The following is a 131416-nucleotide window of genomic DNA, read 5'->3' on the forward strand; positions in this document are numbered from 1 at the left end:
GGCCCGGGGCTGGAATTGAGGTAGCGCTCCTATCTGCTAGGGCCTGGGCCTGGGGAGCGGTGGGGATGGGAGTGCATACAGTTGTTCTGGGATCAGACATCTCTCGGAATTCCTTTCCCTTCCTGTTTCTCAAATAGAGCTGGTCATTCTCACTCAACCCCACCCTCTCCAGCCTGGAGTCTTCCCAGGGCCCCCAGCACTCAAGGGTTGGATATGCATCTCTGAGTAGGGAACATGATGTTCTCACCTGGGCAGGGGAGGGACTCAAATCCCAGATGTTCCCCCAACCCCAGCCAGGCCTGGGACTGGTCCATGTGGTGAGGGGCTGGCTGCAAATCATTCCTAAGATTTTTTTTTTCCCCAAAACAAAAGGCAGCAAAATTACCAAGAAAATGATTCCACAGGGCCAGAGTGGAGGTGATTCCCAGCATCCTCGACACATACACCCTTGTTACCAGCACATGTGGGAAGTGAAGACTCTAGAGAGGCACTCGGAAAAATTCCCATTGTGTTGGAGGCCAGCCTGGTCTCAGTGGGCCCTACACCTGCACTTTTTTTTTTTTTTGCGGTATGCGGGCCTCTCACTGTTGTGGTCTCTCCCGTTGCGGAGCACAGGCTCCGGACGCGCAGGCTCAGCGGCCATGGCTCATGGGCCCAGCCGCTCCGTGGCATGTGGGATCTAACTGGACCGGGGCACGAACCCGTGTCCCCTGCATTGGCAGGCGGACTCTCAACCACTGCGCCACCAGAGAAGCCCCTACACCTGCACTTTTAATGTACCTTCACTTGCATGTTGTAAACCTGGCCCTTCGACCAGGTCCCAGATATGAGGCTCGCCCTCTTATGTTATAAAATAGTTTCACCCATTTATCAGGTACTAGGATAACCCACCCTAGTTTTCAGTCATCAGGCCAGCTCTGTCAGAGAGTAGGGGCTGCTTTTTCTGTGAGCCCAAGATGCCCAGCTTAAAGTGAGCACAATGGGAGAGACCACACCAGCCACTGGGCTCCAGCCACCTACTGTAGTTGGGCCTTGGCCCAGCCCAGGCATGTGAGAGGCAAGGCTGGAATCCTCCTGGGCCAATGCCTGTGGGCAAAGCCAAGGGCAGTGGGGGTGGATGCCTTCCCATAAGCCTACCTCTTTCTTCACAGTGGAGCAAGCGAAGGCCCTAGATGAGAACTCCAACTCATCCTCGTCTGACTCGCCTCAGGCAGGAGCTGCCAGCCTGGTGGAACCATCGTGAGTTCTGAGGTAGAAGCAGTGCCTGAGTTGGAGGTCTGCGGGTCATATACCCTCTGTCCCCCAGCTCCATCCTGTTTGGGAAAGTGCTATGGCTTCCAGAGCTGCCAGAGGGAAGAGCCCCTCATTTAGAGGTCCAGGCCGATTCCTGGGGGCATCTGAGCCCATGCATGGCCCTATTTCTCACCCCAGGCATGGGGCTGGCCGCACAGCTCCGAGACAGGATGCCAGTGGTCCAAGGTGGCTCATGCAGGATTCTCACTTGCCTGGAACTAATGCACATCTGCCTCAAAGGCCTCTTCCCTGCCTGTCCTACAGGCCTAAGACTTAGCTTCAGGTCCCTTGCTTCTTCAGCTGTCTGGGATGGGCTCATGGCAGGTATGGGAATGTGTACTGCAGGTGTCCCTTCACGCCCAGGCCTTTCATTTTCAGAATAAAAATGTCCAGTTTAACTATGCTTGAATATTATGCTGGAAAGTGCTGGTCTGCTCATCTGGTGGGTCTGGACTTTAGCTCTTCCTTTTTACTTGTTTGCTAGGAAAAAAAAAAAAATACAGCTGCACATCTCTGCCTCCTCTTTCTGGGGATTGGAGGGCCTAGCCAGAGAGGAGATTGCTGGATCCTAGCTTTCAGCAGCATATACAGTGGCTTTTGACCCTTGCCTCAGTGCAATTCTGCAGAGGGAGGAAGGGCCATGGAGATTTGGCTGGTACTATCTGTTTCGACAGCTCTTCCCCAAGAGCTGACTGGCAAATACCCATTCTTCTGCCTGTCAGGATGGACTGATTAGTGAAGTCAGGTCCTGCTCGCTTTCCTAGTGTCTGCGGTAGCTCCCAGTCCCCCTGTGGTTTCATATTCCGGTCTGGTCAGCCTCCTGCCCTGTAGTCTTCAAATGGGCTGGGCATTGCTTGACTCTGTGTACTTAAAGACACAGAATAGAGAGAAATGCCCACAGGATCAAGGATTCTATTTGGGAAAGAGTCAAAGAGGAAGGGGTGGAAATGTCACACAAAAGAGACACTTCCCACAAAATGTGATTCTTAGCACATCATCAGAGTAGACAACCTAGGCCAGAAAGGCATATCCAGCCAAACTTAATCTTGATATTTAGGATGACTAGTATGAAGATGACAATTTCTGAGATGTCCTTACCTGGAGGGAGCTTTCCTTAAAATCTTAAATCTAGTCTTTCTCTTTCGACAGCTTCCTAGATGCTTCTGTAACCATAATTATGTGATGCAAGCTAAAGCAGTGAGGAACATTGCATGCTTGTGTGTCCAAACTACTCACTTTAAGAAGAGGCAATGGGAGCCATATAGAGAAGAGCAGCATGACCAAGGGCAACAACAGGCACTGGAAGCATGATCATCCTTGAAATAGGAGACTGGGGCTGCTGTCCATGTGAGTCCAGAAACATGAGGATAAGCTCCATAGCACTGGAGGAAAAGTCCAGGAATGCCCTTCGGACCCCAGCGTCATTACTCTTGATAATTCCTGGGATTTAAACAGTGTCAGGAATGGCCACAGCAGGTAATCAAGATTTTGTTCAATGAACAAATGAGCTGACTCAGACCTAATTTCTGACATTCTAATTCAGAACTTAGATAATACTCATCTCATCTGAATTCACAACTGATTATTTAATATGTTCCTGGTTGACACTCTGCATTTCCCCAATCAGGTAACAGTATGTATCACTGGCCATCATCTGTGATAAGGCATTTGTCTGTAGAGAGGATGGGTAAAGGAAGCAAAATTCATATTTAACATGAATGTCTTGTGAAACAACCCCAATTTCCTTAATCACATTATAAGTAATACTGTTTTAACTCTGTTGCTATAAAATTGATGCACTAAGATTGCTAAGGATATATTCAGGTAATTTTTTTTTTTTTTAACTTTTGGCCACACCACGTGGAATGCAGGATCTTAGTTCTCCAACCAGGGATGGAACCCATGCCCCCTGCAGTGGAAGCGCAGAGTCTTAACCACTGGACAGCCATTGAAGTCCCAATATTCAGGTAATTTTGATGGCACAGATTTCTAGCTTCCTGTTAGAACATACATAGAAAGCAAAGTCCTCCTAAGATATTCACTCTTCAAGGCTGAGACTGTGGACCATATGATCTTGTCATAGTCCTGGCACTTCCTAATTGTTCATAGCAATACCACCACCAAAACCACAAAGGCCAAACCATATTTAATTTTTAAAGCCTTGAAACAAGGTCAGTTTGGCTTTGAGGGTTCAACTACTAGTTTCTTGGGCCCCACGTGGATATTTTTTATATTCACTTATTACTTGGCCCTTTTGTACTGCCAGGTGAAGGCAAGATCAAAGTGGAACATGATTTTGTTATAGAATGAGCTTCCTTTGGACACTAGGAAGCAAACTATAAATACAGCAGGCTATCGCAGAGTCATTGCTAGTTCTGGTTACAGCCATGTTACAGAGAAGGAAATAATCAATATTGTCAGACAGGAGATATTTTCTGCTGGGCTTCATTGGTGAGTATATCTTCCCCAGCAAGGGATATATTGGATGCCCTTGTACACCATCCCCAAACAATTCAAATACCATGTTGTCATGGTTAATTTTATGTGTCAACTTACGGGCCATGGGGTGCCCAGATATTTGGTCAAACATTGTTCTGAGAGTTTCTGAAAAGGTGGTTTTGGATGAAAGTAACATTTAAATCAGTGGACTGAGTAAAGCAGATTGCCCTCCCTAATGTGGGTGGGCCTCATCCAATCAGTTGAAGGTCTGAACAGAACAAAAAGCCTGACTCTCCCAAGTAAGAGAGAATTATCCTGCCTGACTGCCTTCAAACTGGGACATCATCTCTTCCTGGGTCTTAAGCCTGCCAGCCTTTGGGTGGGAAATATGCTATTGGCGCTCCTGGTTCTCAGGTCTTCAGACTCAGACTAGAATTAAACCATCAGCTTTCCTACGTCTACAGCTTGCCAACTTGCCCTTCATATCCTGGAACTTACATAACTGTGTGAGCCAATTCCTTATAGTAAATCTCTCTCTCTCTCTATTTTTTTGGCTGTGCTGTGCAGCTTGTGGGATCTTAGTTCCCTGACCAGGGATTGAACCTGGGGACATGGCAGTGAAAGCACCAAGTCCTAACCACTGGACTGCCAGGGAATTCCCATAAATCTCTTTATATATACACACACACACATACCTCACACATACATGCTATTGGTTCTGTTTCTCTGGAGAACCCTAATATATATGTCCAGGCCTCCTCTCTAATTTTTAAGAGCTCACACCCCAATCTCAAAAATGTACCTGCTAGATGAATGCTGATGGATAGAACCCTGAAATGAGGACAAACACACAACACAAGGCTGCACCAAAAATTCAGATATGATTTGTCAGCCTTTATTAACCAAGAGCAAAGCTGAGCCCTAGAGTTTCCTTTTAAAAAACCCAACCTTGTTTATGGCAAACAATGATTTAATCATATGTTCAATACTACAGAGCAAGAATTGATCACCTTCTAATCACTTATTCTTCTGAGATTAAAATACAAGTGTAAAACAGGTTAAAATAAGATTCTCCCCAATGATTTAAAAATAATTCCAACTGAGAGACATTTCAAACACTATGTGTAGAACTCAGGACCAAAAAAGACCTTAAAACATTTTTACCTTTGAGGTAGCACAATAATGCTGAATTAGATTTCTTTTGTTACAATGAACTTAGGAAAACAATGAGGAATCTACCTTTTGCTCAAGGTGGGCTAAATGGTTTTCTGCAAATCTCCCATGAGTTTAGTGACAGTTTTCTCCTTTTTTTTAGAAGTATAAAGATAGCCCTGCAGTGTGTAAAAGGAAACCCATGGGAAGGCTGCTTCCCATAAAATAGACATTAGAATCATTGAGGAACGTCAGCAGTCAGGACAGGAGGAACAAGAGGTAATTGTAGTGAAAAACCAAAACAACTTGTATCTTGGCAAGATTGGTTTACAAGTGCATGTCAAGAACAAAAAATTCAACATTAGCCAACTGAAAACAAAATATAAAAGATAACATTCATGGGTCTTTTTCATTTTTCTCTGTGCAAAAATGCTCGTTCAATTTTCCTAAATGAGAGAATTGTTTGTACACTGTGACAGGACATGGAAATGCTGTATGCCCAGGGGCTGTTGGGTGCCAGTGGCACCTCTCACTGACTACTGTACCGTTGTGACTAGAGAATCTGGGCAATAAGAGGATGAACATGACCTCTCCTGGCTGGAGAATCATTTCTTGACACTTTGCTGCTGAATTTGCTCGTTAAACTGTTCAAAGAAAAGCTCCACCCTGATTTCTAAGAATCTACTGCAATTATACATAACATATTTATATATAAGGACTATGGACTAAGAGGACAGAGCAGATGAACCCTTCCTTCAGAGAATACAACCAAAAGAAGGAAGTGGGTGTGATAAACTGGGGCCAGCAGGAAGAATGATACTGCAGCTTGAACCTCAAGGCTCTCAGGTACATTCTCCACCATGCAAAATCAATAGCAAAGCCAGAAAAGACAGCATGAAGCTCTAAACCATCATAGAAGAGAACAGTATAAAACAATTATCAAAAAGACCTCTTCCTGGGCTTCCCTGGTGGCGCAGTGGTTGAGAGTCCGCCTGCTGATGCAGGGGACGCGGGTTCGTGCCCCGGTCCAGTTAGATCCCACATGCCACGGAGCGGCTGGGCCCGTGAGCCATGGCCGCTGAGCCTGTGCATCCGGAGCCTGTTCTCCGCAACAGGAGAGGCCACAACAGTGAGAGGCCCGCGTACCGGAAAAAAAAAAAAAAAAAAAAAAAAGACCTCTTCCCAACACATGCTCCTCCCTGTGAGGCTCAACTCTCAGTGCAGGACTTGCCCAGCACAATGTGGACACCAGAGTCCTGAGCTGAACTTGGTCTGCCACCTTCGATTCCTCATGCTGTAAAGAGAATTGGAACACTGTCAGACTCCTGGCACCTTGGTAATGGCTGTGTCCTTTTCACTCACACTGGTCCCTGTAAAGTCTCCCTTCCTCAAGTCAGATCCTCAAGGGGCCCTATACGCAGTGAGGGTCTGGACTGATGATCCATATGTCAATCCGCAGCTAGAGCAGGAAGACTTAAGCCTGATGAATCTACTTTGTAAAACCGAAAGCATCAGTAAGTTGGGGGTGTCAAAGAGGCTCCTATGAAGGGGAAGATTGAACTGGGATGTGAAAGAGGGCAAGATGAGAAGTCCCATCCCTAGCAGCCTGCGGGAGTGACTGGGTCGGAGTTCACAGCTGGCCCTAACTAATGCTGGCATGCGGGGTGTAAGGGAGCATCCACTGTGTTTGTTTATTTATTTATTTTTATTTTTAAAACATTTATTTTATTTGGTTGCGCTGGGTCTTAGTTGAGGCAGGCAGGCTCCTTAGTTGTGGCTTGCCAGCTCCTTAGTTGCAGCATGTAGGCTCCTTAGTTGTGGCATGCATGTGGGATCTAGTTCCCTGACCAGGGATCGAACCCAGGCCCCCTGCACTGGGAGCGCAGAGTCTTACCCACTGCACCACCAGGGAAGTTCACCCGCTCAGTGTTTAAACAGAGTCCTTACACAGTCTGGGGGCTACACCTCTGTGTCACTCCTGAAGTTGAATGTACCTATTACCTGTGTAAGAAACAGGTATGGTTCTTGTCTGCTAAAGTGCAATATCTGCTTTCTTAATTTATATTTGATAATAAAGCAACACCATAGAAAATAAGAACCTCAGAACCGTGGGAAAAACCACACAGGCTTTCCCAGTGCTAGCTCCTGTTTTGGAGTATTAGTTACAATGTTTCACAATTCTGAGAGCTGTAAGGCAGGCTACCTAGGGCAGTCTGAAAGAGTCCTTCTGCTTTCACTTCATGGAGCACAAGAAAAAGGGAGAACTGACCAAGGTTGTGATGGGTCACCACTCTGAAAATCTCTTGACCATACTATTCATGGCAAAAGCAGACAGCCTGGCTTAGGAGGACAATGGAAGGTGACCATATGGTCTCTATCACTGTCTACAACAGGAATGACTCAAGCCCCAGCATGTAATCGCTTAGGGATTTATTGAGATATACAAGTTTAAAAAATTCATATTGGAAAGGGCCTCTTGATTTAATATAAACTTGGCTATGACATCCAAATTTATCTTTAGGTAAATTTCATACTGCTCTTAGGATCTCTTGTAGCATCTGATTCTAGGTTATTCTGAAGAAAAAAAATTTCATTCTGAAATATATCTGGTTAATTACGATAATTCATTAGATTTCCACCTGATATAATCAAAAGGTTTAAAAAGTTTTAAAATACAAGCTAAATTACTTTCCTCTGGGATTAACAACTGGAACCCTAAATATCCCAACATCTTTTTTTTTTCTTTTTTTGCGGTACGCGGGCCTCTCACTGCTGTGGCCTCTCCCGTTGCGGAGCATAGGCTCCAGACGCACAGGCTTAGTGGCCATGGCCCACGGGCCCAGCCGCTCCACGGCATGTGGGATCTTCCTGGACCGGGGCACGAACCCATGTCCCCTGCATTGGCAGGCAGACTCTCAACCACTGCGCCACCAGGGAAGCCCATCCTAACATCTTAATTAGAAAGGTCTTTGCAGTAATTCTATGAAATTGTAAATGATGCTGATTTTTAAAAACTAACAAAAAGAGCTGATCTTTAAGATGAATGCCTGAGTCAGCTGACAAACTGATATATATATGAATATGTCCAGGGAAATTCTCTAAATAGAGAGTTCGGTTTTTTTTTCCAAAAAAATAGCTGCTGCTTCTTTAAAGAGTTTAAAAATTGATGGTTCAACAGCAAAGCTACATAACAACTCTGGAGTAGAGGGAAAGGTCTCTCTTTGCCAGCACACTGCCATCAGTAAGAGCAACTGGTAATAAGAGATGGGCAGGAGTTGCCCAGGAAAGTATTTAGGTCAGATACAGTGATGGCACTCCCAGACCCCAGCTCCTTATAAATGGACAGCAATTCACTCATGCAAACTGCACAGAGATTAAACAAAACAAAATCTACTAAAACAAAATAAAACACCCCCGCCCCCAACCCAGAAAACCTTCCCTGGCTCTCTGCTACCTGTAAAATGTGCTAAACTCAAATTTTCTGCTCTAACGTGGGTTCCGATGTCTGATCAGTGTGCTTTGGGGTGCTGACCTGCTGGGCCCTGGGCAGGGTCTCTCCCTAAGCATCACTGAGAGTTTGGGGACAGCTGTCATGTGTGCCACTGTCAGCAGACAGTACAATGCCACAGGACCACAGACCTCCATCACATCTGCCACCATTTTTGATGGTAAAGCCAAAGGCTACAGTTGTGGACTTTCTCAAAGGACAAATGAGGAAACGGAAGGCTATAAAAGGTTGGGGGAGGGTGTCTACAGTTATACAACAGGTTTGTGCCAACCTGTGGTAACTTCTAAAAGCAACAGTAGCAGCAAGAGAGGAAAGGAAGATGTTTACACTTTGGACTTTGTATCAGGCACTTAAATTTTTGGAGAGACATGCCATTTTGAACCAAAGATGTGAAAACTGGGTTGGAGTAATCATTACAAGTGGTCTAATAATGGGCTTTCAGAAGCAAAGTGGAGGTGTGGGTTGAACCTCTACCCATCCTTTAGTGCTGACTTTCAAGTTTTCTAAACGCCCACAGCCATAGCAATGGCAGTGGTGGTGGCAACAGCAGGAACGGTTCTGTCACATTTTCTGTTTGTGTTCTGTGGCTGACTGGAAGGTTTTGGTGTCACACTGAGAAGGCTCTGGGGTGTGGCACACCTACTGCCCAGGATCTATCAGATCCATGCTGGAGCCGAACATCTTCACCAGCTGTTCCTTGTAGTGTGAGATGTTCCTCTTCATGATGTCCATGCAGGGCCCCAGAAGCCTCTCAAATGCTTGTACATCCATAACTGCATTGTTAAAAAGAGGTGAGGGAGAGAATAAGTTCTCTACACCAATAATTCAGTCATTTCCCTCATGCAAACCTTTTCTTAAACATATCCATTCATGTTGTAGGAACTGGACTATTGGATACTGGACACTTGGAGAAAGAAGGGATGTTTCTATGTGAACACAGCAGGACTATGTCATCTAAGTTTGAGACTTTGCAGAGCGCAGCAGCCCTCACTCCCTCTGTTCCCACACAGCCCTGGACACCTGTCTCCATCATTGCTCTTTCCACACAGCCAAGGCGTCTATATGGCTGTTCATAGGCTATTGTCAGTTCTCAAAAATGTTTGCTAAAGGAACACATGAACCCATTTCTGGTTGGTCACACAAACTGTTCAAGCCTAGGTGTGAGTGAGAGCTGACAGAGTAAGTCAAGGCTTGCTGATGGGAAAAAAATACTGCATGTTAGAAAAAAACACAACACTAATGCATATAGAATTTTTCTTACCTAAGCATTTCACATCTCCCACTGCATAAGCCGAAGCAGCTCTGGGTTTGTTGGTGACCAGTGCAAGCTCTCCAAAGTATTGCCCCTTATGGCAGCGGGCAATCTCGACCTCTTGGTTCCCACCATCCTTGTTTGCTTTAGTCTAGAGCAGGTGGAGAACATGACCAGGGCTGATTCCAGAATCACAACTAGGCACATCCAGTTGCACACACTTACATTCCCTTTTCAGTACACTTAACAAATTACTTACAAATTCATGTTGCAGAGACTCTAATTGTACCATGTAAACTGCATGGGCTAATCTCAGTGGCCTGGTTTAACCAAATGAGTTGGCTTTTACCAAGAGGTAAGGTGTGTGTGTGTGTGTGTGTGTGTGTGTATATATATATATATATATATATATATATGCGCATAATATTATTATAGCATACATTAATATATTAATATAGTATATAAATTATGTTAATATACTATATAATATATAACAATGTATATTTTTATATATTTTATATTTATATATTGTACATATATGAATGCGATCCATTTGGTAGATGCTGACTCTGAGACACAGGGTAGAAGACAAGGCCTTTTGCTAATTCTTCCTAAATAACGTCAATGCTTCTCATAGGTAAACAGTCACAATTCAGGGCTACTTCTTTTTGACTTGAGGCCATGCTTTACGGACAATACTTTACGGCGACAAATTTTATTTTTAGGTACTACCTGCATCTTAAGTTAGTGGTCCCCCTACCATACTTGTTTAGAAGAGTTAAGTAACTAAATATTTTAAAAAGTAATGTTCAACCTTGAAATTTGGTGGTTTAAGAAATCAAGCAGGTTATACTTTGTGCTTTTCAAATTACTGAAAGTAAGGTACTATATTTTATTTACTATCTAGAGTTTCTTATATTTTTTAAACAAATCCATCTGCTAAGCTAAGCAATAATTTAAGTAAAAAAATACTTATAACATTAATAAGAATTAGTCTAAATCTTTAAGAACGACTTTGTTACAGGCAGATAAATAACTTTTTAGAGGTTAATTTGTTATTATTATTATATTTTGGCTGCGTTGGGTCTTCATTGCTGTGCGTAGGCTTTCTCTAGTTGCAGCGAGTGGGGGCTACTCTTTGCTGTGGTGCGCGGGCTTCTCATTGCGGTGGCTTGTCTTGTTGCAGACCACGGTCTCTAGGCGCATGGGCTTCAGGAGCTGCAGAGTGTGGGCCCAGTAGTTGTGGTTTGCAGGCTCTAGAACGCAGGCTCAGTAGTTGTGGCACACGGGCTTAGCTGCTCCGTGGCATGTGGGATCTTCCCGGACCAGGGATTGAACCCATGTCCCCTGCACTGGCAAGCGGATTCTTAACCACTGCGCCACCAGGGAAGTCCCTGAAGGTTAATTTAGAAAAATAAACAAAAGTACCACACTGGCTTACATGGTTTGACTTTTCCTCCTTTCACACTTCTGCCCTGACATGTCTGCTCTGAAGTTGATCTGCCCCTTCCAAGCCAATGCTCTCTTTCCAATTTCTGTCGTATTCTCTGGGACTGCAGACGTGTTCATGTCTACCTAGTCCCTTCTCTAGAGTAGCACTTACCACACTGTACTGTGAACACCAGCCCCCTGTGGGTTTTGATACAATGCAGATTCTGATTCAGTAGGTCTGGGGCAGAGCCCAAGACTGAATTTCTGACAAACTCCCCCTTTCCCAACCCAGTGCCACAGTGCTGCTAGACCTACAAACCCAACACTATGCTGTGATCAGTAGGTGTCAATGAATATGAGAAATGTACAAACATATACCAGTAGTCTAAAAACTATAAGTAAAAAAATATATTTTTAATTAGGAAGCAAGCCATCTTGTAGGCAGTAATCATATTTTTCTGTCTTTCTCCATGCTTAACTTTTACAAAAAATACTCCATAAAAGGTTTTACACTAGGTTGATTTAGTATTATATGTAACTCAGTATTTTAACAAGTTCTTTATTCTTAAAAAAATTGAAACAGGAAATCTGATGATGATGGATTTATGGTAAGAATCACTCTTCCCATCTATAGGTCACTGTGTTTTCTAGGTCTCCCTATCCATCAAATGGCCATAATAATAACTGTCCTAGAGACCTCCCTTCCTAGTACTCTAAAAAGGAAGCTTTTTCATATTCAACACTCACATGTATTTTTTTTTTTTTTTTTTTTTTTGCTGTACTTGGGCCTCTCACTGTTGTGGCCTCTCCCGTTGCGGAGCACAAGCTCCGGACGCGCAGGCTCAGCGGCTATGGCTCACGGGCTCAGCCGCTCCGCGGCATGTGGTATCTTCCCGGACCGGGGCACGAACCCATGTCCCCTGCATCGGCAGGCGGACTCTCAACCACTGCACCACCAGGAAAGCCCCTCACATGTATTTTTTATTATATAATTGCCCCATTTTCTGTTAGGGTGCTTATCCTTTTTCTTATTGATTTGTAGGCCAATATTTCTCATATCATTAATTATGTAACAGAGGTAAAGGCAACAGGAACAAGAAAAAATATACTAAATCTTTATCAATGAATGGGCTTAAACATTGGTCATTGTCAGTCACATATCTCACATAATGGTGGTTTTGAAACACTAAACACACTCCACATTTTTAAAGCAAACAGTTACTTTCTATGCATATACCTGGCATCTGGATCTCCCCTGACATAACTCACACCATCACACATAAACTCACCTTGCTTTTAATCAAGATGCTCACTTCGCCGGACTCTATAATGTAAAAACTATCAGCCTTTTCACCCTAAAAAGGGAGAGGAGGTCAGGTCAGAGCCATATATATGTATTAAAGAGGGACACAGAAATAGATCATTTTCACATTGCCTGAGCTTGAATTGGTATTTATTTTCCAAACCTACAAACCAGTAAATGGCTAACAAATTCAGAACTAAACGAGAGGATCCTGATTGCCAGGGATGTTAGTCTAACTATGACTGACAAACATCTCTCACTTCCTAACATGGAGTATTCACATCTGTCTCCATGAATATGCCCCGGCTGGTAACTGCACAGAGCATCAGTCCGCGCACCACAACGAAGAGTAGCTCCCCCACTCACCGCAACTAGAGAAAGCTGGTGCGCAGCAATGAAGACTCAATGCAGCCAAAAATAAATAACTAAAATAAATTTATTAAAAAAAAAAAAGAAAAAGAACAAAAAATTTGGAGGGCTTAAACTATCTGATTTTAAGATTTACTATGTAAGGCTACTGTAATCAAGACAGTGCAGTATTATTAACAGAGAGACAGTCATTGATCAATGGAACAAAAAGAGACCAGAAATAGACCCAAACATATATGGCCAATTGGTTTTCAATGCAAGTGTCAGGCAATGGGATAGGAAAATCTCCTCAACAAATGGTGCTGAAACAACTGGACATCCACATGAAAAACCCTAACCTTATACCACGTAATTAATTCAAAATGGATCATAGATCTAAAACTATGAAACTAGAACTGCACGGCTCAATACAGTAGCCACTAGTCACATGGGCCTACTGGGCACTTGAACTATGGCTTGTATAGATTTATAGGTGCTGTAAGTGTAAAATACATATTGAATTTTAAAGACTGAATATCCCCCAAATGTAAAATATCTCATTATTAAATTTTTATATCACTTAGATGTTGAAATGTAATATTTTAGATATATTAGGCTAAATATATATTATTAAAATTAAGTTCACCTGTTTCATTTTTTTTAATTTGGCTACTAAAATATTTTAAATTGTATGTGACTCACATAATATTTCTATTGAACAGTGCTTGCCTAGAAGTAAAACAGGAGAAAATCTTACTAACTGTGCAAACATTTTTTTTTAATAGGGCACAAAAAGAGTGAATTACAAGAGAAAAAAATGACAAACTGGACTCGTCAAAATTAAAAACTTTTGCTTTTTAAAAGGTATTATTAATAAAATGAAGAGACAAGCCATGGCCACAGCCACATTTTGGGAGAAATATTTGCAAATCATTTGCCTGATAAAGGATTTGTTCTCAGAGTACATAAAGAATTCTTACAACTCAATATATTAAGAAGCCAAATGACCTAATTTTAAATAGGGCAAAAGATGTACTTCACCGAAGAAAACATATGGATGGCAAGGAATCACAGGAAAAGATGCTCACCATCATTAGACATTAGGTAAATGCAAAATAAAACCAAAATGAGATACCACTTCATACTAGGATGGCTAACATTAAAGACTCGATACTAAGTGCTGATGAGGATACAGAGCAACTGGAACTCTTGAACATTGCTGGGGGAATGCAGAATGGTACAGACATTTTAAAAAACATTTTGGCAATTTGTTAAACCTATGTTTACCATATGACTCAGCAATTCCATAAAAACATATGTCTATACAAAGACTTGTATGCAAATGCTTATTGCAGCTTTATTCATAATTGCCCAAAACTGGAAAGACCCCAAGTGTCTCTCAACTGGTGAGTGGAAAGATGAATTATGGTACATCTGTATAATGAAATACAATACAGCAATACAGAAATACAATACAGCAATAAAAAGGAATGATCCTCTGATACATACAACAACATGGATAAATCTCAAAAACATTATGCTAAGAGAAACAAGTCAGACACAAAAAAACTACACATTATATGGTTTCATTTATATGAAATTCTAGAAAAGGAATTTTTAGAGCGATAGAAAGCAGGTCAGTGGTTTCCAGGAGCAAGGGAGCGGGTGAGGGGATTTACTTAAAATACAAACAAGGGAGCTTTTTGGGATGACAGAAATGCTGTACACTATGATTATAGGGATGGTTATAAAACTCTCAAATTGTATACTTAAACTTGGTAATTGTACTGTATATAAAATATAGGGTAACAAAGTTGACCAAACAAACAAAACAACATAAAGCATAGTTTCTGCAGTAGGTCTGGGGTGGGGCCCAGGCACTTGAATTTCTAACATTCCTATATGATGCTAATGCTGCTAGTCCTGGGACCTCACTTAGAGAAGCCTTGGTCTAGAGACACTGCCGAAAGGGGTCTATAATAAGGTGGTTATCATCTTAATTTGTGTCCATTCTGCATCACCACCTAGCACTCCTATCTTCAAGAACACAGACATCCCAGAAAACCCTGTGGTTTTTCATACCTCTTGACATACCTCCTGAAGGTCTGGGGCTTTTCAGGATTAAGTAGAGGTCCTTTGGGAGTAAATTAAAGCACCACAGCTTCAGAAGCAAATGTGGCCAGTCAGCATGTCCCATTTCTGCAACTCAGCTCTACATTCTTACCATACTAGGATACCTGCCGTGGAACAAAGCTTACACCCACAGGCCTTTGCTCACATTGTTCTCTTGCCCTGAAAGATCCTCCCCTGACCTCAACTGCTGGAACTGCACTTGTTCTTTAAGCTTAGCTCAAAGGGCATTTCCTTCATGAAACCGTATAGAATACATCCTGTTCTATATTCTCACTGCCACTCTTTTTTTTTTTTTAATTATTTATTTATTTACTTATGGTTGTGTTGGGTCTTCGTTGCCGCACACCGGCTTTCTCTAGTTGCAGCGAGCTGGGGCTACTCTTTGTTGCGGTGCATGGGCTCTAGGCACACAGGCTTCAGTAGTAGTGGCTTGTGGGCTCAGTAGTTGTGGCTCGTGGGCTCAGTAGTTGTGGCTCATGGGCTCTAGAGAACAGGTTCAGTAGTCGTGGCACATGGGCTTAGCTGCTCCACGGCATGTGGGATATTCCCAGACCAGGGCTTGAACTGGTGTCCCCTGAATTGGCAGGTGGATTCTCAACCACTGCGCCACCAGGGAAGTCCACAGTGCCATTCTTTTTCCTTTCATTATAGCACTTATATCTGGTCCTACTTGTCTATCTTAGTAAATATTTACCGAATCAAACCAATTTCTAATTAAAAGAATTATTAACAGTGGGGCTATCTAGAAAACAAAGGCATTTAGAGATGCCACTTAGAGTAGACATCATTTTTTTGTTAGTCCTTTTTCTCTGGAGCATCTCTCTCTCCTTTTATGATAAGCCTGATTAATCTCTGTGGTACTGGTTGGGCCAACTCCACCTCCAGGGCTCAGGGGTGGTCTGGGGATTTAGGCTTGACCAATCTGAGTCTTCCTTCTAGCCCCAGCTCTGGGTTCAGGTATGGACACATTTCCCAACCCAGACCAACCAGACATCTTCTCAGTGGCTCTTTTTTTTTTAATTAAAAAAAATTTTTTTGGCTGCGCCGTGCAGCTTGTGGGATCTTAGTTCCCCGACCAGGGATCGAACCCATGCTCCCTGCAGTGGAAGCACGGAGTCCTAACCACTGGACTGCCAGGGAATTCCCCTTCCCAGTGCTCTTGCCAGAACCACTGGCAGAGAAGTTTTAGACTCGGAAAAGTCTATAATACTCTTTATATATAATTAAAAATGGAAACATAGTAGACTAGGAAAATTATTACAGAGCACTCATCATAATGTTCCAGTCCACTGTGTGATGATCCTTACAGTACCCAAAAATAACATGACAAAAAGGTACAAAGAAAACACTAAAGATACCTTACAAATCTGGTCAGTCACTGAAGACTGGTTTGTGTTAGATTAGCTAAAAGGAACTTTGTGCCAAACATAGAGAGAAGGTACACAACCTTTCGACCTTCTCCAGGTTTTAACAGTGATGCAGGAAGCTTACTCAGGGTTAAAAGAAAATGACATCCAAAAGAACAAACACCAGAAGCCAAGGAAAGGTGAATGGAGGCAAGAGATGTGCATAAGTCAGTGAGCTGAACATCAATGGGCTTTAGAACACTCTGCAGGAAGTGTGCCTGCGTATCGTGCAACATGAGCTCCCCAAAGTGACAGGACAAACGATTCACTAGTCCTTCAGGAGGTGGCTTCCAGGAAAGGTGCTGCACAAGGCCCCCACTCACCTGAGTGATTATGCGCTCTCCATCCTTATAGACCTTTTCTCCTATTACATCCACAATCTTCATTCGTTCTGACACCTGAAACAATGAACATACAAATTATAAGGAAACGTCTTAATTGAAAGTCACAAATAGTATCTATACAACATTGAAATGGGCTAGAATAGTATGATTTAAGAAATCTAACGAGAATCGTTTTAACAGCTTTGCTTAAATCCCCATAGACAGACTCTTATTAAAATAGGCTTTACCTCTAGTGATTTAAGAAGCAGCACAGATTCAATAAATGATTCAAACATCTTCCTCTTTTTTGCATTATTTTTCACTATGATTCTTCTAAACGTCACACGGTCCTATAAGAAAGGATATGAAAATTCTGGTAAATGCCTGTATAAGGGAGCATCTATGGTTTAATTAACTATGCCACAGCAAACATTAGAGGTCTCTGGAAGGTACTGGGTCAACTGAGTGTTTAATGATATTTCAATCTGAGTCATTGCTATGAGAAAAAGATCTGTAGCCTGAGCCAGACAGATGTCTCACATGTTGTCACCTGCTATCAAGTACTCAATGGGTGCCACCTATGGGTCAGTCATAAATAGAATACAAAATTTAAAACGTCCCAATCAAACATTTGTGAGCTCACAGTCACTGTTTAATGTGAAAAGATGCACCTTCAAAAAAGGGAGATAAAACAATCAGATGGTTCTTGCCCTCAAGGACTTTATAATCTCAATGGGGAGACAATACAAAATTTATAGGAATAAAAAACTACAGCATATGAAATGTGCTAGATGAACTACAGAGACAAAGTAAGTGCCACAAGAATTCTGCAGAGAGAGATCACGATAGCCTGGAGTGATCAAGGATAATTTTGTTGCAAAAATATAAATTTGTCTGGGACCTGAAAGAGAGGTAGGTTTTAAATTAATGGAGAGATAAAGTAGGAAACTCAAAATGGAAGGCAGGCATGTGAAAGATATCTTGACCCCAGCAAGTCACGGATTCATACTCAAGAGACAGTTAACCAGAGCTATGGTCAGGTACTTCTCAGATATGTGTATGCGTGTGTGGGGAGGGACATGCAGCCAGGAGAATGTTAATTGCTTAGGCTCCTACGTGAGTAGGCAGTTTTTTGTACCTAAGTTAATTTTAACTTTCTTCTACCTTGGGCTCTCAAGAATAGAAAGATTGTTTTTTCTTTTTTTTTTAAAGTACAGTAATGACATCCTAAAGGCTGAAAGAATGAAAAATAGCAAGGGGCTAAGGGCATGTTTAGCTGTAGGTTTGCTATTTTAGTATTCTTGATGATGGGGTGGGAGTTGGGTGGAGAAAACACATAGAAGACAACTGAGTTGAGATGTCTAAATAGGTTTCACTGGCTCATATTCATCAGCCACAGAACTCCCTGGTCCTATCCCATGCCATGCTTCATCTGCCTGACAGGAGAAGTCACCTACTGCACCCTATACTCGTAGTATAAAAGGTGGCAGACTCCTACCCTCCCTTCCTAAACTGAAGTACAAATAATGTCTGTTCTCTGGTACTAAGCCAGATTCTGCCCCCATTTTCTTTTCCATCTGTCTGCTTGAAAAGAGCCATTCAATCTCTGATTGCTCTAATCAGCTGCATCACTTGCCACTACTTTTTTGAAGTCCAAGGTTAGAGATGTATCATTTAAAATGTTACTGTTATACTTTGGAATATTACTCCATTATCTTTAGACTTCAGTTTCTACATGTTTCCTGCACCAATCTAGGCCAAGAGTGCTGTGGAAAGAGAACAATCAAGACTGAGACAATGGGAGTTATAAAATTTCTTTCCTTATGTTTGAGCAGACATTGTCAAAAAACAGTATTTCTAAATCCATCTATAACGTTACAAAGATTACTAAAATTGCAGCAATAAACTGTATTTCTAGCTAAAGAGAAAACAACTGATATCTCTATTTGTGTTCCAACCCTTTCTACGCATGCTTTTGCACTTCCCAGAGCTCTCAGGCTGTGCAAGTCCAGTTCCTATGACTGCGGAGGATATAAAAAACCACCAGACACCAACCCAGCTTTCAGGGAGCTTCCAATGGAGCTGTGAAGAGGAAACTCCTACTGTGAAATGGTAGCTCCCTCAGGCACCCAAGTGTTCAGAGTCAAGCAAGTAGCCCTGAAGTTCAAAAGAGAAGAATACTACCCTTTCCTTTGACTGCAGAAAGTTTCTACTGGGACTTCCCTGGTGGCACAGTGGTTAAGAATCCGCCTGCCGGGCTTCCCTGGTGGCGCGGTGCTTGAGAGTCCGCCTGCCGATGCAGGGGACACGGGTTCGTGCTCCGGTCTGGGAAGATCCCACATGCCGCGGAGCAGCTGGGCCAGTGAGCCATGGCCCCTGAGCCTGCGCGTCTGGAGCCTGTGCTCCACAACAGGAGAGGTCATGGCAGTGAGAGACCCGCGTACCGCAAAAAAAAAAAAAAAAAAAAAAAAAAAAAAAAAGAATCTGCCTGCCAAGGCAGGGGACACAGGTTCGAGCCCTGGTCTGGGAAAATCCCACATGCTGCAGAGCAACTAAGCCTGTGCGCCACAACTACTGAGCCTGTGCTCTGGATCCCGCAAGCCACAACTACTGAGCCCGCACGCCACAACTACTGAAGCCCACGCACCTAGAGCCTGTGCTCCACAACAAGAGAAGCCACTGCAATGAGAAGCTCACGCACCACAACAGAGTGGCACCTGCTTGCCACAACTAGAGGAAGCCTGGGTGCAGCAATGAAGACCCAATGTAGCCAAAAATAAATAAATAAAATTATTAAAAAAAAAAAAAAGACTCCGTGCTCCGCAGGGGATCTGGGTTCGATCCCTGGTCAAGGAACTAGATCCCACATGCCACAATGTAGATCCCATGTGCTGCAACTAAGACCTGGTACAGCTAAATAAATATTAAAAGAAAAAAGAGTTTCTACTCACTTTCATGCAAGCAAGACAGAGTGGGAGCAGAGACTAAGTGTAGTGGTCATGGTGGCAGCTGCCCCCAGTAAGAGAAGGAATATAGAATCCAATTTGAGAAACTCAGTGGCAACACCAGGTCCTCCCTGATTTAGCCTCAGAAGGCATTTCCAAAGGCCTTGGAAGGCACAAGTAAGAAGTCAGGCTATAGAGGACCCTCTGGGAGTCACTTTCCTGAAGGTGGTACTGAAGCTTTGGAAGGGTTTGGGCTATAAAGCGGGTGAATAACGCAGGAGAAAAGGGCATCTAAATAGGTCACGTAAGGCAGCAGCGAGATGAATCTCACTTAAGATAGCAGGGAGAGGAAGAAAAGACTGCAAAGGATAAGGCTAGGAACTAGGAAGGCAGGGCAGGGATCTCAGGAGAGGGAGTTTCAGAAATGGAAGGGTGGTGAGCAGCACCACAACCAAGGGAAGCAGGTGCCACCACTCTGTAGTACCCTACCTTGTGCCAGGCACCGAGGAAACTGCTTCTCGGATGTGCTTCTACTTAATTCTCATATCCAAACCACAAGGCAAGCAGTTGTTTTTTTAAATTAATTAATTATTATTATTTTTTGCTGCATTGGGTCTTTGTTGCTGTGTGCAGGCTTTCTCTAGTTGTGGCGAGCAGGGGCTACTCTTCGTTATGGTGCACGGGCTTCTCATTGCAGTGGCTTCTCTTGTGGAGCACAGGCTCTAGGTGCATGGGCTTCAGTAGTTGTGGCACATGGGCTCAGCAGTTGTGGCACGTGGGCTCAGTAGTTGTGGTTTGCGGGCTCTAGAGCACAGGCTCAGTAGTTGTGACTCACGGGCTTAGTTGCCCCATGGCATGTGGGATTTTCCCAGACTAGGGCTTGAACCCGTGTCCCCTGCATTTGCAGGCGGATTCTTAACCACTGCACCACCAGGGAAGTCCAAGGCAAGCAGTTTTACAGTTCATTTTTAATAAATTTCTATTGAGACTTTCTCTTTGACTTTTAGATTTAGGAATGGGTTGATTTCCAAGTGTTTGGAGATTTTCCTGTTATCTTTCTGTTACTGATTTCTGGTTTCATTCCATTATGGTTAGAGAACACACCGTCTGATTTCAATTCTTTTAAACTTGTTAAGTTTTATTTTATATCCCAGGATACATGTAGTCTATCTCGGTGAACATTTGTGGGCTTGAAAAGAATGTGTATTCTCTGTTGTTGTGTGAAGTGTCCTATAAATTTCAATTTGATCCTTTTGGTCGATGGTGATGTTAAGTACTGTATCCTTCCCAATTTTTTGTCTAGTTGTCCTATCAATTGTTGAGAAAGGGGTGTTGAAGTCTGCAAATATAACTGTGGGTTTGTCTATTTCTTCTTTCAGTTCTATCAGTTTTTGCTTTACATATTTTGAAGCTCTGTTGTTTGGTATATACATATTTAGGGTTTCTGTGTCTTCTTGGTAGATTAACTCTTTCATTATTATGTAATGTTCCTCTTTGTCTCTGGTAATTTTCTTTGCTGTGAAGTCTACTTATCTGATATTAAGTTCTGCTTTCTTCTGGTTAATGTTTGCATAGTATATATATTACTATACTTTTACTTTCTTTTTTAAAAAATTATTATTTATTTTTGGCTGCATCGGGTCTTAGTTACTGTGCGCGGGCCTTCTCTAGTTGCAGTGAGTGGGGACTACTCTTCGTTGCGGTGCGCGGGCTTCTCATCGCAGTGGCTTCTCTTGTGTAGCATGGGCTCTAGGTGCGTGGGCTTCAGTAGTTGCAGCACATGGGCCCTACAGCACACAGGCTTCAGTAGTTGTGGCACATGGGCTCAGTAGCTGCAGTACGCAGGCTCTAGGGCATGCGGGCTTCAGTAGTTGTGGCTCGCAGGCTCTAGAGCACAGGCTCAGTAGTTGTGGCGCACGGGCTTAGTTGCTCTGTGGCATGTGGGATCTTCCCGGACCAGGGATTGAACCTAGGTCCCCTGCATTGGCAGGCAGATTCTTAACCACTGCGTCACCAGGGAAGTCCGAAAATAAAGATTATAAGGAAGTCTTTAAAAACAAAGATTCTTATACTTTACAAAATCATTTGGCTTGAACATATTCATAAAGACTTATGTTTCTCATTTTTATGGAGATTTGTTTTTGTTTGTAATCAATTTCTGTCTGAGTTCCAGAAATGCAAAAGATACAGCACTGAGAGAAGTGGCAGCTGACAAAATTGCTGTCTTTGACCTTCTGATGCGAGTTTAGTAACTAATCTGGAAAATAATGAACTGTAATTAATGAAATCTGTAGCTATATTCAAGTGTGTTTCTCAGACAGCACATACAATAATTGAAAGAACTTCCTGCCCTCTAATTAGTTAGATTGAATTAACTTGGCATAATAGCTTTAAAATTTTTTTTTACTGGAGTATAGTTGATTTACAATGTTGTGTTAGTTTCAGGTGTATAGCAAAGTGAATCAATTATACATATAAACACTCTTTTTTTGAGATTCTTTCCCCATAATGTGTATATATCAGTCTCAATCTCCCAATTTATCCCTCCCCCCTGCTTATCCCCTGGTAATCATAAGTTTGTTTTCTACATTCATGACTTTACTTCTGCTTTGTAAATAAGTTCAGTTGGTATATTTAGATCATCTATATTTATAGTAATTATTCATATACTAGGGCTTACGTCTACCATTTAATTCAATGTTTTCTGTTCTTCCCTGTTTCCTGTTCTTCTGTTTCACTTTTCTTGCCTTCCTGCAGGTTACCTGAATGGATTTATAGAGTTTTTGAGTGTATCTCTTTGTACAGATTACTTTAGTGGTTGCTCTATGTATTATATTTATATATGTAACTTATCATGGTCTACTGGTATCAACATTTTAGTAGTTTGAGTAAAGTGTAGAAGTTTAACTTCCATTTAGGCCCCTTTCCTTCCCCTTTAGAATGTAATTGTCTTAAATATTTCCTCTATATACATTAAGAACCACGTAAGACAATGTTATAATTTTGCTTCAAGCATCTAACCTATTTTAGAAAACTCAAGAGGAGGATAGACTTTTATGTCTATCCATATGTTTACTGTTATTCTTTCTCCATTCTTGATGTTCCAAATTTCTTTCTTTTTTTTTTTTTTTTTTTGTGGTACGCAGGCCTCTCACTGTTGTGGCCTCTCCTGTTGCGGAGCACAGGCTCCGGATGCACAGGCTCAGTGGCCATGGCTCACGGGCCCAGTCACTCCACGGCATGTGGGATCTTCCCGGACTGGGGCACGAACCCGCGTCCCCTGCATCGGCAGGCGGACTCTCAACCACTGTGCCACCAGGGAAGCCCCAAATTTCTTTCTTTTATCACTTCTGCAGGTGACAAAGTCTCAGTTTTGTTTTATCTGAGAATATCTTCATTCCTGAAGGATATTCTCACTAGGTATAGAATTCTGAGTTGACAGTTCTTTTCTTTCAGCAATTGAAAAATGCTGTGCTACTTCCTTCTGGCCTTCATGGATAGGAAATCTGGTGTCATTCAAATTGTTTTTTCTCTGTACGTAAAGCATTGTTTCTCTCTAGTTGCTTTCAAATTTATTCCTCTCTTTAGTTTTCTAAAGTTTGATTCTGATGTGTTTTGGCATAGATTTCTTTGGGTTTATCTAATTTGAAGTTCACTCAGCCTCTTGAATCTGTAGGTTTACTATCTTTCACCAAATTTGGGAATTCTCCAACTATTATTTCCTTGAATAATTTTTTAGCTCTATATTCTTTCTCCTCTCCTTCTGGGACTCTGATGACACAAATACTGTGCCTTTTCTTTTTAGTCCACAGGCTCTGTTCATTTCAGTCTATTTTCTTTCTGTTGTTCAGACTGGGTAATTTCTATTGTTCTATCTTCAAGTTCACTGATTCTTTCCTCCCTTATATTCATTCTGCTATTGAGCCCATCCAGTGAGTTTTTATTTTGGTTATTGTATTTTCCAGTTCTAAAATTTCCATTTGGATCTTCTTTCTGTCTTCTATTTCTCCACTGAGACCTCCTATTTTTTCCCCTTTGTTTCTAGTGTGTTCATAATTGCTTGTTGAAGGATTTTTATGATGGCTGCTTTAAAATCATTGTCAGCTAATTCCAGTATCTGTATCATCTTGGTATTGACATCTTTTTTTTTTTTTTTTTTTTTTTGCGGTATGCAGGCCTCTCACTGTTGTGGCCTCTCCCGTTGCGGAGCACAGGCTCTGGACGCGCAGTCTCAGCGGCCATGGCTCACAGGCCCAGCCGCTCCGCGGCATGTGGGATCATCCCGGACCGGGGCACGAACCCGTGTCCCCTGCATCGGCAGGCAGACTCTCAACCACTGCGCCACCAGGGAAGCCCGGTATTGACATCTTTCGATTGCCTTTTCTAATTCAGATTGAGAATTTCTTTGTTCTTGGTCTAACAAGTGATTTTCTATTGTATCCTGGGCATTTTGGGTATTATGTTGTAAAACTGTATCCAATTTTTTCTTTTTTTGCAGGCAGTCACCCTCTCTATATATATAGGGTGCCTGTACGTGTGGGAGTCCATGTTCAGCTCCCCTCTGGACTCTACTGACACTACTCTGGCAGGGGAAGTGGAGTGCCAACTAGTAACACCACACATCACCTCATTTTGCCTCTTTGCTGCTGGATGAGGTTGTTAAGTCCAGTTTCCTGCTGGCCCCAGTGACAGTGTGGGGAGGTAGAAGCAGTTTTTCCTTTGGTATTTGGCAGGAATAGGGTGGCATTATCATAAAAGGTTTTCTATTCTGCCAAGCTGTGCTTTTCCTTGTCCTTTGGCTAAAGGGAGCAGACTTTTCTTGGGGCTGTTTTTATGTGTACCTGTTGGTGGATCTGGGTTGTAGGTTTTTCCAGCACCCTATCTGGGATATATGGGAATTAATAAGAAAACCTGGCGAACTCACTGTTATGTCCTTCCTTAATTCCTGAAATCCCTAGTTCCTAGCCAGTCCACCTTCTCCTTTCCATCTTTCAGGGTCTCCTATGTTTGTTTGTAGTAAGATATCCAGAGTTTTCTAGTTTTAAGAGGGAAGATTAGTGAGGAATGGGGCTATTCCATCTTGGCCTGGACCAGAAGTTGGCATTAATGTATTTTAAAACTGATTTTATTTTCCCCCATTATTTATTGATCTACCTTGAGTATTTTAAGCTTCCCAAGTGTGTGATGTATTCTTAAACCAATGTATCTCTCATCTCTCAGGGGCAATCTTTTTTTTTTTTTTTTTTTTTTTGTGGGCCGCACCACATGTGGGATCCTAGTTCCCCGATCAGGGACTGAACCTAACTCTCCTGTTCTAGAAGTGAGGAGTCTTAACCACTGGGCCGCCAGGGAAGTCTCTCTCACGGGCATTCTTTTTTTTTTTAACATCTTTATTGGAGTATAATTGCTTTAAAATGGTGTGTTAGGGGCTTCCCTGGTGGCGCAGTGGTTGAGAGTCTGCCTGCCGATGCAGGGGACACGGGTTCGTGCCCCGGTCCGCCATGGCCGCTGAGCCTGTGTGTCCGAAGTCTGTGCTCCGCAACGGGAGAGGCCACAACAGTGAGAGGCCCGCGTACCGCAAAAAAAAAAAAAAAAAAAATGGTATGTTAGTTTCTGCTTTATAACAAAGTGAATCAGCTGTACATATACATATATCCCCATATCTCCTCCCTCTTGTGTCTCGCTCCCACCCTCCGTATTCCACCCCTCTAGGTGGTCACAAAGCACTGAGCTGATCTCCCTGTGCTATGCAGCTGCTTCCCACTAGCTATCTATTTTACATTTAGTAGTATATATAAGTCCATGCCATTCTCTCACTTCGTCCCAGCTTACCCTTCCCCCTCCCGGTATCCTCAAGTCCATTCTCTACGTCTTCGTCTTTATTCCTGTCCTGCCTCAGGGGCATTCTTAATTCTACATTAGTATAGCACAATAAAGTGCTCTAGTATGTCTTTAAAATGTGATTTTATTTGAGGAAATATATCGATAATTCCAAGGTATATATTTAATTCTGCTTGTAGGGTAAATGGAAACAAATTATCATAGATGTGAACATTTTAAAAGTGAAATTTGGAATCTGTACAAGAGGATGATTGTTTTGTTTAAGAAGGAAGAGAATTATATATTTTGAAGGCTTGATAATGAAGGAAGCAAGGTGGGTCATGTATAATAGAGGATAGGATCATAGCAGTACTGTGCCTAAGACATTCTAGGAAAGTTCTATTTCCCAGAATATGGCTATCAGCCTTTCTAGTCATCTAAATCTATTGAATATTGGCATGGACCAATGAATAAATAGATGGCCAAACACACAGGAAAGTTAGTCCTAGGATAGATAGAGATGGAAAACATGGTTGGCAGAGCTTTCAATGACACTTATTTTTCTAGGCTGTCTCTTGTACAGAGTTATCCCCCCTCTCTCTACTTGTCTGATAAAAACATAAATGGAAAATGTAGTAAGAGCTGACACACTGCAAGGTCACAAGACCCAGTCTTTTCTATGTAATTTGGAATAAATGGTTTGTTGATAAATCACTTCAGAGAAATGGAAAAACACACTGGTACAAAACCTTCCACAATGTCTTTCAGATAATTGGCTATTAAATATAGTGTGAACCAACAGCCCAAGGACAGAGACTCAGAAGTAAGGGGCATTAATACCATGCTATGCAAGGAGAACCATTTCTCTAACTCACCAGTCCCCAAAGGGAGCCTTCTGAAGTGGCGACAATGGTAGCAGCTCTCGGGGTGTTGTACATCAGAGCTAGTTCTCCAAAACTGCCATGGTTGTCATACTGACCAACACAGCGGGTTTGATTATCTTTTGTTACTAAAATATCATAGGTTCCCCTGGAAATATAACAAGAAACAATTTTACTTATAATGGGCAGGTGTACATGAACAGAAGGTTGTTGTTATTGGGGAATTCCAACAGATTTTTGCTAGTATATAGAAATATAATAGATTTTTGCATTTTGACTTTGTATTCTGTGACCTTGCTAAACTCATTTATTAATTTTAATGAGTGAACTTGGCATTTTCTAGAGGATCATGTCATCTGCAAACAAAGACAAAGCAGCTTTATTTCTTCCTTTCCAATCTGTATGCCCTTCTTCCCTCCCGTCAGTCCTTCTCCCCTCACTCCATCTTTTTCTTTTCCTTCTTTTTTCTTTGCTTTATTGCGTTGGTTAGGACCTACAGTATAATACTGCACTGAAGTGGTGAGAGGAGACATGCTTTGCTTGTCTGGTTCTCCATCTTAAAGGGAAAACATTCAATCTTTCACCGTTAAGTATAAGGTTAGCTATAGGTTTTTTTTTTTATAAATGCCTTTAATCAGGTTGGAGAAAAGTCCCTTCTATTCCTAGTTTGCTGAGAGTTTTTATCATGGAAAGGTGTTGAATTTTGTCAAATGCTTTTCCTGCAGGTATCGAAATGATTGTATGGGTTTTCTTTTGTAGTCTGTTGAAAACTAGGATGTAGAACTGATTAAAATAAAGAAAAAAATGATACAATTCTCTATCTATTGATTGTTAATGACTACTAAAGAAAAATATTCAGAATGGACAAACATTTGGAGAAACAGTCACTCTCAATACACCACTGAAGCAAGTGTAAATGTTTTAAAGTTTCTGAAAGATAATTAACAACATAACAAATTCCTAAAGAGACCCTTTGACACAGCAATTCCATTTCTAGGCACTCTGAAGGAGATAATCAAAGATATTTAATTATTTAAATATTTAATTGCAGGGATGCTCACCAGGTAATATTTATAAGAACAAAAACCAAAAACCACAATTTAATCTGCTAACAATAGGGGATAGGTCAAATATATGTCTATATTCATATTATGCAGTCAATATAAATCATGACATAGAATAATATTGTATCCCATGGCAAACTACTTCAAATAGATTTTAAAAATCAAGTCAATGTATATGACCTAACATAAAAAGTATACATATAAATGTAATAAAGAGTTGACTACATTTTACATGTTTGTTAACAGCTTTCAAGCCCTACCACTCCCAATCCTTCTTCCTCTTCTGTCTCACATCTGGGAAAGCTGAGAAGAAAACCTGGGTGCTCCCTTATTTGGCACTGATGGGATATTCAAACAAAACTAGAGCCTGCTCATATATAAGAGTACTCTGACCTCAGCCCCACCCTCTAACCACCGTGAAACGCCAAGCCAGTCACCCCTCCCTGCTGTCTTAAGTCATTTTTGGACCTCTTGGGAACCTGGCCTGTTCTCCCTTAAAAGCCTCATTATGTGAGTGATAAATCTTTTCATACACTCTTAGCTGTGTGTGTGGTATGATCAGTCTCAATATCTGAACCAAATTTGGGGTAATGGATCTGACCTAACAGTAAAGCATAGGAAAAAAAAAAAAAAGAAAAAAGAAAGGAAGAATATACTCTGGGGATGAAATTAGGGCTAAATTACTTTCTTTCCTGGTTGTTTTTTTTTTTTTCCCCCTAAGTTTCCTACAAAGAGCCTCCACTTGTCTGATAAAAATCATTAGGTATCATATGTTACACAAGAAGCAAAGAATAAAGCCAATCACTCAAATATCAGGTACACAGTACCAACCCTGCTCTCAAGGGAGCTCACCACTGAATAGGTAAGCTGAACTGTGTTTGACCTGGTGGACAAGGCAAAAGTAACAAGGACATGAGTGGAATAAATGGAACTCAGGGTAAATTCACTTACGTGTTTTTAGTCTCTCTTCCAGGAGACGCTAGCAACTTAATTTTGGGAACACAAATAATTTCAGGAAGCCACAAAACAGAGTCTTTCCTAACCTCTCTCACTTCGGTCCTCTTCCAAATAATGGGACATATTTTTCTCACTGTTGTTATCATCAAATTATGTAATAATTATCTATTTAATTATGTAATAGTTATCTATTTCTAGTCTCTCCAACTAGAAAATGAGTTTTTTGAGGTCAGGAACAATATCTTTTTAATAATTAATTAACAACCACTTTCAGTGCATGCAAAAGATAATACCTCTCATTTACATGTGTAATAACAAATCATTCCCTTTGTAGACAGGCATTTCAACCTATAAGCTATGGATATGTGCAGGTAAATGCTTATTTCCCAGACTGCAGGTACCTACTGGGATTCCTGTCTTGGTGAGGGAGCACACGGCAGAGCAAGGGGGAAAGGTGGCTGTTGGAAGTGGTGATATAACTTAAAAAAATTATTCTGTCACTACTTACAGAATTCTATGAAGGAAGCATGAGCATAATAGATAAAACAGTCTTTAAGAAGACATTATTTGTATCATCTTTACTCTTTAAATAAAACATTTCTTTCCTAACCCTAACTGTAATCATCTGTCAAAGTATCAAGGGCCAAAAGGTTACCCAAGGAGTACGTTCTTTTTTTTTTAACGTTTATTTTTTTTTTAATTAATTAATTACTTATTTATTTTTGGCTGCATTGGGTCTTCTTTGCTGCACGCGGGCTTTCTCTAGTTGCGGCGAGCAGGAGCTACTCTTCGTTGAGGTGCGCAGGCTTCTCATTGCGGTGGCTTCTGTTGTTGCAGAGCGCAGGCTCTAGGCGCGCAGGCTTCAGTAGTTGTGGTGCGTGGGCTCAGTAGTTGTGGCTCGCGGGCTCTACAGCGCAGGCTCAGTAGTTGTGGTGCTAAGTCGGGCTTAGGTGCTCTGCGGCATGTGGGATCTTCCTGGACCAGGGCTCGAACCTGTGTCCCCTGCATTTGCGGGCGGATTCTTAACCACTGCGCCACCAGGGAAGTCCAAGTAGTACATTCTTGAACACTTTCCTGAACGAGCAAAAGGCTCGACGAGACAGGGGACCAGCTGAATCTAGTATAGGTACTTGATCAAAATGAAAAGACCCTTAAAAATCTTAAAAATCAGGAAAGCAATTGGAAAAAAATGAATAAGGTCTGCAGAGTAGATGAGAGTACTGTATAAAATGTTAATATCTAATTCTTACAATTGATCTCTGCTTATGTAAGAGAATATTCTATTTTTAGGAAACATACACTGAAGTATTCAGAGGTAAAAGGGCTTATACCTGCAACTTACTTTCAAACAATAAAGTTAATGTGGTAAAACATAAATCTGGGGAACCCAGGTTTATAAGAATTTTTTGTACTATTTGTGTAACGTTTCTATAACTCTGAAATTATTTCAAAAGAAAAAATGAAAAATAATTAATGGAAGACATTGGGTGAAGCAACATCTTATTGATCTTAAACTCTGGTGAGGGTGTTCCTTTCAGGACTGAGGAGGGGTCAGAAGGAGTCCTCCAGGTGATACTAATAGCTCAAGAGGTTAGGACACACCAGGGCGAACAGGTCAAACCCAAATATTTCATGTCTCCCAACATGATTTATACCTGGAACAGAGCCAGAAGGGGCCAGAGGTATGGAGGTTGAGGCAGTATACTCATGTGTAAAATTAGGCTAGGATTGAATGATCCAGATGACAATAAAGTGTTACGGTTATTCTTTACAAAATCAATTCACTCGAACACTTGCAAATAACATGTTTATAAAGCATAGCTTGCACATTTCACCTAATTGTAGATAGTGGCAACCCAAGTATGGGTTGTACTGAGGACTCAGGGCAGCAGCAGATAGAGAAAGGCAGGCTGTGGACAGAGAGGGGCAAGCTTTGAGAAGCTTGTTTACGTGGCCCTAAGTCCTGTTTGGGCTGAACAAAGCATAGGGTAAAGCACTTGCCCTGAATTATGGATCTTATTAAGTACAGCCGTGCAACTGCAAAACTCCATCTCCTACCGTTCAATGACATAAAAGTTGTCCCCATCATCTCCTTGGTCAATGACGTGCTCATCAACTTTGACTGTCCTTTCAAACATGGCATCGAGGACTTGAGAAAGCTGTTCCTGCAGGGAATACACAACGAGAAAAGATGGCTTCTACACTTGTGGGGGGAAAAAAAACTCTGCTTATCTTAGTTGGTGACTACATGGTAGATGGTAGAAGTCCCCACATCAGACTATTCCCCACGTTCAAGCAGAAACCTAAGGGCTGTCTGAAACAAATGCTTTCCTGTGGCCATTCAGCTTTGCATCTCCACATATACAGCACAGTTGCCAAGTTTTCTGAGGCAGCATTGTTTTGAAAATACATTCTATAATTTACGCAAAAACAGGTATCTAAATCATGGTGCCTATTCTCCCAGCCGCACCCACAAGACTGTCACCTGCCTTGATGGCTCTACTATGTCAGGTATAAAGCCATGTGATGCCACCTTCCTCCAGGTGTTGATATTAACAGGATTATCAAGGCTAAAAGGCTGAGATGGCCTCACAGGTTATCTCATGGAACAGCACAACTACTACTCTGACTAGCCAAGCACATCACTTTACCTCTCTGAGACTCAGTTTCTTCATATGCAAAAAAGGGTTTAATAAATAGTTTCTAGCTCATCAACTTTTATGACTAAAGGAGAAAAATCTAAGGAAAGTATATGTCACATAACAGGTACTCAATAAACGAGATCTATTACCAGACATGTAATACTGCTACAATCATTTATACACAACATATACAATTAGTTACTTACCAATATTACCTGCCATAACCAGAAGGTAACTAACTGTACCAGTAAGTATAATGAAAACAAAACAATGCTATTAAATTCTAACAAAACAGTGATCTCAGTCTAGGGCCGGCATCCCTCTGTCAGGGAAATCAGTGACTGTTACGGAGCACTAAATACCAGTTTCAACTCAGAGAAAGACTTTGTCTTTGGAGGAATGTGGATTGAAGATCTGACAAGAAAATAATTTTATTGCTGCATAATTCCATGTGATTTAGTGTTCTGTCAGTGTGACTGTTCTATCTAAAATAACATTATCACCAAAAAGCACCTCTTTAGTTCCATAGTTCCAGGTGTGCTGAATACTGTAAAAGTTGACAAATACTAAAAAGGAAGGCTTGCTACTCATGTGTCATCCACGTTAATGTGGAATGTGAGCTCAGTGTTGCCAGAAATCTCATGTTTAAATACAAGTAACAAATTAAAGTTTTCACATACAATACAGACCAAACATACACATCTATACCTGGCTGTATCTGGCCTGTGGGCTGTCCATTGGCAGCCTCATGTTTTGAGTAACTCTTCTTTTTCTGGCCTGGACTCTTCAGAAACATCAGTGTCATGATATAGAATAAGGCATGGGGGAAGCAATCTGGGTTACAGGGGACTAGAATCATACCATGACAACCAAAAGCAACGTGTGACTCAGGACTGGAAAACAAAACAAAAAAGCCCTAGAAAACTTTACAGGGAAAATCTTAAAAGCAGTTCATACATACTCATACATGTGCCTACATATACACACAAGAAACAGTGTAAATGTGGCAAAATGTTAACAACTGGTCAATCTAGGTCAAGAATATAAGAATGTTCATGGTACTATTCTTTGACTTTTCTGTAAATTTGAAAATTTAAAAACAAAGGTTTGGGAAGTAAATTTTTAAAAAATAGAAACAAATACACTCACTGGAATGGCTAAAATTTGAAAAGACAGATAATATCAAATGTTGGTTAAGGATACAGAACAATTGGAAATGTCACATATTGTTGGAAGGAATGCAAAATGGTATAACCACTTTGAAAACCATCTGGTAGATTTTTACAATATCAAACATATACCTATCCTATGACTCAGCAATTTTGCCCTCAGGTATTTTACTGAAGAGAAATGAAAAAAAAAGTTCGCAAAAAGACTTGTATAAAATGTCCAGAGCATTATTCATAAGAGCTAAAAGCAAGAAATAGACCAGGTATCCATTGTCAGAAAAATGGATAAACAAACTGGTATTTTCATATAATGGAATACTTCTCAGCAATAAAAGGGAATGAACGAACATCATCAAAACAATGACACACTGACATCATGGATCCCTTGATATGATGCTCTGAGAAGGACACAACAGAATTTCTGTGTAGTCTGGCCAAAGATGTATAACCGCATTTCAATCATGAGGAAATATCAGACAAACTCAAATTGAGGTATATTCTATAATGTAATTAACCAGTACTCTTCAAAGTGTCAAGATCATGAAATACTAGAAAGAACTGAAAACTACCGCAAATTGGAGGAGACTAAGGAGAAATAACAGCTAAGTGCAATGTGGGTTTCTGGACTGGATTATTAACTAGGAAAAAAAATTAGTGAGAAAACTGATGAAATTTGAACAAGGTTTTTAGTTTAACTAATGGTATTGTAACAATGTCATTTTCCTGGTTTTGTTTTGTTTTTTTTTACATCTTTATTGGAGTATAATTGCTTTACAATGGTGTGTTAGTTTCTGCTTTATCACAAAGTGAATGAGTTATACATATACATATGTTCCTATCTCTTCCCTCTTGCATCTCCCTCCCTCCCACCCTCCCTATCCCACCCCTCTAGGTGGTCACAAAGCACCAAGCTGATCTCCCTGTGCTATGCGGCTGCCTCCCACTAGCTATCTATTTTACGATTGGTAGTGTATATATGTCCATGCCACTCTCTCGCTTTGTCACAGCTTACCCTTCCCCTAATTGTACTATGGTTATGTAATATGCTAATATTGGCGGAAGCTGGATGAGGGGTATATGGGAACTCTACTATTTTTACAACTTCTTTTATGAGTCTAAAACTAGTTCAAAATAAAAAGTGAAAAAAGGAAATGGAATGTTGAATAAGAAAGAGTCTCAAAAATATTGTGCTGAGTGAAAAGAATCTCTCACAACAGAGTATATATTGTATGATTCCACTTATATGAAATTCTAGAAGGCAAAATTAATTTATGGTAGAACAAATCAAAATAGAAGTTGTCTCTGGGGGGAGGCGAGCAAGAATTGATCATGAAGGGGCATAAGGAAACTTTTTGGGGTGGTGGCAACATTCTACATCTTGATAGGGGTTTGGATTACCTAAGTGTATGCATTTGTCAAACCTAAGTACACTTAAAACTCATGCATGCATTTCATTATATGCAAACTTTACATTAAAAAGCTATAAACAAATATTGAACTATCATGATATGCATGCCAAAGTATTTAAGGGAAATATACTGAGATCTCCAATTTACTCTGAAATTATCCTCAAAAATAAGATGGGTTAATGCAGGGGCCAGCAAACAGTTGACTGTTTTTGTAAGTAATGTTTTACTGGAACACAGCCATACCCTTTCATTTATGCATTGTCTATGGTTGCTTTCCTGCTACAATAATGAAGGTGAGTAGTTGTGACAGAAATATTTAGTATCTGGTTCTTTAAGCAAAAGTTTGCCAACCCCTTGGTTGAGGGTAGACGGTATATCATGTGACAAGCACAGTAAAATGTTAATGTTAGAATCAAGGCAGTGGATAAATACATGTTCTGTAAAATCCTTTCCACTTTGTTGTATTTGAATATTTTCATGATAAAATGTTAGAAAAATATAATTAAATCTGAAAATTCAGTTATCATTTTTCAAGACTGAAATGGTAAAATGATGTTCTCCAGCACTAAGAAAAATCTGAATACTAGACTGACACAGCAACTTCTTTAGAACATATGATAGTATAAAATTTACAAGGGGTTTTAGTCACAGTAGATAAAGAAGCAAGTATGCTTTCCATTGATACAGATGAGTCTTCCAGGGAAAACAGTTGATACAGACTATTATTTCTTACAACCAGCCTTTCCTTGAACTCATGGTCCTTGTTTTATTCAATCTCAGACTAATAAAATTCTGATTAAAGTTCTCGCTATTCCTATAACCACACAGCTACCAAACAGTCTGGTTTACAGACACCAGGGATAGTTGTTGATTCCCTTGATTGATACAACATAAACTCATGTTTGACCAGCCAGATTCCCAGAAGGCTGTGGGGATATCTTCAGAAGACATATTTGCAGGAGCTGGGTAGTAGGAGAATTCTATTTCCTATCCTTCCTGTCTCTGCACATTCTGGGATTCCCCAGCAGGCCCAGCACCTCAGCCATTCATGTGGCTTCAGCATGTGGCCGTCAAAGTACAGAAGGAACAGGAAATCTGAAGCATCTCTGTCCTCAGGAGGTAGCCCTGTTTTCCATCTCCACCAAGAGAGGGAAGACAGGCACAGGCACAGATCCTGTGCTGGGGCCCTAAAGACAAACACCACTCTGTGTGTGCCCCATGCCTGAGGTCTTCACTGAGAAATAATAAGAGGTGCCTTACACCAAAGGAGTGAGAAGCAGTCACACACTTCCAGTGGGTTAACCGCTACCGGTAGAGAGGACGCCACATTGGCATCTTTGGAGAAATTACTCTTCAGCATAAATAAAGACCCTCCAAACTAAGCCAGGGTCATGCAAACCTGAGCATTTCCTTTTAATATGACCCAACTGCATGGTCCTCAAATGGTATTGCCTTGGAGGAAGTACCAAAGCAGTTCAGAGAAATACTAAAAGTCATCTGAAAAGCTCATTATGGATTACAGTGCTCAACACAATGCAAACATTTGCAAGTAAGAAGAAGCTAAGGTTTTAATGCCTCATATGACTGTGGCTAAGATGCTAAAAACTGTTTAAATGATGAATAGGACAAAAGCTAAAAGCCAAAAATATTTTAAAAATCAATGTTACCTGATCAAGATTTTTGAAAAGAAGAATATCTTTGCAAGCTTCCTGAAGTCTGCACCTCTGTTGATCAGTTTTAGGATGAATCACCTGCCAATCCAAATAAAACCAGGAAAATTTTTTTATTCTATTTAAAAATATTACTTAACTTACAAATTGGTATATTTCTTTCTCCTAAAAATGGGAAAAATTAAGAGCATGTTTACTATAATTTTAACTCTATACAAAGACCAAGCAGTACCCTGATCGTGGACAGGAAATATGATAGGGGTGAAGAGTACCCACCCTGGACCACCCACTGGCTGTGTGGCTGGCAGCAAGTCAGCTATGCACTGGAAGCCTCAGAGTCCCCATCCGAAAAGCAGAAGGTAACATATCGTTCATTCAACAAATATTAAGCATCGACTAGGTGCCAGGCACCGTCTCAGCTCTGGGGACATAGCAGTGAACACAAGACAAAAACACCTGCTTTCACATTCAATAAATACATAAAGTATCTTAGAGTGACAAGGCTAAGGAGAAAATAAGGTAGGGAAGGGTGCGTGTATGAGTGTGCATGTGCGTGTGTGCGTCCAGATGAGGCCTGAGAAGGTGACATTTGTAAAGATCCCAAGGAACTGAGGACAACCTGAGGGAGTGAGTAACGTTGACATCTCTAAGAGCACCTCAAGCAGAAGGAACAGCAAGTGAAAACAAGGTCTTATGGTTGGTTAACAGCATGTTTGAGAAAAACCAGGAGACAGATGTGACTGATGCAGAGCGAGGAGAAAAGATCAGGAAGAGACCAGGTTTGGGGGTTAGGTGGAGGGCATTGTAGATCACAGATCTGGAACTTTTCTCTAGTGACATAGGGGCAATCTGAGGGTTCTGACAGAGGAAGGAAAGAGATCTAATGTTTTTAAAGGCTCATGCTGGCTCCTGAGTGAAGAACAGCCTTGAGGGAGGCAACAGTGAAAGCCAGAAAGCTACTGTGATTATCCTAGTGCTAAACGGTGGTGATTAGGACCAAGGTGGTAGCCATGAAGGTGTTGAGAAGTACTGGAATTTTAAATATGTTTTGAAGACTGAGCCTATCAGATTTGCTGAAAATTTGAATGTGGGTATGAAAAAATGAGAGGAGCTGAGGGTGACCCTAAAATTTTGGACCTGAGCAACAGGAAGTTTGGAACTGCCAAGAAGTGAGCTGGAGAAGATTGTGGGTGAAAAAGAATGTCTAAACGGAAATAGTCAGGAGCTCAGTATGAGTTGTCTATTGAAATGTAAGTGGAGATGGCAACTAAACAACTGCTATACAAGCTAGAGTTCAAACCTCAACAGCTTAGTATTACTAGTAGTATTAGTGATATCTACAAAATTAGAATTGTCATAAGGATTAAATGAGCTAATACAGGCAGTGTTTAAAACAGAACCTGGCATTTAGTAGGTGCTCAAAAACTATTACTCCTATTACTAATACTACAGATATTTAATAAATGTTTACTGAACTAAAAAAAAATAATTATTGCCTAGTATCGCTGTTATAATTGAGAGGCCCATCAAGCTCCTTCCTAAGTATTGTCTTCACCCTAAAAAAAGTACATTGCTTAAACTGACCAGAAATAACAGATGCCAAAAGTGTTAAGTAATTTAAATTTGTAATATTAAAAAGTTAGTAAAAAAAGTTTTAACTTTTTAAACTCATCAAAATTTTACAATATCTAAAATAAAAAATTCAAAAACCTACATGTCTATTATATTCACACAATGGTAGCATTTTATTATTAGAATACTTCAGAATCTTTCATAGTCTACTCATTTTAAGGCACACTTGAAAGATCATTAAAGCTTCTTTTATAACATCAATCTTTTAAAAAAGATGGTTCAAATTTGCTTTTATAAAAGTAATTTGTTAACGGTACAAGAATTTAAAAACCTGAGTTTTTAAAAAAGCACCCAAATATCAACCATAGTCCTACAACAACTACTGTTAATATCTGGGATATATCCTTCCAGGTATAAATCTTTGCACAAACAAGTAAATAAGTAAATAGGTAGACAGACGGATAGATATTTTTAAATTATTTTTTATTTTATAAAATGCTCTATAAAATGTACCTCAAATATACATCATTCCATGTCATTAAGCCCAGTCCTGTACCATCATTTCCAATTGCTGCAGATTCTCTTGACTTGAATGTACCTTAATTTAGCCCTTGGCATCCCCTATTTTGGTTCATTTATGTTGCTTCCATTTTTCAATTTTACAATACTGCAATAATCTCCTTAGAAAGGACCCAACTGTTTGTTAGGGATGAATTCTCCTTCACGTAACTGCTGAGTCAGCTGGCTTGACTAAGTATAAAGCTCTGACAGCTACAGCTAGGCATCCCTCCTTACCATATCCTCAACCAATCTTGCTTTCATTCTTCTTAATAATTGTCAATCTGTTAGTTAAAAGATGGCATCTTGCTGAGATTTTAATTTGTATTTATTTTAAATGTCAGCATGATTAGATTTGGTATGTAGAGGAGGAGGGGAGTGAGTGGGGACTAAAATTATTCTACCTAATACCTTTGCTGCAGTTCTTACCCTTGGATCAGTATCCTCCTCTTCCTCATCAGGGTTATAGGTCTCAGCACAGACTAAATTTGGAGAGAAAATAAAGAGAAAAATAAATAAAACAGATGTGTGTTTTACTGGAAAATAGGAAGTGGACACAATTTTTTTTTATTCACTGTTTTCTAAAGCTATAATGATTTTTGTAATCCCTTCCTTCAATTAACAAATATATTAAGTCCCTAGTAATGCCAGGCATTCTGTTAGTAATGAAAAGCCAGCTCTCTAGGGATTGGTAGTCCAAACAGGAGAGAGATGATAAAAAATATTATCTACTAAATTCTATGGTAGTAGCAAGGACAAGCAAGGAAGTAATATCTCTGCTGAGCTATGAAGCAGGGATGGAAAACCAAAAAGTACAGTATATGCAATATAAACATATGGATATGGAATTGGAGTAATTATGAAAAGAATAAGTTGAAATAAAATATCTCAACATCATTATGTACATGAATGACTTAAAAGTAAGAATTTTTTTTTTTTTTTTTTTTTTTGTGGTAAGCGGGCCTCTCACCGCCATGGCCTCTCCCGTTGCGGAGCACAGGCTCCGGACGCGCAGGCCCAGCGGCCATGGTTCACGGGCCCAGCCACTCCGCGGCACGCGGGGCCCTCCCGGACCGGGGCACGAGCCCGTGTCCCCCACATCGGCAGGCGGACCCTCAACCACTGCGCCACTAGGGAAGCCCAAAAAGAATTTTAAACAAAGTAAATACTATGTGCCAGGTTCTGTTCTAGGTACAGTATTATATAAATCTAAAACCAACTTGATTTTCTTTGCAGGTAACCTGTGTTTGCACCAGCGGGCCACAGGACGTGTCTTTGTTGTAAAGCAAAGATTTAAAAAATATTAACTGAACAATTGTTTATAATAGCAGAATATCATAAATGATATAAGTACCCATTTGAATCATACAGCTATAAGAAAGAACGAGGAAAATCCCCATAGGCTAATAAATAGTGAGTTCTAGGGGAAAAAAAGGCAAAAAAAACCAAGGTGAAGAATATACTACATAGTATGCTGTCCCTTCCATAAAGAAGGACTTCCATGATAAGAATTGGGGAAGGGGGACTTCCCTGGTGGTCCAGTGGTTAAGAATCCACCTTCCAATGCAGGGGAAGCGGATTCGATCCCTGGTTGGGGAACCAAGATCCCACATGAAGCGGGGCAACTAAGCCTGCATGCTGCAACCACTGAGCCTGTGCACTCCAGAGCCCAAGCACCACAACTAGAGAGGAGCCCACGTGCCTCAACAAAAGATCCAGCATGCTTCGGGGAAGATCCTGTGTGCCGCACCTAAGACCCAATGCAGCCAAAAAACAAGGTGGGGAGGAAGGGGATAAATACATAAATATGAATATATATACAAAAAATTTAACATATTTATTTTTTCAAAAGGAAACAAGAGAAGGATAAACCAGACAGTAGTAAAACTGTTTCCTAGAAGGTAGGCAGAAACAAAAAAGAAGGGATAGGGAAGGGAATGAAACTTCTCTAAGAAAATTCTTTTATATAGTTTTGACAGTTAAGCCATGTTAAAATGTTTTATATACTTAAAAAATTAAATTGATAAGGATGGAGGGACCCTAAAACTGAATACAAAGAGAAACAAATGAACCTAACCACATATCAGGTTGATAACATAACCACAGAGAAGGAAAGGAGAATTATTTTAAGTAGCTTCTGAACATAGTACTGTAACCATCCACCCTCAGTGGGATATATTCCAATGACAAAAAAGAACTGCTATTTCCAGTGGTACAGTAATTCCAAAACTCCTCTGTGTACTACAGTTGTGAGTAAACAAATATACAGCCAGATGTTTTTCACTGGAGAAAAGGGGAATAAAATTATGGAACAGAAGAAGGGTTAGAATTGGAGATGTCAGTACAAGTCATGATTTTAAAATCTTACCCTTAGGTGTTACAATGGTAGACACAATGAATTATCTAGTGAATAAAAAAGTTAGTGTACTCACTAACAAAACTGTTTTGCCAGGAATGATCTAGATGTGATCACTGGTGTTGCCCAGAATGCAACAAAATAAAGGCAATGATATTTTGCATTCTATGAGCATTTTGTAGTGGACCTTTCTAATCTTCATTCCTCTTACAGCCTTAATCTACCAAATTCATTCATAAGCCTTGTATTATTTGTTAGGGTTTATTTCTTATTTGTTAGCAGGCAAGAAATATAAAAGTTTCTTGACCCTATGCTCAATTCTTTTGTATGATGGCTAAAAATCTCTACATATCTATAAAGAGGGGATAAGATGATACATACCACTCTCAATTTAACTCCTGATTTCTTACAGACATTTACTCATTGCAGCCCTGGTCTAGCTTGCATCCCAGCTTCCCCTTCCTCATTGATTCTCTGACCTAATGGAATACCTGAGAAATGGTGACTCCTAGCATGACCTGTACACAGGACTCCCTTCCCTGCCCAGCCTACTTGTGTGGACCACGCCTTCTGTACTGTAATGCCATCAACACTCTGCCTGTCTAACAGGGACCCAGTATCCTTAAATAGATGGAGAAAAATCAGGGAGAAGGGAGTAAGAGCATAGGCACCATTCTAGTCCCTAAAACAGTATCAGGTAATGTTCTGCAGAGAGTGCTGCCCAGCCCCTGGTGGTGCAGGCTTTTGTAGCTGAGCCAGGGAAGTGATAATGGGATGTAGATAATGACTTTCTTTCTATCTTTCTCCAAGCCATTCCTGTTTCCACAAGGAAACAAGTTTATCTCAGATCTGTCCTAAAGATTAAGGCAGACACCTTCCTGAGTTCCTAGATGTTATTGCTGCCTCTTTTCACATCTTCATAGGTATTTGGGTTGGGGCTGACGAAGCAGCCAGAGGGCAGCTAACCAGATAGTATTTTAAACTGCAAACCTCTTGGTTCTTTGCACTCTTGATTAATGTTGTCATTATCAACCCAGCTTTCTAAACCAGAAATTTGGAACTCACCATGGCTTCCTTCTTTCACCTCTTACCCAATGAATACATCAGATTCTACCTCAGAAATATTCTCATATTTGACCTTTATTCAGCCTACTCTGCTACTCCTTGGTCCAGGATTTCAAAATGTCTTCTTAGAAATACGCATTTAAAAAAAACTCATTTTGGAGACAGATGGATATATGAGTATTATTATACTAACTGTCTCTACTTTTGCATATGTATGAAAATATTCATTTAAGAAGTTGAAAATAATAAGCCTTTAGTGATGAGACTGACAGGATCTTACTGATAATGACACTTAGTCTTGAGCTAGCCTATTTCCAGGCTTGCTTTTCCTCTGAGTTTGGAGGAAAGTATTTTAGCAACTTAGCTCATTTTTATATTTTTAGACAATGTAACTGAGGCAACAAATGTTATAGTTTTTAAGTCTTAAGGTACAGCACTATGATTTAAACAAAAGTAGTTATTTGCATTAAAATTTTTAATGTTTCTATTTGTGAAAAACATTATATCTTTATTTTTTTAAACTGGTTTTCATTTTTTCCCTTTTCTTTTGAACATCAGACTCAGCTCCCTTTTCCCTCTTCCTTTGTTTACCCTCAACCTCTCTACTTTCTGGTACCGATCCCGAATTACTTTTCTCATTTTCTATATAAAAAATCCATTTTTAAGTGTCTATGTGATTGTTGCCCCTTATGGTTCTACACATCAGGAAACCTGTCTCAGTGTGGGGAGTCCCAGAGTCTGTGTCATCCCCTATGCAGCCTCAAGACCTACACTGAATGTCGGACTTCCCTGGTGGCGCAGTGCTTAAGAATCCACCTGCCAATGCAGCGGGCATGGGTTCGAGCCCTGGTCCAGGAAGATCTCACATGCCATGGAGCAACTAAGCCCGTGCACCACAACTACTGAGCCTGTGTGCCACAACTACTGAAGCCCACGCGCCTAGAGCCTGTGTTCTGCAACCAAGAGAAGTCACCACAATAAGCCCGCGCATGGCAACAAAGAATAGACCCCGCTCGCCACAACTAGAGAAAGCCCACGCACAGCAAAGTCTCAACCCAGCCAAAAATCAATCAATCAATAAACAAATTTTTAAAAAAAGACCTACACTTTTTAGGTCATGAGATGGTCAAGACCTATTGAAGATGAAGACTAAAAGAGCAGCACAGCCCCTCATTTGAGGGAATTAATTTTGCCACAGTTCTCCAGCAGATGTCACTAGTTAGTAATCGGAAACAGTACAAAGTAACAACAGATTATCCAGCAGAATTTCCTCTTCTAAATTTTAACTGGTGCTTCTTCCATCCAGAAACGTGAATCACTAAAATGTGTTTGTGAGAGAAAATCCCCTCATTTCTACAAAGAAATGAGCCCAGATCCTGGTCACAGGCATGAGGCCCTGTGCTGTCCTGCCAGCGCCCATGAAGAGTTGATATAGCCTGGGTATATTAGTCAGCTAGGGCTGCCATAACAAAATACTACAGACTGAGTGGCTTAAACAACAGAAATTTATGAAACAAAAGGGTTTTTCTTTTTTGGATGAAGTTTTTTTTTTAAATATTTATTTATTTATTCGGCTGTATTGGATCTTAGTTGCAGCACATGGGATCTTTCATTGTGCCACGCAAACTTCTCTCCAGTTGTGGTGCGAGCTTGCACAGCGCGCCGGGCTCAGTAGTTTTGGCACGTGGGCTCTACAGTGCGTGGGCTTAGTTGCCCTGTGGCATGTGGGATCTTAGTTCCCCAACCAGGGATCGAACCCGCATCCCCTGCATTGGAAGGAGGATTCTTAACCACTGGACCACCAGTGAAGTCCCTGGATGAAGTTTTTAAATGAACAGAATCACACTAACGTTTTAAACTGAAAGACAGTTAACACTAATTTAGAACTATTTAAAGAAAACTGCATTTAAGGAATTTATGGACTGTCTTCATTTGATGCATTTAACACTTGATGTAGAGGGACTGTTCTGCTAGAAGGATTTGGAAGGTACAGATTTTCAATTCCAGTGATTTGCAAGGGAGAGGCAGCATCAAGGAGGGGAAAAGCTCATCTATGAAGCTACACTCACTGGAGTCTGAGCTTACGTCCATCTGTTGCTCAGTCACTATTTCTCTATGTCCCCAGTCCTTGGTCTCTTCAACGCTAAGAGGGGATAACAACAGTAGAACCATGTTAAAGGGTTAATAATAGGAGGTGACATTTAAACTTAGGGCCGGGCTCACAGGAGACACTCAACAACTGTTAGCTCTCCTATGCTGCTTTACTTTCCAGATTATTATTCAGTCAGACACCCTGAATTGTTGAAGTCTCTTCTGCAGTGTTTGACACAGCACATGTCCTCACACAACTAGTTTTAGCTGAAATCCTTGGATCACATCAGGAGCCCATTCCCCAACTATCTTTCCAATTTTATTTTATCTCCTCTCCTACAGCCAGAGCAGCCAGTTCCAGTTTATCCCCCTTCAAGTTCTTGAGACATTCTTCCACCTAGAACGCATCCTTCTTGGTACTGGCCAAATAGTAACCATGTTTTTCAACTTCCAGTGCAATTTCTGCCTCCCTCCAAGAAGTGTTTCTTTATTTTATTTCTGCCTCCAGTAATTTCTCTTCCTGATTCCTCAATCCTTCCTTTGTTCCTTCCTTCTGAAGAATGTGAGTGAGCAATACACAAAGTAGCTTTGGTGAGATATGGGAGCAAAAGTCTGACTGGAATGGGCTCAAGAGAGAAGAGAAACTAGAAATATGGACAATTCTTTCAAGGGGTTTTGCTATAAAGATATGGAGAGAGAAAGGGTGGTAGCTAGAGAGGGAAGAGTGATTTTTTTAAAGTTTTATTTTTAAGAATGGAGAGCCAACGATATGTTTCTTTGCTGAGAAAAATAATCCAGTTGAAGAATAAAGATTATGCAGGATAAAGAACAGGTAACTGCTGGAAGGATGAAGGGTTGAGATCTAGTGTACAGGTGGACAACTGGACTCACAGGCAGATTAAGAAGGATAGATGGGGTGGGAGCCTAAGGAAATTCTCTTCTGTTACTTCTGTTTCCTTAGTTAAATTGAGAGGAAGATTATCTGACAGGAATGAGGATGGGGGAGGAGGTGTTGGAGGTTTGGAGAGAGAGAAGAAACGAAAGACTTATTACCTAGGAGAACAGGGGCGTGAAACAAGTATAGAAACACAGTATGATTGCTGCCATCAAGAGCCTACTAGAAGTTAATGATCATGAACTGAAATAAGATCAGTCAACAGGGCTGCGTATTTTCCCTCAACCAAGTACAGCTGTGGTGCAGACACAATAAGTGGAGAATTGGGTTAAACCACAGTGTGGTTTAGCCAAGAAAATAAAAAGGGAAAAGTGAATTGAGGGAAGGTGCCAGGGAATGGTTATAATCACTGATCAAGAAATTTAAGGTTAGTAAAGAGGAAGCGAGAAAGTGAAAAGGAGACAGGATCAATGAGTTCTGAGAGCTGGAGTGGGACAGCAAAGGAGCTGTTTAGAAGACAGCAGGCAGCAGTGGGAGACTGGGATCACTGATTGAGAATATGAAGAGTTGTAATGCTGGTCCTACCACAATACAACCATGGAAATGAGTGGCTGAAGTAGGGTGGAAGACAAGAACCTTGGAGAAGAGGAGGTCAAGGAATGGAAGGACCAGACTGCAAGGATTATCTATGTGGAAATAAGAAGGAACAACCTGGGGGTTATTAGAGGACAAAAACAAGGAGGGGCAGTGGCTGGTAGAATATAATGTGAGGTTTGAAGTCGGAGGGTTTTAGGGAGGAGGGAGAGAGAATGGCCTGGAAGCAGCAATGAGGAACAGTAGAGATATTCACCCACCTCCTGTCAGTGTTACAAGGAAAGTGAACGAGAAATGAGCCATTTGAAAAGCCTGCAGGGCAGGCCAAGTTTCAGCTAGATCAGGAAGATGAAGACTGCACTCAGAGAACAGGCTCTGTTCTCTGAGTTTACGGATTTAGCTGAAGACTGACCAAGAGTTCCAGAGGGTATAAGAAAGGGTACATAGGGATGCTAAAGGGTAGTACTTCGGAACCATGCTATCTGTGGGCACTTTATCACCTCAACTGTTGCAAGTTACTTAACCTCTGCTTTGCCCCCAAGTTTCCCTATCCATACAATGGGATAATCATAGCATGTATCTCAGTGTTAGTCTGAGGATTATATTCAACAATACAAGGCAGGCATTTAGAAAGACCTTAAAAATGTGCACCTAGCACACAGCCTGCACTCAAAAAATGTTAGCTATTGCTAACAAGCTATTTGCTCTCCTGAATAATCATTATGGACTCTATTAAGAATCCCTTTTTTTCACTTAACATTTGAATGATATTAAAAAGTTTTAACTCTTCAGTAAGATTGTAAAAGCTAAGGGTAGGGATAATACCCAGTACTCGTCTGAGTCCTCCGTAGAGTTCAAGGACTGAACCACATTGACGGAGAGGCTATGCAGCAATTCATCAGATGTGACCAGAGGTCTGTGACCTCTGGAGGAGATGTCACTGCACTCTCCATTCCCCAGGCCTGTCCCACAGATGTCAAGAGCTATTACTAATCTTTGGTAAAAAGGGGTGCAGGGATGAACAGAAATGGGAGATAGTAGCTCATGGGTCTCATACTAGCCTCAATTTCTATTCTATTTCCTCTCTGTAAGACTTTTTTTTTCTTTTTTGGCTGCACCTCACGGCATGTTGGGACCCCCCCCCAACTAGGGATCGAACCCGCGCCCCCTGCAATGGAAGTGCAGAGTCCTAACCACTGGACCACCAGGGAAGTCCTGCCTCTGTAAATGACTTTCTATAAGTAACAACACATTCTTCAAACTCCTTTCAACAGACTTTGGTGTACAACCTTACCAAAAACTTTCTCAAAACATAAATGAGCAGATTTTCTCAAAGAAAATGATTGAGGGATAGGAAAGAGATTCTAAGCCTTATCAGATATTAGGTCATATGACAATTTAAAGTCAAGAAACCTTCCCAGAACAAGGGGATATGAAAGAATGATGTGACACATACAGCTCGCATAGCAATTTTGAAACACATAAACATCCCAACTGTACAATCAAACAAACTCCACATGTATCTAAAAGTCAAGCATCTTATTATAAGAAAAACTTTCAGAAAACATATTTATCAGCTCTATGAAAAAATGGGGACCTTCTCAGCTTAGGAATAATCATGAAAAAAAAAAGAGTAGTGTTCAAGGTACCAGTCACAGATCAAAATTTTTGAGTCAATAAAAAACAGCAAAATTAAAATAAGTAGCACACCAACCTGGAAAATTTTGTATTAAAAATTTCAAAAGGTTAAAAATCATGATAGGGGCTTCCCTGGTGGCGCAGTGGTTAAGAATCTGCCTGCCAATGCAGGGGACATGGGTTTGAGCCCTGGTCCGGGAAGATCCCACACACCGTGGAGCAACTAAGCCCACGTGCCGCAACTACTGAGCCTAAGCTCTAGAGCCCACGAGCCACAACTACTTAGCCTTCGTGCCACAACTACTGACGCCTGCGCACCTAGAGCCCGTGCTCCGCAACAAGAGAAGCCACCGCAATGAGAAGCCTGCACACCGCAATGAAGAGTAGCCCCCGCTCTCCTCAACTAGAGAAAGCCCGCACACAGCAACGAAGACCGAAGATAGCCAAAAGTCAATCAATCAATCAATCAATAAATTAAAAATCATGATAGAAATTTATTCACACTTATAAAAAATAATCTCGAGCACAACAGATAAAAGGGAAAAATATCATCAAACTAGTCCCATACAAGAAAATAAAATAGATTTCCCATATTTGGAAAACGTTCATTTTTGGTTAATAATCAAACGAATCCCAAATAAAACAATTTGAGATATATCTTACATCTAAATTAAAGGAGTATGTTTCTAAGTCAACAATATAAAAATATATTAAAAAAATAAATGAAAGGAGTAGGCACTGCCTATGTTAGTGAGATGGTGGTGGAAAAGAGGTCTTTGCAGGGTGTCTTTCTCCCTGTAGCCTATTTTGTAGACTATCTCTAGTAAGCAATACACAGAAAAAGCCAAGGCAACGCTCAGTCTCTGACCAGAGAATGCTACTTCCAGCACTATTACTGAGGAAGTAATTTAAGTGGCTCAACAATGTAAGCAAGAAGCTAATGGCAAGCATAATATAGAATGCCAGAAGAAGTAATATGAAAAGTTGTTTTTAGAAGCCATAATTATGAACATGGAAAAATATTAATGACATAAATGAGACAAACTGATTATAATAATATAAAAATAAGTACATATACACTCCGAACTTAAAATGAAACAGAATGAAGGAACCACAGGTAATTTTTATAATGTTCTATAATGCTATCAACTTACCTTTTATTAAAAAGATCACTTTATTTTTATTTACGATAATCCCATCTTAAAATAGCATTTCAGTAGTATGCTATGAAAAAGAACACATACCTGATACTCGCCGCCGATCAAATCTGTTAGGAACTGGAACTGCAAAACAAAGAAGCAATGTTTAGTCATCATTGTATCACATGACTCCATCTTTATCCTCCCTTTTTGCAAAGATCTTTGACAACAGAACTAGGAACCTCAATACCAAGTGGTGGATCAATTCATATTCGTCCATAATCAGCCAGAGACAGTGGTTCAACAAGATCACATAAAGACAATATAAAGAATAATATATGTCTTTGAAAACAAGCTCTTTATAACTTCAACGTGGGTGGCAATTCTATTTCTGTTGACATCCAAGTTCCACCTAATTTGTATCACACCAAATGAATAAGAAGTCTACTAAATTTACTGGTAATTTTATGATATCAAATAGTTAAATTTTCTTCTTTTAAAGATAATCCCAAGACCTGCTAGACCTGCATTTACATTTCATTTTAAAATAACTTAATGAGGGACTTCCTTGGTGGCGCAGTGGATAAGACTCCTCGCTCCCAATGCAGGGGGCCCAGGTTTGATCCCTGGTCAGGGAACTAGATCCCACATGCATGCCACAACTAGGAGTTCGCATGCCCACGTGCCACAACTAAGGAGCCCACATGCCACAACTAAGGAGCTGGTGAACTGCAACTAAGGAGCCCGCCTGCCACAACTAAGACCTGATGCAACCAAATAAATTAAAAAATAAATATTTTTTAAAAAATAAAATAAAATAATGAGTATTACACTAAAATAAAAAATTAACCATGAAGTTATACTCTCCCTCAATACAGGTGGATTTTCTCCACCCACAGTCACTGTATTAATCAGAAAAATTGATCATGTTTTTAGGTTAAAACAAAAAAAAAAAGTTGTTTGCTAATTTTTCCTACTTTTCACCTAACATTCCTTATGTTTGATGGTTATCTAAATTCTTACCACTGAACTATATATCATTTAAACAAGGTGGAGGGACTTCCCTGGTGGTACAGCAGTTAAGAATCTGTCTGCCAATGCAGGGGACACGGGTTTGAGCCCTGGTCAGGGAAGATCCCACATGCCGCAGAGCAACTAAGCCCATGCAGCCCATGAGCCACAACTACTAAGCCTGCGTGCCACAACTACTGAAGCCCACGGGCCTAGAGCCCATGCTCCGCAACAAGAGAATCCACCACAATGAGAAGCCCGCACACAGCAATGATGGGCAGCCCCCACTTGCCGCAACTAGAGAAAGCCCGCAAACAGCAACGAAGACCCAATGCAGCCAAAAATAAATTTATAAAAAAAAAAAAAAAGGTGGTTTTTTTCACCTTCAAACATTAATCTGATTAATTTTATTTTTAAAATATATAAAATATGCCTTATAACCCTCCAAAAAACAGAAATTTGAGGATTAGTGAAAAACAAATTGAAGATGGCTCAGAGAGCCAAACTCTAATGCGAGGTCTCTGAAAAAAACATAGACCCAGGAAGGAGGCAAATGCTCATTCATCTTAACAGGATTAGGATTATCTTTTTGCACAGCACAGGGTCAAAGTCATGTTATTGGAACAAATAGGCAAATAGTCAAAAGAAAACCCCAGCATTCCTGAAAGTACCTACAATAGTCTGTCACTACTTCTTCAATAAAAAGTGGATTAGTCAAAATTAATCCATCCACCAGGAAAGGAAGTGATTCAGTTCAACAAATATAGGTAGAGTACCTAGTATGTGCCATGCACTACAGTAGACAATTTGGGAGACATTAGTAAACAAAACAAAGATCCCTGATTTCATGGAGCTTGCTTTCTAGCTTGAGAGATGTGGGAGAGTTTCCTTTGATCATCTGAAACACATGTGCTTGTCACTCAGGTAGACAGATGAAATGTACACCAGCATAAACCCTCAACCCAGGCCTCATGGAATTTCCATAATTAAAACCCCATTAAACATTAGTATACAACCTAAAATTATAAAGTACACAGTGAAACAATTTAGTATGGGTGCTATCAGGGGATACTTCAAAGGGTGAGATATCAAGATTATAGAACTATCATAAAAAAAGAAGAGTATGTTTAAAACAAGACATAAAAGAAGGAATCAAAATTTTAAAATGCAAACTTAAAATCAATACTTTCGGGCTTCCCTGGTGGCGCGGTGGTTAGGAGTCTGCCTGCCGATGCAGGGGGCGCGGGTTTGTGCCCTGGTCCGGGAGGATCCCGCATACCGCGGAGCGGCTGGTCTCATGGGCCGTGGCCGCTGGGCCCGTGCGTCCGGAGCCTGTGCTCTGCGACGGGACAGGCCGCAGTGGTGAGAGGCCCGCGTACCGCAAAAAAAGAAAAAAAAAAAATCAATGCTTTCATATATCATGCAAAAAAGACAAAATGATTTTTTAAATTCCTAAAGCACTCCCTCTGTGAAAGAGTTCAAAAGTACTTAAAAAAAAAGTGACTTGCAGTGTAAAATGTAATTAAAAACACAAACATGCTGCCTGATAAATCTATGTGTTATTTCGTTTTAAATTAGTACACATCTTAAAAGCTTTCACAGGGCCAGAGGTCAGCTGCAGTTGGAGCAAGATACAATGCCAAGGCACAGAGAATGTAATTAATGACTACAGCAGACAGAGACCATCTATTGTAATTTCACCACTGCTTAAATAGCCCAAAACAGAGCACATCAGAGTTTATGTGGGTCAAAGTATTCAACCAGTGTAAGTATGAGAAAATCTTCCAGCAGAAAAACAATGCCTAAAATGCTCTCCTTTTCTATTATAAACAAATACATAGGGAATAGGAAGACTTATAATTTAGGTTACCTGATCTGAAAACATGTGCCTCAAAAATATTAACAAATGAAATCTCAGTGGAAACTAAAAGTCATTATTCCTGATTAAATGAACTCATAAATGCTGACATACCCTGAAATTAAAACATGGTTCTTTGAGCAGGTAGAATATTTTATGTGGTGAATATTAAGAACATGCTGGAGAATTTGAAAACATTTCCCAAAGTCTCTCCTATTTTAAACTGAACATGATGGACAATAGAATCTTCACTATGAACATGGTAGAATACGGCATAAAAACCTGGAGAACAGGGACTTCCCTAGTGGCGCAGTGGTTAAGACTCCACCCTCCCAATGCAGGGGGCCCGGGTTCGATCCCTCGTCAGGGAACTAGATCCCACATGCATGCCACAACTAAGAGTTCATATGCCACAACTAAGGAGCCCACATGCCGCAACTAAGGAGTCCTCGAGCTGCAACTAAGGAGCCGGCAAGCCACAACTAAGGAGCCCACCTGCCACAACTAAGACCTGGCGCAACCAAATAAATAAATATTAAACCCAAACCAAACCAAACCCGGAGAACATAATCCAAGCACAGCTAGGGCAGGGCAAAGCTCAGGACTCAAGATTCTACAACTGCTGTGGCAAATAGGCACACTCAACTTAAAGCTGGGCTGGTAGGATGTTAGCAACACCAGCTGTGTACAGAGGCAAATAACAGAAGCAGGGCATTAATGAGGGCCTTGTGTTTGGAGGACCTCAGCATAGTAAAACATAGCACAGAACAGTAAATCTCAAAAGTGGACTACAAAGCACCTGTTAGGGCAGGCCCATTAGAGTGGTTAATCAAACAAAGGGATTGCCAGGAAGGGCTGCCACCAATGCGTGGCAATTATGCTGAGTCTCCATAGGCGGGGGTGAAAGTGCATCTCTGGGCAGATGAAATAACTTGACGAAAGCCCCAAAGGCAAGAAAGTTTTTGGAGAGTGTAAATGTCCCAGGGTGCCTGGAAACATAGATGAGGGAGAAGCAGGGTGTCAAAGGAGGAACACTCAATGATGCAAGAAAAGTCCAAGAAAAGCACCGAGTACCCCATTTAGGGTTCTGAGACCCAATCAATAAACTATGGGACTCATTGGCTCACAATTAAGAAAAAAAACAGAGAACGGAAGGGAAGGAAAACAGAGAAGACAAAAAAAAAAATCCACCATGATTTCACACACAAATTCATTCTGCTTTCTCTATGGGTCAGAAGAGGGAAAGAATGCTGCTATTCTTTCTTTTTGAATTTTTTTTATTTTTAAAATTTATTTATTATTAATTTTTTTGGAGTATGGTTGCTTTACAATGTGATGTGGAGTCTGAGCATCAGTATTTTTTAAAAGCTCCCAAGGATGAAAATCACTACAACAGCGGAGGGAACCAGGTGGAAGCTACAAGGGTACAAGCCAGGCTTCTCTGAATATACCTTATTTGGTTGACTTTGGAACCATGTAAATATTTTACATAATTATAAAATTAAATTTGAAAAAGAAATCCCCAAAACATAAAGCAAACTAACTGTATATTTAATTGGAAGGAGAATCACACAAAGAACTATTTCAAATGACTTTAATTGGATATCCTAGCAGGGTATACTCTAAAGATAACAAGCACTGAAGAAATAGTTTTCAGAAATAATACTGCTAGTCTACGATTCTGAGACTGTTATGTGAGCATTATGGGATAAAGAAAATGAGTAACTGTGTTATTGAATACTGGGATTTCTGGCATTAAAGGATATACATGGGCTTCCCTGGTGGCGCAGTGGTTGAGAGTCCGCCTGCCGATGCAGGGGACACGGATTCGTAACCCGGTTCGGGAAGATCCCACATGCCGCGGAGCGGCTAGGCCCGTGAGCCATGGCCGCTGAGCCTGCGCGTCCAGAGCCTGTGCTCCGCAACAGGAGAGGCCACAACAGTGAGAGGCCCGCGTACCACAAAACAAACAAACAAACAAACAAGAAACAAACAAACAAACAAACAAAGAATATACATTAGGTTGAGTAAAAGCATTATAGTCCTAAGTTTAAACTGGAAATATGACGAACCTCTGGAGTAAAGAGCAGCCCTACCATGCATTTTATGATCTCTACTATTTTTGTCTAAAGAGAAACAGCGTTCCTTGAAGAAATTGCTAATTCCTGGTCTCGAGCTAAACATGTAACAAGACTAGAAAATCTTCTACCAGAAATCAAGGACACTATAAAAGACTGATAGGATCATGTCAAAAGGAATTAGGAGAAAACCTGAAGAGGTTCCCATGACACAAAGATAGGATAATATGAGCATCAAATAAGAACAAAATGACAATGGATAAAACATCAAATACAGTTAAATCTTTAAATTTACACTGATTTGTTACAGGACTTCATTTGTCATCTTTGGCAGATGCTAGAGAACTTATGCTGAAAACAGGTAGATAAAAGCAAAGACTCATCGTTTATCCTGCCTTTTCTGAACAAACTATTCCACAGGGTAACCTAAGAGTTAATGAGGGGAAGTTTTTCCAGCTTATGCATGAAGAAGGAATGATAGAGGGACTTCCCTGGTGGTCCATTGGTTAAGAATCCGCCTTCCAATGCAGGGTACGTGGGTTCGATCCCTGGTCAGGGAACTAAGATCCCACATGCTGTGGGGCAACTAAGCCCACACACCACTACTACTGAGCTTGTGTACCTCAACTAGAGAGCCCACATGCTGCAACTACTGAGCCCCACGCTCGGAGCCTGCACCCCACAACAATAGAGCCTGTGCACTGCAACTACTGAGCCCACACACTCTGGAGCCCGTGTGCCACAACTAGAGAGAAGCCCACGTGCTGCAATGAAAGAGCCCGCATGCTGCAATGAAGATCCTACATGCCACAACTAAGACCCAATACAGTCAAATAAATAAATAAATAAATAAAATATTTTTTTAAAAAAGAAGGAATGATACAATTAGAACAATGCCATTTGCAACCCCAGTGAAATAACGGATATAGCCTAGGCAATGATCAACATGAACATTAGCATCATAAAGGAGAGACCAGTCAGTCTTAAGTGCCTTCTAATGGAAAACACATCAACAGCCACGAAACAGCTGGTGGGGGTAAGGGAGTGGGGGGGTGGAAGAGGGACAAATCTGAATCTGATCAAGCCTATACAGCAGTGGTTCTCAAACTTTAGGGTGCATCAGAATCATTTAGAAAACTACAGGGCCCCTTCCTCAGAGTTTCTGATTCAATAGGCCTGGAGTGAAGCCAAGAATCTGTATTTCTAATAAGTTTCCCAGATGATGCTGATGTTATTGATCCTGGAACCTCATTTGAAAGCCACTGCTCTAGTGCCAATTATGAAATTAGAGGAAAAACAGGGGATGGGGAACTTTGATGCAAACATCATGGGGATGCAATCAGCAAACTGTACATTGTGAAAAAAATCTACAAAATAAACTTTATTCTACAAATAAGCTTCAAAGGAAAAAAGAGAGAGATCAAGAAAGATCCTATAGACTAAAAGAGACTTAAGAGATAAAGCAGCCAAGTGTAATTCTTGGAACCTATCTGGAGATGTATGGAGAAGTTTGAACACAAATCAAATATTTGATACTAAGGAATTATTGTTAATTATTTTAGATGTAATAAAAGTTTTGTGGGTATATTTTTAAAACTAGTCCTTAGAGATATAAACCTAAATACTTATGGATAGAATTATTTCTGAAATTTTTTTAAAAAGGAGGAAGGTGTGGGACTTCCCTGGTGGTGCAGTGGTTAAGAATCCGCCTGCCAATGCAAGGGCCATGGGTTCAATCCCTGGTATGGGAAGATCCCGCATGACATGGAGCAACTAAGCCCGTGCACCACAACTACTGAGCCTGCACTCTAGAGCCCGTGTGCCACAACTACTGAAGCCCGCACGCCTAGAGCCCGTGCTCCACAACAAGAGAAGCCACCGCAATGAGAAGCCCGTGCACTGCAACAAAGAGTAGCCCCTGCTCACCACAAATAGAGAAAGCCTGCGTGCAGCAACAAAGACTCAACACGGCCAAAAATAAATAAATTAAATAAATAAATTTTTAAAAAAGTAAGAGGAAGCTAGTTTGAGTGGGAAAGAGTCATGAGCTGGGGCCACCTTGCCCCAGGTAAGGAGAACTGATTCTGAGAATCTTTCCCTAACTCCTTGTTCAGTAAAATTGTGTGGTAGCTTGAAACTGGCATAGTAATTAAATAAATGGGTAAATACTCCCAAAGAGAAATTAGCAAACACTATAAATTGAATCACCAGCCATGAGTTAATGGAGTTGGGGATAAGTAGATGGGGGGCGGTATTACACTATTCATCTTACTAGTGTCACTAATCGACATTTTCCATCATAAAAAAAAAAGTAGAAAAGAAAATGAGCATTTCTGTAAGGGGACGGGGGAACCAGTGAACAGGGTAATTCTCTTCTTTTTTCAGTATGCGGGCCTCTCACTGTTGTGGCCTCTCCCGTTGCGGAGCACAGGCTCCGGACGCGCAGGCTCAGTGGCCATGGCTCACGGGCCCAGCTGCTCCACGGCATGTGGGATCTTCCCGGACCGCGGCACGAACCCATGTCTCCTGCATTGGCAGGCAGACCCTCAACCACTGCGCCACCAGGGAAGCCCGAGTTATCTATTTTATACATATTAGTGTATATATGTCAATCCCAATCTCCCAATTCATCCCACCACCCCCACCCCCAGCCACTTTCCCCCCTTGGTGGACAGGGTAATTCTTATACAGGTGGTGCATTTACCACTCTGCAAAAGCACTGCCCTAACACATACTTCCAGCCAGTAAACACAGTCACTTATTCTGAAACAACTGGCACCCACAACCCCCTGTCCCCATCCACACTAGTACACTGGACATCTCTCTGGTCCTAAAGTACACACTGCCTAGAAGACCCATCTCTAACCCAGCCCCAATGTCCTGTCAAAGAAGACAGCGCCATTCCAAGGGCTGAGCATTCCTTCTCTATCACAGCACACAAAAATCCCATGTGTCTACTACATCACATAAAAAGCTCCTAAGCTGCAGGGATGGGGAATTTCCTACCACTTTTTGTCTAGTACAGGCCTTGTCATACACAGACACTAAATGTAAATGGGCTAAATGAATGATTGCCTATTACCTGGGCTGGAAAGGACTAAAAGCCATGCCCCCTTTCTTGGGTATATCATCTTATCAACTCACATTTGGCCACCAATTTAAGTTGAATTATAACAGGAATATAAAACTATTCTGACACCAACTGGTGAACTTCAATACAATTCTGATGCTAATGACCCAGAGTAGCATCGGATTCCATAGTTCAAGGACATGGTTCCCAACAAGACTGTCCTTACTCCAGTTGCACTTTGGTGGTCCGCAGGCCAACAACATTTCTGAACAACTGGCTACAAATTCAGAGGTTCCCACAACTCCTCAGGTTTGATTTGCTAGAACAACTCACAGAACTTTAGAAAGCACTATACTTATTATTACAGTTTTATTAGAAAGGATACAAATCAGGACTAGCCAAATGAAGATACACATAGGGCAAAGTCTGGAAGGGTCCTGAACACAGAGTTTCCATGCCCTCTCCTCATAGAATCAAGGTGCATCAGGGACTTCCCTGGTGGTCCAGTGGTAAAGAATCCGCCTTCCGATGCAGGGGACACAGGTTTGATCCCTGGTCTGGGAAATAAGAACCCACATGCTGCGGGGCAACTAAGCCCGTGGCACCACAACTACAGAGCCCAGGCACCTCAACAAGAGAGCCTGTGGCCCGCAAACCACAGAGCCCACATGCCCTGGAGCTCGCATGCCACAACTAGAGAGAGGGAAACCTGCACGCCAAAAAGAGCCCACGTGACACAACGAAAGATCCCATGTGCCGCAACTAAGTCCTGATGCAGCCAAAAAAAAAAAGGAATCAGGGTGCATTATCCTCCAAGCATATCACCAACCAGGAAGCTCCACCAAGCTCTGATGTTCAGAGTCTTATTGGGGTTTCAATCCATAGATATGACTGACTGAATCAGGGGCCATGAGATTAACCTCCATCTCCAGCCCCTCACCTTTCCCCAGAGGTCAGATTGGCTCAAAGTCCCAGTGTTCTGATTATATGGTTAGTCTTTCTGGTGACCAGGCCCCATCTTGAATCATCTCATAAACATAAACTCAGATATGATCCAAGAGGGCTCATGAAAAACAAAAATACTCCTATCACTTGGGAAATTCTAAGAGTTTTGGAAGTTCTGTGCCAGGAATCTGGGACAAAGGCCAGACACATTCTTTATTATTCAACAAAAACAAACTGTGAAAACTCCCTAGCCAACTTACAAAAATAAAGACAAGCATTTAAAAAGATATGCAAGACCACTCATTTTAGGGTGCTAAATCCCATTCTCACTTATTAGCATTTCAGATACCACTCATCTACTAGACTTATACACCATTTTTACAATTTGGTATGCATTAAATTGAACCATACTCTGAGAATTATCTACAGATTGCTAGAAAAAAACCCTGGAGCATCACCAACCAGATGGGGCTTCTCCTTCTGGTTGAGAAACCAACCCATTAGTTGAGCATTGGACACTTGGTCTAGTAATGGCAAGACAAATCAGCTGCCCTGTTAATGATCATGGAGTCACCAAACAAAAAAGGTTCAATCTTTCTGAAAAGAGCCATCAAGAACATGACAAAACGTGATAAATATATGTATTTACAGCATGAAGCAAATTCTCCTCTAATCATAATTTTACTTTTGTTTAAAAATAATGGATGCCTCAAAAAAAGTGTTTAATTATAACACTGCAAACTGAACAATAATTCTCCAGCCACTGGTTTATCCAAATTTTGACATCACTAGTCACTGTCTTCACATACAATATCTTGTGGGTATCACATCTCAAAACTGTTGTTAACAAATTCCCTAGCAGTTATCAGGTCTTGGACTAAGAAAAACTCAAGCCATCTTTTTTTTTTTTTTTTTTTTGCATACGCGGGCTTCTCACTGTTGTGGCCTCTCCCGTTGCGGAGCCTGTGCTCCGGATGCACAGGCTCAGTGGCCATGGCTCACAGGCCCAGCCTCTCCGCGGCATATGGGATCTTCCCAGACCGGGGCACGAACCCGTGTCCCCTGCCGCCTGCATCGGCAGGCGGACTCTCAACCACTGCGCCACCAGGGAAGCCCAAGCCATCTATTTTTGAATCTTAAATTCATTTAAATGGAACCTCAAATGCAAAAGAAAAATTACAAGCTAAACACGCCTACCTTTTTTTTTTTTTCTACGCCTACCTTTTTTAAAATTCCAGAGTCATACACTAAATTTTACACTAAACAGGAAAAACTACCTGAGAAAAACTTATTGTGAGAATATAATACGCAAGAACAGCCCTAGCAGACCATATGTTTTTATCTTTTTAAATTTGAAGTATAATTGACTTACAATATTATATTAGTTTCAGACGTACAACACAGTAATTTAATATATTTATATACTACAAAATGATCACCCTGGTAACTCGTTACCATCTGTCACCATAAAAAATTATTACAATGTTATTAACTATATTCCCTGTGCTGTACATTACATCACTGTGACTTACTTGTTTAATTACTAGAAGTCTGTACCTCTCAATCTCCCTCACCTATTTCATTCATCCCCCGACTTCACTCCCCTATGGTAATCACCAGTTTGTTCTCTGTATCTATGAGTCTGTTTTAATACATTTGTTTGTTTTATTTGTTAAATTCCACATATAAGTGAAATCATACAGTATTTGTCTTTCTCTGTCTGACCTATTTTGCTTAGCATAATACCCTATAGGTCCATCCATGTTGTCATAAATGGCAAGATTTCATTCTCTTTTTTAGCTGAGTAATATTCCACTATGAATGTATACCACATCTTTATCCATTCACCTATCAATGGGCACTTAGGCTGCGTCCTTATCTTGTAAATAATGCTGCCTTGAGCGTAGCAGTGCATTTATTTTTCTGAATCAGTGTTTTTCTTTTCTTTGAAAAAATACCTGGAAGTGGAATTGCTGAGTCATATGGTAGTTCTATTTTAAATTTTTTGAGAAACTTCTATACTGTTTTCCCTTAGCTTAAATATTCACCGCTATGAGAGTCAAGTAAGTAAAAGACAAGGCCTTGAATCAAGGGCACAAATAAGTAAAACCTTAGGGCTTCCCTGGTGGTGCAGTGGTTAAGAATCCACCTGCCAAAGCAGGGGACATGGGTTTGAACCCTGGTCCAGGAAGATCCCACATGCCGTGGAGCAACTAAGCCCGTGCGCCACAACTACTGAGCTTGAGCTCTAGAGCCCGCGCGCCGCAACTACTGAAGCCTGTGCGCCTAGAGCCTGTGCTCCTCAACAAGAGAAGCCACCACAAAGAGAAGCCCGCGCACCACAACGAAGAGTAGCCCCCGCTCGCCGCAACTAGAGAAAGCCCGGGCGCAGCAATGAAGACCCAATGCAGCCAAAAATAAATAAATAAATAAATAAAAGAAGTAAAACCTTAAATTACCCTTTAAATTAAATAACAGCTAAAGCAAATAACACTCCTCTCCAGTTTCTGAATAAGAGATGTCCCCAGTTTTTCTCTCCATTCTAAGCCACCTCCCCACCCGCCATTCTAGGACCTTGCTCCATCAGATGCTACCTCTCCACTGGCTCACTTCCCTCTGCATGTGAACATGCTAATTGTGACTCTAACCTAATAAAACAAAACCAAAGACCTTCCCTCATACCTGTACTTCTTCAAGCTACCACCAGGTCCTTTCTTTACTTCTTCAAAATGTACTCCCCATTCCCTGTCTGAGTCTTCTGCAGCCCGCGTCTCCCTCCCTCCCTCCCTCCCTGTCTCTCTCTCTCTCTCTCTCTCTCACACACACACACACACACACACACACAAACACACACAAACACACACAAACTCCCTGACCCACTGGCACCTGACCTCTTCTACCACAACCCCACTGAAGCCTCTATCCTGTCCCTGGAATTACAGCTGGGTCCAATCATTTCAACACTGGCCTTACCCAACTTGACCTCTTCACTGCTTGCAACACCACTGATGCCCAGTTTAGTTCCTACCTTAGCTCCCTTCTCTGTGCTCCCACAATATACTCTGTGATAGCAGTCTCCAAAATCAGCTCCTCAGTCATAAACTCACTCATGTACTCAACAAGATCTTTTTAAGTATACATTATAGGCCTGGCTGTATGCTAAGTGCTGAAGACAAAGAAAATGAAAATTCCCCATCCTCACAGAGCTTCTGTTCTATTGAGAGAAAAATAACAAAAACCAAATAAGAATTCTAGATCATTACTTGAGCTCTAATGTAACCAGAGGGACCCACTCTAGGCAGGGCAATCTGGAAAAGCCTCTCTAAAGCTGAGGCTTAAACGAAGAGGAGCCAGCTGGTCAGAGCCACAGAAGAAAGATTCAGGAAGGACCAACAGCAAACACAGACTACTTAGAGAGAGAAAGAGCCAGGCAACAAGTGTAGCAGGCAAGGATGGATAGGGCAACAGAGAGAAGGTAGAGAGAAAAATATGGATCAAATCTTGCAGGACTGTGTGAACCACAGAAGATATGTGAATTTCATTCCACTTGCAATGAGGGGATTTGAACTGAAGATTGATATGATCTGGTCTCCGTTTTAAAAAAATCTCCCCAGCTACTGGGTGGAGAATGAACTAGAGAGAACAAGGCATTTGAGATAAGAAACTTCTGTGGTTGTCCAAGGGAAAGAAGAGAGCTAGGGTAGAAACACAGAAAAAGCAGACTAGGTATGAAACTCAAAGCACAGCAACAAAAGAAAAAAATAGATAAACTGAACTTAATCAAGATTTAAAAGTGTGCTACAAGAATATAAAAAGACAACTCACAAAATGGGAAAAATATTTGCAAATCACATATAGGGTAAGAGACTAGTATCCAAAATATATAAAGAACACTTACAATTCAACAACAAAAAGACAAATAACCCAGTTAAAACATAGACTCAGGACCTGAATAGACACTTTGAAGAAGAAGATATACCAATAGACAACAAGCACATGAAAAGATGTTCAACATTATTAGTCATTAGAGAAATGCAAATCAAAACCACACCAAAGGGGCTTCCCTGGTGGCGCAGTGGTTAAGAATCTGCCTGCCAATGCAAGGGACACGGGTTCAATCCCTGGTCCAGGAAGATTCCACATGCCGCAGAGCAACTAAGCCCATGTGCCACAACTACTGAGCTTACGCTCTAGAGCCCACGAGCCACAACTTCTAAGCTCACGTGGCACAACAGAGTAGCCCCCACTCTGCCACAAGTACAGAAAGCCCGCGTGCAGCAACAAAGACCCAACGCAGCCAAAAATAAAATAAATAAAATTTAAAAATAATAATAATACCGGTCCGGGAAGATCTCACATGCCGCGGAGAGGCTAGGCCCGTGAGCCATGGATGCTGGGCCTGCGCGTCCGGAGCCTGTGCTCCGCAACGGGAGAGGCCACAACAGTGAGAGGCCCGCGTACGCAAAAAAAAAAAAAAAAAAGTTCTAATCACAATAAAGTTTACCTGTGAGGTGATGAATGTTAACTAATCAGTTCACAATATATACATATATGAAATTATGTTATATACTGTAAACTAATACAATGTTATATGTCAATTAAATCAACTATACTCCAATATAAAATAAAAATTTAAAAAATTTTTTAAAATTTCCCAGTCTGATATTGTGATATAACAAGAAATATATATTTGGTTTTCAGCCCAGATTCCTGGCAGAGCTCCTAAAGCCTGAAATTTCCTCAGTGACAGAGGTGAGAGGAGAGTCTTTTGTTATTCAAAATAAGTCCCTTTCAACCAAACTGAGTTTATGCTAATGAGGTGACACTTGAAAGATGAAGACCGGTTATGAGAAGAAAAACCCTGTGATTAGAGGGCTGGAAATTTCAGCCCTACACCTTGACCTACAGGGAGGGACTATGAGCTGGGGATTGAGTTCATCCTTGATGATTTAATCAATCATGCCTATGTAATGCACCCTCCATTAAAAACCCTAAATGAAGGGGTTCTGAGAGCTTCCAGGTTGGTGAACACATTGAGGTATGGGAAGGTGGTCTGCTCGGAGAGGGCACAGAGCTTCTGTGCCCCTTCCTACATACCTTGACTTATGCATCTCTTTCATTTCGTTGTACCTAGTTGTATTCTTTATAATAAGCCAGTAACAGTAAGTAAAGCACTTTCCTAAGTTCTGTGAGCCATTTGAGCAAATTATCAAACTTAAAGTGGGGTCATGGGACCCCAAATTTATAGCTGGTCAGTTCGAAGTACAGGAGGCCTGGATTTTTGATTAGCGTCTGAAGTAGAGGGCAGTCTTTTGGGACTGAGCATTAACCTGTGCAGTCTGCACTAACTCCAGGTAGTTAGTGTCAGAAGTGTCTTGAGTAGAGAAACAACAGTTTTTCTTTTACCTAGTATCTTTGTTAACGGTATATCCCCCTAGTACTCCAAGAATCATACCAGGTTCACCCCAGGTCAGGGTGAACCTTGACTTTCCTCTCTTCCTCACCTTCTAAAAGTAGGGATTCAATAATTCTTATCAACTCTATCAAAATAAGTATCTCAAATATACAGTCACATATTGAACATAAGCAGACATTAGATGAAGATAAAGGTTCAACATTCTTAAAATGAATAAAATTGAAAGTAAAACACTGAGAAATTTTTCCAAAAGTTAATTCTTTTCAAAAAATTTTAATACCTTGTGCTTCAAGTGTACAACAAATTTGGGTGATCATTTCATAATGTATGCAAAATGTCAAAACACGATGTAGTACATCTGAAACTAACATAATATACAGCATGTCAATTGCATTTTAAAAAAATTTTTATTGAAATATAGTTGATTTACAATGTTGTGTTAGTTTCAGGTGTACAGCAAAGTGATTCAGTTATACATATATATATACATATTCTTTTTCAGATTCTTTTCCATTATTGGTTATTACAAGATAATATTAAGTAGAGTTCCCTGTGCTATACAGTATGTCCTTGTTGGTTATCTCTTGTATATATAGCAGTGTGTATATTTCAATCCCAAACTCCTAATTTATCCCTCCCCTCTTTCCCCTTTGGTAACCATAGGTTTGTTTTCTATGTCTGTAAGTCTATTTCTGTTTTGTAAGTAAGTTCATTTGTATCATTTTTTTAGATTCCACATATAAGTGACATCATACGGTATTTGTCTTTCTCTATCTGACTTACTTAACTTAGTATGATAATCTCTAGGTCCATCCATGTTGCTGTAAATGGTTTTATTTCATTCTTTTTTTATGACTGAGTGGTATTCCATTGTGTGTGTGTGTGTGTGTGTGTATCTCACATCTTCTTTGTCCATTCATTTGTCAATGAACACCTAGGTTGCTTCCATGTCTTGGCTATTGTAAATAGTGCTGCTATGAACACTGGGGTGCATCAACTGTATTTTAATTTTTTTAACTATACAACAAATTTGGTATTCATATATATTGCTGGTAACTGTGTATACTGATTGACACAATCCTTCTGAAAAGCAATATGACCACATAGTACTTATTAAATGCCAAAAAATGTATCTTTTGACACAATAATTCTGTTTCTAGAAATCTATTCTAGGTAAATAAGTCAACAATGAAAAAAAAAAAAACACCTTATGCACTCTTTGAGAAGATACAGTCACAGCTGCAGCAGAACTCAGGTCTGCCGGCTCTTGCTTCCAGCTTCTGCTCCCAACTCACCACTGTTGGTTTTCCCCAAGGAACAAGTCTACGAGGAAGCCTCACCACAGCCATGGCTCTTAAATATAACAGAAAATCACCCATGGAACAAGAGGTGGTGATTTACCAAACTAGAATTACCCTAACCAACCACAATGTAAATCTCTGTCGAAGGCGTGTGCTGACTTGATCAGAGGAGCAAAGAAAAAGAATCTCAAAGTGAAAGGATCAGTTTGGATGCCTACCAAGACTATGAGAATCACTACCTAGAAAAACTCCTTGTGGTAAAGGTACTGACTTGGGATCTTTTTCAAATGAGCATCCACAAGCAACTCATTGACTTGCACAGTCCTTCTGAGATAATTAAACAGATTATTTTTGTCAGTACTGAGCCAGGAATCAAGGTTGAAGTCATCATTGCAGATACTTAAATCAACTATTTTAATAAATTGTCAGTTGTTAAAAAAGAAGCTGGGGCTTCCCTGGTGGCGCAGTGGTTAAGAATCCACCTGCCAATGCAGGGAACACGGGTTCAAGCCCTGGTCCGGGAAGATCTCACATGCCGCAGAGCAACTAAGCCCGTGCACCACAACTACTGAGCCTGCGCTCTAGAGCCCGTGTGCCACAACTACTGAAGCAAGCCCACGCACCTAGAGCCTGTGCTCCACAACAAGAGAAGCCACCACAATGAGAAGCCCACACACCAGAACGAAGAGTACTCCTGCTCGCCGCAACTAGAGAAAGCCCGCACACAGCAACGAAGACCCAATACAGCCATAAATAAATAAAACTTATTTAAAAAAAAAGAAGCTGTATGCATTAAAGAAAAGTTTATACTAGCAAATATTTGGAGGCAACCTAAATGGGGAATAATTATTATTATTTATAATAATAAAATATACTAAATTTGCAAAATACAGTAGAAAAATCATTATGACAACAAAATACTGGCAAACTAAATCCAGCAGCATATTAAAAGGATTATACCTTACACCATGACCAAGGGGGATCTATCCCAAGAATGCAAGGTTGGTTCAACATATAAAAATTAAAATGTAATATACCACATATTAAAAGAATGAAAGGGAAAAAACCACATGATGATCTCAATTGATGCAGAAAAAACATCCAACAAAATCCAACACCCGTTTGTACCCAACAAACTAGGAATTAAAGACAATTTCCTCAACATAGTAAAAGCATTTATGAAAAATCCATAACTAACATCTTACTTAATGGTAGAAGACTGAAAAAATTTCCCCTAGATCAAGAACAAGACAAGGACGCCTGCTTTAGTCACTTTTATTCAGCACACTATTGAAGGTCCTAGACAGAGCAATTAGGCAAGATAAATTACAAGGCACTCAAATTGAAAAGAAACAAATAAAACTATTCACAAATTACATGATCTTATATAGAAAATCCTAAAGAATCTACAAGTTGCAGGATACAAGATCAACATACAAAAATCAGTTGTAGAGGGCTTCCCTGGTGGCACAGTGGTTGAGAGTCAGCCTGCCGATGCAGGGGACGCGGGTTCGTGCCCCAGTCCGGGAGGATCCCACAGGCCGCGGAGTGGCTGGGCCCGTGAGCCATGGCCGCTGAGCCTGCGCATCCGGAGCCTGTGCTCCGCAACGGGAGAGGCCGCGGCAGAGAGAGGCCCGTGTACCGCAAAAAAAAAAAAAAAAAAAAAATCAGTTGTAGGAGTTGGAGGGGAAGATGGCGGAAGAGTAAGACGCAGAGATCACCTTCCTCCCCACAGATACACCAGAAATGCATCTACACGTGGAACAACTCCTACAGAACACCTACTGAACGCTGGCAGAAGACCTCAGACCTCCCAAAAAGCAAGAAAGTCCCCCGTACCTGGGTACGGCAAAAGAAAAAAGAATAAACAGAGACAAAAGGATAGGGACAGGACCTGCACCAGTGGGAGGGAGCTGTGAAGGAGGAAAGGTTTCCACACACTAGGAAGCCCCTTCGCGGGCGGAGACTGCGGGTGGCGGAGGGGGAAAGCTTCGGAGCCGCGGAGGAGAGCACAGAAACAGGGGTGCGGAGGGCAAAGCGGTAAGATTCCCGCACAGAGGATTGGTGCCGGCTGGCACTCACCAGCCCGAGAAGCTTGTCTGCTCACCTGCCGGGTCGGGCGGGGCTGGGAGCTGAGGCTCAGCCTTTGGTTGGAGCGCAGGGAGAGGACTGGAGTTGGCGGCGTGAACACAGCCTGAAGGGGTTAGTGCACCACGGCTAGCCGGGAGGGAGTCCGGGGAAAAGTCTAAACCTGCCTCAGAGGCAATAGACTTTTTCTTCCCTCGTTGTTTCCTGGTGCTCGAGGAGAGGGGATTAAGAGCGCTGCTTAAAGGAGCTCCAGAGACGGGCGCGAGCCACGGCTAAAAGCGCATCCCCCAGAGACGGGCATGAGACGCTAAGGCTGCTGCTGCCGCCACCGAGAAGCCTGTGTGCGAGCACAGGTCACTATCCACACACCCATTCCGGGGAGCCTGTGCAGCCCGCCACTGCCAGGGTCCCAGGATCCAGGGACAACTTCCCCGGGAGAACGCACGGCGCGCCTCACGCTGGTGCAACGTCATGCTGGCCTCTGCCACCGCAGGCTCGCCCCGCACTCCGTACCCCTCCCTCCCCCAAGCCTGAGTGAGCCAGAGTCCCCGAAGCAGCTGCTTCTTTAACACAGTCCTGTCTGAGCGAAGAACAGACGCCCTCCTGCGAACAACACGCAGAGGCGGGGCCCAATCCAAAGCTGAGCCCCGGGAGCTGTGAGAACAAAGAAGAGAAAGGGAAATCTCTCCCAGCAGCCTCAGAAGCAGCGGATTAAAGCTCCACAATCAACTTGATGTACCCTGCATCTGTGGAATACATGAATAGACAACGAATCATACCAAATTGAAGAGGTGGGCTTTGAGAGCAACATTTATTATTTTTTCCCCTTTTCCTCTTTTTGTGTGTATGTGTATGCTTCTGTGTGAGATTCTGTCTGTATACCTTTGCTTCCACCATTTGTCCTAGGGCTCTAACCATCCGTTTTCTTTTTTTCTTAAAAATTTGTTTCTTAATAATTATTTTTTATTTTAATAACTTTATTTTATCTTACTTTATTTTATTTTATCTTCTTTCTTCCCTTCCTTCCCTCCTCCCTCCCTCCCTTCTTCCTTCCTTCCTTTTTTTCTTTTTCTTTCTTTCTTTCCAGTTTTTCTCCCTTTTATTCTGAGCCGTGTGGATGAAAGGCTCTTGGTGCTGCAGCCAGGAGTCAGGGCTGTGCCTCTGAGGTGGGAGAGCCAACTTCAGGACACTGGTCCACAAGAGACCTCCCAGCTCCACATAATATCAAACGGTGAAAATCTCCCAGAGATCTCCATCTCAACACCAGCACCCAGCTTCACTTAACGACCAGCAAGCTACAGTGCTGGACACCCTATGCCAAACAACTAGCAAGACAGGAACACAACCCCACCCATTAGCAGAGAGGCTGCCTAAAATCATTGTAAGTCCACAGACACCCCAAATCACACCACCAGATGGGGACCTGCCCACCAGAAAGACAAGATCCAGCCTCATCACCAGAACACAGGCACTAATCCCCTCCACCAGGAAGCCTACACAACCCACTGAAACAACATAAGCCACTGGGGACAGACACCAAAAACAACGGGAACTACGAACCTGCAGCCTGCAAAAAGGAGACCCCAAACACAGTAAGATAAGCAAAATGAGAAGACAGAAAAACACACAGCAGATGAAGGAGCAAGATAAAAACCCACCAGACCTAACAAATGAAGAGGAAATAGGCAGTCTACCTGAAAAAGAATTCAGAATAATGATAGTAAAGATGATCCAAAATCTTGGAAATAGAATAGACAAAATGCAAGAAACATTTAACAAGGACCTAGAAGAACTAAAGACGAAACAAGCAACAATGAACAACACAATAAATGAAATTAAAAATACTCTAGATGGGATCAATAGCAGAATAACTGAGGCAGAAGAACGGATAAGTGACCTGGAAGATAAAATAGTGGAAATAACTACTGCAGAGCAGAATAAAGAAAAAAGAATGAAAAGAACTGAGGACAGTCTCAGAGACCTCTGGGGCAACATTAAACGCACCAACATTCGAATTATAGGGGTTCCAGAAGAAGAAGAGAAAAAGAAAGGGACTGAGAAAATATTTGAAGAGATTATAGTTGAAAACTTCCCTAATACGGGAAAGGAAATAGTTAATCAAGTCCAGGAAGCACAGAGAGTCCCATAGAGGATAAATCCAAGGAGAAATAGGACAAGACACTTTTTTTTTTTTTAACATCTTTATTGGAGTATAATTGCTTTACAATGGTGTGTTAGTTTCTGCTTTATAACAAAGTGAATCAGTTATACATATACTTATATCCCCATATCTCTACCCTCTTGGGTCTCCCTCCCTCCCACCCTCCCTATCCCATCCCTCCAGGTGGTCACAAAGCACCGAGCTGATCTCCCTGTGCTATGCGGCTGCTTCCCACTAGCTATCTACCTTACGTTTGGTAGTGTATATATGTCCATGCCACTCTCTCGCTTTGTCACAGCTTACCCTTCCCCCTCCCCATATCCTCAAGTCCATTCTCTAGTAGGTCTGTGTCTTTATTCCTGTCTTACCCCTAGGTTCTTCATGACATTTTTTTTTCTTAAATTCCATATATATGTGTTAGCATACGGTGTTTGTCTTTCTCTTTCTGAATTACTTCACTCTGTATGACAGACTCTAGGTCCATCCACCTCATTACAAATAGCTCACGTTCGTTTCTTTTTATGGCTGAGTAATATTCCATTGTATATATGTGCCACATCTTCTTTATCCATTCATCCGATAATGGACACTTAGGTTGTTTCCATCTCCGGGCTATTGTAAATAGAGCTGCAATGAACATTTTGGTACATGACTCTTTTTGAATTATGGTTTTCTCAGGGTATATGCCCAGTAGTGGAATTGCTGGGTCATATGGTAGTTCTATTTGTAGTTTTTTAAGGAACCTCCATACTGTTCTCCACAGTGGCTGTATCAATTTACGTTCCCACCAACAGTGCAAGAGGGTTCCCTTTTCTCCACACCCTCTCCAGCATTTATTGTTTCTAGATTTTTTGATGATGGCCATTCTGACTGGTGTGAGATGATATCTCATTGTAGTTTAGATTTGCATTTCTCTAATGATTAATGATGTTGAGCATTCTTTCATGTGTTTGTTGGCAGCCTGTATATCTTCTTTGGAGAAAGGTCTATTTAGGTCTTCTGCCCATTTTTGGATTGGGTTGTTTGTTTTTTTGTTATTAAGCTGCATGAGCTGCTTATAAATTTTGGAGATTAATCCTTTGTCAGTTGCTTCATTTGCAAATATTTTCTCCCATTCTGAGGGTTGTCTTTTGGTCTGGTTTATGGTTTCCTTTGCTGTGCAAAAGCTTTGAAGTTTCATTAGGTCCCATCTGCTTATTTTTGTTTTTATTTCCATTTCTCTAGGAAGTGGGTCAAAAGGATCTTGCTGTGATTTATGTCATAGAGTGTCCTGCCTATGTTTTCCTCTAAGAGTTTGATAGTTTCTGGCCTTACATTTAGGTCTTTAATCCATTTTGAGCTTATTTTTGTGTATGGTGTTAGGGAGTGATCTAATCTCATACTTCTACATGTACCTGTCCAGTTTTCCCAGCACCACTTATTGAAGAGGCTGTCCTTTCTCCACTGTACATTCCTGCCTCCTTTATCAAAGATAAGGTGACCATATGTGTGTGGGTTTATCTCTGGGCTTTCTATCCTGTTCCATTGATCTATCTTTCTGTTTTTGTGCCAGTACCATAATGTCTTGATTACTGTAGCTTTGTAGTATAGTCTGAGCCAAGACACATATTAAACAAACTGTCAAAAATTAAATACAAAGAAAACATATTAAAAGCACCAAGGGAAAAACAACAAATAACACACAAGGGAATCCCCATAAGGTTAACAGCTGATCTTTCAGCAGAAACTCTGCAAGCCAGAAGGGACTGGCAGGACATATTTAAAGAGATGAAGGAGAAAAACCTGCAACCTAGATTACTCTACCCAGCAAGGATCTCATTCAGATTTGATGGAGAAATTAAAACCTTTACAGACAAGCAAAAGCTGAGAGAGTTCAGCACCACCAAACCAGCTTTACAACAAATGCTAAAGGAACTTCTCTAGGCAAGAAACACAAGAGAAGGAAAAGACCTATAATAACGAACCCAAAACAATTAAGAAAATGGGAATAGGGACATACATATTGATAATTACCTTAAATGTAAATGGACTAAATGCTCCCACCAAAAGACACAGATTGGCTGAATGGATACAAAAACAAGACCCATATATATGCTGTCTACAAGAGACCCACTTCAGACCTAGAGACACATACAGACTGAAAGTAAGGGGATGGAAAAAGATATTCCAGGCAAATGGAAACCAAAAGAAAGCTGGAGTAGCAATTCTCATATCAGACAAAACAGACTTTAAAATAAAGACTATTAGAAGAGACAAAGAAGGACACTACATAATGATCAAGGGATTGATCCAAGAAGAAGATATAACAATTGTAAATATTTATGCACCCAACATAGAAGCACCTCAATACATAAGGCAAATACTAACAGCCATAAAAGGGGAAATTGACAGTAACACGTTCACAGTAGGAGACTTTAACACCCCACTTTCACCAATGGACAGATCATCCAAAATGAAAATAAATAAGGAAACTCAAGCTTTAAATGATACATTAAACAAGATGGACTTAATTGATATTTATAGGACATTCCATCCAAAACAACAGAATACACATTTTTCTCAAGTGCTCATGGCACATTCTCCAGGACTTGATCATATCCTGGGTCAAAATCAAGCCTTGGTAAATTTAAGAAAATTGAAATTGTATCAAGTATCTTTTCCGACCACAACGCTATGAGACTAGATATCAATTACAGGAAAAGATCTGTAAAAAATACAAACACATGGAGGCTAAACAATACACCACTTAATAACGAAGTGATCACTGAAGAAATCAAAGAGGAAATTAAAAAATACCTAGAAACAAATGACAATGGAGACATGATGACCCAAAACCTATAGGATGCAGCAAAAGCAGTTCTAAGAGGGAAGTTTATAGCAATACAATCCTACCTTAAGAAACAGGAAACATCTCGAATAAACCACCTAACCTTGCACCTAAAGCAATTAGAGAAAGAAGAACAAAAAAACCCCAAAGTTAGCAGAAGGAAAGAAATCATAAAGATCAGATCAGAAATAAATGAAAAAGAAATGAAGGAAACAATAGCAAAGATCAATAAAACTAAAAGCTGGTTCTTTGAGAAGATAAACAAAATTGATAAACCACTAGCCAGACTCATCAAGAAAAAAAGGGAGAAGACTCAAATCAACAGAATTAGAAATGAAAAAGGAGAAGTAACAACTGACACTGCAGAAATACAAAAGATCATGAGAGATTACTACAAGCAACTTTATGCCAATAAAATAGACAACCTGGAAGAAATGGACAAATTCTTAGAAATGCACAACCTGCCAAGACTGAATCAGGAAGAAACAGAAAATATGAATAGACCAATCACAAGCACTGAAATTGAAACTGTGATTAAAAATCTTCCAACAAACAAAAGCCCATGACCAGATGGCTTCACAGGCGAATTCTATCAAACAGTTAGAGAAGAGCTAACACCTATCCTTCTCAAACTCTTCCAAAATATAGCAGAGGGAGGAACACTCCCAAACTCATTCTATGAGGCCACCATCACCCTGATACCAAACCAGACAAAGATGTCACAAAGAAAGAAAACTACAGGCCAATATCACTGACGAACATAGATGCAAAAATCCTCAACAAAATACTAGCAAACAGAATCCAACAGCCCATTAAAAGGATCATACATCATGATCAAGTGGGGTTTATTCCAGGAATGCAAGGATTCTTCAATATACACCAATAAATCAACGTGATACACCATATTAACAAATTGAAGGAGAAAAACCATATGATCATCTCAATAGATGCAGAGAAAGCTTTCGACAAAATTCAACACCCATTTATGATAAAAACTCTGCAGAAAGTAGGCATAGAGGGAACTTTCCTCAACATAATAAAGGCCATATATGACAAACCCACAGACAACATCATCCTCAATGGTGAAAAACTGAAAGCATTTCCACTAAGATCTGAAACAAGACAAGGTTGCCCACTCTCACCACTCTTATTCAACATAGTTTTGGAAGTTTTAGCCACATCAATCAGAGAAGAAAAGGAAATACATGGAATCCAAATGGGAAAAGAAGAAGTGAAGCTGTCACTGTTTGCAGATGACATGATACTATACATAGAGAATCCTAAAGATGCTACCAGAAAACTACTAGAGCTAATCAATGAATTTGGTAAAGTAGCAGGATACAAAGTTAATGCACAGAAATCTCTGGCATTCCTATACGCTAATGATTAAAAATCTGAAAGTGAAATCAAGAAAACACTCCCATTTACCACTGCAACAAAAAGAATAAAATATCTAGGAATAAACCTACCTAAGGAGACAAAAGACCTGTATGCAGAAAATTATAAGACACTGATGAAAGAAATTAAAGATGATACAAATAGACGAAGAGATATACCATGTTCTTGGATTGGAAGAATCAACATTGTGAAAATGACTCTACTACCCAAAACAATCTACAGATTCAATGCAATCCCTATCAAACTACCACTGGCATTTTTCACAGAACTAGAACAAAAAATTTCACAATTTGTATGGAAACACAAAAGACCCCAAATAGCCAAAGCAATCTTGAGAACGAAAAACGGAGCTGGAGGAATCAGGCTCCCTGACTTCAGACTATACTACAAAGCTACAGTAATCAAGACAGTATGGTACTGGCACAAAAACAGAAAGATCAATGGGAACAGGATAGAAAGCCCAGAGATAAACCCACGCACATATGGTCACCTTATCTTTGATAAAGGAGGCAGGAATGTACAGTGGAGAAAGGACAGCCTCTTCAATAAGTGGTGCTGGGAAAACTGGACAGGTGCATGTAAAAGTATGAGATTAAATCACTCCCTAACACCATACACAAAAATAAGCTCAAAATGGATTAAAGACCTAAATGTAAGGCCAGAAACTATCACACTCTTAGAGGAAAACATAGGCAGGACACTCTATGACATAAATCACAGCAAGATCCTTTTTGACCCACTTCCTAGAGAAATGGAAATAAAAACAAAAATAAGCAAATGGGACCTAATGAAACTTCAAAGCTTTTGCACAGCAAAGGAAACCATAAACCAGACCGAAAGACAACCCTCAGAATGGGAGAAAATATTTGCAAATGAAGCAACTGACAAAGGATTAATCTCCAAAATTTATAAGCAGCTCATGCAGCTTAATAACAAAAAAACAAACAACCCAATCCAAAAATGGGCAGAAGACCTAAATAGACCTTTCTCCAAAGAAGATATACAGGCTGCCAACAAACACATGAAAGAATGCTCAACATCATTAATCATTAGAGAAATGCAAATCTAAACTACAATGAGATATCATCTCACACCAGTCAGAATGGCCATCATCAAAAAATCTAGAAACAATAAATGCTGGAGAGGGTGTGGAGAAAAGGGAACCCTCTTGCACTGTTGGTGGGAACGTAAATTGATACAGCCACTGTGGAGAACAGTATGGAGGTTCCTTAAAAAACTACAAACAGAACTACTATATGACACAGCAATTCCACTACTGGGCATATACCCTGAGAAAACCATAATTCAAAAAGAGTCATGTACCAAAATGTTCATTGCAGCTCTATTTACAATAGCCCGGAGATGGAAACGACCTAAGTGTCCATTATCGGATGAATGGATAAAGAAGATGTGGCACATATATACAATGGAATATTACTCAGCCATAAAAAGAAACGAACGTGAGCTATTTGTAATGAGGTGGATGGACCTAGAGTCTGTCATACAGAGTGAAGTAATTCAGAAAGAGAAAGACAAACACCGTATGCTAACACATATATATGGAATTTAAGAAAAAAAAATGTCATGAAGAACCTAGGGGTAAGACAGGAATAAAGACACAGACCTACTAGAGAATGGACTTGAGGATATGGGGAGGGGGAAGGGTAAGCTGTGACAAAGCGAGAGAGTGGCATGGACATATATACATTACCAAACGTAAGGTAGATAGCTAGTGGGAAGCAGCTGCATAGCACAGGGAGATCAGCTCGGTGCTTTGTTACCACCTAGAGGGGTGGGATAGGGAGGGTGGGAGGGAGGGAGATGCAAGAGGGAAGAGATATGGGAACGTATGTATATGTATAACTGATTCACTTTTTTATAAAGCAGAAACTAACACACCATTGTAAAGCAATTATACTCCAATAAAGATATAAAATTAAAAAAAATCAGGTGTAGTTATATATATTCACAATCAACAATCTGAAGATGAAATTTAAGAAAACAGGCCCTATCTGGCAGAAATGGAAAAGCTGATCCTAAAATTCATAGGGAATTGCAAGGAGTCCTAAAAACCCAAAACAGTCTTGAAAAAGAAGAACAAAATAGTGGTGATGGTTACACAAAATAATGAATGTACTTAATGCTCCTGAACTGTATAGTTTAAAATGGTAACAATGAAAATTTTATATATATTCTACGACAATAAAAAATTCATTATGACATCTATGTGAAGAAATTTTTAAATGCTTACAGCCTTTTCTGTAAAAAATAAATAAGGTAAGAAAAAAATGAGAAGCATTTCAGGCATGAAATAATATGAACAGTATAATGACATAAACTCCAGCCTAGAGTGAAACACTGCTTATGATATGGTCTTGGAAAATCTCTAGGCCTCAGTTTCCTCATCTGTAAAATGGAGATAACTATTATCCCTACCTTAAAAGATCAGGAGGATTCAATGCAATAATGCAAATAAATCACTGAACACTGAGACTAATACAGAATAAAGGGTTAATAAATGCTAGCTGTCCTAATTGCAGAACTGTATTTACGGTTACAATTATGTAAAATTTATGCTCTTTATGTGACGGTCTCCTCCAGCTGATATTCCTTGATCTAGTTGATGGGATACACAGTGTGTACACTTTATAAACAATCAAGCTGCATATTTATGATTTGTATCCCCTTTTGCATATATGTTTTACTTCAGAAAAAGTTTACTTAACTGAAAAAGGTGATTGCACAACATTGTGAATGTACTTAATGCCACTGAACTGTACACTTAAAACGGTTAAAGTGGCAAATTTTACATTATGTATATTTTACCACAATTTTTTAAAAGGAAGAAAAAGGAAAGAAAGCTGATTGTGGTGATGGTGTAGAGAATAGATGGGGCAGAGGAGAGATGAGTGGGAGACCTATGGGATGCTCAGGTGCATCCAGTTAAGAATCAATAAAAACCAAACTCAAGGCAGGGACAGTAGGGAAGGAGAAGATGGGGGAGCCCAGACATTAAATGAGAGAAAGAGAGAGAGAGAAGGAGAAAGTGACTGATTCCTGGGTTTCTTGCTGAAGAAATTAGAAGAAACAGCAGTGTGACAGGTTAACGACATCAGTTTTAGGCTTCATGAGTTTGACAGATGAATGAGAGGTGATGAGCCAACAAGATGAGCATAAATAGTTGCGTGTCTAGTAGACCAAGTTTTGAGCTGTAGTTTTGATTTTGAAAGTTCAGGTTCAAGGCAGTAAAAAAATGCTCAGGAAGAGAATTGCTCACTGAGGGAGAAATGGTAACAAACTAAATTTTGGGGATCATCAACAAACATTTAAAGGGCAGAAAGGAGGCCAAGTGGTGGATGAAGACTAAGGGGAATAAAGACACAGATGCCAAGGAGGGAGGCAGTTTCAAAGGGGGCTGGTTCAACAGTGTCAAAATCCTGCGGAAAGATCCAGATATGTGAACTGCAGGAATATTATTGTTAAGCAAGTCCCCAAAAAGTTCCACTAATGCAATTTAGACCAACTCCTACTGTTATGTGATATATACTGTGCAATAAAAAATGCTGGGGAAATATCCTAAGGAATCCACTAAACAACTACAAAACTCAAGTTCAGCAAGGCTGCAAGATACAAGGTCAATATTTGAAAAATTAACTGTATTTCTATACACTTGCAATGAGCAATCTGAAAAAGAAATTAAGAAAACAATTCCATTTACAATCACACCAAAAGAAATAAATTACTTAGGAATAAATTTAACAAAGAAGTGCAAAACTTATATTCTGAGAACCACAAAACATTTGTAGTTCTTTTTTTTTGAATTTTATTTCATCTTTTTTTTATACAGCAGGTTCTTATTAGTTATCCATTTTATACATATTAGTATATATATGTCAATATCCCAATTCATCACACCACCACCACCGCCACCCCTGCTGCTTTCCCCCCTTGGTGTCCATATGATTGTTCTCTACATCTGTGTCTCAATTTCTGTCCTGCAAACCAGTTCATCTGTACTATTTTTCTAGACTCCACATATATGCGTTAATATACGATATTTGTTTTTCTCTTTCTGACTTACTTCACTCTGTATGACAGTCTCTAGATTCATCCACGTCTCTACAAATGACCCAATTTTGTTCCTTTTTATGGCTGAGTAATATTCCATCGTATATATACCACATCTTCTTTATCCATTCGTCTGTCGACTGGCATTTAGGTTGCTTCCATGACCTGGCTATTGTAAATAATGCTGCAATGAACATTGGGGTGCATGTGTCTTTTTGAATTATGTTTTTTTCTGGGTAGATGCCCAGTAGTGGGATTGCTGGGTCATATGGTAATACTATTTTTAGTTTTTTAAGGAACTTCCATACTGTTCTCCACAGTGGCTGTATCAATTTACATTCCCACCAACAGTGCAAGAGTGTTCCCTTTTCTCCACACCCTCCCCAGCATTTGTTGTTTGTAGATTTTCTGATGATGCCCATTCTAACTGGTGTGAGGTGATACCTCATTGTAGTTTAGATTTGCATTTCTCTAATAATTAGTGATGTTGAGCAGCTTTTCATGTGCTTCTTGGCCATCTTTATGTCTTCTTTGGAGAAATTTAGGTCTTCTGTCCATTTTTGGATTGGGTTTTGGTTTTTTTTTTAATATTGAGCTGCATGAGCAGTTTTTGGAGATTAATCCTTTGTCCGTTGATTTGTTTGTAAATATTTTCTCCCATTTCGTCTTGCTGGTAGTTCCCCTTGCTTTGCAAAAGCTTTTAAGTTTCATTAGGTCCCATTTGTTTATTTTTGTTTTTATTTCCATTTCTCTAGGAGGTAGGTCAAAAAGGATCTTGCTCTGATTTATGTCATAGAGCGTTCTTCCTATGTTTTCCTCTAAGAGTTTTATAGTGTCCAGTCTTACATTTAGGTCTCTAATCCATTTTGAGTTTATTTTTGTGTATGGTGTTAGGGAGTGTTCTAATTTCATTCTTTTACATGTAGCTGTCCAGTTTGCCCAGCACCACTTATTGAAGAGACTGTCTTTTCTCCATTTTGTATCCTTGCCTCCTTTGTCATAGATTAGTTGACCATAGCTGCGTGGGTTTATCTCTGGGCTTCCTATCCTGTTCCACTGATCTATGTTTCTGTTTTTGTGCCAGTACCATACTGTCTTGATTACTGTAGCTTTGTAGTATAGTCTGAAGTCAGTAAGTCTGATTCCTCCAGCTTCGTTTTTCATTCTCAAGACTGCTTTGGCTATTTGGGGTCTTTTGTGTCTCCATACAAATTTTAAGATTTTTTGTTCTAGTTCTGTAAAAAAATGCCAGTGGTAGTTTGATAGGGATTGCATTGAATCTGTAGATTGCTTTGGGTAGTAGAGTCATTTTCACAATATTGATTCTTCCAATCCAAGAACGTGGTATATCTATCCATTTGTTTGTATCATCTTTAATCTCTTTCATCAGTGTCTTACAATTTTCTGCATACAGGTCTTTTGTCCCCCTAGGTAGGTTTATTCCTAGGTATTTTATTCTTTTTGTTGCAATGGTAAATGGGAGTGTTTCCTTAATTTCTATTTCAGACTTTACTTTTCATCATTAGTGCATAGGAATGCAAGAGATTTCTGTGCATTAATTTTGTATCCTGCAGCTTTACCAAATTCATTGATTACCTCTAGTAGTTTTCTGTTGGCATCTTTAGGATTCTCTATGTATAGTATCATGACATCTGCAAACAGTTTTACTTCTTCTTTTCCAATTTGTATTCCTTTTATTTCTCTATTTTCTCTAATTGCCATGGCTAGGACTTCCAAAACTATGTTGAATAATAGTGGTGAGGCTTCCCTGGTGGCGCAGTGGTTGAGAGTCCACCTGCCGATGCAGGGGACACAGGTTTGTGCCCTGGTCCAGGAAGATCCCACATGCCATGGAGCGGCTGGGCCCGTGAGCCATGGCCGCTGAGCCTGCGCGTCCGGAGCCTGTGCTCCACAACGGGAGAGGCCACAACAGCGAGCAGCCCGCGTACCGCAAAACAACAACAACAACAAATAGTGGTGAGAGTGGACATTCTTGTCTTGTTCCTGATCTTAGAGGAAATGCTTTCAGTTTTTCACCAATGAGAATGATGTTTGTTGTGGGTTTGTCATATATGGCCTTTATTATGTTGAGGTAGGCTCCCTCTATGCCCACTTTCTGGAGAGTTTTTGTCATAAATCGGTGTTGAATTTTGTCAAAAGCGTTTTCTGCATCTATTGAGATGATCATATGGTTTTTATTCTTCAATTTGTTAATATGGTGTATCACATTGATTGCCATATACTGAAGACTCCTTGCATCCCTGGGATAAATCCCACTTGATCATAGTGTATGATCCTTTTAATGTGTTGTTGGATTCTGTTTGCTAGTATTTTGTTGAGGATTTTTGCATCTATATTCATCAGTGATATTGGTCTGTAATTTTCTTTTTTTGTAGTATCTTTGTCTGGTTTTGGTATCAGGGTGATGGTGGCCTCACAGAATGAATTTGGAAGTGCTCCTTCCTCTGCAATTTTTTGGAAGAGTTTGAGAAGGATGAGTGTTAACTCTTCTCTAAATGTTTGATAGAATTCACCTGTGAAGTCATCTGGTTCTGGACTTTTGTTTGGAGATTGTAAGATTTTTAATCACAGTTTCAATTTCATTACTTGTGATTGGCCTGTTCATATTTTCTGTTTCTTTCTGGTTCAGTCTTGGAAGGTAATACCTTTCTAAAAATTTGTCCAATCTTCCAGGTTGTCCATTTTATTGGCATGGAGTTGCTTGTAGTAGTCTCTTACGATGCTTTGTACTTCTGCGGTGTCTGTTTAACTTCTCCTTTTTCATTCTTAATTTTATTGTTTTGAGTCCTCTTCCTCTTTTTCTTGATGAGTCTGGCTAATGGTTTATCAATTTTGTTTATCTTCTCAAAGAACCAGCTTTTACTTTTATTGATCTTTGCTATTGTTTTCTTTGTTTCTATTTCATTTATTTCTGCTCTGATCTGTATGATTTCTTTTCTTCTACTAACTTTGGGTTTTGTTTGTTCTTCTTTCTCTAGTTCCTTCAGGTGTAAGGTTAGATTGTTTATTTGAGATTTCTTGTTTCTTGAGGTAGGTTTGTATTGCTATAAACTTCCCTCTTAGAACTGCTTTTGCTGCATCCCATAGGTTTTGGATCGTCGTGTTTTCATTGTCATTTGTCTCTAGGTATTTTTTGATTTCCTCTTTGATTTCTTCAATGATCTCTTGGTTATTTAGTTATGAATTGTTTGTGGTTTTTACGTCTTTCTTCCCTGTAATTGATTTCTAATCTCATAGCGTTGTGGTCAGAAAAGACGCTTGATACGATTTCAATTTTCTTAAATTTACTGAGGCTTGATTTGTGACCCAAGATGTGAGATCTATCCTGGAGAATGTTCTGTGTGCACTTGAGAAGAAAGTGTAATCTGCTGATTTTGGATGGAATGTCCTATAAATATCAGTTAAATCTATCTGGTCTATTGTGTCATTTAAAGCTTGTGTTTCCTTATTAAGTTTATGTGTGGATGATCTTTCCATTGGTGTAAGTGAGGTGTTAAAATCCCCCACTATTATCATGTTACTGTCGATTTTCTCTTTTAGAGGTGTTAGCAGTTGCCTTATGTATTGAGGTGCTCCTATGTTGGGTGCATATATATTTATAATTGTTATTTCTTCTTCTTGGATTGATCCCTTGATCATTATGTAGGGTCCTTCCTTGTCTCTTGTAACATTCTTTATTTTAAAGCCTATTTTATCTGATATGAGTATTGCTACTCCAGCTTTCTTTTGATTTCCATTTGCATGGAATATCTTTTTCCATCCCCTCACTTTCAGTCTGTATGTGTCCCTAGGTCTGAACTGGGTCTCTTGTAGACAGCAAATATATGGGTCTTGTTTTTGTATCCATTCAGCGAGCCTGTGTCTTTTGGTTGGAGCATTTAATCCATTCAAGTTTAAGGTAATTATCGATATGTATGTTCCTATTACCAATTTCTTAATCGTTTTGGGTTTGTTTTTGTAGGTCCTTTTCTTCTCTTGTGTTTCTCACTTAGAGAAGTTCCTTTAGCATTTGCTGTAGAGCTGGTTTGATGGTGCTGAATTCTCTTAGCTTTTGCTTGTCTGTAAAGCTTTTGATTTCTCCATCAAATCTGAATGAGATCCTTGCTGGGTAGAGTAATCTTGGTTGTAGGTTCTTCCCTTTCATCACTTTAAATATGTCATGCAGCTCCCTTCTGGCTTGTAGAGTTTCTGCTGAGAAATCAGCTGTTTACCTTATGGGAGTTCCCTTGTATGTTATTTGTCATTTTTCCCTTGCTGCTTTCAATAATTTTTCTTTGTCTTTAATTTTTGCCAATTTGATTACTATGTGTCTCGGCATGTTTCTCCTTGGGTTTATCCTGTATGGGACTCTCTGCGCTTCCTGGACTTGGGTGGCTATTTCCTTTCCCATGTTAGGGAAGTTTTCGACTATAATCTCTTCAAATATTTTCTCAGGTCTTTTCTCTCTCTCCTCCTCCTGGGACCCCTATATGTGAATGTTGTTGCATTTAATGTTGTCTCAGAGGTCTCTTAGGCTGTCTTCATTTCTTTTCATTCTTTTTTCTATTCTGTTCTGCAGCAGTGAATTCCACCATACTGTCTTCCAGGTAGGTCACTTATCCGTTCTTCTGCCTCAGTTATTCTGCTATTGATTCCTTCTAGTGTATTTTTCATTTCAGTTATTGTACCGTTCCTCTCTGTTTGTTTGTTCTTTAATTCTTCTAGGTCTTTGTTAAACATTTCTTGCATCTTCTCAATCTTCGCCTCCATTCTTTTTCTGAGGTCCTGGATCATCTTCACTATCATTATTCTGAATTCTTTTTCTGGAAGGTTGCCAATCTCCACTTCATTTAGTTGTTTTTCTGGCGTTTTATCTTGTTCCTTCATCTGGTACATAGCCCTCTGCCTTTTCATCTTGTCTATCTTTCTGTGAATGTGGTTTTTGTTCCACAGGCTGCAGGACTGTTCTTCTTTCTTTTGCTGTCTGCCCTCTAGTGGATGAGGCTATCTAAGAGGCTTGTGCAAGTTTCCTGATGGGAGGGACTGGTGGTGGGTAGAGCTGGCTGTTGCGCTGGTGTGCAGAGCTCAGTAAAACTTTAATCCGCTTGTCTGCTGATGGGTGGAGCTGGGTTCCCTCATTGTTGGTGGTTTGGCCTGAGGCGACCCAACACTAGAGTCTACCTGGGCTCTTTGGTGGGGCTAATGGCGGACTCTGGGAGGGCTCACGCCAAGGAGTACTTCCCAGAACTTCTACTGCCAGTGTCCTTGTCCTCATGGTGAGACACAGACCCCCGCCCCCTGCCTCTGCAGGAGACCCTCCAACACTAGCAGGTAGGTCTGGTTCAGTCTCCTGTGGGGTCACTGCTCCTTCTCCTGGGTCTCAATGTGCACACTACTTTGTGTGTGTCCTGCAAGAGTTGAGTCTCTGTTTCCCCCAGTCCTGTCGAAGTCCTGCAATCAAATCCCACTAGCCTTCAAAGGCTGATTCTCTAGGAATTCCTCCTCCCTTTGCCGGACCCCCAGGTTGGGAAGCCTGACATTGGGCTCAGAACCTTCACTCCAGTCGGTTGCCTTCTGTGGTATAAGTGTTCTCCCATTTGTGAGTCACCCACCCAGCAGTTATGGATTTGATTTTATTGTGATTGCACCCCTCCTATGGTCTCATTGTGGCTTCTCCTTTGTCTTTGGATGTGGGGTATCTTTTTTGGTGAATTCCAGTGTCTTCCTATCGATGAGCGTTCAGCAGTTAGTTGTGGCTCCGGTGCTCTCGCAAGAGGGAGTGAGAGCACGTCCTTCTACTCCACCATATTGAACCAATCAAACATTTGTAGTTCTTTAATTTAGAAATTAAAGAAGATCTAAATAAATGGGAAGACATCCCATACTCATAGATCAGAAGACTTAACGTTGTAAAAAGGCAATACTCTCCAAATTAATCTACAAATTCGAAGGAATTTCTGTCAAAATCCCAGATGGCCTCTTTGCAGAAATCGACAAACTAATCCTAAAATTCATATGGAACTGCAAATAGCCAAAACAACTTTGAAAAAGAACAAAGTTGGAGAATTCACATTTCCTGATTCCAAAACTACCACAAATCTACAGTAATCAAACAGTGTAGTAGTGGCATACAGACAGATATATAGATCAATGGAATAGAACCACGAGTTCAAAACAGGCTCTCACATTTACAGTCAATTGATTTTCAACAATAGTACCAAGACAATTAAATGGGGAAGGAATAGTGTTTTTATTTTAATTTTTTGTTTTTTCTGGCTGTGTTGGGTGTTCGTTGCTGCGTGCGGGCTTTCTCTAGTTGCAGTGAGCGGGGGCTACTCTTTAGTTGCAGTGCACGGGCTTCTCATCGTGGTGGCTTCTCTTGTTGCAGGGTACAGGCTCTAGGCGTGCAGGCTTCAGTAGTTGGAGCACGCGGGCCCTAGAGCACAGGGACTTCGGTAGTTGCAGCATGTGGTCTCTAGAGTGCACAGGCTTCAGCAGTCGAGGCACATAGGCTCCGTAGTTGTGGCTCGCGGTCTTAGAGCGCAGGCTCACTAGCTATGGCGCACAGGCTTAGCTGCTCCAAGGCATGTGGGATCTTTCAGGACCAGGGATCAAACCCGTTTCCCCTGCACTAGCAGGCAGATTGTTAACCACTGCGCCACCAGGGAAGTCCACCAAGAATAGTCTTTTTAATAAGTGGTGCTGGAACAACTGGATATCCACATATAAAAGAATGAAGTGGAACTTCCCTGGTGGTCCATTGGTAAAGAACCCTCCTTCCAATGCAGGGGACACGAGTTTGATCCCTGGTCAGGGAACTAAAATCCCACATTCCACAGGGCAACTACTGAGCTCACACGCCTCAACTAGAGAGCCCCTGTGCAGCAAACTACAGAGCCCACGCACTCTGGAGCCCCCGCACAACAACTACAGAGCCCACACGCTCTGGAGCCCGCACACCACAACTGAAGAGAGAAAACCCGCACACCACAACTGAAGAGAGAAAACCCGCGTGCCACAACTAGAGAGCCCGCACGCTGCAAGTACTGAGCCCACGTGCTCTAGAGCCCGCGCACCACGACTAGAGAGAAGCCCGCACACTGCAATGATAGATCCTGCATGCTGCAACGAAGATCCCGTGTGCCACAACTAAGACCCAACACAGCCAAATAAATTAATTTATATTAAAAAAATGTAAAACAACCCACTAAATGACAGAAAATATTTTAAAGTCATATATCTGTTAAAGGATTTGTTTAGAATATACAGAGAACACTTACAACTTAATAATAAAAACACAAATAAACCAATTAAAAAATAGACAAAGGCTCAGAATAGACATTTCTTCAAAGAACATACACAAATGACCGACAAACACATGGAAAGATGCTCAACATCATTATGGAACTGCAAAGCAAAACTACAGTGAGGTACTATAATACTTCCTACCCACTAGGCTGGCTATCATAATAAAGATAATGAGTGTTGACAAGGATGGGGAGGAATTAGAACCCTCAAGTTTTCTTTATTTTTTTCATAATAGTCATCCTCATGGGTGTGAAGTGGTATCTCACTGTGCGCCATGTATTTTTAAGTTATTATCTGTAAATAGAAGTTCACCTTGTGTTGATTTCTATAATATACTTAGCACAGTCACTGAAGAGATATAAACAAACAAAAAATTTAAATACCAATAAAATAAAGCATAGGGTTACAAAGATTTAAGTCAATTCAACTTTGAAAAAGATATTAAAGAGGACAAAGAATGAAGACATAACATAAAGCTTGTAAACTCTGTTTTACTCATCTGGGACTAATAGCTAAACTACTAATGTTTTGTGTACATAAAAATTGTTGCAAAGCAAGTTACAGCTTTGTGATTTATTGTTATGACAGTGAAATTGTTGAGATTGTTGTGAGATTGTTGTCATGAACCCTATTTTAAAGATAAGTAAATTTGAAATCAAACAGGTTCCACAGCTTGTCTTAGACCACAAAGCAATTCTGTGACAGAGAGTTGGAAAATAATTTCTGATTTCCAGGTTTAAGGTGAAAAACTCATAATTTAATGTGCATTAAGTCAAGGGAAACATGATAGAGAAATCTCCACTCTTAGCATGAATAAACTTAGGGAAGTTATCCAGAACACTGAAGCTTACAACGTCCAACAGCGATGACCAATAATTAACTCTCTGCCAGCCTAACTTGAATGTGGATTCAACTCAGAACTAGGTTGTTAGGTTTTTTTCAGTATGATCCAATAACACTAACACTCTAACTTTGCCTCTCAAATGTTTTCATTGTTTTGTTAAATTTTGGCTGTTCAAAAGTAGGGTAATTCTATTAAATTGACAAAGCCTGTGTTGAAGCAATCACGGAAAATGGAAATGCTTTTTGACTATCTTGCTTAACTCAGATGTACAAGTGTTACTTGTCTTCTTTCCTACACCCCATATGCGAGAAAAAGTTATTGTTTACCCTCACCGAATTTGATCCAATCATTTTAGCCAAATTTAAAAAAAAATATATATATATATATATACACACACACTCAGGGTCAACATTAAGAAATGCATACTCAAGTATTCAAGGGTGAAATACTGGGATATGCTTTAAAATTCTTCAGCAAAGGAGAAAAAAAAAGGTACAAATGAAACATTTGTGACAGATATTCCAACTGTGTAATGTGGGTATTGGCATATAGAAGGTTCATTTCACTTTTCCTATTTTTGTCTATGCTTAAAGTTTTTCACAATAACTTTTCACAAAATGAATTCTTTCCAAAGTTACCGTCCTGGTTAGGAAATACGAATCAGTGGATGTGAATGTTCTCTTCGGAACGAAACTGCATGAAGGATCTCCAGCCGAGGCTAGGTGGCCGTGGGCTCCACGCCCCTCGGGCCCCGCGCCAGGACGCGGGCCGAAAGCGCGCACGTTTCCCTCGAGCTGAACCTCACAACTCGCTCTGTGCGCTCTAGAGCTCGCAGGACCGCCGAGCTCAATTTGGAAGTGGCCCACGCCGCGCTCACGCCGGCGGCTGGGGGAATCCGGACAAACTCCTCTCGAGGGCTCCAAGGTCCCACGGCCCAGTGTTGCGGGCCTGGCCCCCAGCAGCCCCTCCTAGGTCTCTAGAGACCCTCGGCACCGCTCCCTCCGTGCCCCCCACCGAGAACCTCGGCCCAGCCCTCCGCCTACCGTCCAAGTCCTCTTCGTCCTCCGACTCGCTGTCCGCGATCGCATCGGCGACAAGGCCAGGGCCGGGCTCTAGACCCTGGGAGCCGGAAGGAGGGGCGGCGGGCGGGGTGGAGGCTCTGGAGCGGGCCTCGCGCAGGCGGGTGAAGTAGTCCACCGCGAAGTCGACAAGGTCGGGCGGCTGCTGCCGCAACACCTCCACGGTGTAGCCCTGCAGCAGCTCTGTGAGCCCGGGAGGGATCTGGATGTGGCTCATGCCGGCGGCGGCAGGCGGGACCCAGCCGCCGGCGGCCACCGCCTGGACGCTCCCTCACGCCGGACTCTCGCCCCGCGCCCGCGAGGTCCCCTCACGCGCGACCCGGGTCGGGTCTTCCTCGCGCCACGCCGCCCTTTGTCCGGGTCTGCGTTTCAGGGCCGCACCACCCTACACTGCTCCGACTGGCCTGGTGCCGCCGCCGCTGTCACTAGGCAGCCGCCGCCGCCTCGGGCACAGACGAGCGGGAGAGCTGGATGGGCGGGGCAGGAGCCCAGGTTGTGACGCACGCGGCCGCGGGCGTGCGCGCTCTCGCCGAGCGCCGGCCCTCAGTGCGCGTGCGCCAGTGGGCCGGCCGCCAGCCAGGCTGCCCGGGCAGTCTCCAGTCCAGGGGCAGGAAATGAGTGGTCTACCCGCTAAGCGGCGTCGTTACTGCCTCTCACCTTTCATTTCTAATTTCAATACACTCTAAGATCCAACCGTTTGTCAGCCCTTACTAGGCTCCAGGGACACAGCTGAGAGCCAGATGCAAGCATGCACATTACCACCCCGGTGTGGTTCTGGCTATGGTGGAAAACAAGAGGGCCCACTTTAGGGGGGGGACATTCAAGCTGACTCCGAGGCCTGGGTAGGATCTAACCACAGGAAGATCTGGAGGAGAGCCATGTGGGCATAGAGGACAGCAAGAGCAAAGGCATGGTAAAGTCAGAACCACCCTGACCGCTGGGAGGCATAGTGGCATGACCATAGGACCCTCAGAAGTCCGGCAGGAGGTCGTTGAGATGTCAAAGGAGGAAGCCCTTGTAGGTAGTAGGAGTTTCAGTGATATAGTAATTTGGGAGCCAAAGGCAGATAAATAAGCCTGGAAGAACTCAGTAGGCCAAACATGTTCCTTGAGAAAAGGGAATAAACGCCCAGGGCAGGAATGACCACTGTGCCTGTTTCTCCTCTTGAGCATTCCCACCAGGATTCCCAGGACTAGGTCTGCACACCCCTACTCTCCCCATACTTCACCCTGGGCCCTGGGCCAGCATTGCTTGATGGTGTTGAGCAGACCACAAGGCACTGTTAATCCTTTGCCCCTGGGAGAGGGCATAGGCAAACTGGAGAGGCCATGCTATTTCCCAAGCTGCCCCTTCACCCACACCAGATTGGAAGGGAATAGAAAAAGGTGGAAACCTTCCTGGTATGTCCATACCATAGCCTAGGTACTGACCAAAGGCCCAGTAGGCATAGGACAAAGTCCTCCATGTCTTTGCTGGGCCCAGCCATAAAGTGACTAGAGGTAGCCTTGGGAACCTGTAAGGCATTTGGGATGGTTAAGCTCCACCTGGTAATTACCCAGTATTAATTAAAATCCCCACTTGGACCTCTCATATTGACTTGGCACACAACCAGGAGTTCAGTGCTTCTGGGAACTGAGCTTCTAGAAAGAGGAATACCCGATCCCCACTGATGCAGAAGCCACCCAAGCTCTAGGCCAGGTAAGCCTGTGATTCTAAACAGCAGTGTCTCCCTAAACAAGTTTCTTGACTCCTGGGAGGAGTCCTGGACCATCAACTCTGTTAGGGAAGGGGTAGTGTCCAACTTGTTCCCTGCTGGGTCCTTACTGCACAGTCTTGGAGAAGATTTACTGAATGAATGAATGAATGAATGAATGATAACTTTCCACACAGCAAGAAGAGCCAGTGAAACTGCTCTCCTGACCTCAGGCTCAGAACTAGGATCCTTTGCTTCAAAGCTATGCTTCTGATCTCAGAATATGAAGACTTCACTAAGTACAAGCAATGAGGAGCTGGAGGGACAGAGTACCTCAATTCTTCTCTGCTCGTGGGTAGACTGACCCTTCCAAGTTTTCCAGGAGTCAGCCCATACCCAGGAAACCTGGATGGGACTCCCACTGCACTGCCACACCTGGGGATCTGACCCACTTCAAGCAGTCCTACCACTAACCCTTTGGAAAGGCAAATTCGCAACTCCACTCTCTAGTTTGCCCATTTGTCAGGCTTTACATGTTTGACAGAGGGGCAGGCACCTGTACAGCTAGGACTCTAACTTCAGTTGCAAAATAGGGTAGGAGGAGGCTACTCCAGGACTGACAACAGAGCTGGCTGCAGGCAGGTTCTCCCCGTCACTCCAAGGAACCCCTGACAGCCTCTGCCAGAAGGTTGCTCCTCGTGACTTGTTCTCAGATACCCCACAGCTTGGCCATCCATCCATCTAGCAAACATGGCATTCAAAGGCATCCTTAGGCCTGGAGGAAATGAGGGCCATTGAAATCAGGAACCCCATAGCTGCTCCTTACCTGTCTCCAAGACCAGCCTCAAAGTAAGGATGGAGAGCCAGCCTCCAGGTCCAACTTGACTCCCCTCCCCTTGTACCTGGTCCCCAGAGCAGGGATCTATCTCTGCCCCTTCTGGGAAACCCTTCAATAGCAAGGGGAGTTCCAAGGGCCTTCATGAATGCCCAGTTGAGCTGGCAAAAGAATACAGCCCTGGAACAAGACAGAATACGAGGGGCCTGAGCCCCCATCTTCTACCCTTACCCTTCTAGGACCACCTTCATTCAAGCCTGTTCAGCTGCACCACTTGGGGTTACCATGGCAACCAAACCCACAGGCAGCCAGTAACTGGGAAACAGCTGCCAACAGCAAGTAATGGTGGGTAGAAAAGGTCAAGAGCAGAGACCCTCAAAAGCAAGAGAAATACAGCATCCATGGTAGAGAAAAGGAGGCCCTAGAGCCCTGACAGGCGCTCAGCCTACCCCAGTCCTACTCACTACCCAGCATGTAGTCATCATCTTGAACAGACTGCCACACCACCAACCTCAGGCAGACATGGACACGATGGGGCCAGTTCTCAGAAGTGTTCACAACTATGCTGAGTAACACAGGTGGGGCACATGTCTAGTCCAACAGCAGTAAGTCTGGTGAAAATGAACGTGGGTAGGGTACCAACTGCTATTTCCAATGAAACAGTTGTTTCATGTACTCTTTTTTATTTTTTTTAAGATTCTTTTCCCATATAGGCCATTACAGAGTATTGAGTAGAGTTCCCTGTGCTATACAGCAGGTTCTTATTAGTTATGTATTTTATATATAGTAGTGTGTATATGTTAGTCTCAATCTCCCAATTTATTCCTCCCCCTCCCCGTTTCATGTACTCTTGACAGGTTTATTATTTAAAAGGTTTTTTTCCTCTCCTTCCAGGAAGAAGGTAGATGCCCATACTCCCCCAGACTTCTCTGGAAGACAGCCTGCTCTTGGCCCAGGCCCCCTGGTTTACACACTTTCTGTCCTCTGATGCCCTCTACCTACGTGGGGGACTCAGCTTCAGCAGGAACACCTCCCTCTTCTCTGCCCAAAGGGGCTGCTTCTCTATGCCCCTCCAGTCCCCCACCCATCTCCTGGGACTTGTTGGTCATCTGACCACCTCTACATGCCAGCTCCCTGGTCCAGTCCTACCAGGATGTTTATTATGTACCACCATCAGTTTCTATTTTGCCTTAGAAACGTCCATTAGCCTCTAGTGGACAGGGGGGAGTGGGGAAGTGGGCTATATTTCCTTTGCCCTAACCCAAGCTGTATTTCAGCCTTCATAATGCCGCCCCCATGAGGCCACTGCCTTTGGTCCAGTTATTTTAACAAGCGTCCATGCTCAAGGGAGCAGTTAATTCCTGGGGTGCCTATTTCTGCACCTAAGAGCTAGCCCCTCCCTGGGACACCGTCCTGAGAAAGTGTCAGTCTCTGCAGTGGACCTAGCGTCTGCCTCTAGACATCTCAGGGCAAGAACAGAACCTGGGAAGCAAGGGAGAGCCTGGCTGGAGAGCTACAGGCCTGCATGCTGACTAGAGCAAAGAAAGCAGAAAAAGGAGCACTCAGCGAGCACTTGGCCCTGGGGCCTTCCCAGTGCCTGTTGGGACTCTGTGTGCCACCCCTAGCCTGACTCACAGGCCAGCTGCCTGGGCTTTGACCCTACAGTACAGACAGGCCTCTTGGAGTTTAGATCAAGCAGTCTGAGGACAGCCTCTGATAGCATCACAAGCCTTTCTTCAGGCCTGTGGACACCCAGACACTACTCTATTGTCCACACTCTGTTATCAATTTGCCAATGATCTTCGTAGATCAGTTTACCCTGTCTGAGCTTTGGCTTCCACATCTGAAAATGGGGGTATAAATCACTACCCATTAAACACTGAGTTACATGGGGTAAAGAGATGAGAATGAATCCATGAAGCGGCTGGAAAACGAATAAGGGGTTCTAGCCTCAAAAGAATTGTGGTGAAAGAACTGTGGGTAGAGATGCCATGACCTTACAGCAGAAATGGTGCTACTATTGCTTCTAATAGGTTAAAACAACCTGCCCTCTGTCCTTTACCTTTGACGCGATCATACTCTTCTTTGTGCCTGGATGAGGCTGTTATCACTGGCTGGTTGTTTTAACAATCACTGGCTTCTACTTAAGGCTGACTGTGACAGTCCGAGAAATTGCTTGGGAGGGCCCCAATCTCCCCTACCCATACCCCCAGTCAGGGAGAGAAGAGATATATCAGGAACAGGTGGCATTTCAAAGTGCATCATAAACAGAAAGTGCCAGCCAGGAGGGAGTTACTCACCATCTGCTCTGCTCCCTTCACAAATATGCCTCCAGGCACTTCCTTATTTGACTTAACATCTATTGAATACCCAAAGGAGTAGAAGAATTTACCACCACTAATATCAAGGAATCCAAATATTCCATTTTAAAATGGAAGCTGTTTCAAAGGGTAAATTATCCAGAAGCAGAGACTGTAAAAGTGATCCTGAGCCATGGGAATGGCTGGCATTTGGTTAGAATGCAAATGCACTCAGAGGAGCTCCTGGGAAAAGGCCGAGGTTTCAGGACTGTCTCAAGGACTGGGCAGTGCCTAGAAGAGCTCCAGGAGACACATATGTGGCCATCTCCAAATCAGTGAGAGATTAAACAAAGATATCCTGCAGCATGAGAGGGGAAAAGCATAACACTGAATTAATCTTCCCAGGCAGAGTGCACACAATTTTCATCCCTAAAATTGTTATTTTTTTACTTGACCATCATCCAGAAATATCTTCCCAGAAATAAATTCTCCTTCCTTAAACCACCAAATCTTCAGCTTCCAGCCAGCTTGGCCACACCCACTCCCAGATGGGGGTGGGTCCCTTCCCCTCTCACCCATTTACACTGAGTGATAGCTCTAAAGCCAAAGTCCAAGGATCTCTGTGCAGCTGCAGTGAGGCGGGAAGTGCCAGAACTGTGACTGCCAGATGGAACAACACCAGAGAAGCCCAGCTCTGGCAGCCTCTCCCTCCCCCGGCCAAGGACAGACTAGCTTGTGACTCTCCATTATGACTCCCTCACCTCCTCCAGCTGCACCTGGTCATCATCATCAGCCTGATTAGTAATTCCAGACATCAGATCACACAGTGACCCCAAAGTACATATGAAAACTCAGGATTGCTTTTGGCCTTTTAGAACAATTGACTCTCCATCCGTTAGCTAAGACACCCATGGCTGAGGGCAGAGAGGTGAAGAAATGAAGGGATGGGCTTCAGGCTCGACCCTGTGGGGGCCTGCATGCCAGGCTTGCACTGAGAGCTATGGGAACAGTTACCAATCACGTTGCCCCATCCCACCCCACCCCACCTCACCCTCCAGCAGCTGGAGCTGGGGCAGTCAGGGAAGGCTGGGCTGGCCAAAACTTGCTCCTCTTTCTCTTGCTAGAACCCCTGCCTGAAGAACCAGGGAAGGATACTGGATCCCTAACAGCCTCCACCAAGGCCACAGAGGCTGCTCGCTGAAATGACCCAGAATCAAAAGAAAAAAATTTCACACAATGCAAAAATTAGAAACAATATTTATTATTTCCTGTTAAAATAGGGTGCTCTCATGAGAAAAGAGTGTGCAAAAAGAGCCTTCCTACACCCTGGGCTTTCTCACTTATCCTAGCAAGCTGGGACTGTCGGTTCAAAATTCTCCTCCTCACCGTGTAGGAGGGAAAGCTCTCCACCTACTCCTGGAAATTAGGCTACTCTAGTTTTAATTTTGATTACTTGCATGCATTAAAAAAAAAAAAAAAACTGACTGTTAACAGGCTATCTATCCCTAGGCACATTTGCTCAGTCCACTTGGGCAGACAGATGTGGGCCTCAAGTCCACATTCCCATGTGCAGGCCAGGATTAGATGATACCCTGGAAATCTGGTGAGTGTTCCTGGCTAGGGATCAAAGAAGGCCCCAGTTCCTGGTCAGATGGCTGAAAACATGCATAGTGTCTCCAGTGAGAGGCTGAGGTTCCCTCTTTCTCAAGGAGTATTTTGGGTGTAGTAGGGCCAGTGATCAACTAGTAGACAGCATTCTGGCCACAGACAGTATCTGGTCTAGAAGCTACTTACTCCATCTCCAAATCCTCATGAGTTCCCTTAAATTGACTAGAGTGGATTCAAGTTGCAAAATGGCAAATTATACCAGGAAGAGGATGTCATTAAGACAATGGTCTCAACCATTGAGTCCGTGCACAGAGCTCACATCCCACCATGCCCCTCCCCTCACACTTCAGGACAGCCTAGTCCTGCCCACTGTTCCTCCTCGATGACAGCTTCCAGCATCCTGAAGCCTTGAGCAGCCTTCAGCCTCACAAGTTGGGCATGGCCCAATTAAGGAACTTCATGGCAACTTCAAAGCCAAGGAAACAGGCCTGAGAAGGGGTTGGAAGGAAGAGAAAAGCCAACAGGAGTTGTGACTATTCACAGAGACCCCAGCACTGTGCTTGACTGGCCCTGTCAGGACCAAAACCCCTTGCTAATCTCCCACCTCAGGTCACAGAATCAAGCTATGCTTTCTCATTCCTAAAAGGGAAAGAAAATGCATGTCCCCAAACTGCCCACTTCTGATGGTCAGGCCAGGAAATCAAAGCTCCTCACCTCAGAGGATCACAAAGGCAAATCTTCCTGACAGTTTCAGGAAAGGGAACAAATAAGGAGGCTCTGACTGAGGGTGGGATTTGGAAAAACTGAGCCTCCAATTCAATCCCAGAAGCAAGCAAAAGTCAGCCCACCTGCACCCTGCTCTGAGCCCCAAAGGGAAAGCACAGCCCCTGCCAGTCACTCACCGCATTGGCTGGGAAGGCTCGGATCATCACTGCATTGAACCCCTTATACAAGGATGTGATTCCTTCATTCCGGATCAGCTCCCTCAGCACATCTCTGAAGCCATTAGGATATTTCCCAGGAGGTGCTGTGGGCAGAAAGCAACTGTTAAGGCTTCAGGAAGCTTCCTGACCTGACCATGGTGACCTACATGGGGACAATATTGTAGTCAAGTCTTCCTGCAGGGCCACAGCACCAGCGAGAGGACACTTTGCAGGTCATCTGGGACCAGTCCACAGACAACACAGTTCACCTTGGGACAAACAAATACAAATGTCTGGATTACTGGTGCCAAGGGAGTGGAGAAGGGAATGAAGAATGAAACAGTCCTTCTGCTCATGTGAGGGAAGGAAGGTTGATTTGACTTCTTCTCTACTATTTTTCTTTTTTTGGGCCACGCTGCACGGCATGTGGGATCTTAGTTCCCTGACCAGGGACTGAACGTGTGCCCCCTGCAGTGGAAGCGAGGAGTCTTAACCACTGGACTGCCAGGGAAGTTCTTCTCTCACTTATTTTATGCTTAGGCTGACAAGAAAATGAGTCTAGGGGCTTCCCTGGTGGTGCAGTGGTTGGGAGTCCGCCTGCCGATGCAGGGGACATGGGTTCGTGCCCCGGTCCGGGAAGATCCCACATGCTGCGGAGCAGCTAGGCCCGTGAGCCATGGCCGCTGAGCCTGCGTGTCCGGAGCCTGTGCTCCACAACGGGAGAGGCCACAGCAGTGAGAGGCCCGCGTACTGCAAAAAAAAAAGAAAATGAGTCTAGCATTCCTAGAACACAAATGACTGCAAGGGAGAATGTTGGCCAGAGAGATGCTGAGTGCTACTGTGGAGATTGAGTATCCCTAGGGCCTTAAGAACTCTGTACCACAGGGGCAACCAGTTCTGGGACCCACTCCAACCCCATCTACCCTACTCTCCTTTACTAACCAGTCTGGAAGCGGGACTTGAGCACGTCTGGAGGGATTGCCACAGCCCAGTTGAAGATCCCTGCGATGCCCCCAGCCACCAGGATCCGAGGCACGCTGAGCTCGTTGACACTGCAGAATACCAAACAGCCCCAGTCAGACAAAGGCTGTGACAGTGGTGTTCAGACCATCCCTCCTGTGCAGACAGGGCAGCCACAGAGAGGGAGAAACTGGCTGGAGGGAGGAGGTCCAAGGCCAAAGCTCCTGTGACATGGTAGCTGCCACTCGTTGAAGGAGGTTTCATGCACTTGTTTCAAACACTTCCTCCACCGGGTGAGGCACAGGGTAAAGGGTATTAGTTTTAGCTGGGCCTCAGCAGCAACAATAGGGAAGTGGACATGGAGACAGAAGCAAGTCCCACTTCTGCCTTCAGATCCACTAACAGGAAATGGCAACCTACCCATGATTGGGCAAAGTGGCTTCTAAGTTCTTCTGTTCTCCTCACCTCTTTTCCTCTGGAGTTAAGATATTTTTCAGCCATTCATATGTCATGAAATACATCCCACTGGCTGGAACATCTGTTAGTGGCAATAAAGAGGTAAATTAAATGATATAAAAATTCTCGCAGATTTCCTGATCTTAGAAGGACCAAGCTTGGCTTTGGACCCTTGAAGGTTTCCTGAGAAGCTCCTCAGCAGCACTTCCTATTTGCAATCATCACTTTGCAGTGACCAGATGCTGCTCTGGGGCGAGCACTGGTGTGAGTGAGCACTAACATGCACGACATTATTTCATCTTCAAAGGCCCTCTGAGTGGTCCACACTAATATGCCCACTCCAAGCAGTTATAAACGAGCTAACATCTGGCCTTCCCCCAAGCTGTCATCTCAGGACAAGGGTTGAGCTGTCTCTGCCTCTTCTATTGCCACCCCAATAGGACATGCCTCTCAAGCCAAAAAGAGCTCCACTGCTCCTAAGTCATTCTTTCTTCCCACTCATCCCTCCAGTCACGATTTCCACTTGCTACTCCCCTCCGACTGCCAAGCTCATGATTTCCATCCTTGACGGCCAGCCTATCAGAAGGATGGAGGGTCCCCCCATCCTCATGTGTGTCCATGCTGGCCAGAGGTAAGATGGCCTAAAACCAGGACACACAGTGCCAGCCCTGTCAGAGCTGTGGCATGTATGCCAAGGCTCGTCGGGAGATCCAGGCAAGACCCTCTGTGGCAAATCACCTCAGATGGAGGGCCTCAAAGGTTACCTCGCATGAGGGTGAGCACAGTCCCCTTGTAGATGCCTCGGATCCCAGCCTCCTTGTATAGCTTCTTTACACAGTCCAAGGCACCAGTATACTTGGTCTCCCCTGAAGAAGCTTGAATCTGAGAGGGAGGAAAGAGTCATCAAGTCAGCAACAGCAACATCAAAGTCAACAAACCTAGCAGGTTACAGAAGATTACATAGTGAGTGTGGGAGTGGTCATTATGCATTAGACCAATGAAATAATATAACTATCATTGTCAAATCGATAGTTATTTAGAAGGTACAATATTGGTGGAAGTTACTATGAAATAAGGCTAGGTGAATATATGACAAAATATAAACAAATTGACTAGAAAAAAAAATCAACAGAGGAGATGGAAAATACGTTGAAAAATAAGTTCCCAAATACAAGAGCATTCCCGATAAAGCTAGTTGGAAAAATAAAAAATAAAAAAAGCTAGTTGGCAGTCTAGAAGGGAGGAGACAAATACTTCAGTCAATCACTTATTCCTCCAACAAATATCCATTGACTACTAAATCCACTCCAAGCTCTAACTGATCATGAAGCTTGGTTAAAAGAAGGTGAACTGGAAATTGTATTCAGAGCTCTAAATGCCTGGATAGAGGTCCTGTGTAGAGCCAGGGGAGGGCAAAGGAGAGGCCCCCTATCCTAGTCTCTGGGCTCCAGGGCCTAAGAGCCAAGAGCCTGAGGGCAGGCAGGAGGTATCCCACAAAAGATCTGAGAGAAAGACAGCCCCATGTAGGATCCACAGCAAGTACAGAGTCAAGAGGAATCCGAACACACAAGGGCATCAACCAAAGAGTAGTTAAAGCTGGAAAGAGAGTTCAGATTTAATAGTTCCAAGGAGAAATACTTACAAAATAAATATATAAATCCAATAAATTTTTGTACATACAAACAATAACTAGTTGAAAAATAATGGAAAAGAATCCCATTCTAATAGCAATAAAGAATTATACTCCAGGGCTTCCCTGGTGGCACAGTGGTTGAGAGTCCGCCTGCCGATGCAGGGGACACGGGTTCGTGCTCCGGTCTGGGAAGATCCCACATGCTGCGGAGCGGCTAGGCCCGAGAGCCATGGCCGCTGAGCCTGCGCGTCGGAGTCTGTGCTCCGCAACAGGAGAGGCCACAACAGTGAGAGGCCCGCGAACCGCAAAAAAAAAAATAAATAAATAAATAAATAAATAAAGTTTTCTTGAAGGGGCACCTGCACCTAATCCAGAACTCTCCATAATGCTAGAAATATGACAGTCCATGTTCATTGGTCTAATATTGCATATTTAGGTGAAATATTCCTTACTGTGCAACCTCTCGGTATTTTTTATTAGGTACCTAATAACTTCAATGAGTACAAGATAAATAATTGCGTGGACTCAAGAGTTTTAAAGGCTGTTTTTTAAAGTGAGTGCCTACCTTCATGAAATCTGCAATGTCTTAAACTAGCTCTTTTTATAGAGCTTGGCTTGTACTGGAGAAGAAATCAAGTCTATGAGATTCCCAAGAGCAAAAACGTGGCCTTGTTGATCATGATATCTCTAGCCCCTTGCCAGGAATATAGTAGGTATGACTAGAAATTTATTAGTTAAATTAAGGTAGAAAAATCAATTCATAGTCAACTTTCAAGTAGCAAAACTTGAATACGCTAGATAGTACACAATGTCTCCTAAACTGATTTACATGTCTAAACTCAAGTTAAGCATTCCTTTAAATACATTGATCTGTGTTCCTCTGATAAAGTTACAGAAATACTTCTTCCAGTTTCTGTTTTTCCAATGAAATCACAGGAGGTGTGACTTGTTTAAGGAATAAAGAATGTTCTTAGGAAAAGAAAAAAAAAGCAATAAAATATATGTGCATCAAGCAATAGGATTTGCATAAATAAAACTCTAAAACCTTTCCAAGGGACATAAAAGAAGAGGTAAATAAAAAGAGAGTCATAGTTCTGTTAGGAAAAGTTTTCAATCAGGAAGATGTCAATTTTTCTAAAAATAATAAATTTAAGACAATGTCAACTGAGTATCAATGTTTTTTTTTTTTTTAAATATAACTTCCCCAGATGATCCCAGCACATGTGAGCCTGGTGTATCTGAGGAATGGCACAGAGGCCCACGTTATCAGAGGATGTTGGAGCTGACTCACAGTGACCTGGGGGGCCAAAGAGGACTGGGCATGGAATTGACATATTAACAGAATTTTCTCACTTATGTGTGGTATAGACTGTAAGCAGGGAAACAAGTGAGGAGGCCCTCACAGTCATCCAGGCCAGTGCTGAAGGTGACCTGGAGCAATGTAGTTGCAATGGAGGTGATGGGACAGGATAGATTTGTGATATTTTGAAAGCCAGCTTAACTGTTCAACAAATAGGATATGTACAGTGAGATAAAGTGTACAATCTAGGAGAACTCCTGGGTTTTAGGGCTGAACAACTAGATAGATGGTATTGCCACCAACCGAGCTACAGAAGGTTGTAGATAAAGCAGGTATTGAGGAAGACCAGGAGTTCAGTTTTGCACATGGTGACTCTGAGGTGCCTACTAGCATCCAACGGAAATGTTGGATAAACTAGTCCAGAGTTCAGGAAAAGTCTGAGTTGGAGACATAAACTGGAAAATCATTATTATACAGATGGTGTCTAAAACTCATGAGACAAGAAGAAATCATCAACAAGATGAGTGTAATATGACTGAGCCTTGTGCACATGAACATTAAAAGATTGAGAAGATGAGGATAAACCAACAACGGACATAGAAAAGGAGCAGCCAAGTAGGTAGGAGGAAAGTCAGGAGAGAAGCCAAGTGAAGATAGATCTTCAAGGAAGATGGGGGACCAGCTGAGTCCAATTCTGTTTATGGATCAAGATGGATCAATGTCCAGGCCCAAGAACTGAACATTGGATTTAGTGTAAAAGTCACTGGTGGGACATCTCTGGTGGTCCAGTGGTTAAGAATCTGCCTTCCAGTGCAGGGGACGTGGGTTCGATCCCTGGTTGGGGAACTAAGATCCCACATGCCACGGGGCAACTAAGGCCACCTGCTGCAACTAGAAAGAAGCCCATGTGCCATAACAAAGAGCCCGCACACTGCAACTAAGACCCGACGCAGCCAAAAATAAATTAATTAAAAAATTTTTTAAAAAAAGGTCACTGGTGATCTTGACAAAAGTACTTTTGTTGGAGTTGTGAGGCAAAAGCCAGTCTGATATGCGTTTGACAATTAGAGAAGGGGGACTAGAGACAAAGAGTAGGAAAAAAACAGAAAACTTTTTCAAAGAATTTTGATGTAAAGGGGAGCAAAGACAGGAAGCACAGAAATAGATGTGGAAGGTAAAATAGAGAGAAGTTTGTATTTTTAAGGTGAAAATACAAGAATATTTACGCTATTGCTGAAGAGAACAATCCATTGGAGAGCAAAAACTGATGTTCAAGGAGAGAGAAAGAAGAATTGTTGAAGCAAGGTCTCTGGATGGGCAAGAGGGGATAGGATGTGGGGTCAAACAGAAGCATGGGCCATTCGTGGTGGAAACAGCCAGGCAGCCACAGATGTAGTTAGATGCCAGTGAGTGAGTGGAGGCAGTGGAGGGCATCTGGTAAAGTCCTCCTCTGGTGGTTTCAGTTTTCTCAGTGAAGTAGAAAGCCAGGGGACTTCCCTGGTGGTGCAGTGGTTAAGAATCCACCTGCCAATGCAGGGGAAATGGGTTCGAGCCCTGGTCCGGGAAGATCCCACATGCCGTGGAGCAACTAAGCCTGTGCGCCACAACTACTGAGCGTGCGCTCTAGAGCCCATGAGCCACAACTACTGAGCCCGCATGCCACAACTACTGAAGCCCGCACACCTAGAGCCCATGCTCTGCAACAAGAGAAGCCACCGCAATGAGAAGCCTGCGCACTGCAACGAAGAGTAGCCCCCACTTGCCGCAACTAGAGAAAGCCCGTGCACAGCAACGAAGACTCAACGCAGCCAAAAATAAATAAATTAATTAATAATAATAATTTTAAAAAGCCAGGTCATCTCCTGAGAGTGTAGGGGTTTGAGAAGAGAAGAGAGTCACAAAGTAGTAACCCAGCAGAGTGGAGGAGTACAAGGGAAGAATATGGATGGGGACTGTCTCATCTAGGAGCAGAAAAGGACTTCAGGCATAAAAGAGATGGAAGAAGCCATGATGGAAAAGACTAAGGGACAAGGCTACTGAAAACAAACAGTCCCTAACTCAAAATCAATATACAGACGTCTAGGAAGCATTTTCCCAATCCTCCTGCTAAGTACAACAAAAAACTCTAGACATTATTTGTTTTTAAAAAATATAAGAGGACTCTGAAAGTTTGGAGAGAAGAAGCAGACTGGCTAGGGACCTTGGGACTTAAGCAATGACATAGTGGTGAGTCCCCTGGATTTTTTTTTTTTTTTTTTTTTTGTGGTACGCGGGCCTCTCACTGTTGTGGCCTCTCCCGTTGTGGAGCACAGGCTCCGGATGCGCAGGCTCAGCGGCCATGGCTCACGGGCCCAGCGAGTCCACAGAATGTGGGATCTTCCTGGACTGGGGCACGAACCCGTGTCCCCTGCATCGGCAGGCAGTCTCTCAACCACTGCGCCACCAGGGAAGCCCCCTGGATTTTCTTTTTTGATGTATCTCGGACTTAAAGCAGAAGAAACTGGCAATCCAGGAATACCAAGAAGCACAGATCAAAAAGAAGCCTCAACAAAAGCCTGCATTCTCTAGACAAAGGACCAGAAAAGGAACAGCCTAGAAAGACAGAAAATCTTTAGACAAAAAACACTCTACTCCAGCCATACACCATAGAAAAAACTGTGGCCTCACCCTCTTCCACACCAGCAAAGACCCTGTGGGGAGCCCAGACTTCCACCTTCGCAGGGCTGTAACAAGGTACCCAATATGCTACCTGGGTGGAGTCAGAAAAGGCCAAGTACAGAATAAGGACTTTCATCCCTGAGAGCCTGTAATCATCACCCTCCTGTCCTGTGGTGTCAGTAGAGACACTGGAACTCCCACATCCACCCAGCAGTAAAAAGAAGTGCCCCACCCTCAAGTGTCAACAGAGGTCGAGTGGGTCACCTAGACTTCCACTTCCACTTGGCAGTAATGAGGCAGCATCCCTCCCTTCCTACTGGAGTGGTGTCAAAGAAAGCCAACTAAAATGGAAAGATTAAATAGGATCCAGAATCTCAATAAAGTATGCAAATATCCGGGTTCCAATTGGAAATCACACATGTCCAAACCCAGGAAGATCTCAAACTGAAAGAAAAAAGAAGCAATAGATGCCAATACCAAGATGACAGAGATGTTAGAATTATCTGACAAAGATTTTAAACCAGCCATTGTAAAAATCCTTCAACGAGTAATTATTAATATGCTTGAAACAGATTAAAAAAATTAGAAAGCCACAGCAAATAAATAAAATATCAGCACAGAAACAGAAGATATAAGGAAGAACCAAGTGGAAGTTTTAGAATTGAAAAACACAACCGAGGGCTTCCCTGGTGGCACAGTGGTTGAGAGTCCGCCTGCCGATGCAGGGGACACGGGTTCATGCCCCGGTCCGGGAAGATCCCACATGCCGCAGAGCGGCTAGGCCCGTGAGCCATGGCCGCTGAGCCTGCGAGTCCGGAGCCTGTGCTCCGCAACAGGAGAGGCCACAACAGTGAGAGGCCCGCGTACTGCAATAAAAAAAAAAGAAAAATACAACCAAAATAAAAAGCTCAGTGGGGACTTCCCTGGTGGTGCAGTGGTTAAGAATCCGCCTGCCAATGCAGGGGACACAGGTTCAAGCCCTGGTCCGGGAAGATCCCACATGCTGCACAGCAACTAAGCCCATGTGCCACAACTACTGAGCCTGCGCTCTAGAGCCCATGAGCCACAACTACTGAGCTCACATGCCACAACTACTGAAGCCCGTGTGCCTAAAGCCCAAGCTCCGCAACAAGAGAAACCACTGCAACGAGAATCCCGCATGAAGAGTAGCCCCCCATTGACGAAACTAGAGAAAGCCCACATGCAGCAACGAAGACCCAACGCAATGAAAGAAAGAAAAGAAAGAAAGAAAGAAAGAAAGAGAGAAAGAAAGAGAGAAAGAAAGAGAGAAAGAAAGAAAGAAAGAAAGGGAAAAGAACTGTAATCCCAGAACCCTACGTCAAGTGAAAATATTCTTCAGGAATAAAGGGGAAATGAGGCATTCTTAGATGAAGGAAAACTGAGAGACTTTGTCATTCACTGACCTTCCCCAAAAGAATGGCTAAAGGAAGTTCTTTAAATAGAAAAGAAACTCTAAAAGAAGGAACCCTGGAACACCAGGAAGGAAGAAAGAACATAGTAAGCAAAAATATGGGATATTATATAATGGTAATGTGAGGGACATTACATAGTGATAAAAGGGCCCATCCACTAAGAAGACATAGCAATCCTAAATGTGTATACATTATACAAAAAAGCTGCAAACTATGTGAAGCAAAACTGATAGAACTGAAAGAAGAAACAAACAAACTCACAATTACAGTTGGAGATTTCAAATTCCTCCATCAACGAATAGGTAGAACAACTAGACAGAAAATCATCAAGGATAGAGAAGAACTCAACAACACCATCAACCAACAGGATATAATCGACATTTATAGATTACTCCACCAAATGACAGCAGAACACACACTCTTTTCAAATGCCCATGGAACATGGACCAGGATAAACCATATCCAAGGCCATAAACCTCAAAAAATTTAAAAGAATGTAAATAATACAGAATATGTTTTCCAATCACAATGGACTCAAACTAGAAATCAATAATCTCCAACACTTGAAAACTGAACAACACTCTCCTAAGTAATTAAAAAAGGAAGTCTCAAAGGAAATTAGAAAACACACTGAACTGGGACTCCCCTGGTGGTCCAGTGGCTAAGACTCCATGCTCTCAATACAGGGGGCCTGGGTTCGACCCCTAGTCAGGGAACTAGATCCCACATGCCACAACTAAAAGTTTTCATGCCACAACTAAAACGTCCTGCATGCTGCAACTAAGACCCGACACAGAAAGAAAGAAAGAAAGAAAGGAAGGAAGGGAGGGAGGGAGGGAGGGAGGGAGGAAGGAAGGAAGGAAGGAAGGAAGGAAGGAAGAAAACACACTGAACTGACTGAAAATTAAAATATGTTGAAGTTTGTGGGACACAGCTAAAGCAGGGCTGAGAGGAAACTTTATAGCACTGACTGTGTATGTTAGAAAAGAGGAAAAGCCTCAAAACAATAATCTAAGCTTGCACCTCAAACACCTAAAAAAAGAAAAGAAAGAAAAGCAAACAAAACCCAAAACAAGCAAAAGGAAGGAAATAATTTAAAAAAAAAGCAGAAACCAATGAAATTGAAAACAGAAAAACAATAAAGAAAATCAATGAGGTGAGTTCCCTGGTGGTCTAGTGGTTAGGATTCTGGGCTTTCACTGCTGTGGCCTGGATTCAGGGAACTGAGATCCCGCAAGCCACGTGGCATGGCCAAAAAAAAAAAAAAAGAAAGAAAAATCTTTTTTGAAAAGATCAATAAAACTGACAAACCTCAAGTGAGGCTGACAAAGAAAAAAAAGAGAGAAGTCACAAATTATTGTTTTTTTATTAATTAATTAATTTATTTATTTTTGGCTGTGTTGGGTATTCGCTGCTGCATGCAGGCTTTCTCTAGTTGTGGCAAGCGGGGGCTACTCTTCGTTGTGGTGTGCAGGCTTCTCATTGCACTGGCTTCTCTTGTTGAGGAGCACAGGCTCTAGGCACGAGGGCTGCAGTAGTTGTGGCTCACGGCTCTAGAGTGCAGGCTCAGTAGTTGGGGCACATGGGCTTAGTTGCTCCGTGACATATGGGATCTTCCCGGACCAGGGCTCAAACCCGTTTCCCCTGCATGAGCAGGTGGATTCTTAACCACTGTGCCACCAGGGAAGCCCTACAAATTATTAATACCAGGAATAAAACAGAAGATAACACCACAGAATCTGCCAATGTATAAAGGACAATAAGGGAATACTACAAACAACTTTACACACACACATTTGACAACTTAGATAAAAAAAACAAAACCAAAAACTACCACAGGGACTCCCCTGGTGGCGCAGTGGATAAGACTCCGTGCTCCCAGTGTAGGAGGCCCAGGTTCGATCCCTGGTCAGGGAACCAGATCCTATATGCAACCGCAACTAAGAGTTCACATGCCACAACTAAGGAGCTGGCAAGCCACAACTAAGGAGCCCGCCTGCCGCAACTAAGAACTGGCACAACCAAATAAATAAAATATAAAAAAAAAAACTACCACAATTTTCCCAATATGAAATAAGTAATTTGAATAGCCCTGTAACTAGTAAGAAAATTGAATTCATAATTTAATAATTCCTCCCCCAAAATCTCCAAGCCTATATGGTTTCACTATAAAATTCTACCAAATGTTTACAGGAAAATTAACACCAATTCTACATAATCCCTCTCAGAAAATAGAAGAGGGAACAATTCCCAATGCATTTTATGAAGACAGCATTATTCTGATACCAAAACCAGACAGAGACAAGACAGAAAAATAACTGACAGACTAGTATCTCTCATGACTATAGATGCAAAAATACTTAACAAAATATAAGAAAATAGAACTCAGCAGTATATAAAAAGAATTATAAACTATGACCAAGTTGGGGGGTTTATTCCAGCAATTCAAAATTGGTTCAGGATTCAAACACCAATTGATGTAATTCACCGTATAAGAGGTTAAAGGAGAAAAATCACATGATCACATTAATAAATGAAGAAAAAGAATTTGACACAAGTCAATATCCATTTATGAGAAAACTCTCAGAAAAAGAGGAATAGAAGGTAACTTTCTCAACTTGATAAAGAGCATCTATCAAAAAAACTACATCTGGGACCTCCCTGGTGGTCCAGTGGTTAAGACTCCGCACTTCCACTGCAGGGGACACTGTGTTCCATCCCTGTTCGGGGAACTAAGATCCTGCATGCAGCGTGGTGCGGCCAAAAAAACTAAACAAACAAACAAAAAACTACACTTAACATCATATTTAACAGTGAAATAGTGAACACTTCCCCATGAGATTGGGAACAAGGTAAAAATATCTACTCTCATCACTCTTATTCAACACAGTACTGGAAATTCTAGCCAGTGAAATAAGGAAATAAAAGGTAAATAGATTAGAAATGAAGAAATAAAACTGTCCCTATTTGCAAATAACATGATTATCTACATAGGAAATCCCAAGAAATCTACCAAAAAAAATCCTAGAATTAATAAGGGCATTCAGGAAGGTTCACATGATACAAGATTAACATACAAAAATTTATTATATTTCTACAAACTAGCAATGAAAATGTAGACAACAAAATTAAAATTATAATACCATTTACAATGCCATTTTACAAAGTCAAATTAAGAGAGAAGCACTTAGGTATATAAGAAAACACATTAAGAGCTTATATGCTGAAAACTACACAATGCTGATGAAAGAAATTAAAGTTCTAAATAAATGGAGAGATATAACATGTCCATGTATTGGAAGACTCAAAATAATGTGTTAATTCTACCCAAATTGACCTATAGGTTTAACATAATCTCAGCAAGATTTTTCTCAATTTTCTAAATTACCCTAAAATTTACATAGAAATATTGGGTTGGCCAAAAAGTTTTCTGTAAGATGTTATGGAAAAACCCGAGTGAACTTTTTGGCCAACCCAATACAAAGGAATTAGAATAGCTAGAACAATTTTTTTTCATTAATTAATTAATTAATTTATTTTTGGCTGTGTTGGGTCTTCATTGCTACACGCGGGCTTTCTCCAGTTGCGGCAAGCGGGAGCTACTCTTCGTTGCGGTGCGTGGGGCTTCTCATTGCGGTGGCTTCTCCTGTTGTGAAGCAGCACAGGCTTCAGTAGTTGTGGCACACGAGTTCAGTAGTTGTGGTTCTCAGGCTCTAGAGCAGAGGCTGAGCAGTTGTGGTGCATGGGCTTAGTTGCTCTGAGGCATGTGAGATCTTCCCGGACCAGGGCTCGAACCCGTGTCCCCTGTTTTGGCAGGCGGATTCTTAACCACTGCACCACCAGGGAAGTCCCCATTTTTTTTTTAAAGAATAAAGTGGGAGGCATCAGTCTAGTCAATTTCAAGACTTAGTATATGGCTATACTAATCAAGACTGTGTAGTATTCGTGAAGGGACAGAAGCATAAATCAATGGAAGAAACTAGAGTACCCAGAAGTAGACCCACACAAATATGCCCAACTGATTTTTAACAAAGATGCAAACACAATTCAGTGGAAGAAAGATAAGTCTCTTAAGCAAATGGTATGGTGCAATTGGACAGCCCTAGGGAAAAGAAAAAAAAAAGAACTCTGACCTAATTTTCATACATAATACAAATATTAACTCAAAATGGAGTCACAGACTTAAATGTAAAAGGTAAACTATAGATAAAACTTTTGGAAAAAACATATTAGAAAATCTTTGGGATTGCAGGCTAGGTAAAGAGTTCTTAAGACCTGATGCCCCAAACACCCAAAACCCAATCCATAAAAGAAAAATTAACAAACTGGACTTCATCAAAATTTAAAATGTTTGCTCAAAAGACTCTGTTGAGAGGATGAAAAGACAAACTATAGACTAGGAGAAAATATTTGCAAACCACATATCTGACAAAGCACTAGTATCTAGAATAAAGGACTCTCAAAACTCAATAATAAAAAACCAAATGGGCTTCCCTGGTGGCGCAGTGGTTGAGAGTCCGCCTGCCGATGCAGGGGACACGGGTTCGTGCCCCGGTCCGGGAAGATCCCACATGCTGCGGAGCAGCTGGGCCTGTGAGCCATGGCCGTTGAGCCTGCACGTCTGGAGTCTGTGCTCCACAAAAGGGAGAGGCCACAACAGTGAGAGGCCCACATACCACAAAACAAACAAACAAACAAACAAATAATCCAATTAGAAATGGGCAAAACACGTGAACAAACATTTCACCAAACAGGATATACATATAGCAAATAAGCACAGGAAAGGATGTTCAACATCCTCAGCTATTAGGCAAATACAAATTAAATGAGATATCACTACACACCTATCAGAATGGCTAAAATTAAGAACAGTGACAACACCAAATGTTGGTGAGGATGCAGAGAAACTGGATCACTCATATATTGCTGGTGGAAATGTAAAATGATATAGCTACTCTGAAAAAACTGTTTGGTAGTTTCTTTAAAAACTAACACACATGGGACTTCCCTGGAGATCCAGTGGTTAAGACTCCACGCTTCCACTTCAGGGTACACAGGTTTGATCCCTGATGGGGGAACTAAGATTCCACATGCTGGTGCGGTGTGGCCAAAAAAACCCAAAGAAACCCCCACTAAACATGCAACTACCACATGACTCAGCAATTATACTCCTGGGCATTTATCCCAGAGAAATGAAGACTGATTTTCTCAGAAAAACCTCTGTACATGAATGTTTATAGCTTCTTTATTTATAATAGCCAAAAACTGAAAAAAAGATGTCCTTCAATGGATGAAAAGTTAAACATATTTCTAGTACATCCACACCATGGACTACTAAAAAGGAATGAACTATTCATATAAGCAACAATCTGTATGAATCTCCAGAAAATTAGGTTGAGTTGAAAAAGCCAATCTGAAAAGTTTACATACTGTATAGTTCCATTTATATAAGTCTTGAAATTACAGGCTTATAGAATTCAGATTAGTGGTTGCTGGGGTGGTTAAGGACTGGAGTGGGGTACGAGAAGTGAATGTGGCTATTAAAGGGCTACATGAAGGATCCTTGGCATGTTGGAATTGTTCTGTATCTTGACTGTAACAATGTCAATATTCTGGTTGCGATATTGTACTATAATTTTACAATATATTACCTCTGTGGAAGAACTGAGTAAAGGGTACATGGGATCCTTTTGTTTTATTTATTTCTTTATTTCCCTTTGTATTACTTCTTACAACTGTATGTGAATCTATAAGTATCTCAAAATAAAATATTTAATTTAAAAAATGCACAAAATTAAATGACAAATGCAAAGCATGATAAAGACTTGCCAAATATGATAAGAAATTAATAACCTTAATATGTCCAAAGGTTTTAGGGGTAGGGGAGTGACAGGCACAAACTATTGGGTGTAAGACAGGCTACAAGGATGTATTGTACAACTTGGGGAATACAGCCAATATTTTGTAATAACTGTAAATGGAGTATAACCTTTAAAAATTGTATAAAAATTTTAAAAAATAATAAATTGGGGACTTCCCTGGTGGCACAGGGGTTAAGAATCCGCCTGCCAATGCAGGGGACACGGGTTCGATCCCTGAACCGGTAAGATCCCACATGCTGCAGAGCAACTAAGCCCATGCGCCACAATTACTGAGCCTGCGCTCTAGAGCTCGCATGCCATAATTACTGAGCCCGTGTTCTGCAACTACTGAAGCCCACGCGCCTAGAGCCTGTGCTCTGCAACAAGAGAAGCCACCACAATGAGAAGCCCGTGCACCGCAACAGAGTAGCCCCTGCTCGCGGCAACTAGAGAGAGCCTGCGCTGCAATGAAGACCCAACACAGCCAAAAATAAATAAATAAAACAAAATAATAAATTCAAACATGTCCAAAGCTTTTATAAGTCAATAGAAAAACAAACAAATGAGCAAAGAACACAAATAGGTATTTCACAAAGGAAAAATACAAACAGCTAATATGCATCAAAAAAATTAACCCCACCGACAATTAAAAGCAAGAAAAATCAAAACAATGCAAATTTTTCACTCATCAGACTAGCAGAGATTGTAAATTAGATGCCACAGAATCTGCTGGGAAGTAAGAGCTCTTATACTTTTGACAGGAATAGAAAATGACAGACTTATAGGAGGGCCATTTAGTAAAATGCATTAAAAACCTTTTTAACCTTAAAAAAAAAAGTACCTACCTTTAATCATACTAATTTCAAGTCTAGACATTTATCCTAAGAAAATAATCAGGAACACATGCAGAGACTTATTTACAGAGATCTTCACTATGGCATATAATTTGTCATGTCCCCAGATAAGGTATTATTGGGTAAATGACAGCCATGTATTGAAATAAAATACAGAAAATGACGCTTGAGGAAAAAAATCACAAAAATATTACGACATATCAAATGAAAAAAACTGGTTACAAAACTATTGTAATATGTGACCCCAATTTTATTTCAAAAGATAACTTTTTTTAATACAAGTTTACCAAAAAGACTAGAAGAATTCACACAGAAAGCATAACAGTGGGGTGGTATCATGGGTGATAAATACATTGTTTTCTGTGTGCTTCTCTGCATTACCAAAATTTTTCTAGTAAAGACTGTGTGTTAAATTGCTTCAGCCATTAGAAGAAAAAAGCAGTAACACGTTTTTAAAAAGGAGCCCTGTGTGGTAAGGCAGGCAGTCAGTTCACACCCTTGGCCTGGGAACAAGCCAGACACTTTAAGGGCACTGAGCCTTTGGGCAAATGGCAGAGACCTAACATGTTAGGCAGGAGCAGCCTCCCTTCCACCTCTGATGAGACACGACTCACCTTTCAGAGTTCCTGAAGTAGCTGCTAATTAGGGTGGATAAGTCTGAGCTCACCCGTCACAGGTGTGACATTTGATTTGTTGCACTGTCCTGGTTCTTGATTCTACTACGATTCCTTCCATGTTCCTGAAAACCTTGAAACTGTTTTGCACACCTGACCTGAAGTCTTTATAAAGGGTGAAAGGACATAAACATCCACACAAAATTGTATACCCAATGGAAAAAGCTAGCCACCTCCCACCTCCCCGCAAATCATATCCCCCCCACCCCAGATCACACCCTCACCTGTAACAAGCACTTGATCCGTTCTCCAGGAGTCATAATTCCCGTGGTGAATACACCAGATAACATCCCAGCTGCAAATAGTTGGGGGTAGCTATATTGAAAAAAAAACAAGAGGCAAGAACCTGTGACTAACCACCCAGAACAGAGGCAATCCCAGCAAAGAGGACTTTGAAAGAAAAAATAAGTACTTGGACTGGGCAGAAGTCCAGAACAAATAAAGCATATTTCACACAAAACCCAAGGTCTAGGTATATTCTGACATCAAATTTCCCAAGGCAGGGGTCTCAGTGCCAAGAGCAATATTGAGCTTGGTCACGAGGCCCACATGCACACTCAGATGGCCTCACCCATGGGAGAAGTTTCCTCCCCGGCCTGCCATGCACAGTGACTATGGACGAGTTTCCTGGCCTCTCTGAGCCTTGATCTGTAAAGTTCAGGGTTGTTGTGGAAAAAAGCCTCTAACCCAGAATGCAGACCTCAATCAACCCCAGTTCCCCTCCAATCTCGCCTCCTCTGGATCACCAAGGGCCTGAGAACATTTTAAGCCAAGATTCACAAAGGACGGTGTCAAGGCCGGAGGAATGGCTGTGGCCACTTGCACAGGCTAAGGGGGCCAGCCAGGCCAGTTGTGAGGAATGTGCTGTAAGATGCTGGGAAGGGCCCAGTCAGGGATGGTACCCACAGACATGATGGGTCCTGTGGCCTTCCATGCAGGGAATAGTCCCCCAGTGGCCAGAGATATGGATCCTCACCATGGCCCTCACAGAATGAACCACATTGAATATTTGGTGGAATTGGAGGCTCCTGGTGTCACGGCCTGTCCCACCTCTGGCATCTCCTTTTCTTTCTAAGATTAGCTATACCAGACTGGTCTGGAGGCAGTGGAGTACAGAGCTACAATTAGCATTTCAATAGTGTCCCCACAATTTAGCAAATGTTGTTGAAAAACTTCACTTTCTTGCCTGGGCCGCAGGCCCCTCCTAACCCCAAGCCTCTGATAGCTGAGCCTTCAGGCCTGTCCCACACTACAAGGAGCCCAAAACCCAGAGAACAGATGTCAGATGGGGAAAGGGAGACATCCACTTCGGGTCTTTCCTTCCAGGGCACCAGTCTCAATGGTCCTGTTTTTTCCAGGCACTCACACAACTACCTCAGGCATGCAAGCCCAGCACACAAGCTGACTGTTCAACAGTCAGGAGACTTGCTTTCATGCATGGCCTCCTTTACAGTCTCAGTTCACACTGCTGTCCCCAAGAGGAGTCCTCTCAGCAACAAAACTTCCCCTCATGAGACCAACATCTGTTCTTCCATGTATGCCCAGACCTTAGGCTGGACATACCTCCATCTCCCGGGACTGAGGACTTTCCTCTGAACAGGGTCTATGTGTGCACAGGGTACCATGCAGACACCCTACATGGGTGGCCCATTCTGCCACCCTTCACCCCCACATGAGGGAAGCATCTGTGAGTGCTGGACCCAAGGTCCTGGTAATGTTCCTTTCCATACTGTCCCCAAACACTACTGCAGGGAGGGGAAGGTGGCAGGGTTGACATTCAGGATTCAGAGCACGGCAGGATTATGGGGGCAGGAACCTGAGTGTCTCAACCTTTGCTTAAGCAGGAAGGGTGCTTCTCTGAGGACTGACACCATAATATAGGGAATACAACCTACAGGCTGAAGTACTAGCAGTGACCCCACGGGGGTTCTTGTAAATGGCCCTTGTGAGCTGGCACATGAGCTAAAAGACCAGGTGCTCAAAGAGGACATGTGTCCATAGGACATTTGGACTACCAACAGTCAAACACAGTTTCAAAAGGAAGCCCCACACACCCACATTTGGGGCCACCTGTGGCTTTTTATAGAAGCTGGTCACATTCAGAGGGTCACAAGGACTCCAAAAATAGAGTTTCACATTATGAGCATTTCTATCTATGTCCAGACCCTTACTCAGCCTGCTGTGGCCTGAAGTAGTGACAGAAGACAACCACATGGCACCCTGGGCTGCCTCCCTTGAGCTCCCAATCCCAAGTCTAGCCAGGGTCCTGTGCTGCCTGCAGCCCCTCCCAGGAGTTGTCAGCCTGCACGGCTCAGACTGAGTGTGCCTTGTCATCCCATGTTTCAACTCAGAATTCCCCTGCATCCCAAGAAGCCTGTTTTCATTAACTACTTTGTAAATTCTGAACTATAATTCTGCCTCATCTGCCTCTTCACACCCAAATCTAACTTAAAGTTTACTGAAAGGAAATATACTAATTTATTTCACTTTAACAGAGAAACCAGGGACTTCCCTGGTGCCGCAGTGGTTAAGAATCCGTCTGCCAATGCAGGGGGCACGGGTTCAAGCCCTGGTCCGGGAAGATCCCACATGCTGCGGAACAACTAAGCCCGTGCACCACAACTACTGAGCCTGCACTCTAGAGCCCGTAAGCCACAACTACTGAACCTGCATGCCACAACTACTGAAGCCTGCACACCACAACTACTGAGCCCACGCACCTAGAGCCCGTGCTCCACAACAAGAGAAGTCCCTGCAATGAGAAGCCCGTGCACTGCAAAGAAGAGTAGCCCCCGCTTGCCACAACTAGAGAAAGCCCGTGCACAGCAACAAAGACCCAATGCAGCCAAATTAATTAATTAAATTTTTTAAAAACCCAGAGAAACCAATATCTGAAATAATTATGTTATTAAAATGAAGGGCTTCCCTGGTGGTGCAGTGGTTAGGAATCCGCCTGACAATGCAGGGAACACAGGTTCGAGCCCTGGTCCGGGAGGATCCCACATGCCACGGAGCGGCTAGGCCCGTGTGCCACAACTACTGAGCCTGCACTCTAGAGCCCAAGAGCCACAACCACTGAGCCCGTGTGCCACAACTACTGAAGCCTGCATGCCTAGAGCCCGTGCTCCGCAAAAATAGAAGCCACTGCAATGAGAAGCCCACACACCACAATGAAGAGTGGCCCCCTCTCACCGCAACTAGAGGAAGCCTGCGTGAAGCAGCGAAGACCCAATGTAGCCAAAAATAAGTAAGTAAATAATTAAAAAAAAAAAAAAGAAGTAAAACAAAAGTTGGAACCTTCCCTTCTCCCAACCAGGTGATGGGAAACAAGGCTGCTGCTGTCATTACTGCAGCACCAGGTACCTTCATGGCACTTTACACACATTTTAGCATTCAGACCTCCCAATGCTGTGGAGTTAAGCGATACTACCTCACAGAAGAAATTATGACAACCTAATAAGGGGGTGGGGGAGGGATCTGAGTTTTTCTTTTTCCCTTTCGGTTCACAGGGCAAAGGAAAACTCAAGTACCTCCCTCACGTGAAGCAACCAGGAGCTAGCCCTGGGGACCCAGAAGGACAGTCACTGCCTGTCAGCCAAGGTTCTTTCCCTTAACCTGTATCACACCACCAGGCAGAACAGCATTGAGTCCTCCAGGCTTGTAAGTACTCACCTGAGCACATCCTCTGGGTGTTTTTGTTGCAGTTTCTTCCCCAAACCAAACCCAAAGAAGCACACGGCAAACATGGGGGTGACCCCAATGATGGGGGCGGCCATGCCCCGATATAGACCCATGATGCCCTGCAAGGAATCACAGAAGTGGAAGCTGTTTACAGACACAGCTAACTTTTACATCACTGAAACAGGGAAGCAGTGTGTCCTCTGACCTGTGGCCTCCTTCCCTCACCTCCCCTCCAAGCAAGGAGAGCTTTTAAAAGGAAGAATACTCCCACATTTATCACAAATAGTTGTCTTCTTATACACTGCTGGAGAAACTGAACACAGCTCCTATTCTGGAAGGCAATCTGGAAATATGTAGCTTACACTTTCATCAGAAAATTCTCTGTCTAGAAATGTATTCTAAGGAAATACTCAGATATAGAAAAGAATGACATCAGGAATTTATTAAGTAGCAAAATTCTGGAATGAACCTAAAAATTCTCAAATAGGAGATTGAGACACATTATGGGAATTCCATAAACTGACTATCACATAGCCATAAAAATCACATTGTAACATGAGAAGAGACTACTAAGTGAAAAAAAAGCAGGCTACAGGGACTTCCCTGGTGGTGCAGTGGTTAAGAATCTGCCTAACAATGCAGGGGACACGAGTTCGAGCCCTGGTTCGATCCCTGGTCCAGGAAGATCCCACATGCTGTGGAGCAACTAAGCCCGTGTGTCACAACTACTGAGCCTGCGCTCTAGAGCCCACGAGCCACAACTACTGAGCCTGCGTGCCTAGAGCCCATGCTCCGCAACAAGGGAAGCCACCACAATAAGCAGCCCACACACCACAATGAAGAGTAACCCCCACTCGCCACAACCAGAGAAAGCCCACATGCAGCAAAGAAGACCCAATGCAGCCATAAATAAATAAATAAATAAAAAGCAGGCTACAAAACAGAATGTACAATGTGACTTCTTTGGGGTGACATTAGAGGTGTACGAAATTTTTGTATTTCCCAAGTATTAAGACATGAGGGGAGTTCCCTGGTGGCCTAGTGGTTAGGATTCCAGGCTTTCACTGCTGTGGCCCAGGTTCAATCCCTGGTCGGGAAACTGAGATCACTCAAGCCGCCCAGTGTGCCCCCCCCAAAAAAAAGACATGGGGTTTTTTTTTTTTTTTTTTTTTTAAATGATTGCAACAAGTTTATTAATTAATTTATTTATTTTTAGCTATGTTGGGTCTTCGTTTCTGTGCGAGGGCTTTCTCTGTGGCAAGTGGGGACCACTCTTCATCGCGGTGCGCGGGTCTCTCAGTATCGCGGCCTCTCTTGTTGCGGAGCACAGGCTGCAGACGCGCAGGCTCAGTAGTTGTGGCTCACGGGCTTAGTTGCTCCGCGGCATGTGGGATCTTCCCAGACCAGGGCTCGAACCCGTGTCCCCTGCATTGGCAGGTGGATTCTTAACCACAGCGCCACCAGGGAAGCCCAAGACATGGGGTTTTTATCGTTAAAGACAATAGTAAGACTGCACATCAATTTTCACTAGTACAGTTTGATAATGAAAGCAACTATGTAGTAGCCAATAAATAGACAAATAGATATCCCAACCAAACAAGTTAGTAAATCAAGGAAGAGGAAGATATGGGACCCAGGACACCACGAGTTTGGCCCAAGAGAGATGAAGGGGATTTCCAGGATGGTGTCTGGTACAGTGGGCCTGGGAAGAAACCAGTCTACGTGGGAGTATGAGGATAGAGGACTCCAGGAAGAGTTTGTTTTTTCCAAGAAGAACAAAGCAAAACAATAAACATTGGAACAACAGATTATAACTACTTAGGCAGTGTGGAAGACCAAACAAAAAGGCATTCTACAGGGCATTTAGGGTACAGGATGACAGAGGCAGAGATTCAAAGAAACACAAGCAAACGAAACTGATGCAATTTTTAACCCAACCTCAAGAAAAACAAAAAGTTGTACAAGAAATGAAATGCACATCATAGAACATTACTTAGTTAACAGAGAAAAACACATATAAAGTTGTAATCATGAAAACACCGAATTGTACTAAACCACAAAGTATGATAAAATTATATGGGCAGGGCAGAAAGGTGATAAGGAATGCAAGAGTTAAAATCATCTACCACAAATAGGTAGCAAAAACACATTTTTTTCTCTCTTTTTTTTAATTGGAGTATAATTGCTTTACAATGTTGTGTTAGTTATATTTTTTAAAAAATAAATTTATTTATTTATTTTTGGCTGCATTGGGTCTTTGTTGCTGCACCTGGGCTTTCTCTAGCTGTGGCGAGCGGGGGCTACTCTTTGTTGCCATGTGCGGGCTCCTCATTGCGGTGGCTTCTCTTGTTGTGGAGCGTGGGCTCTAGGTGCACGGGCTTCAGTAGTTGTGGCTCATAGGCTCTAGAGAGCAGGCTCAGTAGTTGTGGCGCACGGGCTTAGTTGCTCCACGGCATGTGGGATCTTCCCAGACCAGGGCTCGAACCCATGTCCCCTGCATTGGCAGGTGGATTCTTAACCACTGCACCACCAGGGAAGTCCCCGTGTTAGTTTTAAAACACATTTTTAAATGTATAAAATACACGTATGCATCTAGGTAGAAAACAGCATTAATAACTGAGAGAGCTGAAAGTAACCTCTAGAGAATTGGGGTGGGAGGGCTACTTTGTTACAAGTCCTTCAGTAGCAAACTAAGTGCTTGCATCATTTTAATACAAATAAGGGACAATTTTTAAAACAAAACACAAAAAAATGTTAAAGTTGCTCCCTACAGAAAGTAGCAGGAGAAATAGGGTGGAGTTGCACACTGAGAGGGTCCACAGACCTAGGCTGGAGAACCTGCCTTGCTACAGACCCTGGCCATTCACAACCCATCTTCTTTCCAGAACTCAAGGGGCACAACTGTACCCGTCAGTACTCCTCCCAGATCCTGCAAAGGTCTAGCACTGCTACAGGCTGTAAGCAGACTCACCAAGGACAAAGTGCAGAGGAGGTAAATAGGAAAGGTGAATAGGAAGAGAAAGTTCTGAGAAGGATCTGCAAAAGCAGCAGGTGACAAAGCCCTCCAAAAGCCCCTCCCACAGCTTCCCACCTGGGCTGAGAGGATGCCCAAGGCCTGAGGGCCAAACCCACGCCTCCCAACAACTCCTCTAGCCTTCCTTCCACTGTCTGGCCTACCCAGTTCCATGCAGCACAACCAAGACCCGTCTGGCAGCACCAGAAAGCAGAGAGCTCAATCTGGCACAGCAAAACCCAGAGACAAGCACAAACATAAACTAAGGAAGCCTATTCAACTCTGCAGAGAGTTGGGTTTATATGAGCCATTCTCACCAGGCCTCCAGCACCCAGCACACTGCCCAGGAGCTGAATAGGTCCTCAATAACATTTGCTGACCAAGAGGCATGTAATCCTGCCTCTCTGTAAAGGCAGAGAACTCTTAGCTGACTTGAAGCCCAAAGACTCCACTGGACACCGATCAGACTCCATGCTGGGCTGATGGAAGGAAGAGAGCCTTACAGAAGAAAAGGCAGCACCGTCTCACGCATGGGTGGTTGGGTAGACTCCACCTCAAAATCTTCCTCCCATGCCTGGGTCCTGCATGAACCCTGGGAACAACTTTTCCTCCCAGACCGAGTCCATCAATCACCAGCATCCCCTCTTTATCTGGGTGACACCCGCTTCTCAGTTTCTGTATATTTAATAAACACTACATATATATTTATTCATATTAGAGTTATATTTTAGGAAACAAAGGAAAAATTCTCAACAAGGTCTTGTCACATATGTGCTAATGAAGTCAGAAATAAACATCACTAGTAATTAAACCTTTTTTAAAATCCCATGTTTTCACTTTAAGAAATATCTGTAAAATCACTATGTAATTCAATAACCTCAAACCAATTTAGTTTCCTTTAGTTAGTTTAGTCTAGGGGTTTGAAGACTCTGCTAGCTTCTTTCACTGTTCCTCAGACTGGCTGACTCTTCCTCCAGATTTTATGTGAACTTCTGACACTGATCCCTGTCAAACTGACTGATCCAGATTTGCATTTTCTTCTATTTCACGTCTCCAACTATTCCTCATGAATTCCCTGTGGTCTAAATTATGCCTTCCAAAAGAGAGAACCATTTTAGAACCATTTTATTAGCTTCAGTCATTCACATAAAACAGTAGCTGGAACTATTAAAGACTCCAGAGCGATGACAATAGGAGGGCATAGGAGGGCACGGTGAGAGCGCCACAGCTGTGGGCTAGACCTCCAACAGAACTACGCAAAGTCACCCTATCCCCCAGAGAAGTAATAAATCAACCCTGTGAAACTGTTCCTCTGAATAAGAGAAATGCCCAGCACCAAGATTCCGTACCTCTCTCATAAGAGTCTTCTGGAAACAGTCAAAGGTCCCAGAATACATGGGAGGCTGTCCAGGCAAATTTGGGGGCTGCGTCTGCAGTCGGACCTGAAACCAGAAGTTAAAATACAGTCATTTCCCAGAATCAGAACTGCCTGTCGGTAGCAATGGCCCAACTGTCTGCTAAACTCTTAACAGAGAAAGCTGCACCTCTGTGCATGTCTTCAGCATTCACTTTATCTGCTGGATTCAGACTTCTCTTTCCTCCAGTTTATTCAAACCCTGTACTCACAAGTCATTAGTAGCACGCTTTTGGAGAGAGTCACAGTTCCTCTGATTTCCTCAGCCACTTACTTTTGCTATTTATTTCTTATCTAATGGATCCCACAATGATCCAGTGGAATAGGTACTACCAGTTTACAAATGAGGAGGCTGGGTTTATTGAGTTCAAATCATGTGCCAGTGAATGCAAAGCTCAGTTCAGCTCTAGGCACTCTCCACACCCATTTGAAGTGCCTTGTCGGTGGTTAGGTAAGGTGCTCAACAAAGGTATTTTGGAGTGAGGTGGATTTGATCCTACTTTTCTTGGTCCTCATCCTTCTCCACCTTTTGGTGTATCCAATGCTTCAAACTGTCTCTCTTTAAACCTCCCTTCTTGGTACTCCTTCGTCTCCTTTTCTACTCCAGGCGTCCTCCAAGGCTAAGTACCCTACTCATCTGTTCCACTATCCCTTTTAGAAAACTCAGATTCCAGGGCTTCAGCTTCTGCTCAGTGATGACTTTTACTCAGCCATCTTCAGACCTTCTCTCCCCACCTTTTGGGCTACATTTCAAACTGCCTGGAGAAGCTGTCCCTACTCATATCACCTCCGGAATCTCATCCTTTTGATGAATCACCCATTTGTGCCAGAGCCACCAGGCTACCCTCTTTCTCAGGATTTGAAACTCTAGCATCCGACCACTTCCTGTTACTTCTCCTCCTCTTATTCACATAGGCACCAAGGCTTTTGGAGAGTTCCTTCAAGAGTCTTCCAGAATCCTAATTTCTTCCTCTCTCCATCTGAAGTCTTCTCCTAGGCCAAGTCCTCACCTATTCTTACCCAGTGTGATGGTTTTCAAATATGCCCACTAACTCTTTGATACTCTTCCCCTTCAGTTAATCCTGGGCTTCCCTGGTGGCACAGGGGTTCAGAGTCCACCTGCCGATGCAGGGGACACGGGTTCGTGCCCCGGTCTGGGAAGATCCCACATGCCGCCGAGCGGCTAGGCCTGTCAGCCATGGCCGCTGAGCCTGCGCGTCTGGAGCCTGTGCACCGCAACGGGAGAGGCCACAACAGTGAGAGGCCCGAGTACAGGGAAAAAAAAAAAAAAAAGGTTAATCCTAATTCCCCTCCCCTTGGATGTGGGCCAGACTCAGTGACTCACTTCTATCGAACAGAATGTAGTGGTTTTGATGCTATGTGACTTCTCCAAGGCTAGGTGACAGAAAGGTCAGCTTCTGCCTGTCTTCATCTCAGGTTATTTGCTTTGGGGAAAGTCAGCCACCATGTTATGAGGATACTCAAGCAGTCTGAAGAGGTCATGTGTGGAGGAAAGAAGGCCCCCTGACAACAGCCAGCACTAACTGCCAGCCGGTGAATGAACCACACAGAAGCCAATCCTTCAGATTAGTACAGTCCTGGCCAGCATCTTTTTGTTGCTTTTGGTTGAAGGAGAGGGTCTTTGGTTCAGTATTGGGTTTTTTTAAACAGCTTTATTAAGATATAATTCGTATACCATAAAATTCACCCATTTAAAGTATACAGTTAAGTGCTTCTTAGTGTATTTGCAGAGTTGTGCAACCTTCATTATAATCAGTTTTAGAATATTTTCATCACCCCAAAAAGAAACACCACACCCGTTAGTAGTCACTCCCCATTCCCCTCTTCTCTCAGCCCCTGGCAATTACTAATATAGCTTCCATCTCTATGGATTTGCCTATTCTGTATATTTCATATAAGTAAATCATACAATATGTGGTCTTTCACACTTGGCTTCTTTTACTTAGCATAATGTGTTCAAAGTTCATCTATGTTGTAGAATATATCAGTCCTTCATTCCTTTTTATGGGTAAATAGTATTCCACTGTACAAATATACCATGTTTTGTTTATCTGCTCATCAGATAATGACAAATTACATTTTTTCCACTTTTATTATTATGAATCATGGTGCTATAAACTTTTGTGTGCAGGTTTTTGTGTGGATATTATGTTTTCAATTCTCTTGGATATTATATTACCCAAGCATAATTGTATTGGTCAAGATTATCCAGAGAAATAGAACCAATAGGACATGTAGATTTAGTTATTTGTTTGTTTGTTATGAGGAATTGGCTCACACAATTATGGAGGCAGACAAATCCTAAGACCTGCAATCAGTGAGCTGGAGACCCAAGAAAGTCAATAGGATAGTTCAAGTCTGAAGACCTGAGAACCAGGAGAGCTGATGGTTCAAATCCCAGTTCAAAAGCTGGCAGAGAAACTAACACAACACTGTAAAGCAATTATACTCCAATACAGGTGTTAAAAAAAAAAAAAGCTGGTAGCCTCAAGACCTAAGAAGAGCCAATGCTTCAGTTTGAGTCCAAAGGCAGGAAAAGACCAATGTCCCAGCTCAATCAGTCAGGAGGGAGGAGTTTCAGCTTTTTGTTCTATTGAGGCCTTCAACTGACTGGAATAGGGCCACCCACATTAGGGAGGGCAATCTACTTTAGTCTACCTTAAATGCTAATCTCATCCAAAAACACCCTCACAGATACACCCAGAACAATGTTTGACCAACATCTGAACACCCCACAGCCCAGTTGACACATAAAATTAACCATCACAGGAGAATTGCTGGGTCATATGCTAACTCTATGTTTAACCTTTTCAGGAACTGCCAGACTGTTTTCCAAAGAGCATTGTATGAATGTTCCAGTTTCTCCACATCCCATCACCTGTTATTTATTTATTTTCAATTATAGCCATCATAGTGGGTGTTAGGTGGTATCTCACTGTGATTTTTATTTACATTTTCATGATGGATAATGATGTGGAATATTTTTCATGTGTTTATTGCCATTTGTATATCTTCTTTGGAGAAATGTCTATTCAGATCCTTTGCCCATTTTTTTCCTTAACTATTTTATTTTATTTTTTATTTCTTTATTTTTTTGGCCACACTGCATGGCATGCGGAAGTTCCCTGACCAGGGATCGAACCCGCGCCCCCTGCAGTGGAGGCACAGAGTCTTAACCACTGGATCACCAGGGAAATCCCCCCAGTTTGGGTTGTTTTTTTTTTTTTTACTGTCATAAAATACACATAAAATTTACCATCTCAACCATTTTTAAGTGTACAGTTCAGTGATATTAAATACATTCATAACGTTGTGCAACCATCACCACCATCCAGAATTCTTTCTGCCTTATAAAACTGAATTAGTTTATTAATTAGTAAATTAGTTCACTTAGCCTAATGTTTACAGTATTCATCCATGTGGTTGCAAGGTCAGAATTTCCTTCTTTTTTTTTTTTTTTTTTTTTGCTTTACACGGACCTCTCACTGTTGTGGCCTCTCCCATTGCGGAGCGCAGGCTCAGCGGCCATGGCTCACGGGCCCAGCCGCTCCACAGCATGTGGGATCTTCCCGGACCAGGGCTCGAACCCGTGTCCCCTGCATCGGCAGGCGGACTCTCAACCACTGTGCCACCAGGGAAGCCCCAGAATTTCCTTCTTTTTAAGGCTGAATAACACCCCATGGTATGTATATGCCACATTTTCCTTATTCATTCTTCCATTTGTGGACACTTGGGTTGCTCCCATGTTTCAGCTATTGTGAATAATGCTGCTATGAACAGGGGTGTACAAATATCTCTTCAAGACCCTGCTTTCAATTCTTTTGGGTATATATCCAGAAATGGAATTGCTGGATCATATAGTAATCCTATTTTTAATTTTTTGAGGAACTGGCATACTGTTTTCCACAGTCACTATACAATTTTACATTCCCAACAACAGTGCACAAGAGTTCTGAGGTCTCCACATCCTCGCCTAATAATAACACTTATTATTATTATTTTTTGGCCATGCTGTGCGGCATGCAGGATCCTAGCTCCCTGACGAGGGATGGAACCGTGGCCCCCGCAGTGGAAGTACAGAGTCCCAACCACTGGACCACCAGGGAAGTCCCTATTGTTGTTGTTTTAAGCCACTAAGTTTTAGGATAAGTTGTTACACCGCCAGAGACAACTGATACACCCAGTTATATACTTCTGCAGTCTTTTTCCTTGCTATTTTTCCTGCTCTGAGTTCTGCTTCCTAATTCTTCTCAGGTTGCTATCATACTAACTTTTCCAAGAACACCATTTCATCATGCTGTTCCTCTATTACTTTAAATTTTTCATTCTTGATTTTGTTAAGGCCTTATGTCCCAAACTAAGGAACTCACTCTCTAGGCAATGGAGGTGACATGCATATCTGAGGAGTTTATGGGACACAACAGTAGAAATGTCTAGAGGCTCCCGCTGCTTTGCATCCAAAATCCCTTATTTGGTCTTCAGATCCTCCATGGTCAGGCACAACCTGTCCAAGTTAGTAGAGAGAGAGAAATAGACCAAAACTTCTGCCTGATACCTTTTTGTGATTTTGTATAAATCTCACATGTCTCATCATGACATCCGCCACCCAGGCCCAGCAAGAACATTAAAGTCCTCCACGGCTGGTCTTATTTTACAGCCTGCTCCCACTATCAAGCCTATATCCACCTTCACTCCTGCCTTCCCCCTACCCAGAATGTCTGGATCTCCCTACTTCTCCCGTCAGAACTCAGCCAGCCCTTCATCACGTGCCATAAAGCCTTTCCAAACTGAAGTGCTGCACCTCTTGCCTTCCCAGACCACAGTTAGTCGCCTCGGACCTCTGAAAGTGCCTCTAGGCCAAGCTTTGATTGGAGGCCACCTGGCTCTTAGAGGTCAAAAGGACAGTAGTGGGCAATTTGTGGTTTTGGCTTAAGCTAAAAGGGGACTTCCTGGCTATTAAAAATGCAGTGGCTTGAGAGTCCGCCTGCCGATGCAGGGGACGCGGGTTTATGCCCCGGTCTGGGAAGATCACATATGCCTCGGAGCGGCTGGGCCTGTGAGCCATGGCCACTGGGCCTGCGCGTCTGGAGCCTGTGCTCCGCAACAGGAGAGGCCACAACAGTGAGAGGCCCGTGTAACGTAAAAAAAAAAAAAAAAAAAATGCAGTGAGCATTTTCAGTCATTTCCATTTCAGTAAAGAGGTCCTCGGGCCCTTCCTGGGAATGACATCTGATTGGGGAGGAAGGACAAGAGGATATGGAGGTAGGAGCAACATTTGTATTAGGGAGCAACAGGGTTTCGTTTTTCTTTAAAGAGAGGCCCCAGCTGCCTAGAACTAACAAGATCAAGAGTAGAGAGGCCAGACAATTCTTCTCCCTTACATCAGTGCTGCTTAGAACGACCACTGTCTGGGAAGCCCTAACACACATGGCATTTACCAATTACTGAATAAACATCTGATTTTGTGTTTCACAGTGCCCAAACCAGCCCAGTTGCTTAATTCTGGTCCTGTGATAGAATGACCCCAGATCCTCTCCTAGATGAAAGGCAGCAAAGAGCTTGCTGCCCAAACTTGCCTGGAGAATGTCCCCAAAGCAATTTCCCTGTGGAGGAAACCCAATCCAACATTCCAATAAGTCTCCTACACAGGCTTCATGCCTGCTCCCTACAGGCTCACCCTGGCCATGATCTGTCAATTTCCTCCAAGTGTGTGCAGAAATAACGTTAGAAAACTAGGATGAAGCTTTGAATGCTAAGTCACAGGGTATGGACTCTGGTCTCCAGCAAGGCCTTGCTGAAAGTGTTGCAGGGGAAAGAGTTGATGCATAATGTGAGGATAAGCAGGGAACAAGCTCTGATGAGTTTCCCCCTTCCTGGAGCCTCAATCTGACCACGGCTTCCTCACCAGGTTGTTGTGGGGATCAGCCTTGCCCTGGGAAAGCTGATCACTTGCTTTCCCTGGAAGGAGCTCAGTCAGTGAGGACATCATCGCTTCCCACAGGAGGCCACTCAGGCTAACATGGGGTGACAGGCTGAAGATGGTCAAGAAAGGTTCAAAGGAGAGAGTGATGGAGCACTCTGGGCCCAGAGGAATGTGTCAAAAGACATGTCTGGAATAACCTTGCCTCAGTCTTTAGCTCTCTTCCTGAAGCGGGATTTACAGATGCCTTTTTCAACCTTGCTGATAATGTTAGGGTTTTCAGAAGTCAGAGCTTCGGGGCGGTGCTCTTTCTTTACCATCCTCAAAGAAGTGGCGCCAGATCAGAAGAGGCTTCCGAACAGAGAACTTTTTTTTAAAATCAAGAGCCCTTGGTGGGCGGTTAGAGGCTGCTCACTCTGCAACGTCCAGCTCTCTGGGGTGCAGGAACAGTTTCCCCGACCCCCGAAAGGGAGATTCCCTAGACTTCTCACGGAAGCTCCCACGGACCCCGCTTCTATCCCAGACCGAGCCTCGCGGGAGACCCTACATTCCAAGCCCTGCCCGGGCCTCCTCCCTCCAGCCCGCGCCCCAGCATCCTCGCACCTTGACCGTGTCCAGTGGGTGCCCCACGAACACCAGGCACATGCCTCCAAAGCCGCCGGCCAGCAGGTTCTTGAGCGGGCTAATGGGCTTCGCCTGGTCTGCCATGGTACGTCCGTCAGTCGCCGTGCCTGTCGGTTCCCAGGGGGTCCGCTCCACTGCCCCAGCCGCGGCGGCACGGCCGCCGACCTTTCACCCACTTTCAGGTGGGAGGGGCATGAGCCCGGGGCAGGTCGGGAGGAGGGCCTAGACCGCCTGCCAGGCCCGGCTTCCGCCGAGGGGAGGTGCTTCCGGCCGCAGCCCGCCTCCGTGGGCGTGGCTTAAGGGAGCGGGGCGGGCCCGGACGCCTCGTGGGCGGTGTTTGGGAGTGGCGACGGGTGGTGGACTTACTCCTCCAGAAGTCTTCCCGGACTTGAGTGTTTCCTCCCTGAAGCTCCCGTTCCTCCACTCACTCCGCAGAAGTCGATTGGGCTCTGCTATGTGACAGGCGCCCTTCCAGGTGCTGGAGGCACAGCTGTTAACACAGCACATAGGTCCCTGTTCTTGTGGAGCTTACAGGACATAACAAAGATAAATAAGTGAAAAATGCATAGTGTATCAAGTTGTGATAACTGCTATGAAGAAAAATAAATCTGGAAAAAGGATTAGAGAGTATTGGGGGGCAAGGAATTTGCAATTTTCATTAGGTGAGTAAAGGACAGTTTCACTGAGAAGGTGACTGGATTCAAGAACTGAGAAGTGGAGGAAGTGATATATCCATAGATATGGGGGGAGGGGGAAAGATCTTCCAGGCAAAAGAAAAGAATGCAAAAGCCATGAGATGGCCTGTGCCTGGCCTGTTTGAGGAACCACCTGGAGGCCTTTGTGGCTAGAGCAGAGTTAGGAAGGTATGGAGGTAACGTTGGCATATCAAGCGGGACTTTGTGTGCCACTGTAAGGACATCAGTCTCTCCTCTGAAGTAGATGGGAGCTATTCTGGGGTTCTGAGCAGGGGATTGACATAGTCTGACTTATGAGTTAATAGAATCCCTCTTTCTGCGGGTTGAGAATAGACTACGAAGCAGGGAGCCTTGAGGAGGCTAAAGGTCATGGTCAGAGATGCTGGACTCCATCAGAGCACAGCACAGCAGATGGTGAGATGTGTTTGGATTCTGGATATATTCTGAAGGAAAAAGTTAAAGGGATTGTTTTTTGTGTTTTTTTAAAATTTACTTTTACTTATTTATTTTTGGATGTGTTGGGTCTTCGTTGTGGTGCACGGGCTTCTCATAGTGGTGGCTTCTCTTGTTGTGGAGCATGGGCTCTAGGTGCGCGGGCTTCAGTAGTTGTGGCTCACGGGCTGTAGAGCACAGGCTCAGTAGATGTGGCGCATGGGCTTAGTTGCTCTGCAGCATATGGGATCTTCCTGAACCAGGGCTCGAACCCATGTCTCCTGCGTTGGCAGGCAGATTCTTAACCACTGCATCACCAGGGAAGCCGAGGAATTGTTAATGAACAGAATATAAGGTACATAAGAGAGGAGTTAAGGATGATGCTAATGTTTTTGACTTATTGAATCTAGGTGGACGGTATTCAGGAGGAGTTAAGGATGATGCTAATGTTTTTGACTTATTGACTCTAGGTGGACAGTATTCAGGTATTCACTATATTACTCTTTCATCATTTCTGTATGTTTGTAATTTATCAAATTAAAAAGCTGTGAACAGGGCTTCCCTGGTGGTGCAGTGGTTGGGAATCTGCCTGCCAATGCAGGGGACACGGGTTTGAGCCCTGGTCCAGGAAGATCCCACATACCGTGGAGCAACTAAACCTGTGCACAGCAACTACTGAGCCTGCGCTCTAAAGCCCGCGAGCCACAACTACTGAGCCCACGTGCCACAACTGCTGAAGCCTGCGCGCCTAGAGCCCATGCTCCCCAACAAGAGAAGCCACCGCAATGAGAAGCCCGCACACCACAATGAGGAGTAGGCTCCACTCACTGCAACTAGAGAAAGCCCGCGGCTAGCAACGAAGACCCAAAACAGCCAAAAGTAAATAAATAAATAAATTTATTTTTTAAAAAGCTGTGAACAATAAACATACCCCTATCTACAGCAGGAACCTCACTGCCAAGCTAACCTAACAACAGTCCTCCTCTGTAGGCACTCCCAGGCTAGCAGGAAGCCTAGAATAAGGAGAATGGACCATGTATGCTAGGGGTGGATAGATTAGTGACAGGATTGGGAGTGGGATCAGGAAGTGAGTGGGCCTGACTGGTGCAGAAGGCACCAGGGGAGTGGAAGGGGAGTGGAAGGCAAGGAGGCTGGGGCAAGGCCCAAAAGCCTGTTTACTCTGTGTTACAGGCTTTTTCTAGATGGGGATGGGGAACCATGGAAGAATTTTAAGCACAGTGTTGACATGATCAGGTTTGTTTTAAAAAATCTATTTTGGATGGATGAATTTGTCTTGGGAGAGAATGGAAGCAGGGAGACCAGTTAAGGGAAAATTACAGTGGTGCAACGAGAGGCAGTAAAGGCATTAACTGAGCCTGGTGCTCATCGCTGGATTGGCGATGGTAATGGGACCATGTTTACTTCACTTGTGACTTGTAGCACTCCGGCTGCAGAAGAGGATCTAATTTAGAGTCAATCTGCAGCTTCAGGAAGAGATGGTGTTTGTTATAGAACCGCCCTCCTGATAAACCCTCCTGGTAAACCTGGTAAATCCTCCTGGTAAACCTCGACACACCTGAAGGTGGACTCCACTGAAGCTCACCAGCTTCTATTAAATCCTCGTAGGGTAACTGATAATCCACTAAACAAATGGTCTTCCTGCTTCTTCATCTGATAAGCCTTACACACAGCTATAAAACTCAACTGAATGGAATTCCCTGGTGGCGTAGTGGTTGAGAGTCCACCTGCCGATACAGGGGACGCGGGTTCGTGCCCCGGTCCGGGAAGATCCCTACATGCCGCGGAGCGGCTGGGCCCGTGAGCCTGTGCTCCGCAATGGGAGAGGCCATAACAGTGAGAGGCCCGTGTACCGCAAAAAGAAAAGAAAAGAAAAAATTTAATCTGAATGTGTCATTCCCTGGCCAAAAAACCTCTTCAGCTCCTCATTGCATCAGAATAAAATATAAGTGGCTCAGGGGCAGTCAAGGTTTTTCACAATTTCATGCTACCTTACTTCTTCAACCTTATTTTTCCCTAGACTGTATCTTCCTCTCTGAGCAAACTGAGCTTCTACTGGTTTACCACACAGACCTGTTACTTAACTCACCTTCCACCGCCGACAGCCAGGCTTTTACATATCCTGTCTCCTTCAGCACAGAGTATCCTTCCTCTCCCCACTCCATAACACACTGATGCAGGAGATGGATACCAAGTTGCCCATATGCTAGACATTGTCCAACCTGTGGTTCTTAGCAATTTGGGGGGTGGAGAAATCCTGGCACCCTCTCCCCAGAAAAACACACACATGCATATGCACCTCCAGGTTTGCTATAAATTTCATGAGAAGCTGAAGCTATCCTTGGACCTCATATGAGAAGCCTTGTTCCTAGACCCTGGGAGTCAAACATGAATGAGAGGGGCCTCCCCTTAGGTCACACCCTTCCCAAGACAGCCCACACCCAGTGACTGAGCAAGGTAGGGGTTTAATGCCTGACCAGTCTGGTCTGGTATCAGACACTCTGACAGGCAATATTCACTCCAGTGTTCTCTGCTAGGTTGGCGGCAGCTTCATTGGGCTGCAACACAGTTTAACTTCTGCCTTTGCCTAATTCTGCTTCCCGGGCTTCCCTGGTGGTGCAGTGGTTAAGAATCTGCCTGCTTGGGCTTCCCTGGTGGCACAGTGGTTAAGAATCCGCCTGCCAGTGCAGGGGACACGGGTTCAAGCCCTGGTCTGGGAAGATCCCACACGCTGCAGAGCAACTAAGCCCGTGCGCCACAACTACTGAGCCTGCACTCTAGAGCCTATGAGCTACAACTACTGAAGCCCTGTGCCACAACTACTGAAGCCCGTGCGCCTAGATCCTGTGCTCCGCAACAAGAGAAGCCACCGCAATGAGAAGCCCGTGCACCGCAACAAAGAGTAGCCCCCACTCATCACAACTAAAGAAAGCCCGCACTCAGCAGCGAAGATCCAACACAGCCAAAAAATAAATAAACAAAATAAATATATAAATCTGCTTCGCTTTACTTATGTTGGTCCCTAATAAATATCTTGCTCCCCAAACTCCATCTCAATATTTGCTTCCAGAAAATCCAACCTGCAACAGTAGTATTCAACATCATTCCTTACCAAAAACAAAATAAAACCAAAAGCAAAAGAACATAAAACTGTAAACTTAAGATTTGAAGTAGTCTGCTCGGCTGCCTACAGCAGAGAATTGAAGAGAAAACTCCTGAGGGTGCTCCGTTGTCTTCTCCAGGAGTGACAACGCTGCTTTCCCAGTTGAACCCCGTCCTCCTTTGCAATCCACTGAGGGCTGCAATGAGCATCGCTTATCCGTTGGAGCCCTCTGCCAGGAAGAGCCAGTTGTGTGTGGCCCCTGGTGCCTGGCCATTCCCATCCAGGCTGGATTCTCCAGAGTTCCCCAACCAGGGATCAAACCTGGGCCCTCAACAGTGAAAGTGCGGAGTCCTAACCATTGGACTGTCAGGGAATTTCCCACACATGCACAGATTCTTGTAAGCTCCACACAAACAGGATATATAACAATCCCCAAACTCCTGCCAAATTCCTTCTTACTGCGCAGGAGGTAGTCACTCTCCTCTCACAATTAAGCCTGAGTAAGTACCTAGGAACCAGATGTGATAGGTGTATGTTTAACTGCCAAATGTTTCCAGAAGAGCTCTTCTAGTCTGCATTACCACTAGATATAATGTTAGAGCCGTGTAGCTGACAGGGTCTTGGTGCTCCAGCCAGGTGTCAGGCCTGAGCCTCGGAGGTGAGAGAGCTGAGCTCAGGACACCTGACCACCAGGCACCTCCAGGCCCCACGTAAAATCAACTGGCGAGAACTCTCCCAGAGATCTCTGTCTCAATGCTAAGACCCAGCTTCACTCAACGACCAGCAAGTTCCAGTGCTGGACACCCCATGCCAAATAACTAGCAAGACAGGAACACAGCCCCACCCATTAGCAGAGAGGCGCCTAAAATCATAATAAGCTTACAGACACCCCAAAACTCACCACCACACTCAATCTTGGCCACCAGAAAGACAAGATCCAGCCTCATCCACCAGAACATAGGCACCACTCTGCTCCACCAAGAAGCCTACACAAGCCACTGAACCAAACTGACCCACTGGTGGCAGATACCAAAAACAATGGGAACTACGAACCAGCAGCCTGTGAAAAGGAGACCCCAAACACCGTAAGTTACGCAGCAGATGAAGGAGCAAGGTAAAAACCCACCAGACCTAACAAATGAAGAGGAAATAGGCAGTCTACCTGAAAAAGAATTCAGAGTAATCATAGTAAAGATGATCCAAAATCTTGGAAATAGAATGGAGAAAATACAAAAAATGTTTAACAAAGACCTAGAAGAACTAAAGAGGAAACAAACAACGATGAACAACACAATAAATGAAATTAAAAATTCTCTGGAAGGAATCAATAGCAGAATAACTGAGGCAGAAAAACGGGTAAGTGACCTGGAAGATAAAATAGTGGAAATAACAACTGCAGAGCAAATTAAAGAAAAAAGAATGAAAATAATTGAGAACAGTCTCAGAGACCTCTGGGACAACATTAAGCCCACCAGTATTCAAATTATAGGGGTCCCAGAAGAAGAAGAGAAAAAGAAAGGGATTGAGAAAATATTTGAAGAGACTATAGTTGAAAACTTCCCTAATATGGGAAAGGAAATAGTCAATCAAGTCCAGGAAGCACAAGTCCAGGAAGAGTCCCATACAGGATAAATCCAAGGAGAAAAACGCCAAGACACATATTAATCAAACTATCAAAAATTAAATACAAAGAAAAAATATTAAAAGCAGCAAGGGAAAAATAACAAACAAGGGAATCCCCATAAGGTTAACAGCTGATCTTTCAGCAGAAACTGTGCAAGCCAGAAGGGAGTGGCAGGACATATTTATTTATTTATTATTATTAGCAATTTCTTTTTTTTTTTCGAATTTTTGAATTTTATTTATTTTTTTATACAGCAGGTTCTTATTAGTTACCCATTTTATACATATTAGTGTATACATGTCAATCCCAATCTCCCAATTCATCACACCACCACCACCACCACCCCCGCCACTTTCCCCCCTTGGTGTCCATATGTTTGTTCTCTACATCTGTGTCTCTATTTCTGCCCTGCAAACCAGTTCATCTGTACCATTTTTCTAGGTTCCACATACATGCGTTAATATACGATATTTGTTTTTCTCTTTCTGACTTACTTCACTCTGTATGACAGTCTCTAGATCCATCCACGTCTCTACAAATGACCCAATTTTGTTCCTTTTTTTTTTTTTTTTTTTTTTTTGCGGTATGCGGGCCTCTCACTGTTGTGGCCTCTCCCGCTGTGGAGCACAGGCTCCAGACGTGCAGGCTCAGCGGCCATGGCTCACAGGCCCAGCCGCTCCGCGGCACGTGAGATCCTCCCAGACTGGGGCACGAACCCGTGTCCACTGCATCAGCAGGCGAACTCTCAACCACTGTGCCACCAGGGAAGCCCCAATTTTGTTTCTTTTTATGGCTAATATTCCATTGTATGTATGTACCACATCTTCTTTATCAATTTATCTGTCAATGGGCATTTAGGTTGCTTCCATGACCTGGCTATTTTAAATAGTGCTGCAATGAACATTGGGGTGCATATATCTTTTTGAATTATGGTTTTCTCTGGGTAGATACCCAGTAGTGGGATGTTAGGTCATATGGTAATTCTATTTTTAGTTTTTTAAGGAACCTCCATACTGCTCTCCATAGTGGCTGTATCAGTTTACATTCCCATCAACAGTGCAAGAGGGTTCCCTTTTCTCCAAACCCTCTCCAGCATGTTTGTAGATTTTCTGATGATGCCCATTCTAACTGGTGTGAGATGATACCTCACTGTAGTTTTGATTTGCATTTCTCTAATAATTAGTGACATTGAGCAGCTTTTCATGTGCTTCTTGGCCATCTGTATGTCTTTTTTTTTTTTTTTTTTTCAGGGAAAAGAAAGTAGAGTTTATTGGTGGGCATGGGTAGGGAGGGGGCGTGCTAAGCCTATCACAAGTGCAGGGCCCGCCATTTGTCCAGGGGGCCATGATTAGGGATGTACTTGACCCCACAGCCATCTGGAATGAGCTGCTTTTCTGCCACCATGTTTTCAAATTCATCTGCATTAAACTTAGTAAATCCCCGCTTCTTGGAGATGTGGATCTTCTGGTGGCCAGGGAACTTGGACTTGGCCCTGCGGAGGGCCTCAATCACATGCTCCCTGTTCTGCAGCTTGGTGCGGATGGACATTATGACCTGGCCAATGTGGACCCTGGCCACTGTGCCCTGGGGCTTTCCAAAGGCACCACGCATACCTGTCTGGAGCCTACATTGGGGAACAGCATGCCAGTCATTAATGTCCACTGGAAAGGGCTGTCTCCAAGGTCCCTTAGGGCAACCCACACAGGCAACAGGCTGCATACACTACCGAGGAGGCTGCTGTTTGCAGCCATTGTGCACCAGGCCCCTGTATGTCTTCTTTGGAGAAATGTCTATTTAGGTCTTCTGCCCATTTTTGGATGGGGTTGTTTGTTTTTTTAATATTGAGCTGCATGAGCTGTTTATGTATTTTGGAGATTAATCCTGTTTGCCAATAAATTATATGCCAATAAAATGGACAACCTAGAAGAAATGGACAAATTCTTAGGCTTATAGCAACCAGAAGCTGAGTATATGAGGGAATAAAGTTCTGTTGTTTCAAGCTACTAGGTTTATAGTAATTTGTTATGGCCATCCTAGGAAACTAACGCAGATATTTATCATTCCAATTTCTCTTCCTTAATTTGTAAAGTTCCAGATTTCACTCTGTTATCATTTTCCTTTTACTTGAAAAAAAATTATCATTTATTTTAAAGGCAGTAAATTCTCTTCATTTTCCTTCACCTAAAAAAAAAAAAGATTTGAAGTAAACACCCTTGTAATAGACAAAAAGTAACTACCTTTTTTTTTTAAAGCAAACTAGTAACTACTATATATATATATATAAATATATATATATTTTTTGGTACGCGGGCCTCTCACTGTTGTGGCCTCTCCCATTTGCGGAGCACAGGCTCCAGACGCGCAGGCTCAGCGGCCATGGCTCATGGGCCCAGCCGCTCCGCGGCACGTGGGATACTCCCGGACCGGGGCACGAACCCGCGTCCCCTGCATCGGCAGGCGGACTCCCAACCACTGCGCCACCAGGGAAGCCCATAACTACCATATTTTTCTTAGCAAAATTATTTATTGGTGAATTATCAGAAACTTTCCTATTCATGACAGGAACAAAGGTAAAGATGTTTTTTAATCATGATTACTGCTTAACGTTTTACTGGACATGGTAGCTGATGCAAAAATACCAATAGGAAGGGAGGGAGAGAAGGAAGTAGGAAAGCAAGGAAGAAAGAAAGGAGAAGAGGGAGGGGATTAAAGAGGGAGGTGAAAAAAGAGGGAGAAAAGAAAAGGAAGAAAATAAATTTAAGAATTAAAAATTAAGGGCTTCCCTGGTGGCGCAGTGGTTGAGAGTCTGCCTGCCGATGCAGGGGACACGGGTTCGTGCCCCGGTCCGGGAAGATCCCACATGCCGCGGAGCGGCTAGGCCCGTGAGCCACGGCCGCTGAGCCTGCGCATCCGGAGCCTGTGCTCCGCAATGGGAGAGGCCGCAACAGTGAGAGGCCCGCGTACCGCAAAAAAAAAAAAAAATTAAGAGTCCAAAATATCCCTATTTTCAAATGATCCAAATGCTCACTTTGAAAATTGAAGAGAATCAGTTGAAAATCCACTAAAACTAATAAGCAAGCTAAGTAAGGAGAGAGACACAAGAACAACGTTGGAAAGCAATAACATTTTGATACGTTAACAATAACCAATTAGAAAACATGAAGAAAGAATCTTATTC

At 42.5% G+C, this 131416-nt stretch overlaps 2 protein-coding genes, 1 long non-coding RNA gene and 2 pseudogenes across 3 annotated transcripts; 2 read left to right on the forward strand and 3 right to left on the reverse strand.

The window, feature by feature from the left end:
- Positions 1 to 1930: 1930 nt before the first annotated feature.
- LOC137232414 (uncharacterized) lies at positions 1931 to 9664 on the forward strand. Its single transcript, XR_010947026.1, has 3 exons — positions 1931 to 2769; positions 3165 to 3260; positions 9272 to 9664. It is a non-coding gene; the product is annotated as an uncharacterized lncRNA (long non-coding RNA).
- Positions 4606 to 84977, reverse strand: PRKAR2A (protein kinase cAMP-dependent type II regulatory subunit alpha). The gene is made up of 11 exons (XM_067754338.1): positions 84470 to 84977; positions 47159 to 47197; positions 37705 to 37757; positions 35143 to 35226; positions 30314 to 30420; positions 26229 to 26382; positions 16837 to 16938; positions 16589 to 16663; positions 12365 to 12430; positions 9654 to 9795; positions 4606 to 9165 (listed from the first exon to the last, which is right to left on the reverse strand). The coding sequence occupies exons 1-11, from the start codon at positions 84720 to 84722 to the stop codon at positions 9032 to 9034; spliced, it is 1209 nt and encodes a 402-aa protein (XP_067610439.1). The 5' UTR covers positions 84723 to 84977; the 3' UTR covers positions 4606 to 9031.
- On the forward strand, positions 62779 to 63136 carry LOC137231855 (small ribosomal subunit protein uS10-like; annotated as a pseudogene).
- Positions 84978 to 90573: 5596 nt separating the features above from the next.
- On the reverse strand, positions 90574 to 122618 carry SLC25A20 (solute carrier family 25 member 20). The gene is made up of 9 exons (XM_067754340.1): positions 122346 to 122618; positions 115737 to 115829; positions 111366 to 111493; positions 107918 to 108008; positions 94045 to 94162; positions 93290 to 93362; positions 92807 to 92916; positions 91844 to 91968; positions 90574 to 91429 (listed from the first exon to the last, which is right to left on the reverse strand). Exons 1-9 carry the CDS (start codon positions 122448 to 122450, stop codon positions 91367 to 91369), a joined length of 906 nt encoding a protein of 301 aa, XP_067610441.1. The 5' UTR covers positions 122451 to 122618; the 3' UTR covers positions 90574 to 91366.
- A 7289-nt stretch (positions 122619 to 129907) lies between these two features.
- On the reverse strand, positions 129908 to 130049 carry LOC137233177 (small nucleolar RNA SNORA70; annotated as a pseudogene).
- Positions 130050 to 131416: the final 1367 nt, after the last annotated feature.

The sequence above is a fragment of the Pseudorca crassidens genome, chromosome 10 (genome assembly GCF_039906515.1).
Source record: "Pseudorca crassidens isolate mPseCra1 chromosome 10, mPseCra1.hap1, whole genome shotgun sequence".
Taxonomy (NCBI): Eukaryota; Metazoa; Chordata; class Mammalia; order Artiodactyla; family Delphinidae; genus Pseudorca; species Pseudorca crassidens.

Bases quoted from the DNA above. Each gene is read 5' to 3' on its own strand.
- PRKAR2A (XM_067754338.1), bottom strand. From the start codon at position 84,722: ATGAGCCACATCCAGATCCCTCCCGGGCTCACAGAGCTGCTGCAGGGC. The intron at 12,431-16,588 runs GTGAGTGGGGGC...CTCCCTTTTTAG, and splicing joins GAGAGCGCATAATCACTCAG to GGTGAAAAGGCTGATAGTTT. The intron at 9,166-9,653 runs GTAAGAAAAATT...TTAACAATGCAG, and splicing joins GGGAGATGTGAAATGCTTAG to TTATGGATGTACAAGCATTT.
- SLC25A20 (XM_067754340.1), bottom strand. From the start codon at position 122,450: ATGGCAGACCAGGCGAAGCCCATTAGCCCGCTCAAGAACCTGCTGGCC. The intron at 111,494-115,736 runs GTACGGAATCTT...GATTCCTTGCAG, and splicing joins AGAAGACTCTTATGAGAGAG to GGCATCATGGGTCTATATCG. The intron at 108,009-111,365 runs GTGAGTACTTAC...TTTTCAATATAG, and splicing joins CACCCAGAGGATGTGCTCAG to CTACCCCCAACTATTTGCAG.